At 42.0% G+C, this 135,685-nt stretch overlaps 6 protein-coding genes and 1 long non-coding RNA gene across 15 annotated transcripts; 3 read left to right on the top strand and 4 right to left on the bottom strand.

Annotated features, from left to right (window-relative positions):
* Positions 1–17,105: 17,105 nt before the first annotated feature.
* On the bottom strand, positions 17,106–20,689 carry LOC125291442 (mediator of RNA polymerase II transcription subunit 31-like). Its single transcript, XM_048238200.1, has 4 exons — positions 20,336–20,689; positions 20,140–20,214; positions 19,907–20,003; positions 17,106–18,390 (listed from the first exon to the last, which is right to left on the bottom strand). Exons 1-4 carry the CDS (start codon positions 20,343–20,345, stop codon positions 18,171–18,173), a joined length of 402 nt encoding a protein of 133 aa, XP_048094157.1. The 5' UTR covers positions 20,346–20,689; the 3' UTR covers positions 17,106–18,170.
* A 7,314-nt stretch (positions 20,690–28,003) lies between these two features.
* Positions 28,004–54,536, bottom strand: LOC125289339 (solute carrier family 13 member 5-like). The gene is made up of 12 exons (XM_048236094.1): positions 54,258–54,536; positions 51,079–51,207; positions 50,546–50,682; positions 47,729–47,919; positions 38,954–39,128; positions 37,582–37,704; positions 37,231–37,443; positions 36,079–36,185; positions 34,941–35,062; positions 34,561–34,722; positions 29,210–29,347; positions 28,004–28,664 (listed from the first exon to the last, which is right to left on the bottom strand). Exons 1-12 carry the CDS (start codon positions 54,387–54,389, stop codon positions 28,527–28,529), a joined length of 1,767 nt encoding a protein of 588 aa, XP_048092051.1. The 5' UTR covers positions 54,390–54,536; the 3' UTR covers positions 28,004–28,526.
* A 4,542-nt stretch (positions 54,537–59,078) lies between these two features.
* LOC125289289 (alpha-2-antiplasmin-like) lies at positions 59,079–67,085 on the top strand. The gene is made up of 9 exons (XM_048236041.1): positions 59,079–59,145; positions 61,980–62,006; positions 62,992–63,063; positions 63,416–63,629; positions 64,150–64,293; positions 64,553–64,741; positions 65,336–65,478; positions 65,767–65,974; positions 66,201–67,085. Exons 1-9 carry the CDS (start codon positions 59,098–59,100, stop codon positions 66,455–66,457), a joined length of 1,302 nt encoding a protein of 433 aa, XP_048091998.1. The 5' UTR covers positions 59,079–59,097; the 3' UTR covers positions 66,458–67,085.
* LOC125289308 (sorting nexin-12) lies at positions 66,713–76,865 on the bottom strand. Of its 4 annotated transcripts, none has more exons than XM_048236085.1 (6): positions 76,430–76,865; positions 75,511–75,606; positions 74,064–74,188; positions 72,323–72,413; positions 71,046–71,056; positions 66,713–66,821 (listed from the first exon to the last, which is right to left on the bottom strand). In XM_048236085.1, exons 1-5 carry the CDS (start codon positions 76,592–76,594, stop codon positions 71,051–71,053), a joined length of 483 nt encoding a protein of 160 aa, XP_048092042.1. In that variant the 5' UTR covers positions 76,595–76,865; the 3' UTR covers positions 66,713–66,821; positions 71,046–71,050. The 4 variants fall into 4 exon arrangements, with proteins under 4 accessions (XP_048092042.1, XP_048092035.1, XP_048092028.1 ...); XM_048236078.1 differs by lacking the exon at positions 66,713–66,821 and adding an exon at positions 67,275–67,725; XM_048236071.1 differs by lacking the exon at positions 66,713–66,821 and adding an exon at positions 67,275–68,742 and having other exon boundaries at positions 76,430–76,863.
* Positions 76,866–77,546: 681 nt separating this feature from the next.
* On the top strand, positions 77,547–84,314 carry rab24 (RAB24, member RAS oncogene family). The gene is made up of 9 exons (XM_048236054.1): positions 77,547–77,830; positions 78,932–79,067; positions 79,397–79,465; positions 80,178–80,256; positions 80,545–80,612; positions 80,701–80,800; positions 81,243–81,293; positions 81,668–81,727; positions 82,069–84,314. The coding sequence occupies exons 2-9, from the start codon at positions 78,951–78,953 to the stop codon at positions 82,131–82,133; spliced, it is 609 nt and encodes a 202-aa protein (XP_048092011.1). The 5' UTR covers positions 77,547–77,830; positions 78,932–78,950; the 3' UTR covers positions 82,134–84,314.
* A 306-nt stretch (positions 84,315–84,620) lies between these two features.
* nsd1b (nuclear receptor binding SET domain protein 1b) lies at positions 84,621–102,030 on the bottom strand. Of its 6 annotated transcripts, none has more exons than XM_048236001.1 (23): positions 101,694–102,030; positions 100,111–100,927; positions 99,422–99,557; positions 99,130–99,302; positions 97,096–98,938; positions 96,813–96,943; positions 96,474–96,708; positions 96,168–96,268; positions 95,929–95,971; positions 95,588–95,760; positions 95,360–95,491; positions 94,942–95,065; positions 94,394–94,594; positions 93,223–93,402; positions 92,927–93,083; positions 92,594–92,802; positions 92,248–92,360; positions 91,799–92,068; positions 91,567–91,683; positions 88,964–89,105; positions 88,528–88,634; positions 88,045–88,249; positions 84,621–87,936 (listed from the first exon to the last, which is right to left on the bottom strand). In XM_048236001.1, exons 2-23 carry the CDS (start codon positions 100,906–100,908, stop codon positions 87,404–87,406), a joined length of 6,123 nt encoding a protein of 2,040 aa, XP_048091958.1. In that variant the 5' UTR covers positions 100,909–100,927; positions 101,694–102,030; the 3' UTR covers positions 84,621–87,403. The 6 variants fall into 6 exon arrangements, with proteins under 6 accessions (XP_048091958.1, XP_048091972.1, XP_048091964.1 ...); XM_048236015.1 differs by having other exon boundaries at positions 88,045–88,243; XM_048236007.1 differs by having other exon boundaries at positions 92,594–92,799.
* A 23,327-nt stretch (positions 102,031–125,357) lies between these two features.
* On the top strand, positions 125,358–129,229 carry LOC125291113. Its single transcript, XR_007192927.1, has 3 exons — positions 125,358–125,445; positions 128,276–128,458; positions 128,559–129,229. It is a non-coding gene; the product is annotated as an uncharacterized LOC125291113 (long non-coding RNA).
* The last annotated feature ends 6,456 nt before the right edge of the window (positions 129,230–135,685 follow it).

Below are 135,685 nucleotides of genomic sequence, written 5' to 3'. Positions count from 1 at the left end.
TCATCTGATTTTAATATTTACAAATATCTAGGCTATATTTAACATTTATTTTTTATTTGGCCTGCTATATGAAATGTAAACCCCAAAGTGGAGACATGTAGAAATTTGCTGCAAATTCAAAACCTGATTACTCTGGAATGGCTATTTGTACAGGGGGATGCTTTACACCTTTGTGTTCGGTAAGGTCCGCTGTTTATTCTGATATACGGTTTGTATGTATTGTTTGTATATGGGAAGAGTTCGCAAAGCATTTCACCGATATGAATGGGTAGGGAGATGGGCGCAGAACTGTATAATAATATGATTCAATTAAAGATACTTTTCTTGTGAACCTTTTACCACAGCAACTAGTGGCTAACATCGTTTAAAAGCCGAGAAAAAGCTCTTTCATGTGATTAGATGTGATACATGTAATGTCTGTGTGATGAGTAGGCTACTTGGCGAGTACTGTAGTTCAACAGAGAAGAATGGGTGGATGGACGCTCTTTCTTTCTTGCCGTGCGCTGTCACTTTCTCCACTGCGTAAAAGACCAAATTAATTTGCGCTGTGAATGCTAAGATTATTTTGACAGGCCATAGGTTAAATTAAAATCGCAATTAGTCGGATGCAAAGAATATTGAAATATTGAATATTTTCAAACCTTGATTAGGACAGTATTATCATTAAACGATTTTAGGCCCACAGTTAACAATTAATGAGCTAGCAAATGTTGGCTGGGTAGGCTAGGTAAAATAAGCAGGTAGAAAAATTAGTCTAGGATGACGTGATTCAACAGATGCAACTTGTGTGTGTGATTAGATAAATAGGCACTGGCAGATGCTATAGTAATATATATCTTTGCGTGTTGGCACAAGCAGTAGCAGACCTAAACTCACATGCTAAAAACAATAAGTCATGTATAATGGCAATAAGCGTGTTTGCCACTTTCCAGAGTCTGTCTGACATTTCAAACTAGCGCTGCAAGTGCATCAAGAAAGGTCCCGCCTTAGACAGTCATAATGGCCAACCGTAGACAAGGATTTTGGGGTGGCACCTGCTGTGGCCAATCGAATTTCAAGCCACCCCTCTGGCTCCGCCCCTGGTGAAGCCCACAACGATCTGATTAAGGTCATTAGCCATTAAACTTTTCTCAGTTGTCTATGGTTGATTGCAGAATCAATTTCTGCTTGGGACACTTTTGTAGCCTACTTTTGTATTGCACAGTTAATGAGATAATTTGCATATTTGAATAAATTAGCAAAAATAAATATATCTCAGTAGAGATATATCTCACAGAGACATGTGATAATTTGACTGTAGGTAGACAGAACCATGCCTTCTGGCCTCAGTATATTTAAATGTTATCGTAGGCCTACAAAATGATGGTTTTCATGTGTGTAGCCTAGACGCACAGCTGCAGTCTGGTTTGTCAGGCTAGTAGGCTTGCAGATACAGTATGCAAATTAGTGAAATTTAAATGTTATTTAAATGAATGAGTTTTATAATTAGGGTAGAGTGAGGGGAAACGCTTAAGGAATAGGTTATGTGATGAAACAAAAAGCTAAATAGGCTATGTGTAGAATATCCCAGTTTTGAGTGACAGTCATGAATTATAAACCAAATATTTATTCAGACTCATTACTTTGTGAATGAGTCTGGATATTTCCAGGCTAGCATTCCCCCCCTGTATCGTTTGAATATCCCAGTTTTAGACTATCAAACTCAAATTCTGACCATTGCATATGATGACATCAGGCTAGGGCCTATGATGTTAAGATGTTGGTGATTTCTAAATTGCAGATTTTTTTGATATGTTGTAATGTGCTGAAATTGTAAACGTGCTAATTACCAACCATTTCGTTCGAAAAATTTTAAAACAACAATGTTTTTTTAATACTTCAAAATAACATTTGCTAATGAACCTTACTTTTTTCAGTAGCCATAGTTGTGTAGATTTGAACAAAATCTAGTTTGGTATTTACCGGGGCTTTTACTGCATGAAATATCCGATTTTGTTTACCACGCTCGGATTTTAGTGCTGGGCTGGTGGGTAGGCAACTTATTCCCAACCTTTCTCACGGCACATCAACGGTTAGGCCGAGAATTCTCGTCGCAATTCAAAATTCCACTGGAGCGCCAAGCGGATTTGTGCAGCCTTACAACACTGTTTACAGCTCTTCGAGTCACGATAAAATGTAATTTTTGGTACATAGCTAATTCTTGGTGTGGGTGATTGCGTTAGGAATCCGCCATCTTGGTTTGTATAGAAATTAATATTAAGTGACACGTAGTAGGCCTACACGTAAGAGGTTGGGCATACCTGACGGTTTGTTCTGATACATACCTCACCACATAAACAGGAAATGTGTGATAAATTTGCCATGCATTGCTTGGCATGGCTCAAACCGTTATTAATTATTTATGGTAATGATGATGGTCACATGCCCACAATGCATATTGGCACATCAACATGATAGAATGGCTTTTAGGGGCACCACTTTGTACATAATTCACAGCCAGCCATTACGTGTTCACTTGAATGGTATTGGTGTAGTCACAGCCTGCGTTTTATCTGTTGAGTTGTTTTGTACTGTTTACTGTGTCGTGTTCTGATGACGTTTGTGGCGCGACTTGTGTGTACCTTTAAACTGACATGCGAGCTAAGTTTTCGGTGATTAAAGTTTCCCCGAGTTCGGGCTTTTAAACCTATTCGCTGTGTCAGTGTCTCCTCATAGTGTCGGCTCCTTTACAGGCTATTACACTAAAAATTGTATCAGATTTGTTTCACATTTGGTGTATGAGCACGCAGGTGTCCTGATTTTATATTGTGGTGGGGTGATTGGGGGTAATGCCAGGTAGCACACACAACAGGTACCGGACAAAGGCGTGGTGATATTGCTGATTGCTGATGACGTTCACATGCCCACAATGCATATGTGGTATAGCGCCACCATCTGGCAACTGAAAGAATGGCCATTACACTAATGATCAATTTTGATGCATGTAGCGAAGGGAGAGAGCAGTGACCCCACCCTGTCTTGAACCCGGGTCTCCAGGGTACTAACCCTGCAGCTTGGTCGCAACGCCAAAGAGACAGGCCCGTTGGTATGGCGGTCAGAGCGCATTCTTGAATTTCCCCTAGAGCGCATTCTTGAATTTCCCCTAGGGATCAATAAAGTATCTATCTATCTATCTACTCAACTGTAGTGATGGTACTCCGTCACACTGCCCTCCCTTTCGGGAAGCTTGTCCATGCACTTCACGTACACTGCCATCTCTCCCGCAACCACCAGCCGTACTTCTCCCATCCCAGGGTGCCCCACACACAAATGCTTCACCCACCTCTGGGGTCCCTCACACCAGGGTCAACCTATCCTGGGGGTCCCTCATACGGCTCACACACTGGGCATGCTTCCGATGACCTCACGGCAAGTCATCCAACTTCTGACACCATATGTAGCGATGGGAGAGAGCAGTGACCCCATCCGGTCTTGAACCCGGGGCACTTAACCTGCTGCTTGACCGCAACGCCAAAGAGCCAGGCCCGTTGGTATGGCAGTCAGAGCGCATACTCAACTGTAGTGACTGTACTCGGTCACAACGCACTTTTCCCTGACGGTTTATCCGATTCATGTCAGATTTAGTACATAATGTCAGATGTATGTAGCCTGATGAGCGAGACCCACATTAAAATGTAGGGTCTGGGCACTCACCGTTCGCAGTGCTCAGTCCGAGGGGCGGGATAATCGGTTGTCTTTCAAATTCCCTCTGCACACAATAGGACAGCTATGAGTCCCATGCGTTTCCCACCAGAGGAGCTAGTTGGCTAGTTCAAACTTTTGCCAACTTAATAAAAGCTTAATTCGTGTCACACTGTTCGCCAACAGCAACATCCATCTTATTTGTTTTCAAGGAGCAGTGAATTCAAGCCAAACAGTTGCAACTCTGCCATCAATCATTATGTTAAGCCCGCCTAACGACTCTATACACGATTTGATTGGCCTGATAGAAGTTTAATTTTTCGAGCTCACAAGCCAACGGAGAGTTGCTAGACTAGCCCTGGCAGCAAATGTAATTGTAATTGTAAATGTAATTTGCTGCCGCAAGGGTGCGTCTAGATTTCTAGGCTAAGATGTATGTTCAATGTGAAGGAATTGTTAATATGTTGAAATGCGTCAACATGGTGATACAATTAATTAAAAAATCTTATTGGTAATTGGAAATGTGTTGAAGAGACACAAAACATATGGTTGATTTGGATAAAAATTCCCAGGGCTAATGATTATCAGCATGATGCTATTCACATGCCGTTTACAGCTATATTTGTCTTATGTCTTTACTTGCATTATCTGTGATGGTTGTTTTACATTGTAAGGCAAAATCCACTCTGAGAATGACACATTCAAATGTAAATGTAAATCAGGTTTCTCGGCCAAGTATACTTGCGTATACAAGGAATTTGGTCTCTGCATTTATCCCATCCGTGAATTAGTGAACACACAGTGAGGTAAAGCACACACTTACCCGGAGCAGTGAGCTGCCTTGCTACAGCGGCGCTCAGGGAGCAGTGAGGGGTTATGTGTCTTGCTCAAGGGCACTTCAGCCGTTCCTACTGGTTGGGGATCAACCGGCAACCCTCCGGTTACAAGCCCGAAGCCCTAACCAGCAGGCCACGACTGCCTTCTAGTAGGCCACAACTGCCCCCTGACCCCAAATGAATGGACCATGCTATTATTTTAGCCCTGTTGGCCAAAAGGCAAGTCACACCACTGCTTCCGATCATGAACTGTTTGCCTGTATGGACTGATTTTATCATGAATCCAGGGCCTGGCCACAGTGCTGCTAATGTTCCTGCATCCTTTTATCATGTGGCTCAGCCATTCTCCAGGGACACAGAGAGACTCAAGATGAATATTTAAAAATCGTGCAGTTGTACTGTGTATTAATGGAACATATTCATGATTGGTCTTTAATTGATCATGTTATGTGGGCAGTATATAGTCTGATCATGGTTTCATTATAATTTGATATAATGTATCATTTATATTTATATCCCAATAATGGGCCTGGATTACTGGGGGGTAGAGAATGTATGTTGTATGTTGTTTCCCAAATGTTGTTTGCAAACTTGCAAACTGGAGCCTATTGCACAAAAGCAGAATTAAGACATCCGGGATAAGTTACTGAGCTGCGCTCAATGAATCCAAAACAAGAGCGTACAGGCTTAATTGGTTGCACAAAGACCAAGCCAAGATGAGCAGACACGGATTCATCAAGCCAGGTGAACCGATCCTGGATAAGTGCGCGTTCACGGCTCCCTCAAATAGACCACCGATCACAGATTTACTGATTTACCATGGCAACTAGAGCGGCTTCATTGCTTCTTCTCTGCTTCTTCTACGGGGTAACGTAGGTAGCGCGACCACCACGCGCGAAATAGTTACGGCGCTCCCATGACGTCACATTGTGGCATGACAGGTCGGGAATGGCGATATGTAAAAGTTAATTAATGATCACAAACGTTTAAATAATGACAGTGGGTCTAGTTATATGTGATAACAATGTGTAGTGGGCAGTGGAATAACTATTGGTTTCCGTTTGTGGTGACTGCTGACTGAGATAACCCAGATAGCAATTTCCTTATTTGGGCCGGATCCGCATAAAAGCCTTTAGATCTGCCTGTAGCGGACATACGGTATCTGACTGTGGGCCAGGTCTGCTCCTGATACAGGTTTCAGCTCTGCTAGCAATGCTGTTTTATCACCGGTTTACAGATTTGTCCCAGGTCCAATTTCCGCAACTCAACTGGAAGTCAGGAGATGCGTTTCAAATACAAAACACTGATTTGGCCCAAACCTGTGATACGGATATGAGCCGAAGGACCATTTTTTCACAGCCGACCCAGGTGGTAATGATATTAATTAAGGTGCTGATTCTGCTAAATTGACTGTCCTTTCCCTTTGACTGTCCTTTCTACTACTTTATTGTCAACTGGCTGCTAAAGAAAAAAAGGTATTTTGGAATGGCACACATTTAGAAACCATGGGGGTGCACTATGTTCCCATGGCCACTTCATTTCTACAGTAGGGCTGGAAAAGAAGATATAGTTGGCTCAATATTGATCATATGTTCGTTTCATTATTTTTATTATTACCTAGCAGTGGTAAAAGTAGTTAATTGTTGTTTGTGTCAGATCTAACAGTGCTATGAGACAAACCCATATTCTTGCCACGCATGCAGAAGTCCAAGCAGTAACGTTAATCAAGGATCTTTGGTTTGCTCAATCTTTTGACATGATTTGCCAGCCTGGGGTTGAACTAGGACAGCCCAACTTTTCAAAGTAAGCTATCTGCTTTTTATCTCTGTTGGTTTATCCAGAGACAACAACAAGCAACCGAGCGATTGATAACTTTACTGTAAGGTTATACTATTATTTTCCAGCAATATGGGCTACTAGCTTAGCTTAAGCAAAACAGCCATCACAATAACTATTTTGGAAAAAAACAGTGATAACGCTAACAGGAAAAACGAGTGCAATTTTGACTTGAATATCGATGGGAACAGTGGAATTAACACGACTTAAACTTGGTCTGGGATTGCACTTCTACAGCCAGGTTGTTGAATAAAAAAATAATAAGACACTTATGTGTAAAGTTTTTTTACCCCCCTCTTGTGTTTGTAGCCTAGCTTATGTTTATCAGTTGAGCTGTTTGGAAAACGTTACAAACTTTAGCCTGGGTGAATAACGAACCTGTTAGCAAATGTGTAGCAAACAGATTTTTCAGGATAATTAATTACCAATCATATTTCACATGTCAACTAAAGCTAGCTGATATCTGATAAACAGGTCCGTACCACACACAATAAGCGGACCCGTATTGCATATGATAAGCAGATCTGGAACACGTCAGTAACAGACTACCATACGGAACTGGGCCAGTCTTAGCCCTTATTGGTACCAGATCCGTCAAACGGATCCAGACCAATTTTGGACGTCGGATCAGGTCCATTATGCAGATCCGTGCCGGACGTTGTGGTAGGTGTGGCCCAGTTCCGTCCCAGTGTATGTTTGCTATCTGGGTTGTATTTACCAGCCTATTCAGTTTAAACGCTGGCTCGCAAAAACATGATTTGCAGTTGAGATGAATTTTATTGACAATTTTAACCTTTTTTGGAATCGCAGGGAATATTTCAGACCAGATAGCACAGAGCTGAGTTGGACTGGGGCCAAGATCTTAACTGAAAACTATCACCTCTCTCTCCTGCACCCAACATTTGTTCTGCTAACCTTGAGCCGAGCCTTTCATACAAATGAAACAAGCGGATGACATTAACAACACAGCTAAACCAAAACACTCTGCACAGGCTGAAACAGAGATATGCACAACCCCCCCTGCTGTGGGGCTCTCTGGTATACCCGCTAGCCTCCACTGAAATGCAGACCTTGGAGAAACATAAACAACCAGCTCAACAATGCCCAGCCATGTCCACTGGACAAGATAAGTTCAGATAGCAAAATTATTATGGCTCAGATTTGGCCCAAAATGGCTTTGCCCGTGGGGTGTACTACGAATCTCGATTAGTGGGTTAGCGAGGTATGTTGCGCTCAAAGCCAGGCTATGCTGTGACACAAAAGTGGATCTGTTTTAGTGTCGCTATATCACCATGGTATCTTATGCTGTCAACCAAACCTGGTCGGGAGGAGGTTATGTGCTAAGTTATAGCTCAAATCGTGTAATCTACCGCACACTGACCAATCAATTGTCTTAAAAACGAAGTTATCTCACGTGTAGGATTCTGTCATATATCTTACAGGTGGAGCTCCGCCTCTACTAACATTTTGGATCTCGAATGCTTTTAATAGTGCTGTGCGTGCAAATATCCCACTATGGACGTGCATACCATACAACAACGGATGACAATTGATTTATTTGATGTTATAGGTTAGACACAAAAAATGACCACAGTGTAGATTACACTATCGCTCATAAATGTGAAAGTAATTGTTTTTTAATATCGGCGGTCTTGTGCGTCTCCACGTTTCACGATTGGCCAACATCATCCCAACACCAAGAACGTGCACAGATTTGAGCGGAAAGCCTAGTTAGACAAATATATCACATAACTGCTATCGTAGTATCACTTAACGTATACCCCTGAGTCAAGGCTTTGTGAAGCCTCAATATGTCTACATAACCTAGATATGTCTAACGTGCTTTGTAGGAATGCTGCTTGGGTGTTGAGATGTGTATTCCTCTGCTGCTCTTCAGTTTGGAGATCTAAAAAGCATTTCTGAAACAAACAGTAATTCTGAGGCACTCACAAGGAATATAAATTAAAAAGCCTTTATTTTAAACTTGGCTATCCATTAAAAAAACATGCCAACATGTTTCGGCCTCTGTGGCCTTCTTCAGGGCAAATTCAAAATGGTCCGTAGACTGCATGCTGCATGTGGTCACATGACCTAGAAGCACAGGTGCTCATCTGCAAAAGTGTCACCTCCCAGATAGCAAACATACACTGGGACGGAACTGGGCCACACCTACCACAACGTCCGGCACGGATCTGCATAATGGACCTGATCCATCGGTCCAAAATTGGTCTGGATCCGTTTGACGGATCTGGTACCAATAAGGCTAAGACTGGCCCAGTTCCGTATGGTAGTCTGTGTTACTGACGTGTTCCAGCTCTGCTTATCATATGCAATACGTGTCCGCTTATTGTGTGTGGTACGCACCCGTTTATCAGACATCAGCCAGCTTTATTTGACATGTGAAATGTGATTGGTAATTAATTATCCTGAAAAATCTGTTTGCTACACATTTGCTAACAGGTTCGTTATAGGTTTACCCAGGCTAAAGTTTGTAACGTTTAAGCTCAACTGATAAACATAAGCTAGGCTACAAACACAAGAGGGGGGTAAAAGATCTTGACACATAGAGCTAAGTGTCTTATTATTTTTTTTTTATTCAACAACCTGGCTGTAGAAGTGCAATCCCAGACAAAGTTCAAGTCGTGTTAATTCCACTGTTCCCATCGATATTCAGGCTGTCTCTCAGTCATCTCCATGGTCAATCTGAAACAACACAAAGTAAACATTAGCCATTTATTCCTTTTTGAAAATAGGCTGTCACAATTACACTCGTTTTTTATCATCAGTGATCCTGTTAGCGTGATCACTGTTTTTTCCAAAATAGTTATTGTGATGGCTGTTTTGCTTAAGCTAAGCTAGTAGCCCATATTGCTGGAAAATAATAGTATAACCTTACAGTAAAGTTATCAATCGCCCGGTTGCTTGTTGTTGTCTCTGAATAAACCAACAGAGAAAAAAAGCAGATAGCCTACCTTGAAAAATTGGGCTGTCCTAGTCCAACCCAGGCTGGCAAATCATGTCAAAAGATTGATAGTGAGCAAACCAAAGATCCTTGATTAACGTTACTGCTTCTGCATGCGTGGCAAGAATATGGGGTTGTCTCATAGCACTGTTAGATCTGACACAAACAACAATTGACTACTTTTACCACTGCTAGGTAATAATAAAAATAATGAAACGAACATGTGATCAATATTGAGCCAACTATATCTTCTTTTCCAGCCTTACTGTAGAAATGAAGTGGCCATGGGAACATAGTGCCCCTCAATGGTTTCTAAATTTGTGCCATTCCAAAATACCTTTTTTTCCCTTTAGCAGCCAGTTGACAATGAGGGAAAGGACAGTCAATTTAGCAGAATCAGCACCTTAATTGATATCATTACCACCTGGGTCTGCTGTGAAAAAATCCTTCGGCTCATATCTGTATCACAGGTTTGGGCCAAATCAGCGTTTTGTATTTTAAACGCATCTCCTGACTTCCAGTTGAGTTGCGGAAATTGGACCTGGGACAAATCTGTAAACCGGTGATAAAACAGCATTGCTAGCAGAGCTGAAACCTGTATCAGGAGCAGACCTGGCCCACAGTCAGATACCGTATGTCCGCTACAGGCAGATCTAAAGGCTTTTATGCGGATCCGGCCCAAAGGAAATTGCTATCTGGGAACGTTAGTCTCGTAATGTTAGCACAGGATAGGTTGAAGATTAGTGAACGAGTGCAACAGGTTCATTATCATCAACTGATCAAGTTAAGATAAATATAACATGATGTGCATGTAAAACAAAACGTAAATCCATGTCAGGTTTAACAGTCCCTGTTCTTGGTGACATGCTTATCAATGTCACGATTTCATGCGCTATGCTTCTGGCCTACGTTAGTTATATCCTCATCATTTTTTAGCTGTTAAGGCTTACTGTCCAGCTAAATCCCAAATAAGTGCTAGATATGCCAGTCTATTTCAATGAAATCAGTAATATAGTATCTTGTTTCCCAGCTTCTAATACAGAAATATGTGAACCATATTTATAACTTTTTGTTAGTGAAAGACTTTCAGACTGTAAGTGAGTAGGCCTATGGCTGTCTATGGGAAACATGAATATATAATTCTTAATGTATCATATATTATTTGACAGAGCAATTTCTAATCTTTAAACTGAAAGAAACTTACAATTGACACTTTTCATTAGATTTTCAGTTATTCTTGGTTATTTGAAATGTTTCTCAAATTGCCCTTTTCTCTTAGAATTCCCAGGAATCTGGGGCATTGTTGTAGAATTCCACTGGGGTATAGAGGGTTAAATAAGACACCCAAATTGTTGAAATGGACCAGCATTTGTTTTGTGTGTTCAGATGCCCCATGTTAACAGTCATGGAGCTATAACAATATTTTTGAGAGAGAAAGTTATGTGAAAACATTCACATAACTTACATAATTTACCAGTTACATTACTCCTGATGTGCCATGCCATTGTGTCTAACATGTAAATGTAAATTAGGTTCCTAAGCATACTTTGCAGTAAAGGAATTTGGTCTCTGCATTTATCCCATCCGTGAATTAATGAACACACAGAGCACACAGTAAACACAGTGAGGTGAAGCACACACTAACCCGGAGCAGTGAGGGGTTAGGTGCCTTGCTCAAGGGCACTTCAGCCATGGATGTGGGCATGGGAGAGCAGTGCTCAACTACTTCCCCCACCCACATTTTTCTTACTGGGTCGGGATTGAACCGCAGCCCTTCAGTTCCAAGCCCAAAGTCCTAACCAGTAGGCCACGGCTGCCCCCATTTGGTATATAAACTGTTTAGAAATATTGTAGGTTATTAACTTGACATGCATGAACCTTTCCGTCAGATGTTTTCCGTTGTTGGTAACATTTTAACAACATTAATAGTATAATAAATCTAGAGTAAGTACTTAGAAGTCAGGCTAAAAGTGTTGTAGTACAAATAGAATGTAGCCTAATAATACAGGCTACACCCCAGAATTACAAGAAGTAAGAATGGTTCAGATAATGGTTCAGATAAAGCTGTTACACTTCACAAATAACCTCATTGGTAAAAAAAAACATTATAAGGATGTCACAGCAATATACAGTACATCACAACACACTGCACGGAACACCAGATTTTGAAACATACACACACATATGCATAACATCACACAACATGGCACCGCTCATGATACAATGCACTGTAGGTATCTGCCACCTAATGGTAATTTTGATACCACAGATGAATGACAACCCAGTCTGATAAATGGCAGGAAAAATCAGAAACAGTTTTATTTACTATGCACTTCAAAAGAAAGACAGCATTACTCAGAGGTGGAAAGTAACGAAATACATTTACTCACGTTACTGTATTGAGTAGTTTTTCTGTGTATTTTGTATTTTAAGTAGTTTATAAAATCTATCTATAAAGTCTCTCTTTTTCCTGTTTTGGCCTTTGTTTTTAGTAACCTTACTTGGCTTTCTTGGAGAAAGACATTGCACCAGCAGCACAACAATTAGCGGTCCACTAGCAATGCTCAACTAAATAAACAAAAGATAGACTACCTTATGAATCGTGCAGGTGGACTAAACCATTTAGCTCTTTAGCAAGGGAGAGTGAGAGTGACCAGCTAAATCCCAAATAAGTGCTAGATATGCCAGTCTATTTCAATGAAATCAGTAATATAGTATCTTGTTTCCCAGCTTCTAATACAGAAATATGTGAACCATATTTATAACTTTTTGTTAGTGAAAGACTTTCAGACTGTAAGTGAGTAGGCCTATGGCTGTCTATGGGAAACATGAATATATAATTCTTAATGTATCATATATTATTTGACAGAGCAATTTCTAATCTTTAAACTGAAAGAAACTTACAATTGACACTTTTCATTAGATTTTCAGTTATTCTTGGTTATTTGAAATGTTTCTCAAATTGCCCTTTTCTCTTAGAATTCCCAGGAATCTGGGGCATTGTTGTAGAATTCCACTGGGGTATAGAGGGTTAAATAAGACACCCAAATTGTTGAAATGGACCAGCATTTGTTTTGTGTGTTCAGATGCCCCATGTTAACAGTCATGGAGCTATAACAATATTTTTGAGAGAGAAAGTTATGTGAAAACATTCACATAACTTACATAATTTACCAGTTACATTACTCCTGATGTGCCATGCCATTGTGTCTAACATGTAAATGTAAATTAGGTTCCTAAGTATACTTGCGTACAAGGAATTTGGTCTCTGCATTTATCCCATCCGTGAATTAATGAACACACAGAGCACACAGTAAACACAGTGAGGTGAAGCACACACTAACCCGGAGCAGTGAGGGGTTAGGTGCCTTGCTCAAGGGCACTTCAGCCATGGATGTGGGCATGGGAGAGCAGTGCTCAACTACTTCCCCCACCCACATTTTTCTTACTGGGTCGGGGATTGAACCGGCAGCCCTTCAGTTCCAAGCCCAAAGTCCTAACCAGTAGGCCACGGCTGCCCCCATTTGGTATATAAACTGTTTAGAAATATTGTAGGTTATTAACTTGACATGCATGAACCTTTCCGTCAGATGTTTTCCGTTGTTGGTAACATTTTAACAACATTAATAGTATAATAAATCTAGAGTAAGTACTTAGAAGTCAGGCTAAAAGTGTTGTAGTACAAATAGAATGTAGCCTAATAATACAGGCTACACCCCAGAATTACAAGAAGTAAGAATGGTTCAGATAATGGTTCAGATAAAGCTGTTACACTTCACAAATAACCTCATTGGTAAAAAAAAACATTATAAGGATGTCACAGCAATATACAGTACATCACAACACACTGCACGGAACACCAGATTTTGAAACATACACACACATATGCATAACATCACACAACATGGCACCGCTCATGATACAATGCACTGTAGGTCTCTGCCACCTAATGGTAATTTTGATACCACAGATGAATGACAACCCAGTCTGATAAATGGCAGGAAAAATCAGAAACAGTTTTATTTACTATGCACTTCAAAAGAAAGACAGCATTACTCAGAGGTGGAAAGTAACAAAATACATTTACTCACGTTACTGTATTGAGTAGTTTTTCTGTGTATTTTGTATTTTAAGTAGTTTATAAAATCTATCTATAAAGTCTCTCTTTTTCCTGTTTTGGCCTTTGTTTTTAGTAACCTTACTTGGCTTTCTTGGAGAAAGACATTGCACCAGCAGCACAACAATTAGCGGTCCACTAGCAATGCTCAACTAAATAAACAAAAGATAGACTACCTTATGAATCGTGCAGGTGGACTAAACCATTTAGCTCTTTAGCAAGGGAGAGTGAGAGTGACCTTAGACCAGTGTTTCTCAAACTTTTTTTCTGGGGACCCACTTTTTAAAAATGACAGACTATCGCGACCCAACTCGTGACTGTGGTAGTTAACAAACTAGACAGTTTTCACTATGTTTTGTATACAAAATCCAGTCAAACTTTACATTTCGTCTGACATTCATTTTGACATTTCAATTTTAAGTTAAAATATTCAGGTAAAATAAATGGTGGAAATAAGTATTGAACGCTTTTTTTTTTGTTTTTCAGTTTGTTTTTCAAATTTGTTTTTCAGTAATTAGCCTAAACTTCCAGTGAGTATATTCGAAATTTTCGAGTAGGCTACTAACCAAGCTTATATTAATTTGCACAGATAGAAAGGATAACTACTCTCTAACTATTTACAGATTCCAGCTTGTTCCTTCCCTTTCCTTGCCTTAGTGCTTTTTCTTAGCGTGTTCAATACTTTTTCTCTGTGTTATTCCACTTCATTACACATGACTCTACTTATGGAGTTGTTTGGATTTTTTATGTGTGGATTACCTGAGTTATTACTAATGCCTGGTGAAAATGTTGTGCCCCCTGTATTCCACTTTTCAAGGGCCCTCTCCTCCATTGGGGCCCTATACTTCCCACTTTCCCCCACCAGTTTGACACCCTTTAATCTGCTGAACCTTCTGCTCATTTCCAAATATAAAAAAAACTCTCTGCAACTCAACATTGGCCTGCCTGCCTCAGCTGCCTGTGAGGGGCTTTTCAGTTGTGCTGCAGGGTTGTGCACAATTCAATTGCAATTCTGCTTCCTGTTTGCTACCTCAATTGAAATGAAAGAAATTCAAGAATTGAATTGGAATTTAAGAGCCAGTTTCAATTCAATTCTGGAATTTTGCACAAGCCTGTTGTGCTGGATTACTGTTCACTGCAAAGCGACCCAAGGATGAGTGCAACTAACTTTGAAAATCAACTACTGCTCAAACTTAAAGGAGAACTCCGGTGATTTTTCACATAGATCTCCATTTCTCAACGTCCTTATCAGGCAAATTACCTCCACTTTCGGCGGCCATATTGCAACACTTTTTGGGCACTTATCGTGCATCTACTTCGGCAGAAATGTGTGTGCGTAAGCCTTCACGACACCAATCTTGCTCCAGCAGCGAGATCACAACAGATGATTGGCACGATGTCTTCACAGCACACCACTTGATTGGTTCAATGTATTTTACAACACACCACATGATTGGCTCAATGTATTCACATGTCGACGTTTTGCCATGGAAGGGTTGTGATATGTGTAAACAACTGCCATATTGGTGTTACAAACTAACCCCATGCACTAGGCCTACTATGGAGGATTTTTTGAGTGCTGTATCTCCTCATTAGAAAGTCTCTGGTAAAACTAGTTGTTCTGGTCCCCCAAAAAAAGTAACTAAGTCACTTTTACTTTTACTTGAGTACATTTTCAGATTGGTATTTTAACTTGTACTTGAATAATATTTCATCAAGGTATTGGTACTTTTACTTGAGTACAATATTTTCGTACTTTTTCCACCTCTGGCATTACTTCACCTAAAGATTCATCAGCTGCTCTAACTAGTCAAGGAAATAGTTAGGGTTTAAGTATCCTTTCAGGCTGATGGGAGATGGCATTGGTCATCCCATCTCACATGGACTACACTGAATCAGGCTCTGATTAGTGGCAACCTGGCAATCTGGAGCAGATGAACAGTGAAACACTGCAAAGTCATAATATTCCCGCTTATCTCTCGAAATACATAGGGCGACTAGGGGTGTCACGATTCTCCAAATCCTCGATTTGATTTAATTTTCGATTTTAAAGTTACGATTCTATTCGATTTTCGATCATTTTTTTAAAATTACTATTAATTTTATTTTATTTACTTTTTTTGGCCTTTTCCTTTTCTGTTTCGGGGGGCTTTTATTTAGAAACCGCTTTTTATTTTGAAACCGTTCCAACCGCGAGGTTGTATACGTGACCATAGTGAAATGAAACAACACATAATGATAGTTTGATTGTTTCAGCACACTCCGAAGAGACCTGTTCATGGAATATGTACTTATCAATGTGCATTTTAAGCTTTAAGTAATTTTGAACTGTAACTAGATCTTTTCACTTGCTAAATTGAGTAGGCTAAGTTAGTGTTAATTGACGTGAATGAATGTCAAATGGCAGTTCAGCACATACGTGTGCGTTTGTGCATCTTGGCATAGCCTACATGCTGGACGTGACATTGGGGGTGTGGCTGCATCGTCGATTCTACTTTTGAGTTCGAAGATCGAGATTGAGATGTAATTTGTATTACAAAATCGTGACACCCCTAACATAGACACACAGATATACACAGGGACAGTACAGGAACAGAATGAAATATCAACAGTCATCTCATATGTGGAAGAACACATAACAGAAACATCAGGACATAAACCACTTAAGACTATAAAAATATAAAAAGTTATGAATCCAATACTCTCACTTCAAAAGGCGCACACAGGCGAGATATGTGATGATGTGTTTAGATCCAACACCTAAGAACTGTTTTCACATTAGGTTTTTATTTGTGATTTTTGTCTGATAGGGACTTAGCCAAAATTTTAAATGTTTACAACTCTCATGCCCCTCCTCCACTACCACTGAGCACCCTCTCATCGAGTTTGTGCTCGTCAATGCGCACCAGACTGTGTCAGATCTCACGCAGCCCTGCTCTGATTAGACCAGAAGAACCGGGAGCTGTGGATTTTTGCAAAACAAATAACAGGCTCTAGGTGGAGGTAGAAGTGCGGGGTTTTTTTCTAAAACTGGCTGATTTATGTTGTTCTGTCGGAGCATAGTGTCGGTTTCAGTGAATATTATCAAAATAATCTTGCCAACTGCAGCTTTAATAGGGTTTGTTACAGAAGCATCTGGAAACTATCTGATACATGTAAGCATTTTGTACAGAATGAATGAGAAGTATAGCAAACATCTCTCATCATTTGTATCATAATCCCAGGGAGCCACTCCCCCACTACAAATGCACAAACTCAGTCACTCACACATATGCATACAGACTCACACACACAAGTTTGTACAGACACACACACACCAATGGTAAAAATGTAGATGTACAGCACTCCTTCAAAATGGTAAAAGTATATGTGTGCAGTTCGGATAGACACATATTTAAGTCATCAAAGAACTTTGTTTGGGTTTGGTTGCAGACTCTGTACGGATGCACGTAATGCCTACACACATGCACACACACAAAATTATGGTATTATTTCACTGATTGCCATGGCTGATTGCCATTCTTGGAAGTGATTTTTCCATCTTGGAGATCTCTAACCACTCATAAGCAGTACCTCATTCTCATGTTATGGTCAAGTAAGGGGTAGCTCTGTATCCTTTGCAAGTAATTTGTTATCTGCCCGAATCTGGAACTGAAAAGTATAGGGATACTCATGCAATTCAGTTTAGTTTATTTTCAGTGTTCACAGACAAACTTGTTATTGCCTTTGGAAATATACTTGAACAAAGATTTTAAATAGAAATGTAAAATTTCATGAATTGTGGAAATGGAAGGGCTGAACACTTTTGCATAGTATATCAAAACATTAACATGTGTAAATGAATGCTTGGAAGAGGGATCTGATGCTGATGATTTGTAATGCTAGCAAGATGTGCAAAGTCTTCTCTCTCAGTATAGCTCACCAGGTCAGCATAGAAGTAGCTCTCTTGCCCCTCTTGTACATCATTTCTATGTCACCTCCTGTTATTTTTGAGTGGTGAGGTTAATTTGATATTGCAAAGAATCTGAACTAACTGCCAAGGATTCACAGATGGTCTGAGGTTTCTCCATTGCATGCAGTACATAGCCCATAGCTGACCTACGTGAGACTTATACAACATGTAAAAAGATTGTTTGATATACAAAATCTCTTTAATAAGTGTACAAAAGGGTTTTCCACATTTTACAAAAACAACTGAGGGTGGCAAAAGAAATGAAAATGATTACTATGTCACTCCAAACTGGCAGACATCTTGCATACCACAAATTACTGTTACTACTTTTAGAAAGACTTAAATTCAACCATCAGAGCACTTCTTTCAGGCTCTCCATGACAAATTCCACAATTTAACGTGAATCCATTTACTTCACCCAGACCCCAGTCTTAAAGCTATTTGCTTTTGTTGTGTCCAAGATCATACACCAAAGAAAAAACTAAAGGCAAACTTGACTATTGTTGCATGATGAGCATTGAGCAATGCCACAGGTACATCTGTCCACAGTGTAAGCATCCACCCACTGCCATACCATCTCCAACTCTTATTCTTTTGTCTTCTCTCTATTCCCTCCATGTGTTAGGGAGACGACCTCACCTTGATGCTTTCAAACACCACCCAGTTGTCACTGTTCATGAGAGTGTCTTCTGAAGCAAGACAGTTGGACTGTTTCTCTCATTCCCCTCTCCTTTTCCTCCTGTCTCTCTGTCTGTCTCTCTCTCTCTCTCATCCACACACCACGTCTCACTTGGCCACGGCGTTGCTGTGGGGGAGCTGCTGCTGCAGGGCTTGCTGTTGCTGCTGCTCCACCAGGGCCTGTTGCAGCCGCGTGCGCTTGCGGGCATAGTGCTGCCAGTGCAGGAGCTGCTGCTCATCGATGAACTTGGCACACTGGGCATTGACCAGCTCCTTGCGGAAGTGCTCATACTGCAGGAGCTCGAGCATGGGCAGGCAGTGGGGGTATCTGGTGGAGTCACGCAAGTAAAGAAAGTCAAACAATACAGAGATTATTTCACTCATGTGTTAGTTACTTAGCAATCCAGTCAAACATGCAGAAGTTTTAAGAACAGAGTGAGATAACCCCATCTCTGGCTTAGTGTCTTAACCCCTAACATGCACAGAGATGCCTTTAGTGTTGATAATAGAACAGAGATTACACTCCATGAATAAAGAAATTAACAACCATTCGACATGACTTAAAACTGATGCATCAAGGAGCAGTGGTGAATGCTACTCTTTGAAATAGGGGAAGCTGTGATAAAATGAGTCAATTATTGTTTTAGCATCATTAGGCTACTACTACATTGTCCTTTGTGGGCTAAAGCAAATCCCCCCTAAACTCAGTTTAGACCAACTGAGAGTTTTCAGACATGGCCAACAGTTGGCTACATAACCACAGCACTTCCAGCCAGTTCTAGGAGGGTTAAAAAGTCTGGTTATTTGATAACCTATTGCCTGGGTTATTTCTCTGTGATTTTTCAACTAAATCTATTCTGGGTGTGAATCTGTCTTGCTGTTTTATTCCAAGTATCTTCTTGTAAGGAATACCCTCAAGTGGCTTTTAAAAATCAGGTAAACAATATTAGCATAGTCTAGCAGCCACTTTCCATAGCTAGCAAGCTGGCTGGCTAGATTTAGCCTCTACATAACCAACCTTATATACTCAATGGAAAAGACAGTAAAGTAAGTAACAAACTCTAGAACCATGTATTTACAGTAGGCCTAGGTTATGACAAAGACAAATAGAAACAAAATGTATTCCTTGCAAATAAATGAAAATGAGCAGCAGCTTGCCTCTCGTCTTCACCTACCAACACTTATAACTTGATGGTCCTGACAGTACATGCTGTTAATCAAATACAGGTCCAGCCCTTTTGACTGTTCCTCCAATTCACCTTATTCACCCGGCAGCCATTCACGAGGCTAAAGGGTACACTTACCATTACACCTTAGTCCAGCAGATGGTGGTGGTAATGCATTCAGTTTGCGAACTGCCAAAAAAAAAGCTCACCGAAAAAGGATAGTTCACTGGCCTGTTCTTCAGTGAGTTTTTTTTTTTTTGCAAACGGAGTGCATTACCACCACCATCTGCTACTGAGGTGTAATGGCAAGTAACCCTTTTACCTCGTAAATGGCCAAGGTGAATAAAATGAGAATCATACACAAGCCCAGCATCCTAGCCAGCCCACACCCCCATTTACTCTCAGAGAGGCTGAGCTTCCCTGGAAATGATGCTTTTGAAACATTTGTCTATATTCTGCATAATCTGAAAAGCATATTCTGAAGTGTGATTGAAGTGTATTGAAGCTGCATTTCAATGGGCTATGCTGCAACAGTAGGCCTATTATAAAGAGAGAGAGAGAGACAGAGAGAGGAGGAGGAAGGGGGGTTAAGGCTATGTCTCTCTACACATGTATTTGTTGTAAACTCAATTTCAGTACAGCTCATTATTGAATGTCTTTATACCACAAAACACTTACTTTAGAAATTTGGCATATTCAGGTTCCTTCCAGTAAAGCAAGTACTTCAAGTAGTTCACAAAGGGCTTGTCTCGGAAGTAACCTCTCTGAGCGAGAACTACAAGGAGTCATTAGATGACATAAAAATACACGTTAAAAGGTTGAATTGAGAAATGATTAAATCACACAATGTTAATGTGGCAGAAAAAGTTCACAATAATGTAATTTCATGATTTCATGGATAGGCTACTTACAATTGAGGTAATTTGGATTTGCCAAACACTGTACGAATTCCAACTCCGCTTGGAAACGGTTCCTCGCTTGTTCCTCTGTTGACCAACGACAAGTATGTAATAAGCTCAGCAACAATACAATGTCAGTTTATTTCACTTCCATGTAGAGCTAACGTTAACGTTACAAGATAAGTTAATTCTACGTTAGCTAGCTTACCCGTTTCCATCACGCCAGGTCCACTATAATGTCAGCCAAGTAACGTTAACGTTTATAATGCTTCTAGCCTACTGCTGTAACCTTTCAGTAAGACTATCGAGGTAAGAGTAATGTTAAAGGCACAATTATAAATCCACGCAATTATCTAAACGCCTTTGTCCCTTCACGTCCTTTGCGTAGGTAGCCATTGCCAGAGATTTTGTTTTGTGTTTGCCGTATTTCAGTGACACATCGCTTGACGTAAAACAAGCTCAATGCCTGACTTGGGATCAGTTTCGATTCCCCCCACCAACAATTATTAAGCACGAAGGCCACTTTCAGAACCGTTCCAGGATCAGTGCGCCCTCGTCTCGTGAAGGTTTTCTTCTTTTGCAGCTGTAGGGATATTGTGCACCGTATCTTAGGCTAATTTTGTAACATTGCCCCCATTTGGAGAGGAGTGGTATAATATTTGTGAAAGAAATAACCCCCACCATGCTTTATTGAAAACTTGATTTAAAGCTCAAATATTTTTCCAGTAAACAAAACAAATAGCCTAGATATAGAAGGAGGATAAAGGAAAAATCAAAACAATAATAAGACAAATAAATCCACAAAAGTGGAAGTTGAATAGCCTGACGAGCCAGACCCACATTAAAATGTAGGGTCTGGGCACTCACCGTTCGCAGTGCTCAGTCCGAGGGGCAGGATAATCGGTTGTCTTTCAAATTCCCTCTGCACGCAATAGGACAGCGCTGAGTCCCATGCGTTTTCCCACCAGCGGAGCTAGTTGGCTAGTTCAAACTTTTGCCATCTTAAAACAAGCTTAACTCGTGTCACACTGCTGGCCAACGGCAACATCCATCTTCTTTGTTTTCAAGTAGCAGGGAATTCAAGCCAAACCGTTGCAACTCTGCCATCAATCATTATGTTAAGCCCGCCTAACAACTCTATACACGATTTGATTGGCCTGATAGAAGTTTAATTTTTCGAGCTCACAAGCCAATGGAGAGTGGCTAGACTAGCCCTGGAAGCAAATGTAATTTGCTGCTGCTAGGGTGCGTCTAGATTTCTAGGCTAGAAGTTGAACAGTATGCCAAGAGAATATCAATTAGGGTAGCCAAATACTTCAAGTAGGCATAGCCCTGCATCTGACATACTGTATAATAATAAATAAATACATAACACACATATGTCTGTTTTCCAGCAACATATTAGGAAGCATAGGCCATTTTACAGCATTGTACAATATATTCAATGAAATACCAACATGCTGCATTAAATGGATCCATAATCCAGTCATACTGAGCACTGCTGGTTGGGAAATATTTTTGAAATAAACTTTGCAGGGATGTGATGTAGGCCTACTGTTTAATACATGGGATCACAAGAGTGCCTCCCAATCAGACGTTTCAGCGATTTTGCTCAGAAATCTCAAAGGCATAATACTGTCGTGATTGAGACGCCTGTCCCATACTCAAGTTTCAGGTGAATGCAGTAATCTTATTTGCTAGGTGAGGTAGGTGCTTGTCTTTGCCTTGTAACTGGACATTTAACTCAAATGTATCGCTATAAGATATATCAAATATATCGCTAATAGTGGGGTACGAATTGTATTTCCATAGGATTTTTTTTGCTAAAATTTATATTTTTGTTTTATTTGCTTTATTTGGGGTCCTACTGTTGTAAAATGATGGGGTGCAAATTTTCTGACCCCCCCCCCCCCCCCCTCTAGTCATACTCTTCATACTCATATTGATGATCATTGCAAATTTTCCCCACTCATTATAAACAATTGGCCATTTTGGATTTTCCTTAAAGAGAAAGTAAATCATCAGCAGTCACAACTTTATTTGGCCCCCTCATTTCTGCTTGCCAATTTTTGTCAAAGATAACTATTTCAACACAAGATATATGTGTTTTAATTCTGTCTAATGACACAAAGCTGAGAATCACATTGCTAAGATACAGACAGAAGATACAAGAAGACAAAATTATTATTACTTGGACCAGTCTTTAAAGGACAAAACACGCCAGAAAAGAGCAGCAACATCAAGGGAGTTTGAAATTCATCTGGAGATGAAACTGTCTCTAAAGGAACTTTTGAAGAGACAGATACACTTATTACTCATCAAGCAATGGTGTGTTCAGCTGAGACTGGCTGGAGTGAAGTTAGAGTTTGGTCACCAGATACTGATGTCCTAATCCTTTTGCTTGATCTTGTTGCTGGTATGCACCTTGGACCTCACACTCATCTCAAGTTTCTTACTGGTAAGGGCACAAAATATAGAGAAATTGATGTGGTAGAAAGAGTGCAGATAATAGGACATCAAAAATGTCAAGGCCTTATCGGTCTCCACAATTTCTCTGGTGCTGACTGGGGTGGTAAATATGTGTGCGTCAGCAAAAAGACCTGGGTTGATGCCTACATAAAAACTTGATGATGATGATCCTGTCATCAGTTGCTTTAAGAAGCTTGGTGAAGGTCCATTGCCATCTAATCTCATCAATGGTGAACTTCCCCAACAAGTCAGAGGTCTAGAGCAGTTTGTCTGCAGTGTCTATAGGTCAACTGGTCACACAACTCTACCAAAACTGAGGTGGGAGCTATTTCGGACCAGGAACTTGGAGGGAGAAATGTTACCTCTGTCACGAGCTGCCTTGTTGCCTCATATCCTTCGTGCCAATTACATTTCCATGCATGATAAATCCTACATTTCAAACTGTCCAGTTCTTCCTCAGATTGAAGAAAATGGTTGGACTTTCCAAGAAGGAGTTTATGTTCCTGTGACATGTCTTACACTCCCTGCCCCTGCTGTGATAGAGTTGACAAAATGTGTGTGCAAAACCCAGTGCAAAACACTCAGGTGCACTTGTCACAGACATGGAATTCCCTGTACTCCTTTTTGCAAATGCTTTGCTGGTGACTGTGAAAATGCGACCAAGCATACTACAAATGAGGATGATGCTGATGAATGATCGATTTATGTAGAAGTGTATTTCTAAGATGTTTTATTTCCTGTTCATGTTTATGCAACTTTACATGAATAATTAGTTCATTTATCAATTAGTTCATCAATTAGTTCAGTACTTAGTTAATGTACACTGCCATTGCAGTAGAGCTACAGTACATTTTGTATTAGTTTTATTTCAAAGATGTTAAATGATTGATTGCTTTATTAGCTATTGTAAAGGAAAATATCAGATTGTTCACCAGATTGTTAAAAAACAACAACAAAAAAAGTATCTAAACACATATCTGCTCACTGAGGCCTTTAGTCTCTAACTCTTTCTAAAGCCGCTATATCTAACAAAGTTATTATTATTATTATTATTATTACTATTATTATTATTATTATATAAAATACTCTTCAAGTTTATACTGTGTATTAACTTCTTGAGTGCACATAACTTAGAGTGTATATAATCAATTTGACCAAAAAATATGATAAAATACCCTAGAAAAGCCTAAACCACTACCAAAAAATGAGACATAACAACTTCTGATCACAATGAAACTGTCATAAATGGACTCAGCATCCTCAATAACCCCTAAATTGACACCAAGATTGTGAAAATGTGATCATTATTAGTAGATGAATGTGTGCAGTCATTATCCTGGCCAAGGTGAGAAAGCGCCCCCCAGAGGACGGGCAAAACGGGGTCAGAAAATTTGCACCCCATCATTTCTCAACAGTAGGACCCCAAATAAAGCAGATAAAACAAAAAAATCAATTTTAGCAAAAAAATCCTACGGGAACATTATTTCATGACAATTCGTACCCCACTATAAGATAGGCCAGCTTCGTCAAAAAATGTTCATTAGTGAACGTGCTTGCAGATTCAAACATGCGCTCTTCCTCCAAGAAAAAGCGACTCGGAGCTCAAACACGCGCGACAGCACTTTACCTCGGAAAAGCCACCTTGCCTCGTTGTAAAACAATACAGCCTTTTGGTCAGCTACCATCTCTTCGCAAAGTGCGGAGAATAGACGCGCTTTTAAGGGCCGGGTTTTGATGAAATTCACCACTCTCACAACAACGTTCAAAAAAATCTCATGTAGGTCGGGACTAACTAACCTGCCTTGACACGAGCGCTTCCCTGTGAATAACACAGTGCGTCCATTGCGCATCGGATGCTACCTGGGCCCAGGCTACAGATAAAAAATAAATAAAAAAAACCTCCTGTTTTTCACGTCAGTTCGCGCCCCACCTGGCATGTCTCCGAGACCCACAGTTTGAGAAACGCTGGTTTAAGCAAAGTCCTCTAAGGCACGTGTTTAACTGAAACATTTGGTTTAATCCCCAGAAACAGGTAATTCACGATATGAACAGTAGATGGAAGTAATGTATCAAATACTATTCCCAATATTACATGAAAGAAGGTCTTGAAAGGCTTAAAAGTATTGTATTGTTGTCATATTATTGATTGAATGGACTTTATTGTTTATTATTGCTATTTTCCTTCATTTTCATTGTTTATTTCATTAGGCTATTGATTGAATTGACATTGTTTATTATTGCCATTCTCCTTAACCACATGATTCCCAATACAAATTTCAAGTTTTTGCCTGAAATTGCACTGTGCCTACTTACAAGGGCATTGTTCCCACCTCTTTTGGGGCCTACCATCAAATGTCTGACCTCTATAGAAAGCTGAGAACCTGTCGTTTTCGTAGGAAACAGTCAGAATAACTGTGTGATGTACTGACACAGAGTTACAGAGGCTAAAATATAGTTTTTTCTCTCTGCCGGATTACAAGCATCTCTGAACTGACCACATTTCAGCCCTCTAGGTCACTTGATATCACTTAGAAACACAAATGAGCCCTAGCACCAGGTCTTGTGAAGTTGTGTGCAAAAGTAGATCAATATAGAATGAAAATATGAGTGCTTTAGACCTGGGGTTCTCAAACTTTGTCCGGACCCCACTTTGAGAACCAATGCTTTAGACCATTATTTGCCAAGGTATACTCATGCCTTTTGTAAAATGCCTATGGAAACTCCCCATAGGACTTTTGGTTATCCAAAATGCATACCGACAATCAAATGCTTACTGCACATGAACCCCTTTGTGTAGAAGCATAATCCTGGTCTCAAATGAAAGGTAACACTTTGAGGTTTCTTGTGGACTATTTAGATTGTATGACAGGTGTTCTGATATAGACTGACTACACAAAATATGGAATAATTACACAGTCTCCATTTTTTGGTTCAATGAGTGTGTATAAGATAGACTATACATCTGTACAACTAATATTGGATTATGCAGCATGAAGATTCCATTTATATGGATTCCTGTGAATATTTCAAGACCCAATATGCAGCATCTACTTATTAAGTCTGACCAACATCTTAAATTGTTCCCTGTTAAATGTAAGTATTGTTTTGTATTTGTATGTCGCTTTGAACAAAAGCGTCTGCCAAATCCCATAATCATAATTATAACCATAAAAGGCTACAACTGTCTAGCTATTATTGGCTGTAATTTAAAGTTTACTACATGTAACAGATGACATAAAAGAGGTAAGAGAATAGGCTGTACCAGTTTGTTACTGCCATGCAATCTCATTCTTGTACTGCCAGGTTAGACTGTAAAACAAATTATACAAAAACTGAACTATTTGAAATGAGACTCATAAAGGTTATGCATTATGCATTGCAATAATGCATAGGTTTGCATAAAGGTTATGCATTATGCATTGCAATCTCATTCTTGTACTGCCAGGTTAGACTGTAAAACAAATTATACAAAAACTGAACTATTTGAAATGAGACTCATAAAGGTTATGCATTGTAATGCCTTGTACTGCCAGGTTAGACTGTAAAACAAATTATACAAAAACTGAACTATTTGAAATGAGACTCATAAAGGTTATGCATTAACACCCTTGACAGAAATTACTTTAAGGGACTTTACCCCTTGCCTCTCTGTCTTCCCTGCGTTTCAGCATATATTTCACCTCATTGAAATTAGCCAGCTGTTCTCAGTTGACCAATCATCAGCCACACTGACATTAGGGGAAAACAGTTAAGAACACAATTATTCCCCAGGCAAATATTAATGTAATGTTTTTTGCTTGGCCAATATGTTTGTTGTGACTGAAAATTACACTGCCACATGAAAAAAGGTTGTAAGAAAATGTGGTAGAAACGCATAATCAATGAAAACATATTAAACCTCAGTGAGGCCATGTCTATTTCAAGTGTGGGGGTAAGAATTTTTTTTTCTTTTGGGATGTTTTTCAACCAGACCTGGTGACCTTCTCAAAGTAAATGGTAACACTAAAACAAGGGGCTACATTAAGATTCTGGAAGAAAAGATCAGGCAGTCTGCCGAGAGACCTGCCCCAATAGGCTGCATTGGATCATTAAACCACACAATGATCCTAAAGATATAGCCAAACAAGGCAAGAAATGGTTAACAGAGAACAATATCAACATTTTAGAGTGGCCCAGCCAGAGTCATCCGTCAAAAAAGTGAGCACAAGGCTAGAGTGATGACAAAGAATCATTCATGCCTCAAAACTCGGATTGCTGCTAAAAAGGTGCAGTCTGGAGACATGAAGAGGCTTGGTATTATAAGAAAGCTGTGAATGCAAATAAAGGTGTTTCCACTGATTCCTTAAAAAGGGTATGAATAATTTTGGACATACCATTTTTCGTGAAAAAGTTAAATAAGAATAAAATGCTTATTTTATTTCATGTTTCTACACGTTTAACACATTGTCTTACAACCTTTTGGCATGTGGTAGTCATTTTCAGTCAGAACAAACATATTGGTCAAGAGAAAATAAACATTAAATCAATATTTGCCAGGGGTATGATTTATCATTTTGTTCTTAACTGTAATCATGGGACCTTAGTTTAGTATGAATACCTTCAATCCCACATAGAGGTTCCACAGATGTTACGAGGATGTTACTGGTTTGCAAACAACACTGTTTTTTGAAAAGCCCTCTCTCCATATTCTGTGGCAAGTTGTTATACACTAAGAATTTATGCCAAGAGTAGGAACTTTTTAAAAACTGAACCTGTGCATTTACTATGTGATTTGGTAGTCATACCTTGGTACATGGTGAGTAAATATATACCTAAAATTCACTTTGGACCACTGTGGAGATAACCTTTGGTCAGGTGCATACTGAATAAGAAGCGTTGTGATGAAACACTGGCATGTTTTGCGATGGACAATCCACTGCGGCATGGTCACCAACATGATATAAAACCAGCTAACAGGGGTGTTAACGGTATACAAAAATCACGGTTTGGTGTTTAATTCAGTTTTGAAATCACATAGACAGGCGTCAATTCTCACCACACGCCGCATGCGAGAGACAGATGCGGCAGCATGTCACGGCCTTAAGCCTGTAGGTACTGCTAGCCTAAAATTCACTGACAATATTGCTGATGCGCAATGTATATTTGAAAAGGTGTCAAATATTTTTTTGATGTTAATTGACTAAACTGATATATGGTCTGCCACTTAATATGTTTGTGTGGGATCTCGAATTTGGAACATGGTTCGCACGCAAAAAGACAACATGTTGATTACTTTTAAAGACTGCATTCAGTACGTCGGTACACATCAGTATTAAACCTAACGTCTTGTACCTAAATGGTTCGGTAAGAATATGTGTACCTTTACACCCCTATGAATTACATGCAATAAACAACCTTAATTGCACTCTCAATTTTGAAGTTTAATTTATTACTTTGTGTCATTAAAGTTCATAACAAGATAAGATTAGACATATTTTACAGTACATTAAAAACTGATCACATCTATAAAAATATGAACTTATCCTAAAATTATCCTGAGTATTAGGCCTACTACAGTACTTACATATGCACAATAAATCTTATTCTACACTCATGTTGATAAATAGTAATTTTATAACAATTTACTTTGCTTTGTACATAATATAATACAATAAGACTTTCAGTAATAAAAAAAGTGTCAAAAGCAGCTGTCAAAAGCCACAAAGGGCACTAAACAGTGGCCAATACATTAAGGACACTGTTAGCAAAAAGTACTGGAGTATCCTGTAGCACACAGTGTAAGGCATGCAGCAGCGATCCTACTGAAACTTTTCACAGGGTCATCCATCATGAATAAGGTGGAGTTGCATTGGTGCGAGCTGTCTCCCTTGCCTTCCATCAATCATCAATCTCTCTCTCTCTCTCTCTCTCTCTCTCTCTCTCTCTCTTTCTCAGATTGCAGTGGAGTTGGTGGTAGTGTTGGCCCAGCTTGGGAAGGTGTCCAGGTTGAACATGGCTCCACCCCAGCTGTTAATGGCCAAAGAGATGCACAGGATGCCGATGATGTTCATCACCAACCCTGTTCTGGCCTGTGGAATAACAAGGGCACTGCTTTTGAGCCACAATTTGAATGTATACTGTAAGTACAAATATAGCTGTCATTTCAAAATCATAATAGTCTCCACAACATTTATGAGTCTGAAAGCTATAGTGAGAACAGAAGCAGATATATTATATATTTCTAATGGACTAGTTGCACAAAAGGTTCTCGGTGAGCTCGTTTGTTTCCTGTGGAGCCAGGTGTGTTTGAAACTGCCGCTATTCTGAATGTAATTAGTGTCTACACATTTATCGTAACGTGCTGATAGGTGCCACACCCAACCGGGTCCATGTAGACACTAATTACATTCAGAAAAAAACAAGAAACAAACAAGCTCACCGAGAGCCTTTCATGCAACTAGTCAATAGCTCATGATGTGAAACAAATTACTTGTCTATACTGCATTTAGTTGTTTGAAATGTTCAAATGTTAGAAGAGATCCTTTCTTGTCATTCATTATATATTGTAGGTCAAAATCAAGTAATTTGTACTCGAACATAAATAACTGCACTGAGCAACAGTGCTGACTCTCACCATATCAGACACTTTTAGGTAGCCGTAGGAGAAGACGATGGCGTTGGGTGGTGTGGCCACTGGCAGCATGAAGGCGAAGGATGAGCTGAGGGTGCAGGGGATCATCACATACAGAGGGTTCACCTTGATGGACTTGCACTGGAAAACACATGGCCCGCAAAACTGCTTAGCACCAGCACAACTGCAACAGCATTACAGTTACTTTATGAGTACAGTTTGCAGCATCAATATGACACAGTGCCATGGTTAGAGTAGAGTACCAGTTCTGAAAGAGTGACATAAAAGGAAATCATATTCTAAAGCAAAGGGAAAGGAAATGGAAAAGGAAACTTCAGCCAGTTTAATACAGCCTTAATCAATTTCAACTCAGCGGCCAATGGCAAAAGGTCTGACTTTTATACAACCTTCTTTGATGTTTTTACATATCTAAGTGACAGGCTTTTCAATCAAGAAATGCACTCCATCTATTAACAAAAGGCGAGGCATGTTAAGTGTATAAAACAACCCTAGAGGCTGTACATTTCCCAATATAAGTGAACTGGAACCTACATACCAAACAAGTCTTTGGGCTAAATTTTGAGAGTCTAAAACGCATGGTCACTGGCGAATAGTTGAAACAAATTTCTGGGTTTGTCCAGTCCATATTGGGTGTGGTTTAGTTATGAAACGTCCGGCGCATAGCGCAAGAAGGTGGGCCTTATGTTTCTTAATCAGTCATGGGTGTAGTTTTGGGAGTCATCCAAGGTCAGGGAAAAATATCCCAATAAAGGTCATCATAACATGTTCAACCACTGGAGTGATTTATCTAATGTCCATGTGGGAAAGTTTATATAGGGAAAACAACGCGCCAGCTCAAACAACGCATAGCGGAGCATAGGAGCACAATTAGATGCAGAAACGACACATACCCGTTAGCATGTCACTTTATTTAAATGGGAGATACTGTTGCCTCATTGTGACATTGGTATTGAAATAGTCGAGAAACCTCGTCGGGGTGGTGATTTGGACAGAATCCTTCTACAAAGAGAGGCTGAATGACCGCATTCACCGAATGACCCTGATGAAGGCGCATGCCGAAACGTTGGTCTAATAAATAATTGCATATTGAAGTTCTGAGTGTGCCACGACACTTCTTCTAAATTCAAGTCTTATTTACCATTGTGAGCACCTCACAAGGTGTGCGTTTACCATCATCAAACAAATGTGTTTTGGGAGTAACATCCTTTAAACCAATGAGAGTGACATCTGTCTTTCCCTTTAACAGCAAGCAGCGCGACTTCAAACAACGCATCGGTATTTTGCTGGTCACCGGCGCATTTGAAGGAATTTGCTAAAGCCGCCCTAAGCTGATCAAAAGCCCCCCTAAAAATATATATAGTAATATGACTCCCAATTCACATCCATTATAGATAACGTTGGACATACATGAAATTTCATCATTCTGCACACAGCGCTTCGTCCATTTCCACCCTCTCGGTGGTATATCTCACGAACGCTTCACTCAACACATGGCAAACGATATATTAGAATAAACAGCAGACCTTACCGGACACGACAATATGAAGCATTCTTCTGTACAGTAAGCCGAGTAATTAAAAAATTACTACATGGTATCCAACTTTGGGCTGAAATTCTAATGTAATAGCAGCCCAAAAATTTACTTGTTTCCATATTAAAGACACAGATCAACTGTGCTTTTGATATTTCTACCATCATGCTTCAGGTGACATGAATGCAACAATCATGAGACACAAAGTACTTTTCCTTGACATAAAGGCTTACATAAGATATTTGCAAGTGATCACATCATACTTTCCCAAATGTAGGTAGCATATAATGTCTTGAAAACGATAGCATAATAGATGGCCTTTACAATGACCAAAGAGCTTAATAGTAAAATTACACTGAAAATAGCCTAGGCCTCAAAGGACTAATATATGTCTTATCTGGTTAAAAAGTGGCAGAGGAGTTGCTGCTTATATCTCGTGACAGTGCGTCTTCAGCTGTGCTCCATATGTGCCTCTCGCCTAATTACTTTTAACCGTCATTACCAATTTTTAAATGATGGTGATTAACTACTCATTGTGAGACGTATTTCGTATCTTTATTATAGTGGATGGAATCCACTGTCTTGAAATCTCCTGGCTTCTTCTTCTTCTTCTTATAACCTTTTCTTTGTACCTTTTCAAGAGTGAATGCGAGGAAGAGTTATTATTTCAGGTTTTTTTTTAAAGTTTATACTTTTTGAGAAATAGGGGATTAAAAATGTTAAAAAGCTAATTTTTCCCCCATAGACTTGAATGGCTGTGATGTCATAATGGCCTAAAGCCAGCTGCGCTCGTTAAGGTCCCAGAGTAGTTCCCGGGCTAATCAGAACACTGGCACAGGTGTCACTGTCTCAGTCTTTTAATGCATACAATCTGGCGCTCCCTAAAACTACACATCCTGTTTAAGTGTTTCCTGTGTGTCAAAATACAGCCATATCTCATGCTTTGCGCATTATATCTCCAGAACGGCTTGACACATATGCTTCAAATTTGGTACAAGTGTTTGTATGGACTCAAAGATGAAGTGAGTTGATGTTGGAGGTCAAAGGTCAAGTCCATGAATACTCTGAGCGTGATATCTCAAGAATGCCTTGACATACATGCCTGAAATTTGGTATGAGTGTTTGTATGGACTCAAAGATGAAGTGAATTGATGTTGGAGGTCAAAGGTCAAATGTCAAGGTCAAAAACACCTTGAGTGTTATATCTCAAGAACGCCGTGACGCACAAGGTTTTTTGGTACGAGGGTTTGTATGAACTCAAAGATTAGGTGATGCAATGTTTTTTTTCCAGGAATCTCCCCACCAACATTAAGCCAGCAGTTTTCCATCCACTATTGTAATTCCTCTGGCATTACATTTCTAGTTATAATTATGTTTCCTATTATAATTGTGAGCAGGGTGTAGTTGTGCACCCGCCCATATCACTGTTGATAATGCACTCTTATAATAACATATAAACAACTTGCCACGGATTTCTGACCAGGTTTCCCTTGGTCAGTAGCACAATGCGTTTTAGATAGTGTACGATAGCGATTTTTAGATAATGCGCCAGACCCCTCCTTAGGTCGTTAATTGCCACACCACTTGGCGTGTTGCTCAATAAAAGAGACGGGCATGGCGAAAAACTCGAGTGTACTATAGGAATAAACTTTGCCTCGGGATAATAATCAGCTTTGCGCCAGGTTTTGCGTCGCGAAAATAGGGCCCTTTGAGTTTAGAGTTTCTTAATGATCTACATTATGATGGAGTTCTCAAATAAGGACTATTATGCCATGTCAACAAAACATTAGATATTTCAGGTAGCAGCAGCAAACAATATAATAGACATAGATGGGTATGCAAGATTCCCAGAGACCTTTGCTGTGTTAAGTCTAATGTTACAGCGGGACACAGAGGGACTACTTGTGTGTGAGACAGCACACAATGGCGTCACATAGCAGGGAACAGATGGAGCGAAAGGGAGAAATATTCAGGCCATCTTCAAAGCTTGGCCAGGTTAAAGTGATTCTCCTCTTAGACCTGTCACACTTGCCAAAACTCATTGCAGCAGTATGAACCATGCTAATATAAGTTTCTCTTAGTTCTTTAGTATCTCTCTCTCTCTTTCTGTGTCCCTCTGTCTATTAATCTCTCTATTATACCCCCCCCTCTCTGGCCCTCCATTGATTTGCCCTGTGAAACAAAGGCATGGCATAGGCACGGCTCTCTCTTCTGGGCCACTTCAGCTTTGGCCTCTTACAAATCCCCCCATTCAAAGGGACTTTTTAGCCCAGTCCAAGTTCATCAAGTGGGATGTGCTGTCTGCCAGGAGTAGGACAATACCACAGAGTTAGGGGGATGGGGGTGGGGGTGTGTGGGTGGGTGGCAGTGGAGCTTGAAAAGGCAGGGGATGAGAATGTGTGTTGGCTTGTCTGAGATGGATGGTCATCGTAATGATACTGATAGGTGACCTCAAAAGGAGATAAAGGCCGCATTTGTTAGACTGGAATTCCTTTGGCAAATGGCTGGCAAAAAGCATTGAGTGCATGAGAGGATAGACACAGAGAGAGAGAGAGAGAGAGAGAGAGAGAGAGAGTACACAGGGAGAGAGAAAAGGAGAGACAGATGAGAGAAGAGGAGAGGAAGAGAGAAAAAGGGAGAAGGAAGAAGAGGGAGGAGAGACAGAAAGGGGCGGGAGGGTAAATGGAAAGAGAAAGATGAGATAGAAGAAGAGAGGGAGAGGGAGAGAGAGGGAGATAAAGGGAGAGAGGGGAGTATTAAAATGCAGATCTCATTTCTTAGCGTTGACCATAATGGCTGCAATGGATCTCTAGTGGTGGAAATGGGTATCCACTCAAAGCCTGGAATTTGGAAGCTAGCATGGGCACACTGAACTGCACCGGGAGCCAAAGCCTGTAAGGCAACCCAATAACCCAGACATTCCTACTGTACACCCATGCACTGCTGAGTGTAGGTAATGAACGGTAGAGCTTTATCTAACTGTGTTAAAGGACCAGTCACTAGTTTTCAAAAAACGATTGACCGAATGATGGCATATTTGGGATGGGATGAAAATTAATGTGATCCAGGGATGATATGTAACTGGAAGTCCTAACATGTATTATAAAGAGCCAATCACATTGTTGCAAATGGCATAACTGATGTTTCATCTCAAATTAATGTTCTGTTAAGTATTTTTCAGCCTTATTTGAGAAGTTGGGGAAAATGTTCACTCTGTTTAAATATCATATTTAAACAGATGATTCATGTTTGACAATTCTGTGTACTCCACACTGGATATCTTTCCTCATCTTTAAAGCGAGGGTGAACAACTTGCTTGTTGACATCTTATCATGTATGGTATTATTTCATGATCTTTTGATTCTTTTTAATGTTGTCATCAGTTAACATTAAACTGCGCTTGTATGTAGGCTATTCCGTTCAGTTGTGGACCTTCGTAAATAGCGGTAGGGGGCGGAGAAAGGCAGAGAAAGGCGCAGATTACACCATGAATTGAAAGTTTGATAAATCCGACGTAACCTTGGGTCTGACAGCGTTCGCAATCTGTGATTTGTCCATGGCGCTGATAATGCTACGTTCGCAAATGTATGTACATCTGGCCTAAAACTGTGTCTAAAATATGACCATCTCCTGAAGCCTAATTCTTATTTCTCAGACTGAATTGTGAACAGGTACGCCAAATATGGCACAGAACCTTGTTTACATAATGAAGAGACCTCAAATAGCACAACCGTTTCAGGAACATCTCAAACAATGACTACTGTCAGGGATGTGGACTCTCTTTAACTGAGTATGTGGTTACCATGGAGGCGAGGATGGGGAGGAACAGGGTGGCTGTGGCCACGTTGCTGGTGCACTCGGTGAAGACGGCAATGAGGAGGCAGAGGATGATGGAGATGGCCCAGGGGGGGATGGTCTGAAGTGGGGTCATTTGATTGCCCAGCCACGTGGACAGACCTGAATTCTGGAGAGGGGGAAAGAGACACTTACATTCACAGTGACACACAGAGACCCACAGAAAAACACGTCTTAAAACATCTGACACACACACACATTCACAGAAAAACACATCTGAATAACTGCCAAAAACACAAAAACACACACTACATTACCCCCCCCCCCCACACACACACACACACACACACACATACACACTCACAGGCACTTATCTGAGCCTCTCACCTCACTGCCCTGGGCCAGCGCAAAGCCTCCTCCCAACAGGAGCACGATGCTCCAGGGCATCTTCTTGTGCGTCACCTTCCAGGTGAGGAGGGCAGGGTTGGCTTCACGGGGACACTGAGAGTCTGGAGCCGTGGAGGGAAAAAATCAGATCAGGTCTGGTGAAGCCATCGTTACACATCACACAGATCCACAGATCTCCATAGAAGACCATCAGATGAGAAGACATGTTGCAAATGAAGTTTAGTTGTCTTTCATGAGTCATAGGGCGTCTTAAAAAATTTACAACAGCTCAGTGAGGCATAGTCATCAGTAGCTTTGCTTATTTAGAGCTGACCCTGTGACCTTCCAACCGACTACAGAGATTACTAAACTACTACTTACTACTTTCTATTCACTGGCCTTGATTATAAAATGACTTCATAGCAGGCTTGTCATTGGAAACACCTCTACAGTACATGTGAATGGCGCAGTGATACATGAATCAGAGTGGCCTCTGACAGAGAAAAACACATATTCACAGGTGGAGACATGTCTACGCTCATACTATAGTAGCAGAAGGTGCACGCACATAGTACAGGTGCAAAAGTAGATCCGTGACATAAAGAAAAAGTACCCGCACTGTTGCTGCTGCTCCCGAAGTGATTTATTACACAACACCTGATGAAGACCAACATTGGTCGAAACGTTGTGTAATAAATCACTTCGAGAGCAGCAGCAACAGTGTGCGGGTACTGTTTTTTTTATTTTATGCTCATACTATGGATGCATTCAACCTCCCTCACGTACACACTGTAACTTTTCCAATTTAGTCTAAATATTTTGTATGCTGCCTATGTAAAGTGTGTACAAATTACATGTTTCTCCCTACTGAATTAAGATTGTTTATATTCTTACAACGTGCTTTGGTGCATTTTTTATTTAATTGAAGTTCTGAAAGGAATTAGGAATGTCCAGTTTTTCAGTCATCCAGATAAGACTACAGATTGCAAGCAAACATCAAACACACATGCACACACACACACACACACACACACACACACACACACACACACACACACACTATAAACACAGTTCACAAAGTTGTTGTAAGAGCGTGATTTCCCCACTACGTGATTTCCATGCAGTTTGGGTAACCCACCTAGGTCAAAACTGCGTGATCCAAAACAGAAGAGGCGGGGCGGTTTGGAGGGCAGGACAAACAGCAGCACGGCCACGAACACGGCCACCGTGGCATCTGTCACATACCTGCAGAGTTACGCAGTCAAGACAGGGCCATCAGGTCAAAGAAGGCACACAAGCCAAAGAATATGTGGTAAAATGTGACAAAGGTCATATATCGTAAATATCACATGTTGGCATACAGACTCCCAAAACACACATAGAGGCTTATGAAATGACTCAGGACAACAGTGACATGACATCTGGCAAAAGAGTTTGACCCCTCATACTCTGACACGACTTACAGGCCTGACAGGCTATTTCGAACCTCTAGGTTTAGCATTTTCACAGTGACAAACACAATTACTAAACAAATAATTAATTACATTTATAAACATTGAACATCAAAAAGTTCTCCAGGGGTAATACGAATACCAATTCAGACGCTGATCAGGTGAGGAAACATTAAGCAGTGACACAAGAGAATGTCCTTCCCTGTGTGGAATTCCGTTTCCTCCCATATCATGGGCAGGTGAATATGAGAGTCAGCTGATTTCTGTTTTGTCTTTGATAACAGGCCTCATTCACATGATTTCAGTCATTGAGTAAGATCAATGAGCCAAGAGCAGCTCATTAATGTTCAGCTCATCAACTCAGATGCAGTGGAACTGGAATAATCTGTTCCCTTTACTCACTCTCACGTGTAGTTTTCTGTGAGGTCTTACTACCTTATGTTTGCTTTGACCACTGAAAATCGGTCTTTCACTCTTCCATTCACAAATCTGACACGTGTGTAAAAAAAAAGACCTTGGCCACTCTCCCTGATAAGACCAAGCACAACACACAGTTTGCCCCTTGGCACAGATCAATGTTTGTCTTAAAGGACCAATCACATTGCTTTTCTCTGAGGTAGCATGTTTATTACTGGCAGCCATGGCACAGTGTGTTGTTATTACCAGTCATGGCACATCCATGCATGACGTAATGTTTTTGTTTGTCTTCTTAGGACACGTTTCTTACCAACTAGGAAACTGAATTTTGTGCCATGGAAATTTTACCACAAGCACACAAACAAACACACACACATCTCCACCACCAATACCACTTGCTACCACACAACCTCCATACGTACTCTTTCTCGGAGTTAAACAGGTTGGTTGCCCAGCCATCAATGAAGCCTGGCTCCCGCGTGAACCACAGCACCACCAGGAGCACAAAGAGGAACAGAACGCTGACCTCGCCAAACGACATGGTCCCTAGCCTCTTGTGCTCCTCACGGATCACGTTGTAGGCAGCCACCTCCTTCTCAGACTTATCCACTCCACAGCCCCACGTCTTCCTGAAACTGAGAGGAGAATGTACATTACGCTTGTGTGTGAGCTTGTGTGTGTGTGTGTGTGTGTGTGTGTGTGTGTGACATTGTTGTGATATTGTGTCTGTTGGTGCGTTCCAAAGGAGTGGAGGGGAGTATGGTGAAACTCACTTGAACCCTATGAAGACAAACTGCAACCAGAGCCAGGCAAAGATGAGCATGATGATCATGTTGGGAAAGGCGAAGGCGAACCAGGAGGCAAAGTTAAGGACATCACCGTTGTCTGGAAAGAGTCTAGGAAGGGAAGGGGCGTGGGTTTACAGGTGTGGAGAGAACACAACATCAATGAGATCCTCTCTCTCCACACTGAAGCTTAGTGAACCCCCCCACACACACACACACACACACACACACACACACAAACAGAAAAGCCAACAAACAGAAAGACACACAAACACACACACACACACACACACACACACACACACACACACACACACACACACACACACACACTCACTCACTCACTCAAGTCAGTAATGATGCCTACTGAGTGGTTTAAAGCATTCTCATGGTGGTATCATGGTGTTTTATAGTGTTCCACTAACTGAGGTAAATCAGCAGATTGGATAAGTAACTAACTAACTAACTGACTAAAGAGGTCTGTCACCAAACTAAAATAAAACAGTTTGCAAAGCAAAAAGATCATTAATTTTGGAGAGTCAGTGTAGACACACAATTTAGTCATGGAAAACAGGGCAGAGTTAACATAAGGACTAGGGCTGTCAATCGATTAAAAAAAATAATCTAATTAATTACATACTCTGTGATTAATTAATCTAAATTAATCGCATATATAATTTTTGCTGTGAAAGTATTTTACATTTTTAAATTCAAATAAATCATTGAATAATCAGCATTAGTGACATTAAAGTTCAAAAACTCTTTTATTATTATTTTAATAATGGCCATAATAATCTATGATAGGACCTAATATGCTAAGGAAATAAATTCAAAAGTGCTTTGGGAAGAAGTTGTTTTTCACATACAAGGTATTTCAGGCCACAGATATAACCTAGGGGACACAATGAAAATAAATAAACACTTCCCTCAATGTCAACTTTGCATTGATGTGCGACTTTAGAGTTGATGAACTCCGGTGATATGCAAATTCCTTGCTGCAGACATTGCAGAGGACTTTATTTTAATCAACACTTTATTTTTATCAACACCATCAGGCCGTTGTTTAAAAGTAAATGTTCCAATCAATGATCTAGTCAGCACATTTTCTTCTCTCTCCTTCATTTTACATGGTTACTGACTACAACGGCTCAGGGTCATTAATCTGCGTTATTTTTTTTAATCAGTTATTTTTTCTCAAATTAATTAATCGAAATTAATCAGTTATTTTGACAGCCCTAATAAGGACACATTAGCAAATGAGCTATCTATAAAACTAAAATCATAGCAATTATGTTGGGAGAGTCCGTGAAAGCTCATTGGTTGTGTGGTCAGTGAGATGAGGGTGAAGATGGTCTCCTACTGGCTCATCTGGCCGCTGAGCACCAGGTTGGGGCCGGTGCCCGTGAGCGTGGCGGTGCCGCCGATGCTGGCCGCGTAGCATACACACAACGTCAGGCCTTTACACATCCTCAGCTGCTCCTCTTTCTCCCTTTGCACCTCGTGCTCCATCTCCATAGACATCCCATTCATCACCACTAGGGGAGCCAGAGAGAGAGGGGACTTCATTTAAGTGATAAAGAGAAAACCAGAGACAATTTATAACAGTAAGGGTTGTACACGCCATCACCTATCAGGTATGAAAAACTGAAACTCCAAGAACCAGAGGTGGACATCTCGGCTTCAGAAAGTAAAGGTCTTGCCATGTATTCCAGGTGATATCACTAATAATCTGATCTACCAACATGAAGAGTTGTGCTAATTAGGATTAGCTGGTTTAGCGAATGGTTAGAACAATTAGGTGTTTCAAGAAACACAGACAGAGAGAAAGAAAGGATAACAAAAAGTTAGAACAGAAAAGTGAGGGAGAAAGAGAGAGATATAGAGAGCGCGAGTTTGAGTATGGATTTACCCATGGAGCTATTATATAACTGGAGAGAGGGACTAAGTCCCGCCCCCATTCATTTCAATGGCCCATGCTAGGCTAGCTACTTCAGCCAAAAAAGCATGAAATTGACCGCAGCCATCTTTACGAAAATGGCGTTTCATGGGTGTTCGTTTCCGGCACCAGCTAGAATTAGCCTATTAGATTCCACGTTACAGACGGAGACAACGTAAGGTACAACGTTATGTCGTTGATGAAGATTGGACATTCCCTCAGAGGAAAAGATGTTGTTCGGGAACGCGCTTCACCTCGTTATAAGCGCAAATTCATTTAATTGGTTAGGATAACATTTTGGGAATGGTGGTAAAGTTTGCCCTGTCTCTGAAGTCCTAGGTTATTTAATGTGATGTTCATATGTGATAATAAACTATGCGAATCAATATTGTGTCACTTTAGGCTTCACAAATAATGATCCCTAAATACTATATTTGGACAGGTTGTAGGCCTATTACGCAATAGGCTATCCAACGAAAATGACTATTAATTAAGTAGACATGGTAAACGTGTGGATAGCTGGGATTTTTGCTGCACCCAGTGTGAATTTGCAGCTTGTTAAGCCTAGGCTACATTTGCAGGCAGACGAAATGAAGCCAATGCAAGTTAAACTTCCGATAGAAGCGCACATCCCTCGGGTATTGTGGTTCGAGCAGGCATAGAGTCTGCAACTGTTGTTGGACATTTGGCTTTTGCCTCGACTGGCAACCTGAACATTTAAATCAAATGCATAGCCTAATCATGTCAATGTTGCAAGAAAGCAAACGAAATATTCAAGGGGCGGGCAGAGAATTGTCTTTCAAACCGCCTAGGCATGCAATAGGCCAGTGCTACGACCATATCCGGTCGGCAAAACGGCAAATACATCCTTCTTCGAAAGGAATGACTTAAGTGCATTGTGTTTCAAAAAAAAAAAAAAAACTCCAACTCCTCCAAAGTTGACGCCAACGCCGATTCAAACAACCGCTCTTCGTTCGCCATAGCCACCTTCCTTGTTGTTATCCTGTTAAGCCCGCCTTAAGACTCTCTAACAAAATAGAGCGCTGTGATTGGATGACGTCCACAGCGTCAGCCAATAGAAATCCCTATGGTTTGATACTAGACGTACAGGCTGAGCAAATTAATTTGCCGCCGCTAGGGTGCGTCTAGATTTCTAGGCTAATGTAAAGCACCAAATAAACACCAAAATGAGGCTACACGGTACTCTTAAGTTACTAATGGCACCTACAGGTGAATGCATAGAACATAACAATCCTATGGTTTGTGTACCCTGTAGCCTCATTTTAGCCGCCAATGGCCGCCATGTGAATAAGGCGAATTGAGAGTGTTCTTGATTGAGATTGAGTTTTCCTGATGAACAAAACAATATTTCAATACCATCCCTGACCATTGCTGATTAGCCATTGCTGTTCTTTTCTACTGCAGCAATATTGTAGCAAGGCTTTAACTTACACTCTTATTTAATTACTTCAGGCCAAAATTGTTTAAAGGGGAGATTTTCTTTCTTGTTAATACAATTCAACACCAAGTAAAATCTATAAAATCTAAAGTCTATCTATAAAATATAAAGTTTGCAAGACTTCACATTTCCTCATCAAAGTAACGAATCAGAACAGTCTAGATATTGTTCATATTTCCATTTGTTGCCTCATCCGCATTTAATGAAAACATGGTAATTTTGAGTTTTACAGACAACTCAGTTTTCCAATGAGCAGCAATACTGTGTGTGCTCATGCAGGAGGTCTGCGCATCTGATAATGACAATCTGGAGGGGGCGCTTTTGTCTTCAGCAACAGATTGTATAAGGTTGACAAGAGGTTGCGATATGGTGAGGGACAGGTCGTGTTGCGCTATGAAAGAACATGCGTAGCCTACTTTCTGAGTGCAAAAACGGTCAGCCATCGGTCAACATAAACGGTCAACATAAACGTAGCCTACCTCTGTCGTGGTGGCTAGTTGCACCAGGTAGGGAAGATGTCCTGAAGTGCACGAATGTTAACCTTATGGCGGTCTTCTGATTGTTGGCGTGCTAAAACGTTTTCCTATTGCACCAAAATGAATGACCTCCCCAGACAAGAGTTCGCGATAGTAAGAAATTGTCTACATTGATGCACGGAAAGAACACAGCCTCCGAATTCGCACATAGAGCTCACAATATCATATCCAAAAAAGTTAAATGGATTGGGCAACCTCATCAGCTGTCTCGATTGTGTCACTATAATCCAACTTTTAGACCGTCCTCCAGACGTGTTCTTTTTTTTTTAAGCAACCACCCCAGGCCAATGAGACAAGCGTGTAGCTACAACATAAACAAAGCGAAACTCATGGAAAAGAAAAGCAGTGTTTCCTCTATGTTTATTTCAGCATGGCGGCCCCCCACGGTTTAATTAATACCGCCACGGTATCAGAATCAGGGCAGACGCACATTTGCTTTTTAAATAATCCTGCGACGTATCCTCCCCTGTTGGCTGCCGCTCACATTGCAATTTAACAATAAGTAGCCTAAACTAGTCAGAGGTTATTATGGCCCGTCCAGTTTCAGTTCACAAATTATATATTGTATTGATGTAGCCTATTTAAAGCATTAACTTTCTTCTCAGTGTTTCCTCTTCATTTAGCGGTGCTCGCTCACAACAACAGCAAAAATGAAACTGGAGAGAGGATGTCTCCACGAAGACACCGCTGTTACATTAGATGCGCACTTAATCGCGAATCGACGCAGTAAAAAAACGACTGCTGGTAGTAGCGAAGGTAAATTGCAAAACATTTTGTATGCACTCACGGTGATGGCCTAGTTGCCTAATGTGAATCGCGGACTATAAAGTAAAGGAGATTTGCACCAAATAAAGGCAGTGTTGTGGGTTGTGTTTTTATAACGTGTTGGCACAAAACTTAATTTCTGTCATAAACGAAGTAAGCTAAGCGTTTCTCCATTGTCAACGTGAACTACCGGTATATTGTTCAAGCGTTCAAGTGACAATGTGGTTTAATGCATGGGTTAACCTGACGTGAGTCAGACAGAAGATGGGCCTTTTTTTTCTTGGGGGTGCGCTGCGCTGCCGCCACTGTTTAAAAAAAATCTAGCGGAATTTAGATGCACAATAAATGCACAAATAGGCTGACACCAGACATAATTTCACTGCATTTCTTACTTCCAGTAACTATATGCATGTGACAATAAACTTTCTTGTATCCTTGTATCTTGTATCCTTGTAATTGGCACCCCGCACGGCAAATAATAGCCTAATATGACAACATTAACATTTTTCTTTTATTTACCACAAAGTCCGGTAATACAGCCTAAACCATTTAGGCATTAAGTATCAGTAGCTTAATCCAAGTAGTTAGTAGTTATGAGCTGTCATCTACCAATCAGCATGTAAAAACTGGTGCCGGAAGTTGCAACCATGTAACGCCATGTTTTCAAAAATGTCGGCGGCCAAATGCCATGCTAAGTGGCTGAAGCTAACCCTTCAAATCCTGACCCCCTGGTCTATGCTTACGGACTTTTGACCCTAATTTTACTGCCTTTCTGAAGAGCCAATCAACACATTGCTTACTGCCAACCAATCAGCGTTCCCCACCGATCACCCAGATTTTGCTGCTAAACCACAGATCTAGTTATTAAAACTGGTGGTAACAGCAACGGCAGATAGGTTGTAACATTTCTAAATGAACACCCATAAGTATTTCTGGACTAAAATATTGCAAAGCGATTTGGTTACTTTATTTGTCATGCTTTTATCAGTTGTAACATAGTCAAAACGTTAAGAATATCATACCAGAACATAAAATAATAACTGTAGCTGCCATAGCTATCCTAGCTGACGTTTATCGTAGCTCATAGTGCTAGGGCTAATGTAACTCGTCAGTTTGTATGTTGCCCAGCGAATAAATAGGCTTAATTCTTACATGTCTTAAGTTAAAGAATTGAAAGAAATAGGAAATAAAGAAAACGCTTGAACGGGTTTATCCATTTACATGCAGAGCGGTACAAAATATGACCGCCACCCAGTCCAGCACATTTTTTCCACAAAAATAAATCATGCTTAAAGGCCTATATGATTCTAACTGTCTCACTAAATTGCATTATCCACTCTCACTGGTATCTGCTAGACAACAAGTACCAAAACATGATTAGTTCATAGATTTCACATGTAAAATTCATTTTATACAAGCCCACCTCCATCTTGCCTGTTCATAATTCTGAGAAATTCTTGAATTGTGTGCATGTGTGCATGTACATGTTTATGTTATGTGTGTGGGTGTGTGTATGTGCGTGTGTGTATGTGTGTGTGTGTGTGTGTGCGTGCTTGTGTGTGTGCCTGCGTATGTGCCTGTGCATGCATGCGTACATATGTCTACTGTGTGAGTATGTGTCATACGTATGATTACTGTGAATGTATGTGTGTGCGTGTGTATCTGTTTGTGCACATGTGTGCACATGAAATGGGTTAACATGACCCCTGGAGGCAAACATACGGAACAAATTGGTCATCCTAGGCCCTACAGTTCTCAAGATATTCACAGAGAACTGTGTCTGCCCTACCCTCCTTTTGGGGGGTCCAGTCCAGCGGGGGGGCTACAGATAAAAACGAAAAACGACGGTTCCATGCTATCCATGTGGGGTTACATGCCCACCAAGTTTTGTGTACCCCGGTCTTTCAGTGTCCCGGAATCCTTGTTGGTGTAATGCCACTAAATGTACACATAAATTATTTTATTGTAAGGCCCCCCATGAACGAAAGTACACAAAACTTCGCATGCATTCGGAGGGTGTCATCATGATCTTACACTTTTAATTTTGTGCAGTTTTGACCATGTCAGCCAGAGATATTGTGATGAAAACACCTAATTTTTTGCTTTTTAATTTTTAACTAGGTGGCACTTTACATGAAATAAGTGGTAATGGGATGGGTTGACATGCCCCCTTAAGACCAACATACATGAAAAAGGTGGACCTCCTAGGCCCTATGGTTCTCGAGATATGCACAGAAAACTGTCTCCGGCCACCTACAGGCCAGTTGGTGTATAGTAACATAAATTAATTTATTGTGTGGCCCCCCTTGAACGGAATTCCACGAAACTTGGCGTGCATACAGAGGGTGTCATAATGATCCTACACTTCCGTGCAGTTTTGACTATGTTAGTCACAGATACCTGCGATTACAACACCTCATTTTTACTTTTTTGTGTTTAACTAGGTGGCGCTATACATGAAATGAGTAGTTATGGAATGGGTTGACATGGCCCCTTGAGATCAACATACAAAAAAAATGGTCCTCCTAAACCCTACGGTTCTCGAGATATTCACAGAAAACTGTGTCTGCCCTACCCTCCTTTCGGGGGGTCCAGTCCAGCGGGGGAGCTACAGATCAAAACGAAAAACGATGGTTCCATGCTATCCATGTGGGGTTACATGCCCACCAAGTTTTGTGTACCCCGGTCTTTCAGTGTTCCGGGAATCCTTGACGAAAATTTGGGCATGCAAAAAAGAAAAAAAAAAGAAAGAAAAAAATCTGACTAAACCTATATGCGCGGCGGTCATAATAAACGTGTTCTCATATTATCAAATAATAATAGCAGATAAACATAAATGTGTGTACGGTATTACTGTTTCAGCCTACTGAATCACCCTTTCGGAAATGGAATGAATAATTCAACTATTTCGTCAACATTACTGCTAGCTAGAAGCTAACCTATAACGTTACAGTCTAAAAAGCGGATGGGATAGCTAACGTTAACATTACATTCAACCCTTTTTTCACAGTATAAATTGAGCACCAAAATCTGGGTGGTCAGTGGGAAACGTTGATTGGTTGGCAGTAAGCAATGTGTTGATTGGCTCTTCAGAAAGGCAGTAAAATTAACATTGCAAATCAGTTTCACAAGCTCGTACTTTCAGTGTTGCGCAGGAAAGCATCGCGTAGCGTCGCGTGGGAGATTCACACACGTACAAAGTATTTGTGCAGGTACATATTTTTTCCACACGTGTACAAAATATTTGTACAGATCCCCTTTTCCCCCCACATATGTACAAAACATTTCTACAGATACACATTTCTTTCACACAAGTACATAATATTTCTACAGGTACATATTTTTTTCACACATGTACAAAATATTTCTACAGGTACGAAATTTCTTTGCACATGCAGAACTCCTTTTGCACAGCTGCAAAACTTTACATGAAACATCTTTTCACAAGCTCTCAATATTAAAGACCCTATTTTGACTCCATACAGAAGAGTAACATGACACTGTCATGAACGTGTCATAAACAAGTCATAAACGTTTATGACATAACGTGTCTGTTATTAAGTGACATCGGTTTTTGTCATAACAAATTAGGATTAGGATTAAGGTTAGGTTTAGAGTTAGGGTTGGGGTTATAGGATTAGGGTTAGGGTTAGGTTTCATGTGTCATGACAGTGTCATGTGTTCATTCACTGTCAAGTAAAGTGTTACCGTTACATCATTATAAACCCCACAACAACCACCTCAACTACAAGGCTTGCATCTTCCTTCCAACTTGAAATATACGCCTTTAAGACCACATTTCCCTTATCAGCAACTTGACACCACAACCGCCCACCCTCCAAAGACAGAGAGAGAAAGAGAATGGGGCACATCAGTTCAGCATACCCCCAGGGGTCGGGGGTACCCCTAAACCCAATCCCTCCACATTTCACCAGTCAAAATATTATCATCCTTGGTGCCAGAGGAAGAGTGCACCGACCTGAGAACACTCCTGCTGGGAAGCAGCTTTCTGAAAAACGCTGGGGGTCAGACCCAGTGCTCGAATTACGTGGGAGCCAGAGGGAGCCAAGCTCCCAGTGAGGACTGGCTCCCATGAAAACAACAAAGTAAAAAATCTGAGGGGGTCTCTCATATCTGAAGGTGTCTGGCATTGTAATTTAATCTTAAACAACGCTCATTATCCATCCCTGTGCGATGTCTTACCATTAAAGACGTTAAGTTAAAATATAGGATACTACTGGACACCTACCCTACGCTCTTGAACGCAGCATGACTGCACTTCACCACCACACCACTAGACTATATATGAGCAAACCGCATACGATCGATTTGACAGCACTCGCAAGTCCGAAGAAATCCCCCTGCTTTGATGCGAGTGTTCTGTCTATTTACATAGGCGTACATTGGGCTAGCCTACATGGTGTGTGATACGTGCTGAAAAAGTCCTGTTTGCTGTTGAACTTGCGCTTCGCCTCTTCTATGTTTATTGACAAAGCCATAAATTATGGCCCATAATACAGCCTACTTCAATTATTGTGTGAATTGATCTGTAGCTATCCTCTGCCATTCAGAGAACGGAAAGTTCCTAGATATTTTGAAACACCTGTTAGCAATCTCTGATGGTGAAATATTCAATGGCTACCCGACAACATCTCAGTGCAAATTCCAAAATTGTTCGTCTATTTATTTCCACGGTTCAACACACGAGACGACTGAACACCCAGGTGTTAATATCACTATGTACATTAGCCTATAATACTAGAACATAGTTTGGCTGAAATGGCTTTATTAATTTCTGCCAGTTAGTGCATTTTCTGTGTGTATAAGTTAAAGACTACATGCATTATTGTGTTTGACACGTGGATAGCCTATCTGAGACGGTGGTCTGGTTCAAATGAGTTACGTTGTGAAATTGAGAATGGCACTCCGACTAAATCGTTTAGTCTATTTCTTTGTATTGTGAAATTGAAATGAAATATGGACTATTGCAATCAATAATATGTTGAAATTAATTAAAAGGAATCATACTGCACAAAAGCGCCACTCGCGCCTAGGCGCCTTGTGCCAACTTTTTGAGAGACCCCCTTAAAGACAAAAACATTCGAGCCCTGGTCAGACCATATTTACACTCAGGGAACTCCTGCTGAGAGTCTTACCTGCCAGCACCACATGTCAAAATGGAGCATATTGATCCGTGTAATTTCATAATGAAACATATTTTGAGTAGAGCTTACTTTCCTTTATAATAATAACAATTCTAAAAGGTTCTGAAAAATGACTGTCATTATCAAAATTGTTATCTTTGTAGTGAATCCATGAACTGCTGAAGGTCATTCCATGTTCTTTTCTTTCCTCTTTCTCTCTTTTGTGTCCTTTTCCCCATGTATTGTCTCTCTCCATTAACAAGTGTGTCCATGGCCTGTGGTAAGTATCCCTTACCTTGTCCATCGGTCTCCGCTGGCTTCTCTCCGGCCTTGGGCAGGGGGGTGCTCCTCTCCTCTCCCCCCTGGGGTCCACGGTTCAGCTGCTCCAGCACGGCCTGCACGATGGGCACCATCATGGCCGTGGTGGCCGTGTTGCTGATCCACATGGAAAGGAAGGCCGTCACACCCATGAAGCCCAGCATTAGTCTGGGGAAGACATATGTTAGAAACAGATTTAGTCCTTCAGCAGATGGTTTTCACCTAGAGTGATGTACAGTACAGGCCAGAAACAAATCTTCAATCTAACCAGTTCAGCTAAACACAAGAGGCACACGAGAGACGTGTGTGTGTGTGTGTGTGTGTGTGTGTGTGTGTGTGTGTGTGTGTGTGTGTGTGTGTGTGTGTGTCGGTGTTGCTAACCCAGTCTTTATATTGTTAATGCTCTCACTGTCATAGGCTACTGTCATTGATGTCTTGGTACATTGGGCAATAAATATAAAGGGAAATATCAACAAAACAGAGAGATAGAGTGATATAGAGACAGAGTGCTAGAGACAGAGGGTAGAAGGCGTTTTTAGATAGAAAATCGCGCAATAGAGGCGTGACCAATAGTAAAACTTAACATGACCGTGTGCAGTTTTTAACACAACGCCACATTGACATTGACAGCGATGGAGAGGAGTTGACATAGGCGTCAGTGTACCTGGGGATTTTTCCATCAATAATTTTGTCCTCACCACTTGTGATAACTGAAAATAAAATGCGATACAATGAAGCCTATTGGATTTGTTAATCACCATGTTAATCATGTAGCCTGTTAATCAAATTAATGCACGAAAATAAAGTTGTGGGTTAGTGTGAGAATTTTTACCACACACAAGGGTAGTCACGTCGACCCCCCTTTTCACCTCCGTCTATGTAAAAAGGACGGGCGTTCTGTGATAAAGGTGCATAGGTGCATTTGCAGGAAATCCGGCAGTGTAAAAGGGGCTACAGTGACAAAAAGAGGGAGCGATAGAGACTGCCAAGCAGAGATCATTGTTCAAAGGCTGGAAAGTCAAGCAAGAGAACTTTTTTGGACAGCACTGCTCTGTTTTCTAGTATTATAGCCATAGGAGTAGCAATGACAGGTATTACGGCCTAATTAGAACCTTTTGAACCTGAAAGGATTATCTGAGTTCTTTTCAAGGCCACTTGGCCATATTTGATGCTGAAAACAGGCACATGTTGTTATGTTCTAGTTTTTCTTCAGATACCCTTTTGGAACAACTGAACAGAGTGGCCAAAAAGAATGCAGATAAACCTGGTATGACATGTCACAATAGAGCAAACACTGATATGCACACAACATGACAGTGGTTAGGGATTTAACGCATCCAGAACTACTGAGCAAAAATATGCGGCTAATGCTACCAGTAATAAGATAAGTATATGGGCAGATGACATAAGCCACAGGTACTGTCTGAGAATCTAAGACCCAGAGAAAAAACAGATCAAATGACTACAACACAAATATACTCTTTCTGAGACACACATGCTTTGCGCTTTGAGGTGCACTTTTTGCATAAAAAACGTGCTGTATATAAAATACTTATTACTTACTAACTTATATGTTCTCCTTATATATATACACATACATACTGAGCCAATTTTCAGATTGTTTCTTACAAATACATAGAATAATGAAGTGGCTCTGATAACAGTCCCCAATGTTGCTATGCACTGTATACACTTTTTACTGTTTCGCGCTCTTTGCCCTGATTTATTGACTTGTCTGATCTAGATTAGCCTAGAAATCTAGACGCACCCTAGCGTAACCCCAGGGCTAGTCTAGCAACTCTCCGTTGGCTTGTGAGCTCGAAAAATTAAACTTCTATCAGGCAATCAAATCGTGTATAGAGTCGTTAGGCGGGCTTAACATAATGACTGATGGCAGAGTTGCAACAGTTTGGCTTGAATTCCCTGCTAAATGAAAACAAAGAAGATGGATGTTGCTGTTGGCCAACAGTGTGACACGAGTTAAGCTTGTTTTAAGTTTGAACTAGCCAACTAGCTCCGCTGGTGGGAAAACGCATGGGACTCAGCTGTCCCATTAGTGCAGTGCAGGGAATTTGAAAGACAACCGATTATCCCGCCCCTCGGACTGAGCACTGCGAACGGTGAGTGCCCAGACCCTACATTTAAATGTAGGTCTGGCTCGTCAGGCTAGATCTAGATATGTCTAAGCTAAAGAGTAATTCTCAGCAGTTATCATCAGCATCTGCTTTCGTATTGCACTACCACAACCACCTCTAACTAACCATCTCTAACTAACCATCTCTAACTAACCACCTCTAACTAACCACCTCTAACTAACCATCTCTAACTAACCACCTCTTACTAACCACCTCTAACTAACCATCTCTAACTAACCACCTCTAACTAACCACCTCTAACTAACCATCTCTAACTAACCACCTCTAACTAACCATCTCTAACTAACCATCTCTAACTAACCACCTCTAACTAACCACCTCTAACTAACCATCTCTAACTAACCACCTCTAACTAACCTCTATCCACCTTCACCACCCCTGAGCTCTGGGATTTCCTCCCTCAACCCCTCCGTGCCTCTCTTTTCCTTTCTTCAAAGCTCATCTCAAGACGTATTTCATGTACACCTCCTCCAACACTGCATACCACATTGTTTTTTCTTATTCCCTTCACTCTTGTTTTGTTTTACTTTGACTCTGGTTTCAGAGAGGAGCTATATAAACAAAACATATTATTATTATTATTTTTTATCATTATTAAGTGCCTGCGCTTTAAAGGTCCAGGGGAGGGGAGCACTCACAGCGCCGGCCGGACTCCCACCAGCAGGAGGACCCGCAGGGCGATGCGCTTGTGAAGGTCCCAGTGCTCCACAGCAACGGCCACCATGAGACCCCCCACAAACAACATGTTGGTGTCTTTCAGGTACTGCATGCACACCTGAAGGAGACATATGCACACACACACACACACACACACACACACACACACACACACACACACACACACACACACACACACACACACAAACACACAAGCATGCATACAGACGGAAAGGAAGTGGAAATGAGATAACACAAGAACACTTATTATAAACTTGATGTATAAATGGCATCTGTATGTGAAGTAAGCGATCAAACAAATGGATATGTGACACACGGACACACTGGAGTCGACTGGTAAAAGAGTTTCTTATTTAGGAAGTGGAGTACAGAACTTGATACAGAAAACATTGAGACTGTGAGTGAATGCAAGTGAATAAGGTTGGAAAAGAAGATGCTATGAGTGATGTGAGATGTCAGGTGAGGTAGGACAGGTAGGACAGGTGGGGCTTACGTCTTTGGACTCCATGATGCCGAAGAGAGGGAAGAGAATAACTGGAAGTAAGGCAGTGACGGCTAGCGGCAGCACCTCAGTGCACCAGTACACCGCCATCAGTGCAATGATATATCCACAGGCTGCCTCCTGTATGCACACATATACACATACACACACACACACACAAACACACACACACACACATGAAGTTGCTAGACCTGCTGTATACTGCTAAGGTGTATGGTATTGTTTTTAATGCTGATATAGACTTTAATTCTGATACAGTATATGCTTATATTATATAGTAGGCTATATGAGGCATTTTTGCATCTGATTGTCAACTTAGTGCCTGTGTAACTTTCTTTATTTCTGCAGTAGCATAGGGGAGTATCGTGTCTCATACAGTGCAGCTTCCTATTGGAGCTCACACCGCACATACTCTCACAACAAGGTTGTGGCAATCTGTGGAGACCTCACTCCTCTGTGATTGGGTTGCATGTGTGAAACTCAATTTAGAAGACAAACCGCCTAGATAACACTTTATGCTTTTCAATAAGATGCAAAGGTCCTGTCCTCCCTGCTGGTCAATCACTCGTTCACATGCCAAGGTGAACAAAGAACGACAGACAGACTGGACATCATATAAATATATAAATAATATAATATAAATCTCTACATGTGTTAACAACATCCCCATCTTTACAGGGCATACTGGTATCTTATCAAAGGAGCCTTGGGTGATGGTATTATGGTTATGACAATGGTTGTGAAAAAGAGTTTTGCATTAATGATAAACTTTAAGACCATGCCAAGTTTATTTCACTGTGGGGTTAACTGAATCTGGATAAGAAGGTTCAATTGTTCAGCCACCTACATAAATGGGAGCTGTTGCATAATAAGGGAAAGGTAAGATAAGGGTAAGAGCAAAAAAATGGCATCACAAAACACAACCTTTCTCCTGTAATTCAACAGTCAATATCCATAACTATAAACAGACAGCCAGCAGCTGACTGAAGAGCAGGCCTGGCCTAGTTCTGGCCCACATCTGACATGAGTCCACACCAGGCTTAGCCTAGTAAGGCTAAATTACATTTGCTTCCAGGGCTAGTCTAGCAACTCTCCGTTGACTTGTGAGCTCGAAAAATTAAACTTCTATCAGGCCAATCAAATCGTGTATAGAGTCCTTAGGCGGGCTTAATGATTGATGACAGAGTTGCAACGGTTTGGCTTGAATTCCCTGCTACTTGAAAACAAAGAAGATGGATGTTGCTTTTAGCTAACAGTGTGACACGAGTTAAGCTTGTTTTAAGTTGGCAAAAGTTTGAACTAGCCAACTAGCTCCGCTGGTGGGAAAATGCATGGGACTCAGCGCTGTCCTATTGCGTGCAGAGGGAATTTGAAAGACAACCGATTATCCCGCCCCTCGGACTGAGCACTGCGAACGGTGAGTGCCCAGACCCTACATTTTAATGTGGGTCTGGCTTGTCAGGCTAAACCAGGCTGGTTCCTCACTGGTTTCTCTCTTATGTATTCACAGTCACATTCACACAAAATGATGCATCAAATAGTAGTTTAATTTTAAGAGGTGGTTCATGGACTGGTAGAAAACTATTTACAGTTTTTCTCGATTGCTTTAATGCTTGTGTCAACTCTGACATCACGTTTTCAAAACAATTAACTCAGGAGCACTAAACATAAGCACTCTGGCCAAAATGCCACATATTGTTGGCAAAAGACTAACGCTCTCAAAACATTTAACACATGCAGCAAAAAGCAATTTTGCCTTCAAACATTACAGCTAGTCAAATCACTGTGTGATGTCAATCAATCATTACACTCTGAACAACAAAATGCAAAACATAGTTCTCAAAATGAGGAGTTTAAGCCTTCATTCTTGCTGTCTGTGTCATTTCTTTTGCATTTTTCTGGTATCAGAAAGACTGTGAAAATACAAAATGTACTGAATAAAAATGAATTGTATTCATTCATCCCTGTAACTGCCATTGGCATGTCCTGCTTGTTGGCTTTTGTACTGTTTTCTTCACCAAATAGGCAATAAAGTGCTTTCTCTAATGTGCCTTAGATCCATACTTGCAAATAGCAACACAGAATGGTATCTCTTATCGATAATAAATGATTGCTGATTGAAGAATTGTGCAAAGGAGATTCACACATTGACATTACAAGTTCACAATTTTGCAAGCAATATTTATTAGCTATATACATGTTTTAATGTTGTTAAACCAATGACTTTCAAAGGACACTTCTTCATACCTCCCCTAGGCTATATGCTATTTTGCTGATCCTTGCACGTACCACCTGACACTTAACTGACACTGGACTGTTTAAAAACAGCACTCACTGATGCACTTATTCTTATACTTTTTAATAAAGTTCTAGAATTGTTGAGAGAATTGCTTTAAAAAGCTTAATTAAACTGTTTACCATGTTGTCAGTCGCTTTGGTTAAAAATGCGTCAGTCAAATGTAATGTAATTCACTGAATCCCTATATGGATCCTGTGAAAATGTGGTCTCTTATTCTTGCATGATTTACAAATACGGCGGTACTGACAAAAAGTAGGCTAGAGGTGAAAAGTTCCGATGGGGATCGATGAGTTTTGTGAATGACCACAACATGAAGAGAGACCAACATGATTCTAAGATGAGCTCAGACACTGCTTTGGCTACTTTTGCCATAAATGTATTTGGGTCTTCAATCGAGAGTATGGCTGACGTATGAGCTTAAAGCGCCCATGCAGAGCGAAAGTTCTCACGACCGACCCCCGATTCACACTGCCGTCGCGGCGACAAAGGGTTAAGACAACAAGAGGGCCGTTGGGGGCATTGAGCGCCAACAGGCAAAGCCTCTGTGAATGAAAGAGGAATGTGTCACCCCAGTGTCACGCAAGGTCTCGACGTAACCCTTCATCCTGAAGACTTTGCAGGCTAAATGTTATTGATGGAGTCCTGGAAACGGAGGCACTAACACAAGAGCAAAGTTGAATTGGTATCATAGACACGGGATCAACTGGACAGGCTATCAAATTTGTGTGGCCTCTCGTGGGTCTATATTACGCAATTTTACACACCATTAGACATACTGGATTTGAGTTTGACTTGTGTAAAACATAGCCTGCCCATTGCAAAAGCATCTCTGACAAATTACAGCAAAAGTGCAAATAAAGAAGACTCTTACCTTGGTCTCGATGACCAGAGGAAGAGGTAAGAACACTAATGGAGTGAATAAAAGAATCAATCCATTTTTCATCTCCCAGAGCGCTTTCAGTGCCTTTGCTGCCATCATTTTCTGGGGAGAGATCTCAAACATGCAACAGGTTCCCAAACTCTAACTAAGTGCAGTGAAAGCAACGTTGAGAAATCCCACCTTTGCACAGAAAGTGTAGCCGATTCGCTCCTCGGATGCGCCACAATGGCACATGACAATCCCTCTTTCTCTACCCTCCCTAACACACACTCACACACACACACACACAGAGGGAGAGAGAGAGCCAAAGATAGAGCGCGCGCGCAACTTTGTGTCTTGAATGCAGGAACACGTGCGCCTCTTAATATACACAACACAATAAACACAACAGCAATACCACACCACTGTGTTCTAGACGTATTTACAGTGGTAAATGTACTATAATTAACGATTATTAACGATAATTAACTTTAATCCACTTTACATTCCTAAACGTAACTCTATAAGTTTTCAGAACTGAAACTTTTTCTTAATATTTACCTCGAGGAAACGTTTTCAGTTCCTTCAGGCTCTTGAAAGGGTAATTTCTTAAAAGTTAAAAGATGGGATTTTGTATCGGTTTGTCATTGAAAGATACATAATTTGCTGGGCAGTGCATGTTGAGGTAATGTTGAGCTAAATGAACATTGAAAATGTTTTGTGTGTATGTGGAAATACTGCGTGAAAGAGAGAATCAATTGCAATTGCGGGAAAACCTTGTATTTGTGTGCACGAGGAACGCAGGTGTGCACGAGGAACGCAGAATCCTGAAGGGACTGATTTGTTTTCCTTGTATTGTATTGCTAATAGTTGTAAAGCAAGCGCAACAGCTTATTCAAACGGCCTACATGCGAGAGACCTGGTTACACCAGCGGAATGATTCTTGTCAAGTCCTCCTCCTCCACGTGATTGTTTGAGCTAATTATTAGTTGTTTTGATCATGTTCCTCCAATTTAATATGAGAAGCAGATCAGAAGTAGGCGAATGTGTTTCATGCTGATCAGTAAGCTCTTAATGGCTGTTAACTGACCACAAACCACTTGCACTTGGAGACTTATTTTTCCTCTCTAACCTTTAGATAGACAGATAGATAGATACTGTGGGTCAGAACTATAGAATAGATGGCATGGCATGTGTCCTGCCATAGTGTTACACATTCTTATCTACAACTCCTTATCTGTGTGTGCATGTTTGTATGTGTTTGTCTGTATTCATATGAATGCATGCATACATTTTATATGGGTCTAACACACTTAAATTTGTTTTGTGGAGAGAGAAAGAAGAAGCAATCAGCCATTCAACTGGTCACCTAACCCAACTGGACTGACAAGGGGGCAATTAGCCCTCCAACCCCACTCCCATCCAACCACATCCTTCCTCACTGAAACTCTATCCAGTGGCGGAGGGACGGCCTGCTGACATATCTGCTGAGGTGGGACAATGAGGGCCTGTGTGTGATGCAAAGGATGAGCTCTCCTCCACTGATTGTATACAGGACCTCACATCACACCACCACTATGGCATTCCAGCAAACAGTAGCCCTAACAGAAGGGGCTTCTGCACTTATTTCACAGGTTATCTCTCGGTATGTATGTATGTGTGTATGTATGTTTCTGTGCCTGTGCCTGTGCTCATTAAATATGTTCATTTGTGTTTTCAGAAAACAGCAGCAGTGAATAACATTACTAAAGCAGAAGTTTTTAGCCAGTGGTCCGCGAGGACTTTGCTAGTGCTCCGTGACCATGAATTCAGTAATGTAGTTTCAATGTGGGAATCAGTAGGCCTATTTTTATTCAGTGGTGGTCCTGGGGTTACGTATTTAGTCAGAATGGTGGTCCCTGGTTCACAATCAATTGTCTGTCTTATTAACCTGACTCTCGCCAGATGAATTTTGTTCTGCCTAGCTCCACTCATCCATCTGGGATCGATCCATTAGAGTGGTGCTTCAGAAGGCTGGGCCTTATCAAAAATCCTTGCATATGATTGGATAAGCCACTTGTCCTTCATCTATTGACGTTAATTACCATTGGCAGTGCTCAATCCGAGGGGCGAGATAAACAGTTTTCTTTCAAATTTCCTCTGCGCGCAATAGGATAGCGCTACAACTCATGAGTCCCATGCATTTTCCCAACATCAGAGCTAGTTGGCTAGTTGATCAAACTTTTTTCAATTAAATTGCAATAAAAAAAAAGCTAACCTCGAGTCGTGACTCAGAGACCGCTGTTTGCCAGCAGCAGCATCTTCTTTGTTTTCCACTAGCAGGAAATACCGCGTAACCATCGCCGACTCTATACACGATGTGATTGGCCTGATAGAAGTTTCATTTTTCCAGCTCGCAAACCAACGGATAGTCTACCCTGGCTGCAAATTACATTTGCTGCCGCTATGGGTGCGTCTAGATTTCTAGGCTACCTGTCTTAATCTAATCTAATGAAGCACATAGGCTCTTGGCTCTTGTAGTGCTTTTATGAAGCCATTACCTGTGGCAATGACACTAGGGCCTATTGATTGAGTTGTTATCAATTTGTTATCAATTTGTTATCATTAAACCACGTAATCAACCTAGAAACCCAAAAATGACACTTTGCCACCCTGTGAGAGACAATAAAAATAAATGCTTGAAGTCTTATAATTGAGGAATAGGACTCATGCCTATTTTTCACACCACACACAAGTGTGTTGGAAGCGTTTCCATTCAAATCAGTGAATCTGCTTTAGTCAGAGTTGTAAATGACTTTAGAATTGCGACTGACAATCACAAAATGTTGATTCTTGTTCTCCTTGATCTAAGTGCTGCATTTGAGACAGTCGACCATTCTATACTTCTTCAACGTCTTCAACACTCAGTTGGTCTTCAAGGTACAGCTCTTGATTGGATCTCATTCTATTTAAATGGGAGATCTTTTTCTGTTTCTATTAATAACCTCTCTTCTGATGTAATGCCCATTTTATATGGGGTACCTCAGGGGTCAATTCTTGGTCTTGGCTATGTTACCTCATGGGTCTGTCATACGGCAACACAACATCTCTTACCACTCATATTCTGATGATACCCAACTTTACATTTCTATCTCCTCTGACCCCAGTTCTCTGAATGACCTCACTTGCTGCATCTCAGACATTAAAAAGTGGATGGCCTAAAATGTTTTAATGTTAAATGATGCCAAGACAGAGATTCTGGTTGTAGGCCCTAAGGCCATGAGACATCACTTTCACTCAATTCTAACCTCCCACTTGGTAAAACCGTGTGAGGATGTTAAACATTTAGGAGTGACTCTTGATGCAGATCTTAACTTTCAAAAACATATATCTAACATTACAATAACAGCCTTCTACCACCTTAGAAATATTTCTAAAGTCTGTGGCCTCCTGTCCAAATACACACATTTATCTCCAGTCATTTAGATTACTGTAACGGACTGTATGCTGGTCTAATAAAACAGATGCTAAACAAACTTCAACTTGTCCAAAATGCAGCTGCTAGAATACTCACTAGAACATCAAAATTTAATCATATCACCCCTATTGAGTGGGCAGCCGTGGCCTACTGGTTAGCGCTTTGGACTTGTAACCGGAGGGTTGCAGGTTCGAACCCCGACCAGTAGGCACGGCTGAAGTGCCCTTGAACAAGGCACCTAACCCCTCACTGCTCCCCGAGCGCCGTTGTTGTTGCAGGCAGCTCACTGTGCCGGGATTAGTGTGTGCTTCACCTCACTGTGTGCTGAGTGTGTTTCACTAATTCACGGATTGGGATAAATGCAGAGACCAAATTTCCCTCATGGGATCAAAAGAGTATATATACTTATACTTATACTATTCTTAAATCACTTCACTGGCCCCCAGTTAAACAAAGAATTGATTTCAAAATACTTCTTCTTGTCTTTAAATCATTAAGCTGCCTTGCCCCACCCTATATTTCCGATATGATATCTTTTTATGATCCAACCCGTTACTTAAGGTCCTCCAGTAAATGTCTCCTCACGATCCCCAGAATCAACACTAATGCTGCACATGGTGCCTTTGGTTACTGTCCCCCAATCCTCTGGAATAGCCTACCTCTGGAATTAAGCTCATAGCAATCAATTCTCGCTTTTAAAAAGGGACTTAAAACGTATTTATTTTCTTTAGTTTTAAATTCATGACTACAGGTCTCTGCTTTTAAAACACTCCATTTTATTATTATTATTTTTATCTATTAACTTTCTTTTTTTGTTTTTGTCTTTTCCTTTCTTTTTCTTTTGCTAAGTGTGTTTGTTTATTTTATATAATTTAATGACAACTCTCCACTCAAAGCACATTGTGTCTATGTATGCTATATGAAATGTGCTATATAAATAAACTGACTTGACTTGACTTGAAGAAAAAAAATGACGAGAGAAAAAGAGACGTTTTAATTGGCAGAGAGGCCGCCACAGCTCCGCATCAAACACGTTTCTGGTAAGCAAAGAAATTCGCCTTATTCACCCGGCGGCCATTACGAGGCTAAAGGGTACACTTGCCATTACACCTCAGTCCAGCAGATGGTGGTGGTTATGCACTCCGTTTGCAAACTGCTAAAAAAAAAAACTCACTGAAGAAGAAGAACAGGCCAGTGAACCCTTCTTTTTCGGTGAGCTTTTTTTTTTGGCAGTTTGCAAACGTAGTGCATTACCACTAACCTGACTCTCGCCAGATGAATTTCGTTCCGCCTAGCTCCACTCATCCATCTGGAACCGATCCATTGAAGTGTTGCTTCAGAATGCTTCAGGTTACATTACCACCACCATCTGCAAGTGTACCCTTTAGCCTCGTAATGGTGAATAGAAAACCCCACCGCAGTGCCGCGTCAGACACGTTTCTGGTAAGCAAAGACAAACGGCTTCCACACACAGTTGCGTTCTGTCAACGCATGCCAGTGGGTGTTCCCGACGGTAGCTATGCAAATGACTTAAAGTATTGATTTGATTGGCTGGTGCCGTCTGTTGATCGTTTGTTCGTAATTTGATTGGCTGGTGCCGTCCGTTGGTGCAGCAAAAGTTGAACTTCTCAACGCGAGTGACGGGAGCAACGCGACGCAACGGACCCACAATTCAGTTCGGCAACGGGTGACGTAAGCCCATGTAAAGTGAACGGGATGCGTCTCCAGCACTGCAACGCACGCAACTGTGTGTGGGAGCCGATAGAAAATACCATGCAGCCACCACACAACTGACACGCACCAGACACGCAATGTTCACGCCACGCACCCGGTGTGAAACAGGCAACTGCAACCTGCAACTCATGCAGGGATGGACAACTTTGATTATAGAGAGGGCCACAAATATTTGATTGTCACTGTCAGAGGGCCAGATGTGACTGTGCACTTCCACTACTGGGATATAGTAGTAATTTAAATGTACATTTTACTGGAGTACAATACACTCATATGTGGAAAATGCTCCCTGCATATATTCTGGGGAGTCCTGTCTAATCAGGCAGGGTGGATGGCACGGCTGAGGAGCTGCTGCCACCTGCTGTTGAGTATCGCAAATGATTGGAGAAAACCTCCGTCAGTGTCTGTCACCCACTTACTTAAAAATGATCACATTATCACACAGTAAAATTATATGAAATGTCAGACATGAGCCATGGCTTCCTAATCTGTGAGTTCATGTGTCTGTCCACACATGATTAATTATCTGTCATCATTTAATTGTTTTGGTCTTAAAATACTGAGATGAGCTCTGGCTTTTGGCTTTCACATTCAAGAACCAGAATCACCATTGACAGGGTAAGTAGTATAATCATTTTTACACTTAATTGAAATAATAATAATAATAATAAGAAGAAGAAGAAGAAGAAGAAGAATTCCTAAGGCAAGGTGCCATTAAAATATTAGTGATTTGATCAGTTTCTTGTGTTCAAATTAATTAAACATGAATCAAATTGCAAATGAAATGGCAGCATATAAAACACATACACATTTACACACTGAAATTTGCATTTGCACGTAAATGATAACATAGATCAAGTCCTTCCCTTATAAATAATAATGCTCTCGAAGGGCACTGAGGTATGCTGACAAATGCATTTTTACCTAAGAATTACCCTCTGTACGGGTACATGTTCACTTAAAACAAGTCTTAAATCTTCCATCTGCCCCTGAGCCCTAGGGCTTGACCCTGCGGGGGACGTGAGTGTTCTCATCCCCCTTGGCCCCTCAATGGGTGACGACCTGGAGGCTTGAGGGCTGAAGGTTAGAAGCCAGTGGTTTGTTCAGAGGTAGCAAACAAATTGCCCAGCACAGAGCAAACACACTGAGTCTCCTCCTACTCGGTCAAGGATTACTAATGTCAGAGAAACTGTTACCCAAGCAGATATCGCCAGGTAACTCCATGGGAAAGGCAAACCTCTTTCTCTCACTTTGAAAACATATGGAGAGTCACTAGGACTGTACCTTGTACTTAGACGTAGAAATTAGAAGTGTCATATTAGGTAGGTAGGTTGGTATTTATTTATATAGCACATTTTTCATGCACATAGTGCAACACAAAGCGCAACATAAGACGCTTCAAGATTAAATTAAGACCTAATATTAGGGATGGCATAATTATTATAGATTTTATAATAGACATTAGAGTTTTGTGCATTGTAGTTTGTGCAAAGACTGCTAACACCTACATGTACCTTCTAAAATGACTCAATGTAAACTTAATGAAGTTCTTCAAGGCAAGTTCTCTGTAACCACGACAGTTGAAGAACTGATATAAATGCATGTACTGATCACATTCCTTGTCTACTGCAAGTCAGTGTTTGTGTGTTGTAGTAGACTACTTTGTCAATGATCTATCTTGACAATATTCATCAAATGCATTTGGCATCTGTTATTTATGAGGTTGTGACAGTTAGTCACCCCAAATGACTTCATGACTGTGGTAGTTGTGAGCCTGCTAGCTCAATGCATTGTGGGATTTCAATGGTTGAATCTGACCTATGGGCTGGGAAAGAGCCTCCAAGGTCTTGCGTGGGTGGCAGATTTGGAAAGATGCGGTCAATGTGTGTGTGATTTTCAAAAACACAGAGAACCTCTGGCTTGCCGACTGTTGGTATCTGGTTGAAAAGAAAACATGGTGATGTGGACTTAAGAGAGTTAGTGTGGGTTGGTTAATGTTATGTAGGTTATCTTATTATTTTGTTTTATTTATAGGGTTAGACCTATACTTTTTACCACAATTATTATACTATATCTTTTGTTATTTCATTACTGTAATCTCAACTTCACTGAAAATTAGGACTACCCTCAGTGAACCTCTGAGAATAAATTAAGGTTGGATGAATGAATGAATGAATCTTTAGTTAAACTAGCTTCTTTCCAAACATACTCCTTCCCACATGCACAACAATATGAACAGTGACTCTTTGGACAGTTGTAAAAAACAACAGTCCACACTGCATTAAAATATGTATGACATTTAAACCATATCAGCAAGGGTCGGGTGCTATATGGCCAACACATACACCCTATAGACATCTATACATTTAATAGTATTTAAATTGATACTTAAATTTACAACTATGTAGTGCCTGAAATGAATCAATGGGGGGTGAAATATTAACCAGAGGTTGGGGGACTTGCAGTGTTGCATACAAAGTGAGCTGCCCCTAGGACATTCACCGTTGCTGTCTTTTTTTCTCCACAAAATTTGGATATCGCAGATTCCCTCCCTTTCCCATTTAGATTTGGTAAGTAGGCCATTTATTTTTTTTACTCTCACAAACTACTGCTACTCCAACTGTCATGACTAGCACATACTCATGTCATGAGTACTCTTCATGCTCATGTCACATACGACATACATAAGACATAAAATGTAAGAGCTATTTAAAAAAATATAAGTGGATGGTCATAGCTGATGTATTTAAGTTGCTCTTTTAAATAATAGTAGTGCTTCTCTACTGAAGCTAGAGGAAAAATCGAAATGCATGATTTTGAAAAGATAATATTTTAACAAGAGGCCTACAATTCTGAGCAATTCTGCACTGAAACATGTCAATTCTGCACTTGCGCTGTCAAGTTGTCTTTACAGCTGCTAGACATAGTGCAAATTATTTGCACATTCTCACCTCAAACATGATGTGTAAGTATGTGAAGTTGCATCTTTGCCTGCTGTGTGTGAGCAGCACAGTTGTGCCTATGGCCATCATTAGCTCTGTTAGCATTTAGCATATCAAGAAAATGCTGCATCAGCTCAATAACTAAGTATGTTGCAGTCCTGTTGACATTGAATGCAGATTTGGTGTTGTACCTAATGTTAAGTATAAAATGCCATTACATCTGGAATCAGAATAAAATGCATTCTTGGGACTTCAATGGGTTGTGTAAAAAGTTGTTAAAACATTCAACACTGGAATGTGGAGATGTACATCATTACTAAAACCATTGCTTTTATACACAAGTGCAAGGTGCGTAGAACAATCTAAACAATGCTGTTGCTTCAGAAAACACCTACAGCATCAGACTCCTCTCTTGAAGGGATATAAAAAGTAAAACCTGTCAAAATGCTACCACCCAGGATTAGGAGAGTTTGTACCTATTTGCATAGAGATTTGAATAGTGAGTCCATAGCCTGGTTCCTTGAACCTATCTTGCTTTCATACTCACTAGAGTTAGAGTCAGTGTGCTCACTGTTAAAGGGGTGTTTTCTAAGTCTCTGTTGCCACACTGCAGGCTGGGACCCCCAGGATGGTGCTCCATTTCACTCTGCTCCTGCTGCTCTCCCTCTGTACTCAAGGAATGATGGTAAGCCATGTCTTTTACCTGTAACACTGGAACTGGTGGCACTAGTGGAGTTATGCACCCATGCTGGAAACCTTCTTAAAGGTGCAGTGTAATGGACTGGGTTGGTGGGGTTGTTGAATATTATCAACCTCTGTTGCTAATCAGTGTTGTTGCATATACCATAAGGTGAATATACCCAGAGAATCTACCTCACTATTAACACAACCATGATTGAGACACTTTTTGAAGTTCTTCATGTACAGAAACAGGCTCTCTGAAATACCAGATGTTTCTCCTTCCCTCCCTCTCACACACATCTGCACAATTTGTCTCCATTTCTCGCTCCCTCCCTGCCTCTGTCTATCTCTGTCAGGATGAAGCTGCACCTTTTTCTCCTTCAGTGCCTCCAGGGGAGGAGGATGAGTGTGGAGAGGTCTTCTCCCTGGAGTCCAACCACAGGGCGGTGGAGGCGTCTCTGACCAAACTGGGCCTCACGCTGCTGGAGCACCTCAAGCCAAGTCCAGAGCAACCCAATGTACTCATCTCCCCTCTCAGCATTGCCCTCGCACTCTCACAGCTAGCCCTGGGTACGTCTGTGTCTTTGTATCACTGTGTCATGTGTTTGTGGACTTGTGCCTGTGTGTGTGTGTGTGTGTGTGTGTGTGTGTGTGTTGATGTGAGTGTGGCATTAGTCATAGACCCTGACAAACAATTATACATTAGAATTAAACATTAACTACACATTATTTGGATGATTATCATGCCTGTAAGTGAGTAAGTAAGTAAGTAAATATTTTATTTAGATAGCACATTTTTCAGTGCAACACAAAGTGCTCCACATACAAGACATTGACACACAAGACAAATGATGCCAGATGGAGCGGCATAGTCGCCAGCGTACCCAAATTTACAGACATACAAATGACACACAGGACAAAAGATGCCGGACAGAGCGATGTAGCATAAATCAATGTCTTAAATGCTTTTAAAGTGTAGTGCTGTATATTTCAAATTCCAAGTTCAATCAGCACTGAGGACGACATACTGTGTATTTAAGTGAATTTAATGCTTCTGCCTTGAATTAATTGGTCTCCTATTCTCTCTTAGGGGCACAGAATGAAACCCAAGCACAGCTTCTGAAGGCACTCCATGCCAACGATCTGCCTTGTTACCACAAGCTCCTCAGTGGCCTGCAGCAACACCTCAACACCATGGCAATACAGGTGGCCTCGCGACTATACCTGCGCCCAGGTGAGGTGGTGGCAACAGGGAGATTGAATACTTTATCCTAGAACTACAGTCACCAATGAATCATAATCATATCCCTCCACAAACAATTAAAACAAACTTGTAAATCTTTGTGTGTTTTCTCCTTGTTAGAGCGGTCTCTTTTTCTCCCCATTATTGTTCATCCTCCCATTTCACTCTCAGGATTGATCAGCTGTTTCTGTGTCATGTCCGTCTTCCCCCAGCTGATTATTGTTTCTTCCATGGTCTCATCTGTGCATAGGTTTCAAGGTTAAGAAGGAGTTTGTGCAGGAATCATTACACCTGTACAAGTCAGAGCCCGCCCCGCTGACCGATGTGGAAGAAGTCAACAAGTGGGTGGAGGAGGTCACACATGGTCACATGACCAACTTCCTGACCAGCATACCTCGAAGTGTGGTTCTGCTGCTCTTGAATGCACTCTATTTCAAAGGTGAGCAAGTTGAGTGTGACTGAAAAAACAGTCTAGCAGCCACCCAGGTCCTCAACATTGCCCAAAGCTGTCCATTGGCACACACATTTGGTCTACACACACACACACATCCTCAGGGATATAGTGGAGGCTAAACGCAAGTAAACACAGTTTATCCACCTCTGAAATTTCAGAAATAGAGTTTATCCACCTCTTATTAGAGTTTATCCACCTCTCAAAAGAGTTTATTCACCAATTGCAACTTTTAACATTCAAAATTACACAGTATTATCCACATTCACTATATGTACAATCACCAACACTCTAGAAACCATTTAATACCACTGGTTATAAACATTGGATAATAACCTCCACCATCATCAAACATGTTCTGAATGCCTTTTTTAAAAATCTGATTCCGCATGGCGCAGTCCACCTCACAGTGATCACTGTATTCATAGTTTACCCACCTCTTCTTTTACCACTACATCCCTACATATACTCATAGATTATTGAGACATTTTTTTGGAACACACATTCCTTAAAATAGACCTCTCCATGGTGCTAGAATCACAATTACAAATCCATTTCTGCACTGCTTCGTCTTGTTTACAGGGGAATGGGAATCCCGTTTTGACAAGGAGCTCACTGGCAAAGACCGGTTCTACATCAACAGCACCACACCTGTAGAGGTGGTCATGATGGTGGCTCCCAAGTACCCACTGAGCATGATGCTCGACAATGCGCTTGGGGCCCAGGTGGGATAATCTCTCCTTTTCTGTCTATCTTGCCATTTCTGGGATGACTCTTGCGATTTTCGGGATCACTCACTTTTCCACTTGTTAGTTGACATCATTTTTGTAACTATACAAAATACTATGTATTAGGTCCTATATCTACAGTATAGGCCTACATGTGTAACATCCAAAATCCTTATCTTCTCTTGATTTGATACTGTAAAGATCACGAGAACTTTGTCAGATTCGATCTTTGAGTCGATGCAACTATGACACCCTCTGAATTCCTTTCCCATGTGACACAACCAGGTGGCTCGATTCAGATTCCAGAACAATACCAGTTTCCTGGTGGTGATGCCCAGTGGCACAGGGTCGGAAAATGTGTCCACAGTAGCAGCCAAGCTGAACATCTCTGACCTCTACACTCGCTTGCCGGCTGAGAGCACCATGCAGGTCAAAATGCCTAAGTTTAAGCTGGAGTACAAGCAGGAGCTGCAGGAACCTCTGACCAAAATCGGTGAGACTGTGGGCACCAGTGAAACTGTATCAACTAAATCGTGCAGACTAAAATAAGCACCTGAAATTGTGAGATCAAAGAACAACACCACATGTACTTTTGATAGTGTAGGCTTGATCAAAACCAAATGTTGGTCTGTTGACATATATCCTACCATTATTTTCTCTAAGTCTACCCTTACTCCTTTACACATTTGCTTCTCTCTCTCCCACCGTCCCCTGGTCAGGTCTGGGCTCTCTGTTCGCCTCCCCGGACCTGTCTGGCATCACGGAAGGCCCCCTTCAGGTGTCAAGTGTACAGCACGCCTCAGCCATCACCCTGAGCGAGGAGGGCGCAGAGGCCTCGGCCGCCACCGCCATCCACCTGCTCCGCTCCGTGCCCATGTTCGCCGTCAACATGCCCTTCCTGTTTGCCCTGACTGACGACACCACACACGTGCCCCTGTTCCTGGGTGTCATCACCAACCCCAACCCCCACAGCTGAGTGATGGAGCGCCCGCAAAGTGACAACATAACGCAGGGAAAGATAGGCCACCCCCCACAAAGCCAATGGCCCTCTTCCCCGTAATAAACTAAAGCTTCAGTCATATACAGTCCACTCAGTATTCAGACCACTGATAATTCATTTTTATTCCTGATACCTTTTTTAAAAATTGCAGATTTTTTTTAAAAAGGGAATTTGATGTAGATTTATGATGGGATGGGATTCATTTCAGTGATTTGAGAATGAGGAGGTTGCAATGTAACAAAGTGTAAAAAAGTGAAGTGGTCTGTTCTCTGAATGCAGTCTGCTTTGACCCTCTTGAAAAAGGACTGTTCTCTGTAGTCACGGGTTGAAACAGATGGACCTGTTGAGACAACAAAAATCTCTTCATGAAACTCCCATTTGGCCAAATTCTCAATATCATATCTGTTGTTACCTCTTTGTGCTGTGTACGTAGTTGCGTGCTGATATCCCTGATTTGTTCTAGTGTGTATTATTTTAGTTCTTTATTGCTTCAGAGAATGTTTCTTTTTTAAACATGGTAACATTTCTTTCTCAAAAGTAGTATCTCAAGATCAATGATGAAAGGTGAATTATGATTATATGGGAGTATTAAAAAAGAAATGAATCTTGTTTTGTTATTTTCACAGAAAATCTCAAAGAAAGCATATTACCAAATTCAATGGTTATTATTATTATTATAACCAATACTATATTATAAGTTCATGTAACTCTATAATGTAACTATATTTATTATAATTTAACTACATTATGAAATGTTGCTTTTGTTAATTAAAATACCAAAGACATCCTTGGGTAAGCAGGCAGAGGCAACTTTAATGATGGATAGAAACCACAAGGCGATTTGTATGAAAATAAAAAGTTCACCTGTATAATTCAGAGTATACAGCCATGAAAATGAAGAAATTAACCAAATTTAAACAAACAGGCCCAACAGATACAAGCTGTTTTTTTTTTTTTACTTTTTTGAATACAGTGGATATTCTATTCACAGTGATTTTATACAGCATGAAAGCATGTAAGATAACCATACATTCTGGACAGCACTTACAAAAGCTGGGACGTCAAAGACGCACACGTTAGATGCTTAAAAAAAAAAAAAAAAAAAGAAAAAGGACAAACATATCATGGCTAACCTTGGTATAAAACATAAAGAGCAGGTTGCTTGCAGATAATACATGGAATGTTGGCTTACAGGAAGACATTGTCCATTTTAGTGGGATCTTCTCACCCTCCATTGCTACATTCTGTCATGGTGTATAAATGATATTGGGGAATTGTTAATGACAGTGGCATGAGTAGAGGAATGTACAAATAAAATGCTCCATAGACAGCAAGATAAGCATTAATGCCAATGGAATGACACAATCCCCAGATAATTCAGAGATGCAACCGGGACACACCGTAAAATCACTGTTGAGGTGAAGGAATTATCATTTGTTTTTACTGAATGAAACACCTGTACAACTCACTCTGTATGAAAGCAGACAGATGTAAATGGAGAAAGTGTTAACTTCAGAATAACAAAACTGTGATGCAACAAACTTGTTTTCTGTACAAGAATTTGAAGTTGTATCAATAGCAATGGCTGAAGTTTCTTTTTGTTTTTGTTTGTGGGAGTGAGGGGAGCATTTGGAGAATGGTGAGATCAGAAGGGGAAATGAGTGTAATATAATGTCACATGCACCAGACTGATGGATGTATGCTAAGAATCATCACCCACTGCCATAATTGTGGTAACTGACACTTAATCTTTGATGACTGAAGTGAAAACAGAACAATTCAGGGAGGAGATGGGGCAAGCAGCAGTCATATTCCATCCTAATGTTTCCCAGCGATCAAGCAAATGATTTCATTTCTTTTCCTGGCCTTTTTGAAGCAGCATTGCACCAGTTTTTACTTCCAGAAGTGTTCTGGGCTCCCTTTCACTCACCCACTCTCTCTTTCACACACATACACACACACACAGTGCACTGGTGCTGTCTTGCTCAAGAGGACAACAGTATGTACAGAGGAATAGAGAATGCTGGTAGGGTAGTCAGCGAAAGCTGGGCCTTTATGAAATAAGCCAGAGGTGTGTGTATGTGTATGCATGTAGGTGTGTGTGTGTGTGTGTGTGTGTGTGTGTGTGTGTGTGTGTGTGTGTGAGCATGTGTGCTTCCCGGGCCTGTGGTGATGGTAGAGCGGGGATCATGAGGGACGGTGTGGGGGTGCCACCAGACCGCTCTTCCTCTCTGGTGTCTGGAGGGAGGGGGCAGAGATTTCTGGGACAACAGAAACATACCAAGCACATCAATACCACACAGAAAGAGAGCTGCTCCAACACAGTGCTGTTCTAACCCACTACACACAACCATGCAAGACTTAAGACAAGAAAGAGAAAGAGATTTGCTTGCAGGTGCAATTGCTGTATTTGTATTTGGTTAATGTAATTCTGGGACAGCAACAATGGTAAATATAGTTTGGTTGCTATAAATGTAGTAACAAAAATAAGGGTGAAATGCTATTTTCATTTGAAAAACACAGCCTGTAACAACTAAATAGTTTGAATTGCCTATCTGCACTAAGCTTGACTTTTTAAGAGTGTATAATCTGAGATCAATCTGACTTAAACTTGGTAAATTTGCAGCACAATGCACACTTCCACTTTACACCACTGCTGACTACACAGACAATCTGACCAAGAGATAAAGTCATCAGAAGAACCATAATAACGAAACTAGTAACCATCTCAATTCTAAAAATCAACTGAACAAACTGTTACTGCACACTGACCCATCTAAAAGGACAATGGGAAGATGGATGTTCTTGCTTTCCTAACACAGGGGAAAAAGCGTAAGCCAGTTGATCTGCATGCAGTATCTTTGCTAATCACAAATTCGCCAGATCTAAGCTATCGATAAAGGAAAATGAACTGATAACAACTGTTTACTGACCTGACAAAGAAACACACCTCAGATGTAGCCTATTCCATGTTCCATGTAACTATCCTTTGTATTTTTGTCAGTCAATACAATTCATTGCACATAAAACACTGCTGTATTGTGATTGCCTTCCGCTACAATCTCTGGATACCAGTGTCACAATAAATGAGTAGTTTCACAATCAGGGATAACGCCTAAAAATTAAACCTTCTTGAAATCTGTTTTTTTTGTTTGTTTAATCTTCATCCGTTGAAGGATAAAAATGGCAACTGGTGACTGACAATTCTTACATATGTATACTTCCAATGTTATGCTTTAGGTGTGCTGGAATGGACACATGAGAAAAAGGTTTTTCGACAATAATATAAGGATACATTATTCATACAATATTTGTAGAATGTATTATTGTTCTTTGGGTTAACATAATGTATAGGCACAGTCAGGGATTTTGCAGAAAGTCTTGTTTGTTTGTTGATGTTTAAATTAATTAGTAGACACTTTTGTGCAAAAAAAAAAAAATATTACATTCTATTTTAACCCAGGACCAAACGAAACACGTCAGAGAGGTAGCTCACCCCTACCTTCAGTATTCCCAGAGAAATCCCACGCATGGTTTCGTTTTTATTAGGGGGACAGGCTGCCCCCACTTTGCTTGTTTCCAATTTTCGGAACCTGGGCTGCCTAGAAACCGGATTTTTTTTTTACAGTGTACTCACCGTATTGGCAGCTAGCGGTTGTGAGGAGATGATTGCTGAACGTGACCAAAAATGTTATGGGCTTGAAATCGTGTAAAATCCCTGACTGCACCTTTAAGTAAATCTGTTTTCGCCATTATTATTATATACACAGTCCATTTTATAGCATATTTATAGAAAATGTGTTTCAAAAACTGTTTCACTGGAGACTTGGTTAACTTGGCTAAAACTAATGGTTAATTTTTACAACTATATGAGTTATTATGATGTTCAAATTGTATCCGGACATTTTGTATGTTACTTAGTTTGATGCATATCTGAAGTATTTCCACTGCGAAAAGAGTTCAACCAGGTCAGCTATAATTCTGCAATTTCCGTTAACATTATGATAATCCTGTGCTTTCTTCGACTGATCGAATAATCCAACATAGGGACAGACAACAGTGATGTAAGCATACAAATAGTAGAAGGGTGAAAACACAGACTGAAACCACACAATCTGTTGTTCTTTCTACTATGTTATAAAAGTGCTACTTTAGAGAGCATATTAAAGATAGGAAGATGCAAGTGAGAGTTAGCATGACTGGAAGAAACAAAAACACTGCTGGTGTGAGTGGTGAGAGACTGACGCAAAAGTGCAACTAAAAGCGTGCAATCTCATCATGCAACCTGCCACATTCACCATGGCGTTTATCATTAGTGATCCTTTCAGGCAAGGAGGGTGGTGGGGGATTGGGGGATTGGGGGTTGCAAAATGCAGCAACAGTGAGGGGAGTGGACACTGTGGTGGACAATGGAGATGTGATATGTGTTAAGTACCAAGCGGCTTTGTTGTACTAATGAAGATTTCAAAAGACATGCAAGGACCTGGATCAGCCCCTCCCACCCCACCTCGAGTGCGGTTCAGACTTATGAGGAAGACAAAGGGGAAGGAAAATAAAAACTTACTTCATTCATACCTAAGAAAAGGAGACAAAATGCACAAAGTCATGGTGTCAGATGGTGTCAAAGGTGTTGCTCTTCATCTCAACATTGCACGTTTTATGATATATTGTCATTTTTATTTTACCAGTAGATGAGTCAGGCACAATCTGACTGACCCCGGAGGAGAGCAAAACAAATTGCTTCAATAAATCAAAACTTGACTGAAAAATGAGCATCTCCAATAATGTTTGGCAGTTGCTTAACACTCTTTTCAAAGTTGGCACATATTTCTGTAGTGAACAGGAAAAAATTTAATTTAATTTCATATCTCAGTCGAGTCATATCTCTGCTTTGAGACATGTGTGAGGACTAAACTGGCATGATTAAGCCATCCACCTTCCGGAGAAAAACCCTCCATCAGTAACATCAACACTGAGTTTCTGCAGTGACTCAATAGGGAATAAGCCAATTCATAACAGCAGTGTGCACTGCTGTGGACGTTAACTCAGCAGGAGTGTACATTTCTGGGCGGAATAGTAGATGGCTCCATAGAAGGTTGGGGCAGCTTTGTGTACAATCTGGAAAAGGTCGGAAAATATATCTGTGCTTCCTCAAGGGAAATATAAGGGTTGGAAATATTGGTATGAGTCAGGAAGATGGCTTATAGCTCGGTTCTATGCTAGAATATTCTATGGTCACACTCAGAAACCTATGTCAAGGTAAAGGATACCTCAACATAGGTTGCGGGTGTGTGGACAAACGAGCAAAAACTATCCTATAATGAATGGCATATCATTCATGTAAAAGAAAGAGAGATAAATCATATTTTTGTTTTTGTCTTTGAGATCATTTTCAGAAACCACCTCATGTACCGAATCACTTTAGAATAATAATATAGAGTAATAAAAAAACATGATGTGTAATAACATTTACATGCAACTTGGTTTCCTTCATCCTACAGCAGGTTAGGTGACTAGCTGGAGTTTCTGCACAAATTAACAAAGAACCAATAGCCTCAGACCGTTATTCTGACCAAGGTTAACTAACCAATTCTGCGTGGTCGTAAAAAAAAACATGAACTGACTTACTGTGGCAGGGCAAGGTTCAATCAAGAATAACAAGAATGGACACACAAAGTGTCAAGAATTTAAAAGTGCATTGCAGTACGTATTTACTGCACAACACAGAAGGCAGACTTGCAGATATGGAAAGCTCAGTTGTTCCCGTGCAGAAATGGACAAAAAAAACAAACAAAGAAAAAAAACTAAATGAAATGCACAGTTCATTTCCTACTGCCGTACTTTTCCTGGGATGTAGTTCCTGTCAATAGCCTCATCCTGAAGAAACATATGTAGGCAGCGTTCGTTCTGGGCCAGGGGATGGCCTGCAATTCTGATCAAGAAAGACACAACAGCAGTTGAAACAACAATGAATACAGAAAAATGTTAGAGACAGATTACTGAGAATAAGGCCGGTTACACAATTTCCTGTATTATGTGCATGATGCCCAAAAATCTTTTGATTTTCATTGAGACAACATGTTAAATGGTACATGCATGGAAGGCCTTTATATAGTGCTTTTCTACGCCTTGGAGCACTCAAAGCACTTTACATAGTAATTCCTTACTGGAAATTAGAAGCATTCATACTGGCTGTGTGAGATGCTGCTGCCATGACTCGAGTCATCTGGAGTTTTGGTGTTCAAGCTCAATACAGAAAGACATACGCCTGGTGGTAGCAGCACCGCAGCAGAAACGTCACATGTGAATAAACACGTACAAGTGATCCACAACAGTCACAACAATGAGGTGGGCAATGTGAAACAAGCCTAATGCTTCAAGTACAATATCCACAGTGTGTAGTCAAAAAGACATGTGTTAATGTATGTGCATGTGTTAATGTAGTCTGTGTTGAAGTTATTAACACCAAAATGATCTTGTTTGATGTTCACGTTCATGTCGTAATTCTATCTGTTGTGTCTTGAGGTTATGTTACACTACATACATCCCCTCTGACAATGGATCTCAGGCAATCTCAGCCATTTACAACTCATTCACATGGGTTTCTCACAAGGTGCAACTATATTATTATAGGTGACCAAAGGTTATCTCTCACCTCCAATAAAGCCAGAGTGCTTCTGTGTCATTACGAGTCATTAGCCAGTGAAATACTACAGAAGCGGACTGAGGGCTTTTCAGGCACAGAGTTTAGCTCTGCGCTCTGTCTGTGGTCTATGTAATCTTGTCTATAGTGTTCTGGGCGTAGGAAGAAATGACTTAGGAAGGCAAAGCCAGACATCCTGGCTGTCACACTTGCTGTGTGTCTTGGCTAAGGCGGTGCCAGAATTGTGAGCCCTTCTCAAGCTCAGACATGCAAACTGAACATTTTTCCAGGCTGTCTACATTGTTATTAAAAGAAAAAAGGAGAAGAAGAGAAGGCAAAAGCCCAACCAGTCCTGCAGCCAGGCCTGTCTCCCTCTCCTAAGCAGTGCACCTGTCTTTTATACTGTGTGCGTGCGTGTGTGTGTTCAGGCATGAGTTTCACTTCTGGTTGCAGTGAAGGTTGCAAAAGTACCCCACAAAAAACCTTGGCAACTGAATCTGCAGATTATGCCCTTCTAATAAACATGGCACAGAAATCTCCCCATGTGACAAACCCTTTTGGTGCTAAGAGTTTTAGACGCACACAGTCTATCAATAGAATGAATGCTGTTCACTGATGAAATGAGATCTAGGAGAACACATAACAATGCCTGTGACGAGCAAACTTCCATGTTCAATGTGTAGTTAGTTAAATGTGTGGAGTTTAGCTTATATTGTTAAAAACATCTGTATACGTACATACACAAATTGTACATGTATAATGAGAAACTGTGTGTCTCAATATTTTCAATGTATTCATTAACTTGCATGTTTTCACTTGACTGTACATTTAATTAGGATAAGACAGGAATCCCAAACCGGTACAATGGTTACACTGGTACATTGCATGTTCTGTACATGAGCTTTTCTTTGAGAGCATAACAAGGCCACAAACACCTACCTGTTGATGAACTGCTCAAGGCCAACTCTTCGCTCCTCTATGAAGGACTCTTCGAATATACCCTCATCTCCACGGAAGGGTAGCTGTCTCTTCAATGCCTTCCCTGGCAAGGGAGGCACAACAATCTGCAAGAGAATGAGTAGTCTAATTATGTGGACCAAAAGGGGACTTTCAGTTGTGTCTAACCTAACAAAGAAACACTCACTTTCAGCAAGTGGATAGGTAAATCACTAACAGATATATTCAAGGGCACCAATAAAGTCAAATGTATTTATAGAGATCCACCTGAGGATGGGCATGGACACAAGGTATAACCATATGGGGGAAATGTCTAGTCTATTGCATTATAGTCTATTGCTCCCCTGAGATCACACTTTGTACATATATTTTTGGCTAAGCTCCAATGATAAGACATGTTATGGAAGATGGCCAAGAAGAAGAATTTTCAACTGTGGTGACACTGCAATTCTTCTGATGACATAGAGGGTATGATGCAGTAAATATTGATGCTCACATCATGTGACTGAGGACCTACAGCCAATTTTTCAACAGTCACTGATCTTCTGTGAGCCTGTATAATGAAACGATCTGGTTTTGGGAAATGAACAAAAATTAAATGAAATGTATTCCATTTTTATAAATGAATGCTTCTGCATATACGGTATAAGCCTTTCACCTTTTTGTGGGAAACATCCACAAATGGTCATCAATTCTGTCACAGTACAGAGTGCATGAAATCTCTGAAAACTCATCGACAGCTAACATGTAAGGTCCTGTTAGGCTTTCATCAATTATCATGTTTGCCACATGCAATCAATATCCAATACTCTCCTGGCAGTATGCTTCCATGGTAACAGGCCAAAGCCATGCTTCTTTTTGCTGTCTCCAATAGTTAAGAACAGTAACATTTTACAGATAGTTTGTTTAAATTCAAATCATTATTGAACATTTACATAACATCACCTTAACGAATCCCCTTAATCACAGATTGATGTCAACAGAGTTTTTGTCATTAATCTGAACATCTATAGATAGCATTATAGCCTACAAGACAATCCAAGGAAAGTGACATCAAAAGATCTACTTTATGCTATGGGAAGACACTGCAGGCGAGTTACATGGGCCTACCAACATTGGGGTATTACTGAATTGCTTCTGGATCCTTGAGATTTGGTTGGGAAATGAATAAATGGATGGCAGACATCGCTCTTTAATACAGGTGAGTTTGGATACGTTAAACCTTCAGGAATAATTCCATTCACTGCAAAGGAACAGACGTGGATCTCTGACACATTTATTGCAGTGCAAGGTCCCATTTAAGTGTTGCTGTTGCATTTTAAATAAGCTGGCGTCTGCGTGAGTAACCACTTTCATGAGGAGAAACTTCAGAACTTCTCTGACAACTGTCTACAATCAACAGCGTTTTGCCTAACTATTAGGCCCTTACCTTACTGTCTCGTTCGAGTTCATTTTTCAGCCACTCGAAGTCACTATATCGTCTTCGCACAGAGGACTCCTTCATCTTAAAAATTGGGAGGTTTGTCTGCAATAAGATCACAAAGAAGTTACATCAAGCAAGACTGGGTGTGACATTTATTTCAAGCAAGTGGAAAGAGTGTGAGTGTTATAGATAAGGACGCGTAAACCTAATGTATGCTGTCGACTACATTAACGTTAGCTGTTCACCTAGCAAGTTTTCTGATAATCAGTGTCGTAGTGCCTGTGATTACTAATTCAAATGCAAAATATGTGCTCTACTTGATTTAATCCCTTTGATACTTCGTGTCCTGACACAAACCATAACCGCTCTCCTTCTACCTAATTATTTCAATGAAGTTAGCGAGCTAATATCGCAAAAGTCCTTAACGTTAGTGGGTCAAGCAACCTAGCTATGTGTCTTATACTCTGTTTAGTAGTCAAGCAATCTAATAGTGCTGGTGACCCAGAAAAACCCTGGTCCGTTTTGCTATATTCTGTTGTCTCTATCTGGTTGTTATTTCCATCCGAATAGGACCTGTCAAACACCATTATCGTTAATGTTATTAACCCCTGCTAGAACTAGCTACCTTGGATAGATTCTAGTTAGCCAAAGCTTGCTATTGAACATCGATGCTAGCTGGCTAGCTAAACAGACACCAGTACTAGAGGCAAAACGTTTGTTGGCTATATTTAACAGCTAATTTCTCTCTAGTTCATAAGTATAAACACCATTTGTATAGCTATGAAAGCAAATAACAAGTTGATGCAGCAGGTAAGGTATCCAAGGTTCGGACCAGCCTTCACCCAAAACCTCGATTCAAATGAAGATCCCAGTCGCTTGCGAGGACGAAGTTAGCAACATAGCAAAATGTTATGACTTAACGTACCTTCATTCGGACCTCGTACGTGGTGAAACGGTTTCGTCCAACACCAACGGTTTGAGGATCATAAACGTCGATTTCAAGAAAGTTACTGGGTGGACCATAGGCGTCCGTAAGATCCTGAGGTTTTGAGTTTAACCGGCGAGTATCTGCGACCGTCGGCTCTGACATTTTTGACAGACTAACGATAGCTAAGTTAGGTTAGCTGGCTACTTAAAGAATGTATTGAAAGCTAACGTTTCCTGCGGATACAACTCCGTTAAGACCGCACACTACAGTTATAAACTATTTAAGACATCAGATCTCTCGGAAAAGATGAATTTGCAAGCTTTGTCTAAAATAATGCGACTCAGCAATCCAACAGGAAATCCTTATTCATAGACCTAACCAGAAGTCGTGGTTGCTTCGGTGGAATGGGATATGTGGTCCCACCCACTCCTCAGCAGCTAGGGGTGGCCTGGACAGGCCGTAATCATTCGTGAAGAAAGCACTAACCAATGACCATACTTTTTTTTGTCTCGGATGAAAACTCATTTTGGGGGTGGAAATGACTTGATCTGCGAATAAATTATTATAGTTACATTTCAACGACGGTTGGTCAAAATTGATAGCCTACACACAGTAGAGTATAACCTAGTTCTACCTACCTGACGCAAGAGGTGATGATGATGCTGGGAGCTGGAAATCTTAACAGACAATATTATCATTCAATTAAATTATATGTTTTAAAATGTTAGGAGTGGGCTGAGTTATATGGGGATATCCTTACAGCTGTGACAGCAGGCAACATCTGCTCAAATCTGTAAAAAACATCATAGGAGAATCATTTGATCAATCCTGCTTCACGTGGGCTAGTTCTAGTGAGCCGCAGATCAGGAAGGAACAGAGAAAACACAAGATGCTCCTCTTTCCAAAGTGTGTCAGATCTTGTATTTTCCTTCCTTCTGAACACCTGCCTAAATCCCAGATATTCTAATTCTTTCAATTCTCAGTTAAACTGTGAGCGGTACAACTTGACATAAAAGAAGAAGAGAAAAAAAAACTGCATCGTTACAAATTACGCAAGACTTTGACATTAGACAAGGTTTGGAGCCTATGGGCTTCCGTCGCTATTTCTGTTCTTGCATTCTCATGTTTTTGGTTCCTCTTGAGCAGTCCAGTCACAGCCCCATGGTCACAGCAGTAGTCTATCAGACTGCGCTCTTCCCACACTTTGTTCGAGTGTTTTGAATCAGTTGAATAGCTGTTATCTTTTAAGATGTGGAGTTAATGTAAACGGAAGCTGTTTTAGGAGCTGACCCATGTTCAGCTCGTATAAGAAGCAGTATTAAATAGTTCGACGCTAGCTGAACGGCTAGCTAGCAAACAAAGCAAAACCCAGCTAGTCGGAATCCCTGTCAACGAAAGGTAAATAATGGTTTTAATTGTACACTTAAAGTCAATTTAAATTGATCTCTTTTAAAGTGATAATGAGACCTAACGCATATCACAGTTCCAATCATCTTGCCTCCATATGATCAAAGTTGGTATGCTAACGTTAATGTTTGAGGCCAGTAACGTTAACGTTAACGATGTCAAATATGAATAATAACGTTGCATTAACGTTACTTGTCCGATTGCCATTGTCGAATAACTTCACATTATTAGTTAAAAGCTGTTCTGTCAGTTTCATGTTGCAAATTGAAAAGGTAACTGTTTGCGTTGACATTGCATATCCAAGTCAACAGGCTAAGCTAACGGTAAGTTAAACTAGCCTTAACAATCGACCCAGTTCAAGCTGTGTTGCTATTAACGTTGACGTTACAAACATTTTCAACAAAGATAACTAACTTTATCGTTTAGCTAACCACCAGTACGTTGTAGGTCTTCGGCATTTTAAGCACTCTTCAGTAACGTTAGCCAGGTGGTGATGTTGGAGCGATAAAGTAACGTTAACGATAGAAAAAGATAAGTCACCATTATTGTTAGCTTGTTAAAATGGTCTTGAGGTGGCTAGCCAGCTGCCAAGTTATTCCTACTCCTTATATTGGCTAACTTAGCACGCAAGATGCATCTTAAATGTTTAGATGATTGCTTAATTAGCAAGTTGTACAGCTAATGAACTGCAACAATCAACCATGTGGTCAATGCGACGTTACTGTCAACAGACTGTTTACCTGTTCTCACAGATTTCCATCATGAGATTTCACAAGTTGGCTGTTGTACACTGATAACATTAACTGATTATGTGAAGACCACAAACGAAATGGCAGTGTCTCGGTACGGCTCCTCTGGCCAGCATGGTACTCTGTGTTCAGAAAAGTAGAGGAACCAACATCTTCTGCTTTATCCTTGTCTGTTGAATTAGTGCTGTAAATTATTATGGGAATAAGCGTTGCCTTAAAACATGCTAGACGTGAATTTGTTATGCTTCTTACAGTAATGTTACTTTGTTTATGTAGATTTGTGGGTTCCTTCTAAGGGAGTGTCATCACAATGATTGTTTCGCCTCTCCTCTCCTCTCCTCAGGGAAGACATCTTTCTGACCATGACAGCGATGCGCGTGGACGCCAAGGTGGTTATGCTGGGAAAAGAGAGTGTTGGAAAAACCAGTCTGGTGGAGCGATACGTCCACCACCGTTTCCTTGTTGGACCCTATCAAAACGTAACGGCTAAGAATTTAGTTATCCTACTTGCTTGCAAGGATATGCAGTAGGCTCAGTTGTATGTCAACACTAATCTAATTCACTTGATACATTATGAGAGTCCCTGGCAGTGTCAAATATTCCAGTCAAACGTGAAGTTCCCCTTTTGACAAGTTCACTGTTGTATTTGAGCATGACCAAAGTTTTGCCAAAGATGATGAGCAACTTTACAAGTTGGGATTAACCATTCTGGCGACAGAAATAAATTTCCAGAGACAAGATAATTGAATGACTAAAATGCCATGTTCGTGTAACAAAAATAACTTTCATGTTTAATTTCATTTCATAGACGATTGGAGCTGCTTTTGTTGCCAAGCCAAACCATGTAGGAGATAAAGTTATAACTCTAGGAATATGGGTGAGTGTCATATAAGCTACTTTCAGATTATCGGCAGCATTTGACCTAATTCTCATTTTTGCATGTGACCCAGCTGTGACTTCCCAGCTGTGACTTCCCAGTTGCTTTCATTATGTGATTTAAGATGGGAAACAAATATGATCAGACTCAATGATTTAAAACTGCTCAGTGACAGAAATGTCTAAATATATTTGTACTGTAGTATGTTTGTGTTCAAGTCCATAATGTGTCATTGACATTAGACTCTTAAGTAGCTAGGTTTATGAAACAGAGGTATAGTTAATTAGTACTACCTACAGCTTGCTCTTGGTGGTGCTTGTTTATGTTTTTTATTGGTTTGGCAACCCATCAGTATGTTATACTATATGGTGGTATTTTTAGTACATAATATTCCAACAAGCCCCTGTAAATAGCTAATTAGATTCAATGTTGTAATGTAGCAGTATTCTAGTCAGGCATGTCTTTAAAATACTAGTGGATACCGCTGAAATGTCTTTTACATCCCTGTCAAGCATTTTGACAGATGCCTCCATCCAAATCAACTAAAGAAAGTGTACTACAACATATAAATTGTGTTAGTATGTCTCCCCCTCTTGGAACATGATCCCATGACCTTCATTTGGTAGAATATAGAGTGGTGGCTATGCAGCTGAGTTACAGGAACATGTTACAGAGGTTTTGATGAGCTTACCTTTGCCTTTTTGAATGATAGGACACAGCGGGATCAGAGCGCTATGAAGCCATGAGTCGGATCTACTACCGGGGGGCACGAGCAGCAATCGTGTGCTATGGTGAGTTGGCTTGTCACTGTTGCTACCAGATCACTATCAAAGACTGTGTCGTAGCAAAAGTCTCTTATCACTCTTGTTATGATTGTTAGGTTTGCTCTCGAGAAATGTGTTCTTCTACATGTATTTACATTTACGGTCTTTATGCTACTCCTTAGTCATCTAGCAACCTGTTTAATTTATATCATCTCTTTTTTAGTAAACCTTCTTTTGTGTTGGCTCTCATAGAATATTTCAACATGATTCAGAACATTGCATCTTACCTGTGATGTCACTTCCCTTTCCCTATAGACCTAACAGACAGCAGTAGTTTTCAGCGTGCCAGATTTTGGGTAAAGGAATTACAAAACTGTGAAGAGGTAATGTCACTTTTCTTGTTTTTTTTTTTGGAGGCTCTGAAATTGGTTTGACATTGTCTTTGACATTGTCCTTGTTGTCTGTTTTAAGCACTGCAAAATCTACTTGTGCGGTACTAAAAATGACCTAATTGAAGCGGACAGAGGTGCTCGACATGTGGACTACCATGACGTGCAGGACTTTGCTGATGGTATAATTACTTTTCCACAAATCATCGAAATAAATTCTCTTTACTTTCATATGTGTCCATCCAGTCTTTCTGCTTAGACGAACTCTGGTGTTCCTGCATAGTCCAGGAACAGCGCTGGCTCAATAAATGGGATGTAAGCAAAGTGTCTCAGACTGAGTCATATACCAGTTCAGCCAGTCTGTCCTTAAGAGTGTTCAATTCAATTTAAATAATTGAATTGAATTGGACTTCATGTGCGAAGTTCATTGGTGTTCATGCTCCAACGTTGCTGCAGAAACACAGAAGTGAGGGTGTATTTGATTGGCTGCTAAGCTCAAATATCAGGACCCGTTTACCTAGGTTGTGGACTGGACCTTTGGTCTTAAGTGTGTAATATCTTAATTATCTGGATGCATGAGTCACTAAGTGGCATTACAGAGGCATCTGTCTTGTTTCCCTGCAGAGATTGGGGCCCAACATTTTGAGACTTCTAGCAAAACTGGAAATAACGTGGGTAAGTGGCAAAATGACAGCATGTTGTGGAATTTTCTTGTTCACTGTCAGTAGAAGCTTCTTGTACGGAAGAGTATTAGGGCCACATGAAAAGAAAATATTTTTGAAAATTCAGAAAAATCGGTTCTGAGAAAAACACTCAACATTTTTGAGAAACAGTCAGAAATAATTTCTGAGATTAAAGTCAGAATTTCTGATTTTCTCGGAATTTTCAAAAAAAAAAATTCTCTTCATGTGGCCCTAATACTAATACTTCTCTATGTGGTAGTATACAGTATGAATTCAGTGTTATGAGCCTAGCTATAAACTGACCTGAACTAGACATTTTTTTTGCAAAAACAAAAAAGACAACTTTTATGTTTTGTTGGTCTACAGATGAACTGTTCCAAAAGGTTGCTGAAGACTATAACAGTTCATCGTTTGAAGTCATGCCTGGTAAGACAACCTTTTCTTTGCAGAAGCTGCAAGTTTACCAAGTTTAGGAAACTGACATTTGTCTGACTAAATTAGACAAACTATTCTGAAAAAAAAAAAAAAAAAACATAATGGTATCCACCAACTTAATATTAAACTCAAAAGTAGACTTTGACTGAGCACCTTGAACAGAGATTAATAAGACAGTTATTTATTTTAGAGCTGCTGACGGAGTAAGTTACTCATCAAGCCCGTGCTCCTCCACTGAGGACACTGCAAGATGGTGTTTGAGGATGTATTTTTTGTGTGCTTCAGTCACAGATCAAATGCGATTGACCCATTTCTCTTATCTCTCTTTGCAGAAGAAAAAGGGGTAGACCTTGGTCAGAAGAAGGACTCGTATTTTTATGCCTGTTGCCACCACTGACTGATGTGGTTTTGCCTGTGGCCAGCCAACTACACCAGAGCCTCTTGCTCCCAAAGGGGAACTTCATTCCTTGGTCATACGATCTGTGCATCTTTTTATCAACGGCATCCACAAAAGAAACGCTGCCATTATCGTTTTGTGCCAAGCACCAGTGTTGTTCTTCCTTCTGCTTTTTTTTTTTTATCTTTGCAGTCATCCATGCCATGTTTTGGCAGGACAGGACCTCAGTGGAGGAGAAGACTTTTGTTGTATTGTACTGAGTCATCACTCCAGTTCCTTGCTCTCTTCTGTGCCTCCTCTGAGGCAAAGGTGTGGCGGAAGAAGGGGATTGGTGCCAGAGGCGCCACAGTGATCCCAGCTGGAACAATGCCCCTGTGTCCACCCTCTCCAGCGCCTGTTCCAGTGGGAGCACCTTCTGTCTGCTAAAGACTGTTTACTTTGCTCTCATGTCCTTCACTCTGCTTTCTGCTTCAGATACTGACAGTGCTATTTTTTTCTCATTTCTATTTTTTTTTTTTTTTTTTTTAAATAATTCCTCTTTGCAACCTGTTTGCTTTCATTGATTGTTTGAACACTATTTATATCTCGTTTTTTTATTTTTATTATTCTGACCCGTGAATGATGGAGGATGACCATTCAGTCATTCCGTATAGAGTAAAGTTTATCGTTCTTTCACCTCAGCAGCACATTTTGCTAGTTCAGTGTTTTATCCACTTGAGCTAACTCATATAAAATATGTTATACCCACACAAAGAGAGCTGTGAGTAGGAATACTTGTTCTCTAGTGCACAAGTTTTGCACACAAAGACCCCTCTACCAAATTGATCTTGCACAGCGACAGAGCAGGCAGAATGGGCAGTGATGAATTTTGAAGAATGTCGTGTTTAATGTTTACAATGTTTTTAGTGGTTTGTTTTAATTTAATTATACTTAAAGTGTGCATTTTGAAGAGCCTCTCAAGTATCTTTGTGTGAACATGTGAGGAAGTGGCTTTACTATGTGTGCCTCGACAGGACATGTACAAAAGCATAATCTAGTTGGTCGGAACAAATCGTTTCACTTTTTAGCTATGTTTACAGAGCTTAGTTTACAGTTGCTAAGATCTGGGACAAATACAGCATTTGAATGAATGTAATCAATGTGGATATGCATTTTTGCCTGAAAAAAGTTGCAAAAGATGCTCATTATTATCACTCCGATCTTGCACAAATACCATCTAGTCCTACTTCTGGATGTGTAGCACAAGATGAATTTCATGATTAATGTCATTTCAGCTGGATGATCTGAATGAGATAATTGAATATAAGTAAACCAGCAGTTGTCATGGTACAATTGGCCATGGAAAAAAATACACTGACAGAGGACAGGCATTCAAGTAGGCATCCCATGAAGACATGATCATGTTTCCAACCAAATCATGAAGCACTTAGCTTTTGAAGTGGTAGCATGGTTTTCAGAGCCATGTGAAGTATAGAAGGAAACTTGGGGGCAGTGTATGCATGTGTTTCTCTTTCTCTAAAACTGGATAGGACAAACTGATATCTTGGTCCCAGAGTGATGTGCACTCTTCAGTTTGTGTGATTTTGTCTAAACAATCCAAATTCTCAGTCATTGCCTCTGGGTTTCACACATGCATATCCGTGTATAACTGGTCTTCAAACAGGGTTTTGACTTCATGGCCAAACTGTAACTTGTGCAGGAGAGCTTCAGAAAATGTGATCGATGTCGTGCAACACAAGCACAAAACGACGCTCATTTAAGTTCTTTGTAGTCTGCTTCTCTCAATTTCCTTTCCCCCAATGAATTTTGTTGGTGTGTGAAGCTTTGAAGCGCTGATGAGTCCCAAGGCTGTAGAAGGCTGTTCCTGCCTACGGTTCCTGGTTTTCAGGGGCCTGGATTCTCAAATGACTATGTAGCACTTGAAAACGAACATAACCTGCATTACACATCACGTTCCATATCTCTACACTGCCTCTTTTGACATAGGATGGACTTGTTCTGTTATGACTGACACAAGTGCCACATGGATGGTTGAGAATGCAGCCCCTGGAAAGAAAAGCATTGTTCTCAGAACTTCCTCAATGTAATGAGACACTATGGGTTTGAGCTGATATATCCACGTGTATGGTGGTTGAACTAGAAATGATGTGAGGCATCTCAAATAAAACTCAAAAATATCAAGGCAAGTTTGTTTTTTATGCTGTGAACATGTCATCTCATAACACTCACAGCACATAATAGTTTGCACAGTTTGATATCAGTGAATGTGACTGCTCTGTCACTTATTTAAATATAGAATCTTTAACATTTGTAAATTAGACAAGATATGCTAAATCTACATGAATTACATTACTCAAGTAGCTCAGCACACACTTATAAATTAAGCACTGAATATGTGCAAAGTATCCCTGTGTCGACAATAGGTGGTCATTCAGGAAACGAGACCAACTGTAACACTATAAGCTCACCCTGAGAAAGAACAGAAACTTGTGATGGCATCCTTTATTATGTACAGTTAGTTACAACACTCAAACCTTCTCATGTACATCTCTTCAAGTGCTTGACAGATCATCACATTATAAACCAAACTGTTACAGAACGAGAAACAGCAAGGTGGCCACATGACGTCTTTAAAAAGGCAGTAGGGAATGCAATGGTGTCAAATCTTTTGTAGAAACGACACCATGATACATACACTAAAAACAAGAGGGGTACTTGCAATCTATAGTAAGGTTAAGCCAGAATAGTCATAGTTTTGATTGCAAGTTCCAGTGTTCAGTAGCTCAGTCTTAATAAACCATCATAGACCTTTAGAGCACCACAATGTTTACTGAGTCATTTGCACCAAACGAAACTAAATAAATATAAACTAAACAAATTGCATAAATTAAAATCTGACACAACATAATCATGTTCGTATTAATCAAGATCATCTAGATTCTTAGACCTCCACATTGCTTCCATATTTCATTGTTAATGACACTATATTAGGGGAAGATGACCATCCTGCCATGTCATCTGAACAACCATAGAAGACAAGATGGGCTCTGTGATTTGGTCATATTTTAACTTTCACAAGGACAACTTAACAGCAGGGGGAGCCAAACTAACCAAACTCCTGAATAAGAACACATTTCCTGTCCTCATCATTTGTCCTGCATTGATCAAAATTTCACCACAATTTTTGACAGAACAAACTTATGGTACTTGTTCTTAAAATGTGGTAACTGGAATGCAATGCAAACTGGAATGTGTGATACAAAAGCACCAACCTGCTACCATGAGGAATTAGCAGAGGTGTTCTCTCTGTCAACATGTTATTTAGCATTTCCTACACTGATGTCTTTCATAATTACACTGGTGCAAATACAGTAATTTGCTGTGTATTAGCCGCATTGTGTGTAAACTGCAGGACAGTGTTTTATGCCAATTTAAAAAAAAAAAAAAAACATATTAACCACACCTGTGTACTAACTGCAGTGCCCAATAGCCCAATGAATCAGGATCAGATCATGCTTTAATCATAAAGAAGAAAAAATAAATGTATTCCCATGTATAGACCGCCTCATGTATTAACTTTATAGTTGAAGAAATGTTGCACAATATGCAAACCTTGGTTAATAGTTGGGAAATTATGGCACCATAACCCTTTCGTTGGGCTCTATAAAATGCTAAAGCAATCACTGACTATATCCACTGATAGGCATATTAGACTGGAATGCAGAATTGGTCAAATCTGTAGCAGTACATAGACAGTGTCAGAACATATTGTGGCATTTAAAAAAAAAAAAAACTAAAACCTTATGTTATTTCATCTACAATATATGCTTGCTGATGGAAATATCTTTGTTCCTCACACAAGTACTAGAGATTGTGTCACAGAAAGTAAGAATGGATTTGATTGGTCTGTGCAGATATTGATGGATCCATGGAAATGGTGAACAAAAACACATCTGTTGGCATTTGTGATGAATGTGCAGATCTCTACATAGAGATGCCACTTAGAGAAGGACCAGTTTCGCTGGTTTTCTTCTCTGGTGGTAAATTTGTTGAGCCTCAGAACAATATAGTTTCTCATAGTTTGAACTTTTAGTGACTAGAGCAAAATGTCTGACTTTTTTCTTCCTCTTATCCAACTGATTTGAATCACAAGAAAAATTGCAACATTTGTGCCTTTTAAAAAAAAAAAAAACATTACATTCTGAAAGTCATGGAGATTTCTGAACTACTGAGTAAAACACCACCTCCCGTTTAACAAGTGGACGCCACCTTGTTGGTCAAACAATCTGGTAACATTTCAGTCTCTCCATTTCTGTCTATGACTGGAGAGAAAACAAAAATATCACACACACAGTGTCACACTCCACCATGTAGGGAATGGCAAAGAGCATCCCCTTGACATTAAGGTGCTGCCCACAGTATAACAGTCTTTTCTTTGTGCGTTCCAACTATCATTATAATATAAATATGACACAGACAATACACTTGCAATTTTCTTAGTGCTAAAATGACCATGAATCAAAACAGCAACATGGCAGATAATCTGGCACTTTAAAACTGAGATTAACAACAATGTTGAAGGGTGGGTGGAATGCTCCCATTCATGTTACAGACTATAAAATTAAAAACAGGATCAATCCAAGCCAAGGCTTTCGTTCGGTAATTCAAGCTAATTTATCCACAACAGCAGTGCATATATTTAATACAGATCCTCAATTCTGCATCAGTATCGTTATATCATGCCTTCTCTCCCATAATTGTGTGTCTTAAAAAAGAACATTTGTGGTAAGGCAATGGAAAGAAGCCGGTAGACGCATAAAGGATGACCTCAAATAGGTTTATATGTTTGTGTGTGTGTGTGTGTTTGGGTAAGTGGTGTGTGTGTGTCTAGGTGTGTTTAGGTGTTTGTGTGTGTGTGTGTGTGTGTGTGTCAATATTGGGGGGTGGCTGGCATCACTGGGGCATGTCCCTGTCTGTCTGGGGGTCTGCCTCTCCCTTGATCTCTTTGTCCTCTACACATCTCCTCCAAAAGGCATGACATGTAAACATGATTGAGAAGGATTAAAAAAACTATTGAGTCAATATGTGACAGCGTGACTGGGAGATGACCTGCTGTTAAAAAAAGGCTGATAGTGACCTCTCCAAAACACTGGGATAACTGTTAGAAAGACCCATGCTATGAAACGGAATTGATGGAAAGATGTGAAACATCCTTTTATCGATGTAGCTAGACTAGACTATATTGTACGTTCAGAGCACCTTATGTGGTCTTATGGTTCCTCTGACTCCCATAGCACCACCGCGTCTGGCTTCCCTCCTCTGCTTTGAGCAGGGCCTCTTTCCTCTCCCTCCTGGGGCTCTTCCGCGTCTCTCCTCAGCTCCTCACAGGATGCACCCGGGGTGTGGCGCGCGCTGTGGTGGCTGTGTGTCTCTCCGGAGGGATCGGGTGGAGCGGTAGGATGGCCTGCGGGCGAGGGGGAGTCTGGAGAGGAGGCCGCTGGCCCTGGCGGCAGTGGTGGCCCGCTCGTGGGTTGCGAAGTGGCTTCGGTGCCGTTGCAGGGAAATGGGGAGGACGCTGGGCCGGGGCAGGAGGGAGCAGGCTGGTACTCACGGATCTCACCGGGCTCCAGCGGCTCGGGGCCACACGGGTCGTGCTCACTGCAGGATAGACGGCCGTCCAGCTTGGAGATGAAGAGTGTGCCGTCGCGGTGCTGGGCGCAGAAGGAGCTGGGGCACATCTCGCAGAAGGAGGCCGCTTCCTGACTGCACACGTCACATTGGTGCCATGGGCACTCCCAACGACCTACATACAAACAAACAAATGAAACTCCAACAAACAAATACGTTCTTACAAAAATAGATCTAGCTGACCGATCCATGACGAGGAGGTTGTTGTGTGGGGTCCAATCACCTGCGGGTCTTTTGGTGAGGCTGAGACAGTCTGCGTGGTACACCTTTGGACAGCCTGGCCTCTTGCAGGACACCAGCTGGCCTGAGTCCCCACAGCTGAAACACTCGTCCTCCCGCTCTCTGGTCACCTCCACTTTGGCCGGCTTGCGTTTCAGTTGAGCCTTTCGTTTCTGCCTGCGCGCCTTGTCTTCATCACGGGGCTGGTTCTTACCAATAACAACAGCGAGAAATCAACATGGGAAAATGGATTCAGGTTTTCTATACATAACAAAAAGTATATAAAAGAGTAGCTAAGTTTAAGTAGTTAATTTTACTAAGGAGGGCAACTACGTATTGTTGGAAAGCATCTCTGAAATCATCCATACAGAAGTATGAAGAGTAAAGGTGTTTTTGTTTCCCTTAACACAATTATTGTTATGATAGCGCTCCATTTACACACTATAATTAAACTTTTTCATCTCCCTCTTACGTCTGCCATGCTCACCTTTGGCCGCACGCCAAGGAAACCACTACAGTTGGATGCCCCACATTTACACACAGTCTTCCCATTGCCCAGGCACTCTAGGTTGTAGTTGAATGTGAGCTCTGTGCCTAAAAGAAAATGTGTATTTCTTTTAAATAGGAGTGGTGTGAGGGAAATGGTGTCCTTGAAACAATTACATAACATAAACATAAACATAAAAATTGTCTACGAGTTCATTTCAAAGTCTTTTTGAAAGAGCTTGTCATAGCCTTGATCATCTACCAGATGACACACACACACACACACACACACACACACACACACACACACACACACACACACATTAATACACGTGTGGTCTGCAGGTTCAGGTCCAGTATCTTCCTCTACTATTGGACTGTCTGGAATCTCTAGTCTGTCTAGTGGTCATCCTTAATAGTGTGTGCTTGACACTCACCAGCTGTTACGTCTTTCAGAGCAAACAGTCCTACACGGGTGTCTCCATTTACTGTCCACTTCTGTGTCTCACAGTTGGGCTGGCAGCTGTGGTTCATAAAACGAGCCTCATTTCCCTTGGGCCCTGCATCAATGATTCGGTCCTGAGGACAGGATTCAGACAGACATAGAGAGAAAGAGAGGGAGAGAGAGAGAGAGATTCTAATTCATTCTAAAGCCCTCCAAACCCAAGAGCTAAACCCAGAAAAAAGTCCCCTACATCAGTTGTTGCAGAGACTAACTGCCTTGCCACACACCCACTCTGATCAGTCTCACAACAGCACTGTTTTCCAAAAATCAATCAGAGTAAACCAAATTATGAAACAATGTAAAGAAGCCTATTTGAAATATTGGAAAGAAGAAACTAAAAATCAAAGTAGATTACAATGCTATCTGGCCCTAAACCGAGAATATAAATTAGCAGAATATCTTAATACTGTCAGAGATAGAAAACAGAGACTGACCCTAACCAAGTACAGGCTAAGTGACCACAAATTGGAAATCCAAAAAAGGAAGACTCAGAAAATCATGGCAACCAAAAGAACACAGAATATGTGGTTACTGCAAGACAGGTGAGGTCGAGACAGAGATGCACTTCCTCCTACAACAGGGGCGGGCAAACTTTTTGGCTCAAGGGCCACATTGGGTTTTGAAAATTGCCCGGGACCCGCTAACACCCCACGACACACAAAATAAAATACATTTTTTATAGCCTATAATTTAGTATGAAAAGTAAAAGTAAAATGTGAATTGCTTAAAAATACTGCTAATTTTATGCTGTTTAACAAATGTATAAATTGTGCACTGTCGCTTTAAGACAGTCGCTTTAATCAGAGACTTTCTAATGTGGAGACACAGCACTCAAAAAATAGTCCATAGAAATGCATAGTGCTAGTTTGTCACGCCAATATGGCCGTTGTCTACACATATCCCACCCCTTCCTCTGCAAAACATCGACATGTGAATACATTGAGCCAATCATGTGGTGTGTTGTGAAGACATCGTGGCAATCATGTGTTGTGATCTCGCTGCTGGAGCAAGATTGGTGTCGTGAAGCCTTGCGCACGCGCAGTTCGACCCAAAGACTGTGCCCGATGAGTGCCCATAAAACGTTGGTATATGGCCGCCGAGTGGAGGGATTTGCCTAAAAGGACTTTGCTTTAATTCACGTTTATTTCTCAATGATCTTCTGCCTGCTCCGCTATGGCTAGTGCTGTACCTACGGCTGGGTCCTCTCACAGTTTTTAAATGGTCAGTAGTGGGAACTACTGTTGCCTTCATGATTTCCTTTTAAAAGTTTCTTATAAGAAGGACATATCACTTTTCAACAATGACCAGCCAGAACCTGCGGCTCTCTCTCCCTCTCGTGAGTGCATCCCTCTCGTTCCCAATTAAATGGATCGCATAATGTTCACGTCAGATCTGCTGCAAAGGAGATAACTAAGAGTTAACTTAAGTTTAACATGATGTTATCTCTATTTAACATGATGTTTTGACATTGACATTGTAAACTCTAAGGGGAGTGAAAAGCAGTTTGCAGTAAAGCTAACCAAAAAATAGCGAGCAGCCTGATAACCAAATGAAATGCTTGGCGGGCGGATGAAAGTGCTTGGATGAAAGTGCTTGGCGGGCCGGCGGGTCGCAGTTTGCCCACCCCTGTCCTACAATGTACATCCTTCAATCAAACAAGAAACCTTTTCTTCAACAAATTTAACTCATTTTAATTAACTTAATGACATATCAAAATTAAAGATACTATTAGGAGAAGGAGATAAAGCATATCTTGCTGCCCAATATGTATCAACAGGCCACAATGAGGGACAATGAGTGACCTATATCAACAAATAAATAAATACACACACAGACACACACGCAGACACGTGCGCACACACGCACACACACACACACACACACTGCATCATACACTGCATTTTATTTTATTTTGCCTATTTATTTTATTCTTATGAAAATCTACTGACATGTATGTGTTCAGATTTATTGTATAACTGCTTTGGCAATATAAGTTAGCTTGCCATGCCAATTAAGCATTCTTGAATTGAATTGAGAGAGAGAGACTTTTTTTTTAGATTGAAAAATAGCTTGTGGTGGCAACACTCAGAACGAGATTCCTTGTACAAAGCCAAGCAAAAGCAGACCAAAGCCAGGCATTAAAAGAACATTAGATAAACCCTGAATGGTTGTAAATCTAAAACTGCTATTTTCATTGTGCACGGGGGGAGAAAGGTAATGAAGAGAGTCTGCCTCTTAATGCGGAGCTGCAAGTTGTAACTTCTACCTGTCTATTTATGATTCATGCAGTTGAGTTGACAGCATGTACATCTAAATCAAGCAAAATGTTTTTTAGATAGCATACATGACTTTTCTTGATGTGAAAATAAGCTTAAGACAAGATGAAGAATGAAAGTGAAGTTCTCTGTATTTGACTATTCCAACAGAAAGCTGTTTGTCTGGGAGCTTTCTGCAGCTAATATGGAGGAATCTCGGTGTTTACCATGACATGAGTTCATTTCAGCATTAACATATAAGTATTAAGCAGCTTCTGACCTTGTCCAGTGTCAGCATGTAGAAGTTGCCAATGTCGTTCTCCTGTGCATGCTTTATTCGAGCACGACACTCTTCCTCATCAATCACTTCCCCAACATACTCACTCACAAATGCCCCCTAAAAAGAACAAAATATCAAATATTTTAAAACTATGACCTGGAAATAGTACCTCAGAGGAAGCAACTCTCAACTTCCAGCTGGTTCTTTAAAGTGTAGCTGAAAGTTGTCGAACCTTTTTAATGTCCGAGCAACAGCGGAGACCCCAGCCTCGCGTGAGCGTGCGGAAGATCTCCACCTGGGAGTACTGGCGCTTGGCGAAGCTCTGGTTCTGGCAGTGTTCGCCCGCCGGGCACACCTGAGGGTGGCACTCGTACAGCAGCATGCGGTTGATGCACTCCGAGTCGATGCCACATGGGTTCTCGTCTGACGCCTTGCAGTTGCACCGGGGTATCTCTGAGAGGTCAGCAGTGATGATCTGGACCTTGCCTATGGGCCTGTTTACCTATTAAATCGAATTAATGACATGTATGACAATCTAGGCAGTGGAGAAGAGTAGGCATATTGTCCCTAGCTTTCGGAGGCTATTCGATTTCTGTTACCATTGTATAAGTCATCCAGCCGGATGGGAATTGTTTTGGTTTAGTTCCCTGTATATTCCCTAGTTTGATGTTCATGCCATACCTTTATATGCCTGTAGGGCGGTGGCTTCTTGTCATTGCGCCTGTCCTCCTGAAGTTGCCTAAGCTCCTTCTCTGCCTGCAGCTCCTGAAACCGTTTGCCAGCTTCCTCAAGAGCTGGAGGTGTAGAGTAATGACAGAGAAAATGCACTGTAACATACTCATTGGATGAGCTTAGTGGCAGAGTATTTTTGTAATGCCCTATCCCTTCATTCCATGTTTTGATTAAGATACAGTCTGATATTAATAAACAAGAAGGAAAGGAGGAGAAACTTTGCTAGGTCTGCGAGTTTGTGACAAAATCACACTGCTAACTGATTGAACCAATTGCCCTGCAAGAACTCTAGCACCTTTTTTGTAAGTGGAGTCGACACCTTTCCCCATTTTTTCCTTGCTGTTGGCATCTGCCTCCATGTATGGAAACACCCTGGCCTGGTAGGTCCACAGGTAGTCGTTGGACCCGAAGAAGTGCACGGGGAACTCCCCCAGGTCGTGCCTCATCCGTAGAATGTTGTCTGGGATGTCTCTGGGATGACTGACCTCTGCCGGCCACCACCTGCTGGGATGCAGACACATCAGGCTGAAGAGGACCATCTCAGCACGGGCTGCAAGGGCTCACCTCATGCATGCAAACACCTGTGCAGACAGACAAGCAAAAAAAGTTAACTTTTGTCTAAACTGACCTGTATCTGCCTACTTTGACCCAGACCACCTCCTGGTAGTGAGGTCGCTTTCCGGCACGGCAGTCATTGCAGAACCAGCTTCCCTCTGGCATGCTAATGTTCAGGCATTCTCTGTGGAAAGCTGCAGGGCATGACTCACAGCACAGAAGACTGCCCCCTAGAGGTGAGAGAGAGAACACAGGTAAGACAATTACCATGTCAATATACACTCACAACTGACTGTGAGTATTTTATGTGCCTTTTATTAAGTTGCTGATCTGGCCCTGGTCTGGTGTCCAGTAGGCTTGAGGACTGACCCTCGGAGCAGACAAAGCACCAGCTGACGTTGACGTGCTCGTGGTTGCGGCAGCCCTTGCGGGGCACAAAGTGGTTGGGGCACAGGAAGCTGTTGGCCGTCAAGGGGATGCTTCCAGCTGCCATGCAGAAGTCATTGGCATGATAAGCAACTGGGCACCTCACACAGCGGGTCAAGTGACCTAAACAGACACAACAAAACACACACACACACACACACACACACACACACACACACTCAATACAAAAATATGTAGACTTGATTTGGAGGCTCTGTTTGTTTGTTTGTGAAAGTGTGCTCAGATGACAAAAAGGCCTTTGGGCTTGTAGATATTACTATTTCACTGACCACATGCTCTTTTCTACTGTTGCTCATTCATTTGTTCAATCCTCATCTAATGAGTCTTTCAGAGATGTTGTGGGCCTAGGTCAAGGAAGCACTGATAAAAGAAAGACAAATGCTCACCAGGTTGCCTGCTGTGGTTGTTAAATATAGTTATTATACGGCTCTTCACAATGCAAGTAGAACGCTCCATTGACTTGAATGGGATTTCCCAAAGTTCTACTGGTCATTATTTTCATCTAAGGACCTCTAAATAATGGCCGCTGTCAATGGCAACCAATTTTCATTCAAAAGTGAAGGCAGACGGTTGATCAGCTGTGTTCTGTTTAAAGAACATTTGATTCAAGTTCAGTATGTGTTGTGAACTATTTGTTTCTCAGCAAAAGCCACAATGAAATGGTAACAAATAAATGTAAAAAGAGACATATCGTGGAGTTTATTTTTCCGTTTTGGCAAGTAGCCGTGTAATTAGCGGGATAATGTATAGAACGCCGGTCATTATTGGGAAAATAATTCTTTTCAGGGCAAAGCAAGACCCCTGGCCCGTTGGTGTCCGGTTCGCCCTGTGGGGACTTATTTTCCCAATAATGACTAGCGTTCTATACATTATCACTTACTTAAGATATGGTCATTGTGGTGCATCATGCTGTTTTAATGATTAATGATTCATTACCGTTTGATTATGAATGATTCGTTACCATTCTGATTATTTATTATTTTGATTATTTGCACTTCATGTTGGGAGGTCTGTCCTTACTAGGAAGTCCCCAATCAATAGAATAAGAAGTCATTCCACATCTTGTCCTGCGTATTAACGGAGATAGACTCACCGCTGGACGCTGAGGTGCTGGTGGGGTTGGTGATGAAACAGGAGAGGCAGACATGCAGGGAGCAGCGGAACCCACAGGCCAGGGGCACGGTGGGGGAGTGCTCAATGATGCACTTCTCATGGTAGAACTTGCCACACGTCGGAACCACACAGCGCTGCACCGCATCTCCTGACTTCCTGCACACAAAACAGGGGTGCACACCTGTGGGAGTGGACACAAGCATGAGAGGAGACTCTGGGGTAGCAACAACCCTGCAGTGGACTTCAGGCTATGAAGCACAGACAGGATGATGTTGTTAAGTTGCATAAACAGCCACTTGTTTGGTCAACATCAAAAGAGCATAAGATATGTTTCCAAAGCCTTCCATGAATCCAACTAATGACTGAAATGAAGAAACATGACCCACCTATTGCTGGCCAAAAAGCTGTTTAGAAATGTGGGACACTGCTTATCAGAATACAAATAAGATGGCCCCTTAGCGTCCTGTTGAGTTTAAACCACAGTAAACCACAAGCATTCTAAGAGAGAATAGAATGGCACACCCTTACCAGAGCTACACTCTTGACAGACAAACTTCCTTTGCAGAGGCTCTGAGAGACCAACACAGCGTGGATGGAAGGATCCGTAACACTGTCCCTCACACATTATCAGATCCCCAGGGTTCTCACACACCTGACCAGGCACAGAGCACAAGACACCATATTTATGGATCTAATTATATATCACCACCACAGTAATCTTCGTTACTCACACATCAACACTGATTACAAGTAACCTAAACTAGAATGCACAATGTCTAAGAAGGTGTAAGCAAGCTTTGCTTTTCTGTACAGAATGCATTCTACCCTGCTGCCTGCTCTACTTTGTAGCCATAATGTTAGTTTTAAGATAATTACTTCACATCACTACATGGACATATGACATTGCAATTTAATATCATATCACTATAATACAAACCCAACTCACCTGACAAACATTCTCCCGAAGCATAGCTGTGTCACTTCTCTCTTCAAAAAACCTTTTCTGAAGAGCAGGACTCTCCGCAGTAGCAAAAGACCCAGTTGTCACCATAGAACAGTCACTGGTGGCTGAAATCACCTAAGAGAAGTCCATGATGCTGTTGAAACTGAGCAAAATATGATTCTTCATACCATTGATAGCCTAAGAGTGATGCTACAAGATGAACATACTGACCTCTGAGTTAAAACCATCCCCATCTTCTTCATGGAAGTCAATTAAGCTGCCACTTTCTGAGGCTCCGGGTGAGCAGTCTGATTCTTTTTCCAAATTTAAAAGGGCTGGGGAGTCGGTTAGTCCTGGTACCATTGCTGTCTTTCCTTTCATTTTGGCTGAAAGCTGACCTGAGTCTTTACAAAGAGTAAGATAGTAACACATCTAATTGGAGTTCACCTTCATCAACGCCTTCAGTAAAAAATATAGGCAATTAACCATGAATAATACATGTATATATTTAATACTAGTGTCAAACCTGGTAATTAAGTCTTTATAACTTCTAAAATTCTAAGCATACAAACCTGAGATGATGTTATGACCGGAACTATTCTTCAGTGCTTTCACCTGTGAACGAGAGTGTGCCGTTAAACATTACTGAAGGAATGGCCTCAACTTTTAATATGGAGAAAAGTAAATCCAAAAGGTGGCATTCCCAAACCCACAGCTCTCTCACTAGGATTGATCTCAGGCATTCATCACAATTTCATAGAGGATCAGATTACATGATTTCAAAATGAGTATCTGTGTTGACCAGCCTCACCTTTCTCTTTAGCGTTAAAATTGGCTCTGATTCTATTGAACTTTCCAGAAACTTCAGGGTGGGCTTCCTTTGTCTCTTTCTGTTCAAGAGTTGGCCATCAGCTGGAAGAGGATGATATGATTAATGAGAGTTCCTTACTTCAAACAGATGGAGTCCACACATAATTTCATGTGTTCAGCTGAATAAAAACAAAACTGAATTTGGAGGAGACCAAGAGTGCCCGGGGAACACCTGCATTTCATCTGTTAGTTATCAATATGATGATGAGATTATAATAATTAATGAAAGTTGTAAAGGTTTTCATACCAGACTCAATTTGCTCTTGATTCAGTACAGATCCTTCATCACAACCAGCCTCTGGGGGTGGAGTTAGTGTGCTGATTGGTAAGGCGTGGCATGTAGGGTTCTCTGTGATTGGTGGTGAAATTTCTTCATTGGTCTTCAACTCTTCTGGGGGTGGGGTTTGCATTTCAGGAAGTGACCTTGAGATTCCGTCCATTTCTTTGTCTGGTGCAAACCCTTCTTGATTTATGATGCCCAACTGGACAATCAAATGGCAGAAATATTAAAATATGACAGCAATTGAACATGCACATCCCTCTTGAGTTGTGTATGTTGTACATATCAGAGTCATTGATATTTTACCTGAGCTGCCTTTGCAGGTGACTCATTTTTTTTCTTTGCTTTCTTCCTTGTGGAAAAGATCTGATCATATTCCTCTGTCCATTCAATAAGTCTTTTGCTGGGTTTTCTAAGGCGTTTGGATTGTGTATGTGCTATGGATAACAAGAATTCAGAACAACATTGATCAGCTAGACACACAAGTGCATTCAGTTAGGTTTCAGTTTTGTTCTTAGTGACACCAAAATGAAGAACACCATGATATGTTTCATTTAAATGCTGATATACATTTATAAAGTCTCATTACCTTCTGTGGAGTTAGTTTGACTAACTGATGTACCATCATTTGAGTTGGAAACTCTGCCTTGGTCTAGACTATTCTTTGGCACAGAGAGTCTGTCACCCTTGAAGGAGGTGTTTGGTGGTCGTTCTTTCTCCCGACCACAGTTGTCTGTCTCTCTGCTGTCCTGTTCAAATTTCTGCCAGCGCTTCTTTGGGGCACTGTCCAAGAAATGTACCCCAGTAGCATCCTCTGCCAGCAGAGACTGCTCCTGTATGTGCCCATCCAAAGGAACTCCACCAGAAGCAAACTCAAAAGGCACACCTGGTTTCCTCTTTGATCCAAGTAGTCCACTCTTTGGCCCTCTTTGATTCACATTTGTGTAAGAGTACTTATACAGGCTGTCAGTCTGAATTTGTTGCGGCTTTTCTGCTTTCGGTCGGGACCCTGACTTTTGCTTTGTTTTTGACTGTTTTGACTTGGATACCAAAACCTTCCTTTTTGGACAACTTTTACCCCTGGCTTGGGAGGCCTGACTTAGACAGGTCAATAGGTCCTCTTCTGGAAGCAGGGATGGTTCCTCTTTGATGAGTGCACTTGGGTTGTCAGGCTCCAATAGTAGAGGTTTGCCTTGTAGTTCCCGAGTATCATGCATGTCCTTGAGAAGCATTAAGAAGGTGCTGAACTTGTAGTTTGTGTCGGGTTGAAAAGACAAAGGCTGGCCACTCTCCTCATCCGTTAACGATTTGAATGTGACTTCTTTCATGTCAGTAAGATCGTCAACCATTAAGACTAACGGCTGTGGAGAGGCACCAGGAGGTTCCTCACACGCCTCTCCTTCCGTCTTCACAGAATTGGGTGGGGAGGAGATGGCAACTGGTTTTGTGGATATGAGTGAAGCTTCATCTTCAGATTTGATTGCACCCTCAGTGTGTTGCCCTGGAGACAGTGGTTCTACTTGATCTTTGTTTGTAGTCAGAGAGGTGGCATTTTGGGATTTGCAATCAGGTTCTGCTGTTGGCTTTTCTTTTGGAGTAAGTTTGGTACAGAGCTTTTCCCCTTCACTCTTTATGGGCGTGGGGCTTGTGTGGCCAGAGAGAGCTGTTGAAATAGCTTTATCTTCCTCTAGGGCTTTGAGGGCTTTAATCATTAGGCGACTACTTGCCGGGAGGCACTTTAGTCGACCCTTTAGGACCTGCATGGACTCATCAGAGAGGTGTTCCAGACCTGGTGTTTTGTTCCCCCTCCATTTTGTACTGGGCCCTTCAAAAGCCTTTTTCCTGCAGGCTCCCTTCACAAAGGAGCTTCGGACGAGTTTTATGCCTGGACGGCTGCTGCCTCCAAGTGAATGCCCCTTCCCTGGTCTGCTGAACCAATGACCACCCTTCTCACCCAGGACCTTCTCCTCCTTTTTTATAACTGGTGGCTGAGTTGATTGGGGTTTAGATGGCCGTTCATTGGCTTTAGGACACAAAATCCTTGGTACTGAGTCAATATCTGAATAAGGATTATCTCCAATTCCATCTGGCTTCTCTTCAGTAGGAACATTTGTCAAGTTAAAGACCTGCTTTTTTGTAATCAAACTGTGGTTAGGACATAGATTTTTTCTGACTTGATGTATATTTTTAGAAATGTTTTTGTCTTTTGTTATCAATGGGTGGCTTGGGTGCAAGTCATCACCACCTGAATGGATACCACCAGAGGAAGACTGGCACATGGGAGTTGTCGAGACCTTGTCTCCTGGAATAGTGCTACTAAAAGTCTCATCTGAAACATCAGATTCACACGTGGCCTTTTTCGGTTGCCCAGCGAATATGGCTTCTGCTTCTGCCACACTGGTTTTCCAGGGCTCAAGAAACCTCTTGGGTATCTAAAACAACAACATGGTCACAAGGATTATAAACACAAAAGTGTTCACTTTCCCTGACCAGACCCCCGCTTTCTAATCCATACCCTAGCTTCAACCGAGAATTAAATGGGTCTATCTGACATGTTATGTTTTTCTCAAGATTTAAACGTTTCTTAAAAGATTGTTTGTTATTTAATAAACAAAACAATTACAGTGTATTTGTAGTTTTTGTCTCTTTGTCTGCCTCTCCTCCTTAGCACAGGTAGATGCTCAAACTCGTGACCACCCTCAAAAGTGTGTGTGGCCTTCCCAGGCACCCAGGCCATCTCCACAGGCTCCCCAAATGTGCGGACAAAGTACTGACGACAAGGTCTGTCACTTGACTCTGAAAGTCCAGAGTACACAAACTTCATACAAGACTGTTTATCACACCGGTAATTTAATTAAAATGGTCATGTAAAATCAGAAACGGAAAAATACTTTCATTCATGCATCAGGTCATACCTTTTATTCTGTGGTACACTCCCTGTGTTGCATTCAGAATCACCTGACAAGGCCACCATGGTCTGCGATTGAACTTTGCCCATATTACCTCCCTTTCCAGATACTTCACTAGAAGACTCTTCTTTGGGCTGCTGGTCTGCCAGTAGACACCAGACAAAATGATGTTATATGACATCAAAGCTCAATCTCCAGGGAAACATTTTAATTATTCATACCCAAACTCTAAATGAATGATGTAATACGTAAATATATGCATGGATGTATACTCTAGAGCATTTTAGTCATTTTCAGTATGTTACATGTATAATTTCATTTTCTGAATTCTAATTTCATCTATTCTGCTGGCATACACTACCATGGTAAACACATCCCAAGAGATTTACACTGTCATGCATAGTTATCCAAATCAACTCACAAGGCAGGGAGAGTTGTGTGTCTATACATGTGTTTCCATGACTGCAAATCATCATCAGGTCAGTAGCAATACACACATTATTAATGAATAAACTACAATATAAAGTGTAGTCAACTAATGCATCTAACATTCTGTGTATAAACTACTTGTATCAGACATTTTCAACCAACAGATGGCAAAAACATCCATTGACTAATGGACTATGTCTCATGTCAGTAGTTATTTGGTCATTTACCATTTTGGGAAAAAATATAATAAAAACACCAGGACTTGCCATTGCTGACTGTGTAGGACTGGATGGCCCCCAGTCATTGTCCACATCCTCATCTGGACCATCTTCACATTCCATCTCTGTTGTTTCCATAACACAGCTGTTTTTGGCGGCAGCAGGTGCCCTCTGTTTGGCTACGATGTGCTTTGTGCTGGTATCCTCATCAACCATGTGACCTCTGGTGACCACAACTTCTGCTGTGCCACAGGTTGACAGTGAGTCATCTGACCCTTGACCTTTCCCTTTCAAAAGTGCTTCAGTGTCTTCCTCTGCCCCAGGGCCTTCATCTCCATCCTCTAATAAAATAGATTCAAAGTGCAGGCAGCGTTGGTTTACAGGGCCCAACGTGTGCTGTCCAGTGTTTGCATCAGATGGAGCTGATTGGCCATCCTTCTTCTCAGAGCTTGCATCAGGAAGAAAAGCTGCAGCCACTCTGGCATTGTTTGAAGTGGCCTGATGTGTGTGCTTAGCATACCTGCTTCTGCTCACTCGTTTCCTTATGTGTGTGTGATTCGTCACCTCCTGAATGTTCCTCTCAGGAAGAGGCAAGTTGGAGTGGCTCACCATGGAGGTCAGGTCCCGCAGCCTCTTCAGAGGGCTGTAAGACAGAGAAGGGTATTGCTGATTGTATTTCTGGACTGATGAGCTCTTGGATGCAGTGTGTGGAGTTTTGGACACTGCTTCACACTTCTCCCCATTGAGGTTGATGCAAGAATGATGTGCATCCACCGTTGAGTGTTTCTCTGGATTCGAACCGCTGTCCAAGGCATTCTTGATTTCTTCTTCATTAGGCTCAGTCATGTTGTCATGACATCAACATCTAAAGGATGATAAAATACAGGGGTTATATTCACTGTAATCATATATAATAGAATTCAACTATAAATGGCAAGTGTTTACAAAAACTGACATGATCATTCATTTAATTTGTGTGTCAATATTTATCACACTCACGAAATCTGAAATGTCAGATAAAATATTCAATTACCTCCAATGATGTAAAATAAAACTCTACTGTGCTGAATTAAAAATGGAGAATACTCTATTGCTGCGAGTTGGCAGAATGTTAAAAACATTTCGTGTCGAGGGCCATAGGCTACTTGATGCATAAGACACCTTGACTGTCCATCCCCTGGCAGGTCGAAATGTGCGCTATATTGCTAGTCTAAAATATGCGCTCCGCTCGTGGACTAAACCCATCTACGAGCAAATTACGATTATATGTCATTCGTCTTAAACTAACATATGTCCCAGTGATTCTCAAATCAGTCTGTGATGAATGGTTGCCCGCGATATCCTTGTTATATATCTTGATAACACGCGTTTTATTAAGCTCTTTCTTGCCGCAGCTGTGCAATAGGGTGAGCAAAAGATAACGCGAGAGTACATCACCAAGGCACTGAATGGCTCACGAGTCGCTGCCTAATATACCTGATGACAAGTGTAACTCACAGGCTAACACGCAAGCACTCGTCCACACATACATGCTCTATCCCTAAACTCAATGGTTGTCTACATGGGTTATACATTTCTGAAATAATCGCATATAAAATATGATGATGAGATACATTCCAACGAAATCTTACCATTTAAACGTTTTCCATAACAACAACACTTTAAAATTCTTCAGTTTGGGGCTGGAAATGCACTTAATTCCAAATTTGTGAAAGTGGATCAGCAAAATCCCAGTATTACTAGGCCAAGGACCTCACCACATATCCCTGGCTCTTGAGCTAGCTATCACTCACCGCCCGCCCCTTTCAATATAAATAGACTTGTGAATAAAGAGTGATGAAAGCAATTCACTGCTAAACACCTTTCATCTACACAGCGTGCGTTACCCCTCTTGAACTATCATACCCTTAATACTACTTTTCGAATAATTGTTTCCTTGCAGCCGACCTGCCCCTGTATCTGGTTGAAGCCGTGGCTGTCCGTAGCTGTCTTCAAACAACCAATCCGCTCCTGTACCCAGCCCCCAGAGAGAGGGAGAGAGAGAGAAGTACAGTGGTTGCGGTGCATAGTTAAAAATCCATGTCAGTTAAGTGTGTAATGACATATTTTAATTGTCTGTGATTGACAGTCATTCGGAGGCTGCTGCCATATGATTTCATACTTAAAGAAATGCTTACAAAAACACATTTTTAACGTTAACGTTAACATTTTTAACTAGTATTATATTACATGACACGAGGGGTGAAAATGTCTAAGAAATCTACACGGAGGTGTATTTTAAATGCACTATAACATTTTGCAATCACTGTCACTAGGCTAATATACTATTTCTGCTCCTCGTTCAGGCGAGTTTTAAAGTCAATTCCCTGCTTCAAAATGGAGTCTGTAGCTCTGAACAGGCCACAAAGTGTTAACATTTCGATTGCAACTGCACATAAAACGCATAAGATATCCACTCTGAGTTTCATGCGCGAGTTTGTGGTAGATGTGGTAGAATTTGTCATTCTCAAGCCTTATAACCCAAGTTGTAACATCTTAAACAACATAACATATAATCAGTCGAAACAAAGTAGATATTCATGGTAATCTGTGCCTTAATATAACTGCCCACAGGAAATGTGATCTGCCTGCAGGCAGAGAAGGCGCCTATGCGCGTTCAACTGTAGGCTACCTCACCAAAACAAAGAACAGTGGCAAATGTGGTGTACTGTGCCATATTTCTGATGTTCGCCCTGAATTGGTGATTTTATGAGCTCATTGGAGTTTCTATATCCAACAGAATAGAGGAGGGGTGTATTTGGTCACATCGTTCAATCACTGCCTTCATGTGGCCGTCGCGGCTAAATTTAGATAACTGGTGACGCAGTTGGACAAAATGCGTAATTATAGGTATTTCCGTCATGTTTGAAAGAGGAAATCATTGTGGTTAATTGGGAATAAAGTTTATATGAAAGAAGGCAGTCGAGTAAGCCTGGCCGTCTGTTTTAAAGGAGCCACACCAAGGGGCGTTCTGGCTGGATTCTTTCTTTCTTTTTTTATTGATGTAAAAACGGTGCAGTCGATAACATGTTATAACGTAAATGACACGAGCGAGGCGGACGCTGAGTACACTCAATGTCACTTTGGTCTGATGATTTGCCGACAACACTGCCACGCACAGCCGAGGCAATGGCGACCAAGGCCTGCGAAATGCAGCCGAAACAGCGCCCTCAACGGGCTGAATGTAGTAGTTACTTCTAACAACAGGCCACAATGTCTCATCTCGTTGTGCGAATCATAGTAGAGGACATAAAGCCAATTTATAATCTTAGAGTTAGTCTTAGTCTATTGTTCCAGAATCTGCCTTTAGGTGAAGCTCAAGAAAGAATGTAGGTTAGGCTATAGTTAGTGCCACAGCCAGCAATTTCTCCCAGTAATGGCTATAGGAGTTGACGAAAGCATCAGTTTCACCTAATTAATCAACGTTGAGTGACAGGCTTGGCATGTCTTTGGCTCCAACTTTCCTATGAGTACTCTTCTCAGTGGTATACTACCCATGCAGTTCTCTCTTTTCATTCTCCCTCTAATGGAACCAGAATGCTAAATATCGATATCATGACCCAATTTAGACATGGCCAAACTTTAACAAACTACGAGGAACCTTGTTATGCTGGGATATATAATATCACAACTGTTGCTTGTGCAAATTATTTTGAGTGCAACTTTTTGTGTAAAGACACATCTCAGAGAGCTCGCCCAGACAGCCTGTCGACATCCTATCAGCGGCCAGATGTCCGATGTTGGAGGGCATCTGTGGCATTTGTGGTTACACACTCCATCTAGTGGTTAAAACATGTATTTGACCTCAGCCTTAAACATAGAGGTTCTGACTGTGTGCCCCAAGCGAGTTTGATGGTTTGCCGTTGCTATCTTTTCTACTCACTGAAAAGACAGATTTGCTATCTTTTCTACTTTCTGTTTTGAGCTTTATGGATAATTAATCCCTAACCTTGCCAAATTAACCTCGAATTTTGAATGTCAATTCACAGGCAATATCACTGCCAGTGCGTCAAGACACTTCATTTGAAAAATTATTAAGTCAAGCTTTATGAATGAACACAGAAACAAACTCTACGATCATTTGCCTTTTTTTGGTTAGTTAGGGCTTAATTAATGTCAGAATTACGACGTCTGTGACAACCTTTACCAGCAGGGGGCAGACCAAATCTTCCTAATACAGAGCCGTATAGGCCTAAGGCTCTGACCTAATACATCCATGGAACCGAGTAGCATGAGCATGTTCAATTACAGACTCGCTTTTGAGACAGTATTCACATATAATAGGCTACATAGAAGTATATGAGCTTAACTGTTTCATGTTTTTTTTTTTACTTTCAAACTATGTGACATGATCAGTAGGCACATGATTCTACATAGAATAGCCTACTGCTCTTGTCACTTTAGATGACCCAACAAGGCAGTCCTAGTTTTCTGTCTCACTTTTCTTGTAAGAAGTGCTTGCTTGACTGTCCCCTGCTAGATACTGGCGGTAACAGATACGTATTTACTGTAATGGTTAGATCTTATTCATGATCACAGTGGGTGCTAGACATTGGCAGCTGTGTTTGTGTTAAATACCATTAGTTCTTACACTAAGTCACAATGTCAAACAAGTCCTGGACATCATTTAAAATCATTTCCATTCATTGTCCGCTTTCTATTCACGTCCATCTCCATTTCCATTCACCGCCATTTCTATCTCTTCCAACTGTCCTGCTGCTGATTCTGCGTTATTTATCTGTTATCTTCTTTGCTCTGACCTTTGCCATGGCAACTGGATCTGGCGACCTCACTGACCAGCTCCAGCTGTGCCCTGCTGGTGCCTTCCGCCCCAGAAGACCTCGCACCTCCGTTAAAAGATTTGTTATCTCTCTACCCCCTTCCTCTCTCCTCTGCGTCTCCATCCACCACGGCCTCACATATCTCCACACTGCAGGCCTGCCCATAGGCATATGGCTCTCCTCTCTTAAGTCTGGTTAAATCAGGCTTTGGTCAGGAATGTTTTCATCTCCAGGGTGAAGACGCAAACGGCTAGAAAAGCACCGTTACAAAATCTGAACCCTAATGATTTAGATTTACCGCAGTGCATGTGGCTAATGGACAGATCTATTCTTCTTGACCATACCAGGCAGACTCTAAATTAAAAGGCATGGGTCTTGATCCTGAGGTGACATACATAGACTGGCATGCATGTTTTAGATTTGTACAGATTTGAAAACTGAAGTGTGTTTTCTGGCTATTAGAGGAAAAGGTTGTTCATGGCCATATGCTGCCCTAGTCCATATCTAGCGGGTGTCCTGCTTAATTAAGTCTTTTTAAGATCAAAGTGCATGAAATGAAGAAAATAGGTTCCTATAGTTCCTATATAACCATATAATGTTATGTTATATCATTACATGTAACATTGTTGTAGATGAGGAGAAGAATACATTGAACATTAAGATTACATGTAAACTGTGCAATGTGTAGGCCTGCAACGATTAATTGATTAATTGATTAATTGATTAATTGATTTGTTGTCAACTATCAAATTGATCAACTTAACTAATCAACTATTAATTTGTCTTTGGTCTTTGGTCTTTGGTGTGAGGACATCACAGTGCATTCAAGGACGTCATCTTGGGCTTTGGGAAACACTGATCATCATTTTCTGCCATTCCAAAGACCAAACAAACAACCTGATTAACCAACAAAATAATTGTGAGATTCATTGATTATGACAATAAACATTAGTTGCAGCCCTAATAAAATGTAATGTATAAATAGAAAGCCCCTTGGCCTCTTTCAGGAGGTGAGACCTGGATGGCCGTCAGATCTCAGACATGTAGAGCGCTAGTGAGTGTGTGTGTGTGTGTGTATGTGTGTGTGCGCACGCTTCCTGACACACCACCCCCTGTCACACACTTTCACTTCTGATAGTTCCGGAGCACCAAGTCTTCTGTTGACAGTACTTGAACCCTGTTTGTGTATGTGTGTGTGTGTTTGTGTGTGAATGTGTGGTGTGTGTGTGTGTGTGTGTGTGTTTGTGTGTGTGTGTGTGTGTGTGTGTGTGTGTGTGTGTATGTATGGTGTGTGTGGGGAGGGGGCTCCAAGCATATGTGAGAGAGCTTGTGTATGTAGGCTATGCGAGTGGGGCATGTGTGTGTGGGTGAAAATGTGTGTGTGTGTGCAGAGATTCTCTTCCTGTTGTTTGAGATTCCGCTGCCCCCCTCCGCTTCCACAGCCTGTATTCTGACCCCTCTCCTCCCAGCTGTCAGCTGTCCGAGCTTGTGACAGCTCTCTCCTTTTCAGCCTCCTTCTCTCTCTCTCTCTCTCTCTCTCTCTCTCTCTCTCTCTGGTTAGCTCTGGTCTGCTCTAAATGGTTAGCATAGGTTAAATGTCTTTATATTGAGAGGTCTTCACCGATCGGGGTTGTGTTGACCAATTATTTCATTTTCATTGCTCAGGCTGTTGTTTTACCCCCAAATGTTCTGGTTTTGCATGAGCCATACTAATAAAAAAAAACCTCCATAACCTGATGTGACCTAATGTGTTTTCTATGTATCTAATATTGAGAGTGTTATATTTTCAGTCACCAACAGACAGTGCCCCCACCATGTGTCTCCATGTTCACCACTAGATGGAGTAGAGCACGTTTGCAAAGCCAGAAGCATGGCCACGAGTGTTCCACATATCAGGCAAGAATCACTGAGCAATAGCGAGGAAGCTACTACTTACATTTCTGAAAGATGTGTTGCATTGCACTCTGCACTTGCATTGCACTTAGGTGTAATATTACCCTAATACACATGGCAGTAACACCATGAAGCATTTTAATTTACATTTACATAATTTACATTTGTTAATTTAGCTAGCAGACACTTTTATCCAAAGCAAAAATGAGGAATATAAAGACCTCAGTTAACATTTAATACTAGATCAATAAATACTACCAGATGATGAGAGTGCACATGTTTTATCCACATGTAGAGGAGGGAAGAAGGGAAAGTGCATGTTAGGTGTGTTGGGGTGTGTTAGGAGAACCTCAACAACCTCTTGACAGAGGGACGTTCCTGCTCTGCTTTATTATTATTTGATGGTGAATTTAGGAAATTGACTTTGGAAGATTTTGGAAGAAAGTTAACTTATAAGTACATTGATGCAGAGCCATACAATGGGGATCTTCCATGGGTCTACATGGTAAAGTTGTAATATACAGGCTGACAGTCCTCTGGTGCTGTTTTGTATCCTGAAAAGAGTGAGATGAGATGGATTTGAAATATACAGATTAAACTCTCATTCACTGCTCATTGAGCTTAATGCAAATCAAACCAGCTAATAGGCTAACTGAAATAACACCATGCCAATCTCTAGGTATGGTGAAGGGTATGTGATGATGTGGGGCTATTTTAATTCCAAAGGCCAAGGGAACTTTATCAGGATGCATAGTATCCTGGATCCATAAAATAACTGGCCTTTAAAGATAAAAATCTGCCTGCCTCTATGGGAATTTAACATAGGGGTGCCAATACTTATTTTAAGGAAGAACCTTTATTTATTTATGAAATGTACAGATTAAACTCTCTGGTCAGTGTGCTCTCGCTAGGCACCTAAATAATATCCCCTATCGAGTGTCCAGAATGGAGTTACCCACTATCCTCATTCAGGGAAAAAAAATCACAAAAATGTCATTTCAATTATTTCTTGTAATGGCTGTACAGAGCTTTTCATAGTTTGTGCACACACACACACACACACACACACACACACACACACACACACACACTGAACAAAAAAGGAGGGAAGTAAAAGGAGAGGAAATCTTGAGGGCTTTTCAAAAGCGTGATTCATTTGGGTGGGTGGGTGCTGGGGGGCTCAAATGGGCTGAGGTGCATAATGGATTTGAAAAGAAAAGGGGGAGAGCTTGGAAGGACAGTTGAGTGCCACGGACTTTCTTTCAGGATGGGGTCGTGTGTGTCTGAGTCTTAGGTGGAGCTTGCGATGGCTGGGGGTTTTGGTGAGGTGTGGGTATGTGTGTGTGTGTGTTGTTTGGGGGTTTGAGTGGTGGCAGGAGGTTGGCTCTTCAGGAGCCGGAGACCTGCGTTTAATGAGAAATTCCTGGGGATTTAGAGGGTACCAGAGGTCTTCATTTTCTCACTGTGCCCACGGGGGCCCCCGCGCCCACAGAGCCCTCGCTCTGCACTCTCTCTCGCCTCGTTTCTCTAAAGTGGGCTCGTGAAGGGGAGCCCCCATTCACTCAGAGGATGGAGGAAATGGGGAGAGAGAGAGAGAGAGAGAGAGAGACAGGGGGAGAGGAAGGGTTGGAGGATTGGGGATAGTGAAAGGATGGAAAGTGGGTGTGTGTGAGTGTGTGTGTATTTGTTTTCGGTGGGGTGTGTGTATTAGTTGTGTCTGGAGGCTGCTGGTGGAAGTGGTGGTGTGAGGTGTGCACCCATGGGGGCTCCTTCTCTGAGAGTCTAATTAGATGGGTACACAGGAGGAGATGAGGGAACCTGATGTGCTGCTGGCTCTCCCCAGTTTCAGTATGCTGAGAAAGAGAGAGAGAGAGAGAGAGAGATATAAAGGACAAGATAAGAGAAGCTGTGAGAGAGATAGAGAGAGACAGAGACAGAGAGAGTGGTACATAGGCAGAAAGAGACAGAGGCAAAAAGAAAGACAAGAAGAGAAAAATAGAGCCAACTGTAGGGGCCCCCTCTCAAAATCCTGGGGTCCCCTATCCCCAGCTGCCCTCTCTTTCTCTTGAGTCTGTTTTGGAGGGGCGGCTGTGAACCAGCAGGGACCAGCTAGCCAGAGCACACTCACCCCAGGGAGGTGAGGCTTAGCCAGGGCCACGCCGAAGGCTGGAGGGTAGGGGTCCCCTCATTCAGCCCGGCACTCTCCTGGCAGGAGTCCCGCTTTAAGAGACGTCCCATGGATGTGGGATGGATTGGTGAGGGGGCTCCCTGAACAACACACATGCAAAACAAACACTCTCGTACACACACACACATACACACACACACACACACACACACACACACACACACACACACACAAAAGCGTATCAAATCCATAAAACATTAATTCCATCTCTCTTTGTGGGGACAGTGGGAAGCTCAAAAAGAAACCAAACCAAAAGGACATTTCTCCAACAGGAGCAGAGCAGCTGAGAGGAGAGAGCAGTGGGATTTCAGGTCTGCTACTTTTGCTAAGGACGAGACAGTAAATGGTCATGAGAAGTATGTGTATGTGATGGGTGTAAAAAAAAACACACCACTGGATATTCTAGTTTGCAATACACCAGTACACATATTCCTGTACTTGTTTGTTTTCATGTTAAAGTATGAGAAGATTTATCAGCATACTAAAGTATTGCTCAGTATTCTAACATATTACTGTATTTACTGTATTACTTGAATTTCCCATGGAGATCAATAAAGTATCTATCTATCTATCTATCTATCTATCTATCTATCTATCTATCTTGTTTTATTATTTTACTATGGCACAACTGATTAGCAGTTTATCAATCAAGTACATAGATTAAACCATCTTAAAATATTGGGAGCAAATGTCAATCCCAAGTCAAATACATGAACATGTATGTATACAACACAATTACATATAACACATCCAAGTTTTAAACACATTGATGCCACAGACATTGAGGAAAACATCATCCCATATATAGCTACTGCTGCTTGCTTCTCTCTCTCTCTCTCTCTCTCTCTCTCTCTCTCTCTCTCTCTTGCCTCAAGAACAGTATCAGACCCATTAGAGAGTTTTTGTGTAATACCCCTATGCTGAATGTAAATACCGCACTAAAACAGCCTCCAACAAGTCTATTTACACCCTGTCGGCCATACGAGGACTGTGTGTGTTTGGGGGCTGGGGGTAAAAATCTTTGGACAAAGGACAAACTGGGGGCTGGGCAGGCCAGTTTATAACTCACTTAGCAAAACCATAAACATCCTATTGCTGGCTCCATTTTGCGACAGAAGAACAGCGTAGGCAGGGCATTTCTCCCGCTCCTTAATCTCTCCAGGCCTAATTAATTAGTTTATTAGGAGTGGGTTGATGGGAGACAGGGGATGATGAGGTTGTGGGGAGGGGGCTATAGAGTGAAGTGGGGGGAAGGTGTCACCTCTTTGGGATTTTTTCAGACAGGTTTAATATGCATTTGGGTCTGAACAATGGCGGGTGTATTCATATGCAAAGAGGAGGTATATGGAGCACGCCAGTTTAGCGTTCAGCGACTCAGACACCAATTGAGGAGCACTGGGGCATGACGGACTGATGGGCTCCTGCACTCCCCAGCCGAGTCTCTTAAAGAACGACAGAGCACAGAGAGAAAGAGGGGGAAAGAGTGATATGCAGAGACACAAAGAAAGGCAATGACAGAGAGAGAGAGAGAGAGAGAGCAAGAGAACAAGAGGTAGAGAGAAAGAAAGATGAAGGGAGAGAGACAGGTTTAGGGAAGAGAGACATCCAGAGAGAGAAAAACAGCCAGAAAGAGAGAAGAGGCAGATAGATGAAAGAACATGACAGACAGACCGACAGACACAGATAACAGAGACAGCTTGATGCAGGAGAGAGAAAGATACAGACGGACAAACAGTCAGGAAAAGAGAGAGAGAAAGTGAACAGAGGCGGTTGGCAGTGGACAAAGGGAGGCCGGAGGCATGAAGCAGCGTTTGCAAAAAGAAAGAAAGAGAGACAGAGAGAGGAAAAAAAGAGAAAGAAAGCCCTGGCGCTGGTCGGCTCTCATTGAGTTGTCAATCTGACCGGCGGCCTACTGCCCCGCGAGCCGAGGCCGCCCTACCCCGCCAGAGACGTGGCGGCCGCGCCGACAGACTCCCCTTCTCGGCTGGCACCAGGCGGCTTAGAGAGAGGGCAGGGTCACGACCTGACACTGTGGAGCCACCCTCGCTCGCTCGCAGTCCCACGGACCGAGACGGCTGACCGTCTCGCTCTCTCTCCCAGCGCAACATGAGAAAGGCCTGACCGCCGAGCATCCCGGGCCCCCGTCTAGTGTAGCACACTCGGCCATTCAGCAGAGAGCAGCCGAGGTGAGAGTAGGAGAACAATTGTGGGGAATTGCGGGGACAAAGTGGGCCCCAACAGACAATAATATTAAAAAGGATTTTCTGAATGGATTGGGTGATTAGGCTATTAGTCCCATGGACATTCTGCCCCTAGAAACACAATACTTAAGTAGCTTGAAGCACATTTTTGAAAACATCATAACTCTTATATATATGACTCTTACAAACAAGAAATGTGTGAAATCAGACATTTCGGTGCCCAAATGCCTGGCACCAACTAAAAAGGGGTCTGTGAATGAGGGCCCAGGAAGAGGGCTAATCTGGCGAGTGGGCATCTTTATTGTTAATTGTCAGTTAATTGCTTCTATCCCATGCTCAGGTCATGATGCTGGTGGCTGTCAGCCCTGCCACACCATGGCAGTGATTAAGGGCCCTGATTGATAGGGAAACTCTGAAAGGAAGTCGCCCTCGCAGCCAAAGCTTTTTAGGCTCAGCCGACTGTGACAGGAGGACAGGGTGTATGGGGAGTGAGTGAGTGTGTGTGTGTGTGTGTGTGTGTGTGTGTGTGTGTGTGTGTGTGTGTGTGTGTGTGTTTGTGGGTGTGTGTGAGAGAGATGTCAAAATCGCTCAACTGTCCTGACAAGAGACGGCGGATCCAAGTTGAATGTGATAGTCCCACAAAAACAAAGGAGAGTGCGGCAGAGAGAAAGAGAGCGGGGGTGCGGGAGAGAGAGAGAAAGAGAGCTCCAAATAGAGATATCCCACAGACCGAGAGAGGGGCTCTGAAACGGAAGCTGCAAGACAAGAGAGACGGTGAGAAAATGAAAATTGTGCAAAAGACATGTGGGAGGCCACGAGGAGGAAGCGAACTGAATGAAAGAAACAAAGAGAGAGAGAGAGAGAGAGAGAGAGAAACCCATATTTGACAGAAAAAAAAATAGGAAACGGCTAAAATAGAAAGAAAGAAAGAGGAAGAGGGAGTTGTTATGGTATAGAGATAATGGAAAGCGTCTCTATTTGGCTAATGTAAAGTGCTTAGTTTGCCATGCAAATGCATTGTTTTTGAATAGCACAGTAGCTGAACAGATGTGGAGAAAGGAAGAGGCACCTGTGAATGACAGGGAAAGAGTGACCATTTAAAAATTAATTACTTGAAAGTGTCCGTCCGAACTGCAACAAAGATATTGGTCGATCTAATGCAGAGATTGGGGGAATTCAGTAATTGTTTTAACAAATTTCCATCAATTTTTAACAAGATTTGAATGGCAGTATGAACACTAAAATAATTGTTATAATCAATCACTCAATCAATTAGGTATAGTACTAGTATTGCAAACAGCTGTGTAGTGGTAAAATAAGAGGTGGGTAAACTATGAATTCTGTGACCAAGTAAGGTGGACTGCGCCATCGGATTTTTAAAAACGGCATTCAGAACATGTTTGAGGATGGTGGAGGTTATTGTCCAATGTTTATAACAATACCAGTGGTATTAAATGGTTCCTAGAGTGTTGATGACTGTACATATTGTAAATGTGGATAATACAGTGTGGTTTTTGAATGTTAAAAGTTTATCCACTCTTTTGAGAGGTGGATAAACTCTAATAAGAGGTGGATAAACTCTATTTCTGAAATTTCAGAGGTGGATAAATTGTGTTGTACTTGCATTTAGCCTCCATTACAGCCCTAATTACAAACTGCCATGCACCATATATGTGTTTCTATGTTTACTCATTAGATCTTGGAGTTATTTAGCGAGGAAAACAGATATGATTGACATGCATATGCACACAACTAAATTCCAGATGACAGCAGAAGAAAGAGAACAACAACAAAGAAAGAAAGAAAGAAAGAAAGAGGAGAGAGACCAAATGATTGGATCTCAGGATGATTGAGAGCTCTGCATCTCTCTCTCTCTCTCTCTCTTTCTCTCTCTGTCTGTTCAGAGTTTTGAATAGGGGCACAGAGAGCCTGTGGAGGGGACCTGTCACCTCTGTCAAAGCCCCCCCAAAAAAAGAAAAAAAAAAAAGACACACACCCCTACACCCCCACCCAGTTTGCGCCACCCCCACCTCCTCCCATCTAATAAATCCAACAATGGCCCTAAGACAAGTGGCTGCCCCAGCTCCATGTCTCCATCAAGGGCAAAAGATGGGATGCCTCCACTGAGTCTCTTTTGTGTGTGTGACAGCTAGCTTTGGCCAGGGCCAGAGAAGTTTCTAGAGCACAGCAGTTGTGGGTGTGGGGTGATTGGTTGCTTGGTCACTGCCTGTCTATCTCTATCTGGGCAAGGGCTGCCACTCCTCTCCCCTGGCATGGGAATGCACAAAAAGACAAAATAGTTTAACAGGCACATCTCACACATCACACAGTTGATGCCACCCAATTAATTATGGACATGTATGTTGTGTGCAGAATAAATATGTGGATTTCTTTTAAGTATGCCTAATGTTAAATAAGCAAGATGAAAGGGAGTTTATTTATTCCACATATCCTGTTGGTGTTTCAGAGCCTGTGGAAACAACTTTGGCGAGGAAGATGTTTGGAGAATGTGAGAGGGAGAGGAAATGGCTCATAAACTTTTTAACTGTGCATCAGAATACTTCAGTCCTGGGGCTTTGAATTTGGTGATTTTAATGTCTTTGGCAGTTGTATCGTCACTTCACTTCACCAACTGAGTGGGAAAAGCTTCCTGATGTTGCACTACGCAGAAACCTGACAGGAGCTGAAGATGGTGGCAGACTGGTGTTTCTGCGTCTGGCGTCAGCGACATATGGAACAACTTTTAGGTCTCATGGGGGCTGGCAGGCGTGCACACACACACACACACACACACACACACACACACACACACACACACACACAATGCAGTTGTGTTCCCTTGCCTGTCTCCCCACTTTCGAAAATGGAACGTCTGCATTTTTGGCTCGAGCAGTGAGAGTCACAAGGCCTTCAGGGACTGAGCTTGTTTGTTTAGACTGGAGGCAGCTCTGTGGTTCTTGGGGCGTGTGGTGTGTGTGTGTGTGTATGTGTGTGTGTGTGTGTGTGTGAGAGAGAGAGAGAGAGAGAGAGAGTGTGTGTACACGTGTGTGTGTGTGTCTGTGAATGTTAGTGTGCGGAGAGAACCGAGCAGACACGTACGGAATGCAGCCTAAAGCCCATCAAAGCTCGCCGGACACTACTGTCCTGTGCTGGCCTCACCACGCCGCTCGTCCTGGGCTAGCCCCAGCAGCCACCACTGGCTCCTGGTAAGGATGCACAATGAGGGACAGTGTGGCGCAAGGATTAGCGCCTTCGCTAACATCCTGCCCTCCACTCCCAACTCAAGCCCCAACTGTACTACCTTAAATTAATCAAACGCTGCCATACCAAGAGCTCCTCTGTTTTGGCAGCTCACTGCGGCCGTACCTCTCTGAGAGAAGCCTTTAATAGTTAAAAGATTGGTTGCATGCACACTGCCCCTTCAGCGATGCAGGAACTGTATTTAGCTTGGTTTTATTGACAAAGCATTAATCTTGTGATTTTTATGCAGAAAGTGTCCCTTTACTGCGTGAGGCCTCTTTCTGTAGATCTTTATATAGGACTCACTTCAGTTCTGTTCCCACTTAAAAAGTAATGTTCTGTCGATGCGTGCAAAAACACCTGCCAATAGTAACATGGTTTACCATGACTGGTTTGGGGTGTGTTTTTAGTGTGTTCAATGGCAGGTGTTGAAGATGGTTTGGGCCTATCCGCAGGTCTATCTTCAAGTAGAAGCTTTGCTCTGATTTTTACGTCTTATGTGGCCCTTATATTTTGAAGGCCGTGTCTGAGTATGAAGCGTATACCTGGGCCAACCCACACACAGCCACCAACGCTGTTCACAAGTGAAAATGTGTTCAGCCATTACTAACTGTCAAAGTTCAAAGAAACGTATGTGTTACCCCTTTAATGCCACTTGAATACAGCTTGTATTTGTTTTTGACTAAAAATACAGTATATCCCCCTGTGGAAACACTGCCTGATGAAGCAATGTGTGGAAGCAGTCAGAAGAGGCCTCTTAGATGGCTTAAACGGGAATTATGGTGGATTTTCACACTGGATACACTCACCCCTAGGGGACTTAATGAAGAGTTCAATATAAGACCATACTTGTGATAATTTGAGATACTAATTGTAATTCTGTTGTGGGATTAAAGACGGTTAATGTTGATGTTGATATTTCTGAGAGATGTGAGAAAGACATGTCATAGCCTGTAATACTGGTACCATAATGTCTAAGGTCTAGAGATCATCCTTTCATTTGGAGTTTGTGCAACGTTCTACTTATGTATATGATAAAAAGAAAACCCCTGTAAGACTTGATAAGATCACTTTCTAGCTAATTATACATCTTGTTAGTGCGTCTGTCTAAATGATTGTATGCTATGTAGGTCCCTGTTAAAACTGTATGTCAAGTATATATATTTTTCTATTTTTCTATCTTTCTATATAGCTATATATTTTTCTACAGATATATTTTTCTACAGAGACTTGATATACAGGATGTTTTTATATTTTGCTGTTATACAAATGTAATTTTCTAAACGTGTTCACTATTGGGGGTGGACGATGTATGTATGTATTGTGCACTCCGGTACATACGGGTCAGGTGACCTATGACCTATTTAAAATGGTGATGTTCTTTTGTCTGTTCAAGTCTGATGAAGAGCCAAAGGGCTCGAAACGTCATGTGTATGGGGATTGAAGTCAAATAAAAGAAAATAAACGGAGAGCAAGTGTGCGGACCCTCTTTGTTACTGAAAGGAGTGAAACAGAGAGAATGATAGAAGACAGAGAAAGGAAGAGCTGTCTGGCGTTAAAGTAGTCATCACGACTTGCATATTGTAGCCATGACATTGTTGTGAGGGCTCATTGTTATGGTGCATATATCCCATTGTTGTGTGCCTACAGCAGAAAGTGGTTTAGGATTGAGTTGGGGAGCGCAACTACAGTGAAGATTTGATGAGTGGATGCCCCTTAATGCATGATTCAAATCCCCTTTATTCTGGGCCTCACTTTCCGATCTCGATAACAAGACAAGTAACGGTTAAAGTAACGGTCTTTTCAACAATATGTGCAGTTGCATATTTTTATTTGGTTCTGCAGTTATGTACAAAAGCAATGCTTATCTTGTGTGTGAGAGAAAGTGGGATACAAAGACATGAGGCAGAGGGAGAGAGAGCGAGCGAGAGAGAGAAAGAGAGAGCGAGAGACAGAGAGAGAGAGAGAGACGGGTCAAGGCAAAGAAAAGAGAGGAGCAAATAGCTGGCCTAAGCAAACTCTCATTTGATGGCATGGATTTGGAGTGGCCAGATGGCAGCACAAAAGCTGTGCTAGTGTGTGTGTAGGGGATTCCTCAGTATAGCTCTGTTGACTGTAACTTCAGTAATACACATTCTAAATTGATAAAGCTTTTTGTCTTGTTGCTATGAAGGAAGGCTCTCTGAGAGTGTCAAAATGCTTTCCAAAATAAGAGTAAAAGACCTCTGTTTCTTTCTTTTTTTCTTTCTTTATCTTTCCCTTTTTTCAATCTCCCCCTGTCCTCTCCCCCTGTCCTCCCTGTTCTGCTGTGTAGAAATGTAGAATAAGGTGCGGGGCATCAGTTTACCTGCCTGCTGCACAGGTGTGAGGTGGACTCCCCTGCAGGATCTTATCAGGGTTCCCCAAATGTCAGGTCTCGCTCCTGCTGAGGAAAACGACACTACCCCCCCCCCCCACACACACACTACCACCACCGAGCCCTTTGCCTGCCTCACCATGGAGCAGCTACATCCAGGCACAGAATACCACCCTCCACACACACACACACACACACACACACACACACACACACACACACACACACACACACTATGCTCATCCCTAATATCCCCCTCCACCTTATCTGTTTGGCCAGGTTAGGGGGAGTTGTTTTAATTAGCCCCCTGCCGGGCCGGCCTCTCTGCCTCCGTATGGCAGCGCTGGACTTCACCCATCACTCACAGGAGGGACACAGCCAAGCAGGTGAGAGTGCACAGGAGGATGTTTGCATTGACGTTCCCATTTATTCATTTAGCAGATGGCTAAAGCTAAAATAAATAAGGGTTAAAGGGACAAACAAGTAATAGAATGATGGAAAATCTAAATGAAAACAGACATTATTATAAAAGGACTATTAATCAGAAGACTAATTTAGAAGACTAAAAACAAAGTGCTTAAAACAAATAGTGAAAGAAATAGTTGAACATTCTTCAACATTATGGTAGAATCGGTAATGTGATGGAATAAAACCGCATTACAATAAACACAATGAAAAAATAAGAAATTAAAATATAGTGAAAAACTATAGAGCCACCCCAGACTAAAAGCACAGATCCAAATGAGGGCAGTGAATAAAAGTGCGTTCAAATTTGGTTTTAGACATTTCTGTAACACTTTACTTGACAGTATCGACATTACAGTGACATTAACATATGACACTGTTATGACACATGAGCCCTAACTCTAACTCTAACCCTAGCCCTAATCCTAACCCTAACTTGTTATGACAAAAAATGAATGTCACTTAAAAAACAGAAGCGTTATGTCATAAACGGTTATGACTTGTTTATGACACATTCATGACAGTGTCATGTCACTCTTATTTCGATACTGTCATGTAGTGTTACCGACATTTCCACACAGGCAACAGATCTGAAATAATGGAAGTGGAATGATGGAATAAAATGAAAATGATTTATAATCAACAAATGACAGTGAAAGTTGCCCCAATGATTTAAATACCGGTAGAAGCTCAAGAGAGAATCTGAAAGCCCTTTATATAGTACAAAGGCTCAGGAGATTGGATAGTTGGACCCAGGCCATTTAAAGGCTTGCAAAAAGTCAAACTTCTTGGTCCTAGTTCAGTATTTCTTACCCCTGTGAGTAGTGTATTGCAATATTCCAGTCGGGTAGATATAAAGCATAGGCCTATACTAACTTCTCACACTCACACATTTCTTACTTTAGCAGTTCTTCTCACCTGGCACAATTAAGCACTAACTGTTCTTCATTTATCTGTGATGTTTTAAACCTCAGTTAGAAACACCTCAAGGTTCTTTTCTACATGCTTTTTTGTACTTTCTTCAGGCATCTTTCGTATAGTGTGAGGGGACCAGGCACTTAAAGGACAATTTTGTGTTTTCATGCTAATCGAACGTGACCAGTTCACAAACCGCTAATTAGCGTTTAACGCTAGTCTTCGGGGCACACGCAAAGTAAAAAGAAATCGCTATTTCTATACCACTAACAGGCTCAAAATAGCACCACACTTCCACATAATAGCATAATGAGGGGCTCTACATGTAAACCGAAGCATTGAGAACTTTGTAAGTATACAGACAGTTTATTAAAAAGATAGTTTAGAAACAGTACCGTTCACATATACAAGCGGGCGGCATCTTGGGAAAACAGTCACGTGACAGTTCAGTTCGCGTTGCTCCAGTCCAAACTGGTCACGTTCGATTAGCATGAAAACATATCCCAGAGAACGGACGAACTCGGTACACATGTGTTATTAACCCCTAGGTTCATTTTGCGCTGGAATTGTACTTTAATAAGGCACAATTCCTAAGACCAGTCAGATATTAAGGATGATATTGAGTAAACTACACAGATGAAACACCATCTTTAAAAGGTGAGCTGGAATAAAATTCAAATACAAAATGGGCAAGTTGTGGCTTTCATATGAGACTTCAGGTCAGCAGCAAAGTAGGAGCACAGATCCAGAGACATTGAACATATTATGACATCCAGTGGCTGCTGTTCATATTGATCTGTTTTTTTTTTAAATAAATAAATTAAAAAACATCACTGCAGTGTGAAAATTAACTTGTATAACCAGAGAGAGAGAGAGAGTTGAAGTGATTTAATGGTGCTGATCAGGATCCTGTCCCAATTTGTGGCCTTGCGAGACGAGACTGTCGAGGCCCCAGTGGATGCTCTGCTACCCTCCTGTGGAGACGCTGGACGCTCCTTTGTGGCTTGTGCCACCTCCCCACCCAACTGGGTCTGGGCAGAAATGCAAAAACTAAAAGCGGGACATTGAAATGGAAGCATTTTCCTCCAATAAATATATTCCATCTATATTCTGTCCACTATTGGTTCACTCAGTATGACAAGACTGACATGAGGAACACTTTGGTGGATAGACCCTTTCAACAATAAAAACAAAAACAATGCTTGAACATTCTATTTGGGCCCCAATCTACTTCCTCTGCATTAAGATAACATATGGAATGTTAAAAAGGAAGTCTTGTGGGGTCAACTATGATGCTGATAATGGAACTCTCTTGAAAGGGTCTATACTTCCTGTGAAAGAGACATCAATGAATTTCGATCAATCATGATATTTGCCATTAAGTTAAAACAAAATTTCCAAAGAATTCCAATGGTCATGATTAAGAGTACTGCGTGATGTAGAAAGTGCATCTAAGCATTATAAACATGTACAATATTACCAAAATATAGATAATAATAAATCCAGTTTTAAATGTATTTAACTTTACTTTCGACTCGAAAATGTCCTTCAATTTTTGAGTATTCTTCCCTTCAGTATGTAGAAATTCTAACATGAGCAGCTTGGAACCCTAAATGGCCCCTGTGTTCCGGTGGAGACTGGAGGGGAGCCGTGGCCCGAGCTCTGCTGCTATTTTCACCACTCACCACTGTGGGCCTTAAATGCCTCTATATCTTACTATAGTATCCTGTCACATGACCTCCTGTAAACTCCAGAGTAAATACACAGAGTGGAGGCTGCAGTGGCATAATTAGTGAAAAAGGGGACGCATTCCTGTCCTGTAATTACAGCCTGATCTGCTGTTCTCCGACGCAAGCTGTCCGTCATAGTGGGTTCCAAATCTGGCATCCGGAAAGAACGCGAGGAAGAATTAAAAAGAGGGCGAGAGGGATGGGGAGTGTGTGTGAGCAAGGAGGGATGAAAACATGCGAATAGACGAAGAAAATATGTTGACGGCAACAGATCAAGCGCATTCGGGTTTTATGTCCTGTCATATTTGAACATTATTGTTATGAGTAATGCATGAAGAACACTTTTTCTATGTCTGTGTGTGTGTGTGTGTGAGAGAGAGAGAGAGAGATAGAGGGAGAGAGAGAGAGAGAGAGAAAGAAAGAGAGAGTGAGTGAGTGAGAGAGAGAGAGAGAGAGAGAGAAAGAGAGAAAGAGGGAGAGAAAGAGAGAGGGAGAGAGCTAATGCAGTGCTTCCTGGCCTTGGCGGCGGATTGGTGGTGGTGGTGGCGGCGGCAGCAAGAGCACATGTGAGAGGCGCATGTTTGGCCACTTTACTGTAAGCGGGCCTCATTAGGGTCCGAGGGCGCGCTCACAGGAAGCAACTCACAGAGCGCCTGCACGCGTTTCACAATATCCTGTTTGTATAGCTCCGGCCTCACGAGCCACAGCCACTCACCCAGAGAGAGAGAGAGAGGAGGAGAGAAGAAGAGGAGGGGAGAAGAAGGGGGGAAGAGAGGGAGGGAGAAGGACAGATGTAGGAAGAGAGAGAGAGGTAGAAACATATGGAGAGAGAGAGAGAGAGAGAGAGAGAACAAGGAGTAAAAAAAAACGCTTCCTGGTTTTTAAGCGAATGTGACTATTACCAAGGTATTAATGTCTTCAGATTGCATGCTTGTTCCTGCCCCCGCATCCGCCCACAAACTCCTCCATCCTCGGCCGTGAAATTGGGACCATGTGTTGGGGCCGCTGCTGCTGTTCTGAAGGCCTCTGCTCCTCACTAACACACATGCAGAGAGAGAGAGAGAGAGAGCGAGAGAGGCTGTTTTCTCCTTATTCTCCTCTGGAGAGACACAGACCAGTGGGATATGTCCCAGTTGCCTACTCTAAATTTCACCCTCTCAGTTAAATGCCTCCGAATTCGACCTGTTGTTTTCCAGCTGCTGGTTTGAGGCTGATCAATTCCATGTTACATATTTAAACTGTAATTTTTTACATCAGCTGATGATGAAATAGACTGGAGTTGTGCTTTATTTGTTGGGCATGTCTACAACATACCAGGATTTATTTAAGCTTAACTGAAAAGTACTTCATTATCCTACGGTTATTGAAAGGTCATAGCTGTATAGCTGTACCATGAAAATGTTTTCTTATTGCTGGGCCTCCAAGGATAGGTTAGGGTAAGGGGTTGTGCTCAGGTCATTTGGATTCCTAGTTTCTCAGCTTTGATATTGAAATTGTGGTTGTTTGACCACTACCTACTGGGACATCTTACCATATGCTGACTGCCCTTCCTGTATATGGAGACCACAGTAAAGCTATTACCACTGGTCAGGTTGTTGATATAAACTCTTGTTACTGTATATCTAGAAATATGTTCACATCTTAGAGAGAAAAGGTAAAGCTGCTCTGCACTTTTTCCTCTGACTTTAATGGGTGGTCACTGGTCAGGGTATATTTCACTTTCAGATACTAACTGGGGTCAGTTTTCCATGAAATGGATGGTTTGGTTTTGAATGGTGCATGGTGAATGAACTGAAACACAAGATATAAATAACAACATAGAGTGAATTCTGTACTGTTCTTTGTATGCTTTCTAAGTGTGATCCATCATCTCATAAACATCTTACATGCTATATCAGTATATTAATGAACTGATATTTCCCCTCATTTGTTGTGTGCAAGAAAGATCAGCATTATTAAGTCACGCTGCTATGGAATGTGTAACAGTTCAAGAACTGAACACATGGGGCACAAGGTGTGTCCAAAAAGAAACACAGAAAAAGTGTGTCAAAAAAAAAAACACAGAAAAAATGACCTGATTTTATTTTACCCATCCAAACATAGTGTTCAGTATCAGCAAATATTGCAGATATCAGAAAATGTCTTTTTGACAACTAAATCAATTCTGTACTAGCTGAATGCATTTAATCTATATCGATCTTTATTGATGAGCTATTGATCAAATTTTTGCAGAAGTACAATATATAGCCTACTCGGCAGGTTTCTCCATGCAGTGATAGTGGCACTCCAACACAATGGGTTCTGAATTCGAGGAACTCAAATGAGAGCCTCTCTTTCCCACATTGAAACTGGCCCTGCTCTGTGGTGAGGTGTCAGTGACAGATTAATCTTTTTTGTGCTCCGCATGGAGCAAAGCGCTGCGCTGCAGATGAAAGAGCTCTCCCACCGGGCCATGGACGAGGAGTCTCTGCTGGACGTTGGGGTGAGGGCCTCTGTCCCTCTCCTTGATGTGAGCCGGGTCAGACGGAAAGGTGTGGCCGGAGTCTCCACTGCGGGGGAAAACCCACACGGGTCGCTCCCCAGATGGGTCTGATGGGATTTGGGCAGCTTATCGCCACCTCGGTCTCATTTGGCTGCGCCAGGGCACTCGTCTCACCATGCCACACCCTTCTTACCCTCCCTCTCTCTCTCTCTCTCTCTCTCTCTCTCTCTCTTGTTCTCTCTGTCACACTGTCTCTTTATCTACCTTTCTCACTCACTCCCTATTACGGTGCCCTCCTTTTCAAACACAACACAAACACAAAACCCATCACCCCTTTGCCAGTCTTTCACCACATAAAAACACATGCAGACACACACAGACACACAGACACACACACACACACACACACACACACACACACACACACACACACACACACACACACACCACACTATCTCTCTTTTCCATGAACTTTCGCTCTCACCCCTAATCTACAGTTATGAGAACAGCAGGAGCTGGCTCTTGCTTTCAAACCAGCCCCAGACGGAGACGTCCAGGAAAGCCAACACACTAAGACCAGGATTTAGGAAGTGGTAGCTATCATGTTCCAAAACCCCGGCAAGCTCACAGACGTTATCATACTTCATTGATTTCAGGGGACTAAGCAAATCTTCTTATAAAATGGACTGCTCATCTTTTTCCAATTTCATTTGGTTTATGCACAGACATGCATGCATCAATATATTTGTATTTTTGCATTCGGCAATAAGCCAAGCATGCTATTAGCCACAACTGTTAGCCTGTCTATGCATGTGTTTTGTTTTTGCATGTGTGTTCTGTTTGTGTGCATGTGTGTGTATGGAAGCTTGTTTTTGTGTTGACTCTTCCACAGCTGTTAGCGTCTGTAGAGATCCAAAGCCCAGTGTGAGAATGGCTTGTCCTGTAATGGTGAGCTGCCTGACCTGATAAGAAGAGGGACCCCACTGCTGGCCTGACACGGGGATAGAGAGGGGCTGAGCAGGGACCAGGAGGGGGGCAGGGGGACAATGGGAAATTGAATTGGAATCCACTCCCAGAGAAGGGGTTCAGCAAATCCACCTGGGTAAACAGGGCACTCTCTCTCTCTCTCTTTCTCTCTCTCTCTCTGTTTCTATGAGTCTGTGTCTTTGTGTGTGTGTTGGATGTGTGTGTGTGTGTGTGTGTGTGTGTGTGTGTGTGTGTGTGTGTGTGTGTGTGTGTGAATGCAGCACAGACGTGGTCACTGTGAAGTAAACCCAGTAGGGGTATAGGTGGTGGTGGGGGAGTGGGTCAACAATCTTCCTTCATGATGCGTGGGTCAAGTTTATTTTTCTACTGCAGAGGGGCTGGGGGCACCTCCAGAGGTGGAGGGGAGGCTGGGAGACTGACCTGGGCAGAATGGAAAGGTGGGGGTGATGGTGGTGGTGGGGTTCTACACTGGGATTGTGAATGGCTGCTAAAGCCTATGAATCAGGGGACAAGCTGTTGAGTTTGCCAACCAGCGATGATGGACTCATATTCTGTGTGATTCTCTCTCCCTCTCTTTCTCTCTCTCTGTCTCTCACATGCACACACACACACACACACACACACACACACACACACACACACACACACACACACACACACACACACACACACACACACACCTTTCAACAAGCACCCCAGAGGTCTAGTTCATTCATCTTTTCTCGAGTGAACAGTGCCAAAACTTTTATGCCCTCCTAGTCAATGAAAATCAGTCATTCAACCCTGGGGCAGGGGTAATTTGTTATGTTTTTAACAAGAAAATGAATCATAATCCATGAGTCCAGAGCACCCCTCTGTGATTGGAACCACAGTCATGCTGATGAATGCTAACTAATATCTTCCTGCATCTGACCTGGACCACAGCAGGGCCAGATTGTTTAAACAGCAGTTTTTAAATGTTTAAAAATGTAACTGTCCCATAATTCTTCAAGCTATTAACTGTCTCAATTTTCTTACATATGTTTAATGTTTTTGAAGCATCTCAATAGCAATATTTTTGTGTGGAAACTTTAATGTGTCAAACTGTACCGGTTTTATTGTTGAAAGTTAAATTTTAGTGCTGTCTTGCACTATGGACATAATAAAATGTTTACAAGAGTTACACAACAACCTCAACACAGAGAGAGAAAGACAAAGAGAGAAAGTGAGAGAAGAAGAGAGAGAGAGAGAGAGAGAGAGAAAGAGAAAGAATATGAAACACTTCAAAACAGTGCCTCGACAGCAAGTTAAGCTGTCATCCCCCTCTGCCAGAACCACAGCGATCCAGTCCTTGGCCGCTACCTGGAAACGGCCCTGAGTTGTGCGGCCAATGAGTGTGCCAGTACCCGTGAGATGATATGCTTCCCTTGCGGCTGGGGAGCGTTGGTTACTGATTCATGGTGGTGGTATCCAGTGCGGTACACAGAGAGCCCTTAACACCATGGTGGAAAGACAATAGACCAGACAATAGCCTGCTGGAAAGGCAAAAACATTGTGGGCTCACAAGGCATTGTGGGAATTTTATTTCACTACCGAAAACAAAAATGTGTCTTTCCCATTATCTACTCTACCAACAACCCCCCTCCCCCTCCCCTCCCTCCAGCCACACACACACACACACACACAAACATGCATGCACACACACACACACACACACACACACACACACACACACACACACACACACACACACACACACAAACACGCGCACACACACACATGCACATGCATACACACACACACACTCACACACACACACACACACACACACACACACACACACACACACACACACCACTTATCTCGATAGATGATTATATCTGACCACTGCTGTGCTGTGTGTCTTTCCTGATGCCCTGGTCAGAGTGACATTTGCTCTGGCCGTCATCCTGACCTCCTGTTCCATGGAAATGACATTGGCTGATAACACTAGAGTATAAAAAACACAATGTGCATGTTTTATTTCTGGCCTTGGTTGGGGTCGGGCCACTGATACCAGCTCACTGAGGACATCACCAAGGCTGTGGTGAGGGTCTCGTCCTTCTCATCATTCAGGCATTTCCCCTGGTAGGGTTTTTTACCGTCGTCTTTTTCTCTCTCTCCTCTTAGTTAGACAACCACATTTCTCTCTCCGATTATTTAAGTGACACTGCCAGTTGAAATCCAAAAGATTATTTAAGGCCGCATAAATTCCTGACCACTGAATGACAGAGGAAACACATACACACAAAAACACACACACACACACACACACACACACACACACACACACACACACACACACACACACAGATACTCTAAAACCCATACAGCATCCCCCTCACACACACACACATACACACATGCATGCACATACACATACAAGCACACACACGCACACACACACACACACACAGATGGGCCGTGCTGTAGTGGCAGGCTGTCTGCGTGCCACAGAGCCGTTTTGTGGGTGCGGTTTGACGTGGCTGAGCAGCACTTCAGCAGGCCCCTTTGTTCTGAGTCGTATCACACAGTGGTGCTTCCAATTAACTCGGCGCTCGCAGGAGACAGACAGGCTGCCGGCCCGCCTGCCTGCACTGCTGCGTCACACCGGCACTTAAACTGCTGGGTGGCGAACAAGAAAAAGAAGTGCTGAGAGAAAATATGCATGAAATACATCGGCCAACCCACCTACCCTTCCTCTGCACCTAACCCCCCCTCCTCCACCAGGGACCAAGAGGAGAACTGCTAGATGTGGCCCAGACCTAACCTGTCCGGCGAAAGTCCCCTCATCTGGGACAGCTGGGACACAGGGGACAGGGAATTCTGGAGAACAGGAGTACTCTGTTCTGACTTTTGAGATCGTCGTACTGAGCCTGTTTAAACTGTATGTGTGTCATTGGGCAGTTCTTTATCAATCACTTTCTTCTTCTTCTTCTTCTCCATCTCTTTTTAATTCTTTCTTTATCTCTCTCCCCTTCTCTCTCTCTCTCTCTCTCTCTCTCTCTCGCTGTCTCTCTTTCTCTCTCTTTCTCTCTCCATTGGTTCCCCATCAAAGCCTCTCTTTTATCTGACTCTTTGTGCACCCCTACCCCCAACACTCCAGAGGGAGAAGGTAAGTTAGGGGACATACCACTGTTTATCTCCCCACAAGGGGCAACAGCCTGATAGCAGGGTCTGGCCTTTCCATCAATCACTGCACTGTTTCCCACTGCTCCCATCCCCAGCCCTTATCGGACCAATTACCGGGGCATTTCTGCTTTTCTCCGGCCTTTCAAAACATCCATTTGAACGGAATGGCCCAACCTGACCCTGGCGAGGTGAGGTCACTTTCTCAGACATGCATCTGAGGTGAAGCGTTTGACCTTGTGCCACTCCTGGGTCACTTAACCCCCCCCCTCTGGTGTCCTCAGCCATGACCAGCCTGACCTCCGGGAACTGAGGAAGATTGTGAAGATCGTGAAGACAGCCAGCAATTCTAATAATTACACTGTATGCAAGCCTTTGCAATGCACCTCTCAAACACAAGACACTATCACAAAGAGCTTTTACATAGACCAGAGCAGAAACTCTCCAATGAATAAGCCTGGGGCCATGGCAGAGAGAGAGAGAGAGCAAGAGAGAGTGAGAGAGAGAGAGAGAGAGAAAGAGAGCACCCAGCTAAAAGAAAGGGACCTTTTAAGAATTCTCCTGGACTCCCGGAGCCATCTCTGCCTCAGGCGACACCTAAAAGGTTTCCACTGACTAAGCAGTAAAGATGCCTTGAAGAAGAACGAGGGCCTCACTGACTCCGTCTTGACTGTAGGATAGGGTTCACATCTTTTTGCCATAGGACTACGCCAGAAAAAGGGGGAAAAAGGGGGAATACCTTTTGAATTGTCCCCCCATAACATTTTATACAAAAATCCATGACCACGTCTTGTAGCTCAATGTGAATGTGGCATCTACCCCCTTGACACAATTGAAGGTCCATGGAGATGGTAATAGTAGCAGAAGCAGGAGTTTTCATCCAGCTTTGACCCCCAACCTTCTCTCCGGCCTCCTCTCCACTCCCTCTTATGATGACATTCTCTATCTGCTCTCATATGGATGCTCCTCTGATGCCTCACAGGGGCTCATGAGGGGTTGGTGGAGGGACAGGACGAGACAGGCCACCCCACACAAAGTCCACCCCAGGATACAGTCCCGCCTCAGGCCTCCTCTGATAAAGAGGCCACCTCTAGATACCCCCCCACCCCCCACCCCCCTTCCAGCAACAAAAGGAGCGGGAGCCAGCAGGGATCAACAGAGGAGGGCATTTTGGGGGATTTTTAGGTGGTGTTGGGGATGAGAGGGGGGGGGATGCTGGTAAGAGAGGCCTGAGGCGAGCACATCAGAGGAACACATGCTTGGCTTTGATAAAACAGCCTGTCACCCTGGAGAGGATCACTTCCCAGGCTGCTCCTGTCCGCCCCCTCAGCACTGGAACATGCCAGTGCCTACAGCACCGCACCCACCTCCCATTCACCCGCTCAAAGGCCAGCGCATGCCAAAGCTTTAAGAGTCTACAGCTTTGATATGCAACTTCACTGTGTTGCTGTTATGGAGATTTCAGGTACCACGTCCATGTTTCTGACCTCAGCACCTTGGGTGTTTTTTGTCATTGGCTTTCTCGCTACTCTCATTTTCAGTCCTTACAGAAAGAGATTACTCAAAACAAAAAGATAAATAGGAAACACGTTGTCTAAATCTATTTAGACTGTTTACACTCTACTGAGCATAAAAAGGAGGCAGTGCTGTAACCTTGTAATTGTACAAAGTTTATATGAACCCAAGGTTTCCGCAATTTCCTTGGGGAAAAAAGTTAAATTCTAAATGTGTCTTTTTCACTACAATGGAATTGCGTTAGAATTTAATTCTTTGTTTTTCTTTATGTTAGTTTCCAAGTGGACCTGAGGGACACCATTTGTGTAAAAATGGACCAGAGCACTGGCTTTATGCCCTGTTTGCATCCTCTGTGTTGGGAACCCTGTAATCAAGATCAATAGAGTGGCCCCATCATTTGTCAAACATCAGCAATGATGGAAACAACAGACTCAATCACAGCGGGATCTTCCTTCGGGTAAGGTCAGGCAGTACTGTAGGTCTTCCTCTTTATTTATTTATTTATGCATTCACTCTTGGCCTCTCTCTGTCTCTCTCGTTCTCTTTCTTTCGTTTAGGTCAAGCTTTGGTCAACACACAGGCAGAGACTGCAGAACGTAGAGCACCTGTGTGGTTTCCGCGGTCTGTTTGCACTCACTGGGGAAGGCATGGGGGGAGACAATGGCGTTTGTAGAGCTTATCTCTCTCTCTCTGTCACACACACACACACACACACACACACACACACACACACACACACACACACACACACACACACACACACACACACACACACACACACACACACAGGGGGCCTGTGATGAACCAGCTGCTCAGGTAAAATGTCCCGTAGACCTTTCTTGCCAGTCAACATATGGCCAGGGCATTAAGGGGAGGCAAACAATGGTTGCTGTTGATTCAAAGGGAAAAAGAGAGAAAAATACATGGCAGTGGAGTGTCACTGTTCTCTCTACAACTCCCCCACACACTCGTCCCCTTCACAAGTTACATTTAAAAACGGTAGAATAAATTACTGTACATCAGTTATACCATAACTTTGTTTGTTGTGTGGCTAAATTAATGATGATTGTATAGAGTAATTTACTTACCATGCCTATATTTTCTTCTGTCTGTCAGTGTCACAATGCAGTGACTATAAAATAAATCAGGTCAACCTGTGCCTCTTAAAAAAATGTTGTTGTTCCCAAGACCAGTATAAGAATTGAATCTCACACAAGAGCCTCCTCAATTGAGAGGAATAAACCTTATAAACATGAAAAAGTTTCTCTATCTCTATCCTACACACCAAACAAAACAAGCACACCCGGAAATATACACTAAATTGCTCTCATGAAAGTTTCCGTACAGTTAATAATAAGGCGCTATGGTGTTTATAACTATGTTTTCTCAGGCTTATAAGGTTGTCATAGAGCCTTGACAGCTGCATGCTGTTACCAAAAAAGGCAATGGTCAGAGAAACACTTGGGGGGGGGGGGGGGGGGGTGGAGCGTGTGGATGGATGGATCAGAGGAGGCGAGATGTCTTAGCGGAGCATATTAAAGATCAACAGCAGTGCGCGGAGGGAGAGAGGGGCGCGGGGAGAGCAGGCAGGCCGGGGTGGTCCTGCTTCCTGAGACGGAGCGTTCTTGGCCCCTCTCTGACTTACGCAGACGGAGACTAATCTCTGCCAAACAACAGAGGGAGAGATTAAGCTTCTCATTATGAAGGGATGCACGTCTTTGCTGCCGCAGAGATAGAGGAAGAGCTTGCTGAAACTAAACTCCCGATGCCTCGGTGGAAGGCCAGTGCCATTCCAGGGCAGGCCAAGATTTATTTCGAAAGCTCCCGTAATTTACCACATTTTTCATGCCATTCTCAGTGCGTCTAGGCCCGCTGTTTGTTTAAGAATACCTCCACCTGGTTTACAAGGTGGGGAGAGTTTACAGGGTTTCCACCCTAAGCTGATCCAAACCCCAAAATGTTGACCAATTTAGCGATTGCTAAAGCCACTTTTCTATCAGCAACTCATTCTGCAAAAGAAAACAAAATCTGGAACTTTGGTGGTGGTCTTTCACTCAAATATATCTCAAACTTCCCCTTCCACCGTGGCCCCCTACAAAAACATTATAAAAAAAAACAAAAACAAACTCTGGCATGGAGGCCCGAAAAGCTGTGTTAGTCAATAAGGCCAGAGAGAGGAGAGGCAGAGAGGACTGTTCTGTGCTGTGCCACTCTATGTTCTGGGGTGGTCACCAGTGTGATCTGATGCCCAGTTACAGTACACTGTGCTGTATTTTGCAGTCAGCTACCGGAGCCCCCCCGGTGTGTGCCGAGTGTCAGAGGACTTTGAGTTCCGTCGAGTCGTATGAGCTGTGACCGCAAAGAACTCCATACTCTGAGCGCTCCCTTCTAATTGTGAGAGGAACACACGCCCACTGTGCACATACCCGGCCATTAATGACCAAAATAGTCCTCCCTAGTACAGCCTCTGTGTGTGTGTGCGTGTATATGTGTGTGTGTGTGAGTGTGTGTCTGTTTGTGTGTAGATGTTCCTTTCCCCAAAAATGGTTCATATGGTGAAAAGTAATGGTTGGACACTGCCAGTGGTGAAGTTCAAGAGTTTGTTTCGAGCACAAAGAATAGGATATGACCATAGTGACCACTGTTTCTGGACAACCCTATACTCTCTCATACAGTGCCGTCCACATAGACGTGAATAAATGAAACACTGTTCGCCTCACGCCAAATGAAACACTGGGTTTATTCATTTCCTTCTCCCTGTGAAATATGTGGTTAAATCCTCTGATTCTGATTTAGGAGAGCCAACTTACATAGTATGTTTATGTGTTTATATAGCAGATATATATCTGTACAGCTGTGTGTGTGCTTGTTAATACATGCATGTACGTGTGTCTGTGTGTTTGTGTGTGTGTGTGTTTGTTTGTGTGTGTATGTGTGTGTGTGTGTGTGTGTGTGTGTGTGTGTGTGTGTGTGTGTGTGTGTGTGTGTGTGTGTGTGCATGTGTGCATGCGCATATGTAGCTGGCATGTTTGTGTTTTTTTCTGAAAGGTTTATGTTGAGTTTACAGTATCTGGCAACATATGCTGGCACGACCCATGACTTGAACAGCCTCATCATTCTGTGCTGTGGCTCCAGCAGCCCTCTAATGGCTCTCCTGATCCCCAGTCTAGACCAAAGTACAGTAATAGCATAATGAAAAACCATACAAGATTTTTTTATGTTGCTGAAGAGCACACAACTGCTGAAGAGAGTTTTTAAAACAAGATCATTTATGTCATTATTTCAATTGCTGCGTGACTATTTCACCCAGACTGGCACCCAAATATTTCCTTCTGAATGTTCTTCACAGCACCAGTTGTATAATTATTTCCCTGGCTGTGTGGCCCACACCTCCACAACACAGAAAAAGAAAGGGCCCATTTAGACGTGTCTGGGGACACATTACAGTTCCATGGAAAACGTCCACGCTAGTCCACTCTACAGAGGTTAGCAAACCTATTGACCATTGTACAGTGACAATTTGTCCAATTTTCCATCTTTTATTTTTTTCCCTCCTCACGTTGTGTCCTCACGTCACTTAGAGGTATTGTGAGCGTAGCTCAGGTAGCGTGTAGGGCTGCTGGTATGGAGTGTTTCCTTCAGCACATCAGGGGAGCGCGCTGCTCAGGTACAGAGGCGGCTTTCAGATGGAGGCCCACGACCCGACCCCTGCTCCAGAGGGGGGCCACGGGAGTGCTATATGAGGGAGTCCCTTGTGGAGCCATGGGTCGGGAGGTCGGAAGCAACGAAGGGAGAGAGAGAGGGAGGTAGATGGAGAGAGAGAGAGGAAAGGAAAAGTGAATGAGAGAGAGAGGGGGGGGACAATGAGTCAGAGAGAGAAAGAGAAAGGAGAAGAGGAAGAAAATGAGACAAGGGGATAGAGAGAAGGAGAGAGAAAAAGAAAGAGGGGATAGAGAGAAGGAGAGAGAAAGAGAAAGAGGGGATAGAGAGAAGGAGAGAGAAAGAGAAAGAGGGGATAGAGAGAAGGAGAGAGAAAGAGAAAGAGAGGATAGAGAGAAGGAGAGAGAAAGAGAAAGAGGGGCTGCTGGAACAGGAGGAGGAGGAAGCTGTCTGACTGTATTTTACAGCCGCCCATAAATCTCTTCTCTTTAGCCCCTAACCTCTAGACGTGCACGCCAGCACCCTAAAACCCTTAACCGCTCCCCTGCCGCCCCATCAACAGCCAGGCCTGGAGCCACTCGGAGCCCCTGTGAAAACAAACGGCTTCCTCATTATCACCTGAGTTGCTCGGGCGGGGCCCAGGGGGCCCGCGGGGTTGGGGCCGACGTGGAGGTGAGGTAGGGTGGGGTTTCGGCCTCATGCAGCCCACCTCGAAGTCTCCATAGCTCTCCTGTGTTTCGGTGGCGGGTGTCTGGAAACTTCGACGTGTTCGAGAGCACTTGAGGGACACGTCCTACATCCCACCACGTGCCAAAGGTGAAGTCTACATACAGGCCTCAGGTGAGCCAGGCCCAAACAGCACCAATATATGTTGTCAAATAATACGTTTAGTGCAGTTGTTAAGAGACTGTAGTTTGGCAAAGACAACAACTTGGAGCATTCCTGAACATACAGTTTTTAAAGCATTATGGAAATTGACCCAGAATAATTTCCTCCTGCTGTTCCGGCTGAAGAGGGCTGTTTGTGAAAGATTGGCTTATGGATGACATCCCATAATAAGCATGACATTATGTGTGAATCTCCATGTTTGTTGGGGGAAAGGCTGTTTCCCATTATGGTGGTTTTTGTAGCTTGAGCCCTGTAGACGGAGACCCGTGTTATTGGTTTTAAGGCAATTCAATACGGAACATCCGCACCGCAAAATAGTTTTTCATTACCCAGACGCCGTTCCAGCTCCTGGGGTTCGCCACACAATCCAACATGCGCAAGAGCACACATGTATGTGCAGAACACAGACTCTACCGGAGGCTGTCAGGGCAACGTGAACAGCAAAAAACCTCCCAGTCGAGACAAAACACTAACTGAAATGGATGGAGACCTGGAGACGTTTTTATTTGCGAGGTCAAAAGATGGATTTGGGCTCGTGTTGAAATATGGCCAGTGGATGTTTTTTATTGGCCAAAAAAATAGGAAGAGACGGACCCATGGTGTTGGAGCCGGGAGAACTTGAGAGGCCCGTCGTGGCCCCCTTTTCCTCGGACCGGACCACAGGGGAGTCCAGCCGTTTATCGCGGTGCCGTTAAGTGGAAAGGGAAGGTTTTCATTATCGTCAGTGGGCCGTCATAAATGATGCTGAAACCAAAGATGCACTCCTCTCAGGTTCCAAGCCACATGCGGGAGAAAACACTGAGAGAGAGAACTCATTGCACTTTATTACACCTTTATGCTGCTTACCATTGATTCTTGTTCTAGTTCTTTGTGTGTTTAATTGTTTAAATGATTTATTAATTATCATAATTCTATATAATTGTTTTGATTGTTAATAAGGTTGGGTTTGGGTGCATTTTCATTACATACTCTTTATTACAATGTTTCTAAGCTATTAAATACAGTATAATATAAGTGATAATGAGTAACATTGAATTAAAATTAGAGCCATATTTTAATCACTAATGGAAATCTTTGCCTCTTCAACTAAGTTCATGCACAGCATACACAGTCATAAGGAACTTTGCTGTGATAGGTAGATAGGAATGGTAATTTGGTATCTATTTTGGAATTTTTTTTTGATTTTTTTTTTGGACAGTAGTGCACACTCCAGCATGTTCAGTGAATGATGTCAGTGTGAACTGCAGAACTTGGCACGTTGTGCAAATAAGACAACTCAAAGTTTAGACAACGAGATTCTCCACAACGAGACACACAAGTCTCATTTCCCTCCGTGGTCGGCCCAGGGGTACGTTACACTCTGGGGCAGTCGCTCTGTGGCAGTCGCTCTGTGGGCAACGGAGAGGAATCTCTCTCTGCAAATCACCTCCATTCTGACAGCCCCAAACCCCACCACTCCGTCTCTTTAAGGGTGCCCACAGTTTATGGAACATTTTAATAGTGGCATTTAGAGTGCGGTCTGAACAGGGGATGGCTCCGGCCATGACTCGCCATCACGGATGCTTTCCAACACACACACTCTCTCTCTCTCTCTTGTGTGTGTGTGTGCGTGCGTGTGTGTGTGTGTGTGCATGTAGGCCACAAGATTTGTAATTGTTTGGGAAGGGACGCAGGGGAAATAGGAAATCAGTCTGTAGCATGCAATCTGGGAAGCCCTCCTCCTTTCCTCCTCTTCTCCATACTCCCCTCCAACTCCCCCTCCTTGATGTTTCCATAACGAGGTGCATTAAGTTAATCTGCGCATGTGTGTGTGTGTGTGTGTGTGTGTGTGTGTGTGTGTACATGTGTGTGTGTGTGTGTGTGTGTGTGCATGTGTGTGTGTGTGTCCATGTGTGTGTGTGTGTGTGTGTGTGTGTGTGTGTGTGTGTGTGTGTGTGTGTGTGTGTGGGGAGACTGAGATCCTGATGAACTCCTCACTCCTCCGGTGTAGATATGTGTGGGTGTGGAGGGCGGCTGGTTAATAGTGAAGTAAGCTTTAAGAGTGTGGAGTGCTCACAGGCACTGGGATATGTTTGTTCCTGCGCTCTGTATCACTGTAGGAACATGCATGCATGTGTGAAGACATTATGCATATACATACATGTCCCATAGTACACAGACACACACACACACACACACACACACACACACACACACACACACACACATACAAAACAGAAGACATTTACACACACTGACCTCCCACGCACACCTATCCCTCCCCTCCTCAGTCTCCCCCGTCCTCCGGGCTCCTCTCTGCCAACTCTGTCACCTCCACTCTGTTTGAATTTGTGCGAGTTGTGAGCCAGTTTCTGTGCCCGTTGCCCCCCGATGCCAAACCATGATGAAGGAGCTGCGGGTTCGCACAGAGCAGAACAGAGCCCCGGGGACAAACTCTGCCCCCCTCCTCTGGCCCTGTATGCCCCCACCCCACACAACAACCCCCTTCCTCTGTGACTGAAGCTACTGGCTGCATCCTCAGATTACTTACTGACGCCAGCAATATACATAATTGTGGTGTGTGTGTGTGTGTGTGTGTGTGTGTGTACATGAGTGTGTGTGCGGCTGGTTAATAGTGAAGTAAGCTTTAAGAGTGTGGAGTGCTCACAGGCACTGGGATATGTTTGTTCCTGCGCTCTGTATCACTGTAGGAACATGCATGCATGTGTGAAGACACGTATGCACGCATATACATACATGTCCCATAGTACACAGACACAGACACACACACACACACACACACACACAAAACAGAAGACATTTACACACACTGACCTCCCACGCACACCTATCCCTCCCCTCCTCAGTCTCCCCCGTCCTCCGGGCTCCTCTCTGCCAACTCTGTCACCTCCACTCTGTTTGAATTTGTGCGAGTTGTGAGCCAGTTTCTGTGCCCGTTGCCCCCCGATGCCAAACCATGATGAAGGAGCTGCGGGTTCGCACAGAGCAGAACAGAGCCCCGGGGACAAACTCTGCCCCCCCTCCTCTGGCCCTGTATGCCCCCACCCCACACAACAACCCCCTTCCTCTGTGACTGAAGCTACTGGCTGCATCCTCAGATTACTTACTGACGCCAGCAATATACATAATTGTGGTG

The sequence above is a fragment of the Alosa alosa genome, chromosome 2 (genome assembly GCF_017589495.1).
Source record: "Alosa alosa isolate M-15738 ecotype Scorff River chromosome 2, AALO_Geno_1.1, whole genome shotgun sequence".
NCBI lineage: Eukaryota > Metazoa > Chordata > Actinopteri > Clupeiformes > Clupeidae > Alosa > Alosa alosa.
Note: the sequence above shows the minus strand (reverse complement) of the source record. Positions and strands in the feature narration are given on the sequence as shown.

Bases quoted from the DNA above. Each gene is read 5' to 3' on its own strand.
- LOC125291442 (XM_048238200.1), bottom strand. The intron at 20,004-20,139 runs GTAAGTAGCCTA...GACTCCTTGTAG, and splicing joins AAATCCAAATTACCTCAATT to TTCTCGCTCAGAGAGGTTAC. The intron at 18,391-19,906 runs GTAAGTGTTTTG...TGACTCCACCAG, and splicing joins GAATATGCCAAATTTCTAAA to ATACCCCCACTGCCTGCCCA.
- LOC125289339 (XM_048236094.1), bottom strand. From the start codon at position 54,389: ATGTTTGAGATCTCTCCCCAGAAAATGATGGCAGCAAAGGCACTGAAA. The intron at 35,063-36,078 runs GTGGGTTACCCA...CCACGGCTCCAG, and splicing joins ATCACGCAGTTTTGACCTAG to ACTCTCAGTGTCCCCGTGAA. The intron at 29,348-34,560 runs GTAACCACATAC...TGTGTTTTCCAG, and splicing joins TCCCCATCCTCGCCTCCATG to TGCAAGTCCATCAAGGTGAA.
- LOC125289289 (XM_048236041.1), top strand. From the start codon at position 59,098: ATGGTGAATAGAAAACCCCACCGCAGTGCCGCGTCAGACACGTTTCTG. The intron at 63,064-63,415 runs GTAAGCCATGTC...TATCTCTGTCAG, and splicing joins TCTGTACTCAAGGAATGATG to GATGAAGCTGCACCTTTTTC. The intron at 63,630-64,149 runs GTACGTCTGTGT...ATTCTCTCTTAG, and splicing joins ACTCTCACAGCTAGCCCTGG to GGGCACAGAATGAAACCCAA.
- LOC125289308 (XM_048236065.1), bottom strand. From the start codon at position 76,594: ATGTCAGAGCCGACGGTCGCAGATACTCGCCGGTTAAACTCAAAACCT. The intron at 75,607-76,429 runs GTACGTTAAGTC...ATCTTATTGCAG, and splicing joins CGTACGAGGTCCGAATGAAG to ACAAACCTCCCAATTTTTAA. The intron at 72,414-74,063 runs GTAGGTGTTTGT...TTTCTTGATCAG, and splicing joins CTTGAGCAGTTCATCAACAG to AATTGCAGGCCATCCCCTGG.
- rab24 (XM_048236054.1), top strand. From the start codon at position 78,951: ATGACAGCGATGCGCGTGGACGCCAAGGTGGTTATGCTGGGAAAAGAG. The intron at 80,613-80,700 runs GTAATGTCACTT...GTCTGTTTTAAG, and splicing joins AATTACAAAACTGTGAAGAG to CACTGCAAAATCTACTTGTG. The intron at 81,728-82,068 runs GTAAGACAACCT...CTCTCTTTGCAG, and splicing joins ATCGTTTGAAGTCATGCCTG to AAGAAAAAGGGGTAGACCTT.
- nsd1b (XM_048236001.1), bottom strand. From the start codon at position 100,908: ATGACTGAGCCTAATGAAGAAGAAATCAAGAATGCCTTGGACAGCGGT. The intron at 95,066-95,359 runs GTGAGTTGGGTT...GTGCCTGGTCAG, and splicing joins TTCGGGAGAATGTTTGTCAG to GTGTGTGAGAACCCTGGGGA. The intron at 92,803-92,926 runs GTCAGTTTAGAC...TCTGCATCCCAG, and splicing joins GTCAAAGTAGGCAGATACAG to CAGGTGGTGGCCGGCAGAGG.